This window comes from Apodemus sylvaticus, chromosome 8, assembly GCF_947179515.1.
Source record: "Apodemus sylvaticus chromosome 8, mApoSyl1.1, whole genome shotgun sequence".
Classification (NCBI taxonomy): Eukaryota; Metazoa; Chordata; class Mammalia; order Rodentia; family Muridae; genus Apodemus; species Apodemus sylvaticus.
In genome coordinates, this window is record NC_067479.1 from 96,549,552 (window position 1) to 96,679,727 (window position 130,176).

The following is a 130,176-nucleotide window of genomic DNA, read 5'->3' on the forward strand; positions in this document are numbered from 1 at the left end:
GCATTGCTGACACTTGAGTTAAATGGTTCTTTGTGTAGGCTAAGGATATTTTTTTCCTGTGACAATCAAAAATACACCTAGGTAGTAACTATGCTGGAGTGGTAAGTTTGCTCCTGGTTAAGAATGCATGAGCTAGGCAAAACAGCCTCGGGAGACAGAATGTCAGTGTTTTTAGAGACCTGGCATCCACTTGAGCCTGCAGCAGAGCTGGAGGTGATGCGCTCCATACTTTCAGTGAGGACGTAGCACCTACCATATGGCAGACACTGACTTTCACACAGGAGCAAGAAGAGGATGAAAGAAATGAACACAGATGTGGGCATTGTTTGGGAGACCACAGGGCCAGTGGGTGAACTGATGAAAAGAATTGCCAAGTGTTTTGTCCCTGAGCTGCAGATCCCTGCCTCAGCACTGTCTGCCCCCCCTGCTATGCTCTGGCTGCACTGGTCTTTTCTTAAAAGTGTTTAAGATTCCAAACCTTAGAACTCTGGCACCCATACTTAATTGGGATGTTCTTTTTCCGGGTCTTCTGGCCAACATGTTGCTCTTCTCTGGAATCTTCTCTACCATGCAACCTTAGCTTATACCTCGTATGTGCTGGCTTAAGGAGGCAAGTGACAGGGTTGGCCCATGTCTTTAAACACACTGTAGTGTATAAGGATTGGGATCGCAGAAAAAGGAGAAAGAGAGGTAGGGAGATTTGTAAGCTAGTCAGGAGTCTAGGCCAAGGATGGTGTTAATCTAGATGGGAGGAATGGTTTCATTCAAGATGTATTTGGGGAATGAAGTATGAAGGCCTTGGGGGCAAAGGAAAGTGTGTGCCAAGATGGAGCCTTCAGTGGATAGGAAATAATATTTGCTGTCTGGTATGGGAGACTTTGATGGAAGATTGGAGTGTGTTTAATGTGGACATACATGCACGTGTGGGGGTGTGTGAACATGTTTGTGAGCATCCACATGTGTGTGTGTCTTACATGATCATGTCTCTCTGTGTGAGCATGGTCTGCATGTGAACATAGTTCTGAGAGAGTGGTCAGCTGGGACTTGAGGATTTTAAATGCTAAAGGTGAGATCAAGTAACGATGTTGACTGTTAAGTGGTTTCTGAGTGAGACCAGGAGACAAGTCCGACTCAGAACCATAAAAGAGGAGGCTAACAGAATTCCAACAGTGGTGGATAAGACTAAGGAGCTGGAGTGCAGTTAGACAGGATGGGCTGGGAAATAGAACTGGGTAGGCTGGGTAGATGGCTCAGCTTACAACCAAAAGAACAAGAAACGGGGAGGGGATACTTCAGACGGTTTTTCTTCTGAGCCAACTGATACAAGGAAATGTGGTTTTCAGACAAGGGAAGCAGTGCCAACTGCTAGGGGAGTTGAGTGAGCTGAGGATGAAGCTATCATTTCCTTTGGGTTTTATGAAGCAGGCTCAGTGGCTGAGAAGAGCAGAGGTCAGATGGGCACGGGTCAGGTCTAGTCATGAGACAAATCTCTATGGGAAAGTTTGAAACCACCTTGGTGGCAAAGCAATGATGGGCCAAAAGGAAACTGAGAACAAAGGAAAGTGTGCATATTCTAATAAAAATAACCCAGTGAAGGGGAGAGGGAGAAATGGAAGACGAAGCCAGGGAAATCAAGGACTGAGGCAGGGAAGGGATGAAAAGAAAGAAACTGACCTGGAAATGATCAGCCTGTGTCCTGTTGCACGGTAGTCAAGCAGGGCTTTAGAGCACAAACCACAGAACCTGAGTTCCCGCCTCTTGGAATTATCAAGGAGCCCTTGAACTTTCAGCATTTGTGAAAGACACAGTAAACATGGTGAAGGAGAGGAGATCAGCAAGGCTGGGGACACAGGGTTCATGGAGTCTGGCAGCTGGACGAATTCAAGGGAGATTCAGAAGACTGTGACTATGGTGTCTGGCTAGTATCCACCAAGGCAGATGACCTGGGATTTTCTCTGGGTATGTGGTGGTGAATGTTAGAGCTAAAAGATTGGGTTTGGGGTGAGGAAAGAGGAGGAGATTCATTGGGATGCTGAATGATAAGTTTGAAAAGTATCTAGAAGGGGGCTGGTTTGAAAGGTGTGGGATGCCAAAGGGTGCCACTTAAGAATGGAGATGAGTTGTCATTGCCTACACTGGCATGGTTACCTGAGATGATGATGTGGTCTATGGGCCTCATGTGGGTTGTATTCCTTCTATGGGTTCCAGAAAATCAGCCATGAGGATCTCATTGTTTTAAACGGCTTGAAAGATGCTATAGGATCTATGTTGTCTGAGTCATAGAAAAGCTATTTAGTTTCTCCTATGAGGGAACTCAGTAGGTAAGAGGAATCTGCTAAGTGAGAAACACTAATGAGAAGGGAATATTTTTATGTGAAATTCAGTAGGTGGTAAAACTAAGGTCAGACCCAGTCTAGAGTTCCACCCTTTGAAGGCATGTTTACATATGTGCAGCTCTGATACTCTAAAGACTCTGTGTTGATTTCATAGCTCTATTCACATTACACTCTCTACAAGTCCACAAGATGTAGCTCCCAACCTTGGTTCTTTCTTGTTGCTGAGTGAGCCAAGCCTTCATCAAGGCCACATGGCTGCTGTGTGTGGGGGAGCAACTTGGCTACAAACTTTATTCTAACCACAACACCAAGACTCCAACTTGAATTGAGAGACAGATGAAGGTATCTGGGAAGGCGTAAATAAGCATCCAACCCCATGAGCTGTACTGGTTTTAGATTAAATGGCAGCTGGAGGACAGAGAAGAGATGAAGATGTGGGGCAAATAAAGGGTGATGGGGATCTCAGGTAAGCAAATTTGGAAGGAGCACTTTGGATGACCTGGATGGGAGAGAGGATACAATTATGCTTCACACAGTGACTGGCTCCTAAAACATCTTTAACTCAACAGCATTTTATATTCAGTTGTGGTTTAAACATCACTTTGCAGAGATCTGGGACTTCTACCTAAGGCTAGTACCAGATGAAAACCTTCTCTAGGTTTCACGGGACCACAAGCATTTGCGATGATAAGCCTCCTTAAACTCTCTCTTCCCAGGCCTCAGTGGGGAAACAGATCTCAGTCCTTGCATGAAGCTGATAAAAATGAAGCCTAGCCAGGACGGCATTAAAAAGCAAGTGATGTATTAATCTCATAATTCACATGATCATCAAATTTAACCAGGTTTCAAAGGTGTAATTCACCTTGACTGAGCTCAGGTTGTCTCTTGTTAAGGCTAGTTAAAAAAAATCTTACATCTGGCAATAGTATTGAAAGAACAATCACACAATTTAATAAATATGAAGACATCAGAGGTGACTCTCTTGAGCCCACACTAGCTCTAGGACATGCGTTTCTCTGCTCTTACATGTCTCTTCATTTCTTATAATGCTTGCCCTTAAATATGTATTAAATCATTTCCTACTAGACTCCAGTCTTGCTGCAAAAATATAAGATAAAGACATGATAAGCAATATCTAAAGGTAAGCTCTTGTATTTGTGACCGATTGCTTTTCAGATTCAGGAACCAAGCAAGAAAATTCAGTGGGGGGAAATTAATCTCTCCAGCAATTGAAGGCAGACAACCGAATATCTGCAGGCAAACAGTGGAATTGAGGAGCTGGAGATATGGCTTAGCAGTTAAGAGCACTTGCTCTGTTAATGTAGAGGATTCAGGTTCTCAGAACTCCCACGACAACTTACAACTGCCTGTAACTCCAGGAGACTTGATGCTCCATTCTACATGGGCATCTGAACAAACATCGTGCACATACATACACTCAGGTACACACACATGCACATAAAGATAAAATAAATAAATACATATAATAAATAAATAAATAATAAATCTTTAAAAAACAGAATGGAGTTGGATTCCTATCATGCTTTTTAAATATATGTGCACAGAGAGAAGAGAGAGAGAGAGAAAAGAGAAAAAGAGAGAGAATGGAAAAGACCTTAACATATATGCTAAAACTATAAAACTCAGATATAGCTATTAAACCATAGGTGTAAAATTTGAGACTTGAAAACTTTTCTACATGGAAACTTATGTGAATATTCAGAAGCAACATTACTCAATATAAAAATGTGAAAATAACCATGTCCACCAAATGGTGAACAAATAAAACACGTAGTGTATATATACAATTGGATATGACTCAGCTACAAAATGTGCACTGATCTACCTTACACATGAATGAACCTTGAAAACCCTATGCAGTATGAAGAAAGAAGCCAGCCACACAGGCTACCTAATTTGCAGCTCAGCGCATGTTAAATATCCAAAATGTGCATTTATAGGGACAGTAAGCATATTAGTAATTGCCAAGCATTTAACCATGGGAGTGACACTAACTTCTGTCATGTTTCTTCTTGGGGTGAACATGACCAGGCTGACCTAGGCCATGTAGGAGAGGGGGAGGGGAAGGGGGCAGGAGAGAGGGAATCAGGTGCAGCAGCCAAGAGTCCAAAGGTACAAAAGGGGGCAGGTAGCCAAAATGCCTGGGTCATATAGGGAAGAGCCACTGGGGGAAGGGCAGCCTATCTTGGGCTGCAGTTTAGGACAGAGGGTGCAGTATGGCAGCCATAGTCTGTAACAGGGACGGAGGGATGCTGGGAGAGCTGGAGCCACTTTGAATTGTGAAATACACACCTCAAACACTTGTCCCAGGTTTAAAACTTAACATCCCAGACTTCTTGTTCATAATGAATGATAGAGGTTGAGGAAACCTTCTACAACTACTTCCTACTGACAGTGGCACATTGTTGTTGGGGACCCAAAAAGCTGGAATGTTGACCAAGTCCAGGAAGAACAGGCTGTTTCACTCAGTATCCGGGCTCTGAAGGACCATCTGGGGCTAGGGACATGCAGGCAGCAGCTGGGACAGTTTGTAGTCTTTTATTGATTGGAAATCTGCACACACACACACACACACATACACACACGGCAAGAAAAAAGGGAGTTTAGGGAAAAATGTCAAGGGTACATTTGAGACTTTTAGACCCATGGTCCCAGTAGTTGGAATAGGGCATTCTCAAGACCAGGAAAAGACTAGAGCCCTCCGTTAGGAATAGGCAGGAGGGGGAACAGGAGGGGGAACAGAACTTATCTGGAGTCCACTTGACCCATGAGAGGTGGATTCAAGTTGATGGATGCCCTGAAGCTTACAAGATGTTTTTAAGTTTATAAAAAGAGATAAGTTTTGGGTGTTAGCATTACCACTGTTGGTAATCTGTACTGAAATCCACATAGTAGAAAAGGCAGTAGATTCACATGCTTGCATTATAGTAAAAGCTTTGGAAACCCCACATGATTTTTGTTGAAAGCATTAACACCCTTTTCTCTATCCAGAAGACTGAGTGTACATAAATTAGACAGATAATTATAATTAGACATAAACGAGAAGCACTTTGAAGTCTAACCTTAGAAGACAAACAAAGGGAATTTAAAATCTGGAGCTTGCGACTCTGATAACCATGGTCAGTGCTTACTAGGGTTAGTCTAGTAGTTTAATCAGAACTCCACTGATTAATGTTATAAAAGTCTGAACTTGTGAAGTCTCAGTATAACAACAGCATAGTAAGGGAACAAAATTTGAAGCATTTTTCATCTTTTATAGACCTTAAATCGCTTTTTAAAATTCAGTTATTTACCATGAGACACAGGATATTGATTGATGACAGCAGTTATTATAAAGCAAATTCCTTTCAATAAATGAATAGTAAAGTGTTACTTTGTAACCTGACTTGTTAGTTTTTGTCTTTTAAGAGTCTGGTAGCAAGGTAAACTGTCTTTTTCATCTGGAGGCCTAGGGAAGTGAGCTTTGTGGCCTGATGCTTACACAGGAAGAGAATCTAGACAGCTGCTGAGGCTTTGGTCACTGATGTTAAACTAACACATCTGTCACTAGCCTACTCATCACCACCATCATAGATCAGAGTAGGATAAATATAACCTGAGGAAGCAGGAAGTGTAGACCAAGCAGCTTCTGAATCTTTAAGAAATGGCAGAGACTTGCTGGCTAGCTGGACAATCGCCCTAGGTTCTTCTGTGGTAGTTGGGGGCAGAGGTCTCAGTAGCATCAGTCTTCAGATGCCAGGCCCAGAAGATCTGACAGCTTTTCCTGTGGAGTAGGAACTCTGGGGCGGGCAGCCTACCTTGTCTAGAAGGAGTGGGACAATCAACTCCCCGGTGCCCTGCTTGTCTGCAGTTTGGCAGCAGTCAGGGTGAAGGACAGGTTTCCCACCAGTGGCCAGCTTTGCCACATTTGAAGCCAGCTGCAGGCGGAGTTCTTCACGTCCCAGCATCCTCTTTGGAAGAGACCCCAGGAGACCTGCCAGGACCTGGCACTTCTATCACAAAAAGCTTTTTCATTAAACATTTTAAATGCATATTCAGAAGATGTCTAAGAGTTCGAGGACCATTATTAAGTATATCTAAACTAGGCAAACTTTGCTTCTTCATAGGGTCTTGTTTTAGGCCTGTCTTTGAGAATATTTACGGGAAGCTTACTCCTATAACTAATTACATTAGTACTTAGCATCACTATGAGTATAGTTCTGAACACATTAAAGAATTTGATCGTTTATAAGGTGACTATTGACTGGCATTTTTTAATTATCCTGAGCAGCTTACAATAACTTAGTAGCTTTTATAAGATTAGGACTTTTTATCCCATCCCTGCTCAGTTTAGCCTTAAAAACAGCAATTTTTGAATAAAAGTTCTTCTGGTATCAAAATAAATATTTTAATCATGGATATGGTACATAGAGAGACTGGCAACTTTACTGAAACTTTTATAGTGCACCATGATAAAATGTTGAAGATTTTTGTGCCGCTTGGTTTACCCAAACAGCTAAAGCTTATCAAAATGAACAAAAACAAGGCAGGTAGGCAAATATTACTGTGAACATGAGTAGACCTTAGGCAATTATAAATATTAATTATTAAGTATACCTTATACAACATGTATTGTTACGTACCTAATATTTTAGAAGCTTGGTGTTAAATAGTTAGCAAAAACCGTAAGTAGCTATACATATATCTTAAATCAGCTTTTGGTAACCTGAATGGAGATTTATAATCTTAAAAGTTTATCATCATATACAGTATATTCTAAGCCAGAGTTGAACCACATATATAGCATATTGTAGCAATATGTAAATATTTCTACAATATGCTATATAAATTGTAGCAAATATAAATTTCTATCCTCATACAAATGTCCAGACAAAATATTTGAGACTTCTTGCTGTTTCCTTATTCTAAACGGAGATTTAATAATAAACAGTAAGCTCATTAGGACTAAGAAGTTTTATAATTATTATTCTATGCCACCTGGCCATCTTAAGATGGTGAGGTCACATTGCATATACTCTTCAACCTTAGTAAAGATGGCTGCCAATCATGTGGTGAAGGTCACCAGCCAAGATGGCAGAGAGCCAAATGGTTGCTGTTCTTTTAAACAAAAGTTGAATCTAAGGTACATATTCAGTATATTCTAGAAAAAAGTTTAATCACATATATAGGATGTTGTAGCAAATTAAAATTCCTATGTAAAAACTTTAACTATAAACCTTTTGCTATAAGTTTAAAGCCAAACTTTGTTACAGATTTTTACAGATTCTTTAACCACACCTAATGAATTTTCAAAATGATCCTGAGATAAAGAGGTTGCACAATAGTCTTAAAGGATTTCTTGATAGCAGAACACACACAAATCATAGAGATAAAAGATTTTAGAGTGGGAAGCTGTAAAAACTTAGAAGTAAGAGAATTTAGGATCCTTTGTTCGTGCAGTGGCAGAAATTGTTACAATTTGGGACACTCTGTAACTCTGAGCGTGCTGTCTTAAGCCAGCAAGCTACATTGAGGCCAAACTTGTTTTCAGCAAGACAGCAAGGCTTTAAGAAAAATCTCTGGATCCAAGAAAGAAATTGGGTCCAAGGAGAAAGGGAAGAAGGGCCACAAAAAGAACTCGGCTATAGGGAGGCTTAGTCAGCTAAAAGAACAGTGTAGTCAAAAGGGACAAGAAGGAATAATCTTCATTCACCCTAGGGAGATGGAACTCTCCACCCTAGGGAGGGCTCTATAAAGCAACAAGGGCAAAGAGAAACTGGGATTTAGCTGGCAGCTCCTAGGGACAGGCAAGGAAACTTGCAAAGTGTGCCCTTCTCAGACTTGAGCAGGTTTTTATTTTTTGCAGCCTTGAGCAGGCTGAACAGACCTTGAGTGCTTGCCACTATGGGCTTAACAACCTAGGTGGAGTCATCTTCCTTGGTTACACGGGCTGATGAGCTTGCTTTGCAATAGAATCCAGCTGAAACAAAGGATGGGTCTGTGGGCTTGCCCTATATAAACGCAGTGCTGAATATCAAACCTGGAGCCTTGATCAGAACCTTGTCTTGGTTTCATCCTTCTGCCCTCCCACCCCCATCTCTTTCATTTCTAGCCCACTTTCAGGTAAACCCAGTTTGTCCATGGTTGCTGGATGGCCACAGCAAAGAATGAACAGGTAGCTTGGAGGGGAAGCAGGCAAGGAAAGATCACAGACCCAGGAGCCTGCAGGCAGCTGCTAGGGAGAGGTGAGGAAGTTTCCAGAAGGAGCCAAGAGGAGCCCTGAGGCAGCAGAAGGGTAAGTTAACAAAAAAAAAAAAAAAAAAAAAAAAAAAAAAAAAAAAAGGAACCAAGAGCTAGGTGGTGGTAGTGGCGGCGGTAATCCCAGCACTTTGGGAGGCAGAGGCAGGTGGATTTCTGAGTTCGAGGCCAGCCTGGTCTACAGAGTGAGTTCCAGGACATCCAGGGCTATACAGAGAAACCCTGTCTCGAAAAAAAACAAATCCAAAAAACCAAATAATAATAATAATAATAATAATAATAATAATAATAAAAGGGATCAAGACTGACTGCACTCCAGAAGACCCAACAAGCAGCTAAAAGAATCAGAGCAGATATTTGTACCCAACCAATGAACAGAAGCAGCTGACCCCTGTTCTTGAATTAGGGAATGCTGAAAGAATCTGAGGAGAAGGGCAACCCTGTAGGAGGACCAGCAGTCTCATTTAATTGGGACCCCTGAGATCTCTCAAAGACTGGACCACCAAACAGGCAGCATACTCCAGCTTATCTGAGGCCCCCAACACACACAGCAGAGGACTGCTGGGTCTGTGTTCATTCAGAGATGATGCACCTAACCCTCAAGAGACTGGAGGCCCTAGGGAGTTTAGAGGTCGGGGTGGGGGTGGGGGTGGGGTAGGGAGGAGGTATGGGAAGTGGAACAGTCAGAGGGTGGACGGGGTGGGGGGAATAAAATATGGAGTGTAAAAAAACAAATAAATCAACACTACTATTACTACTACTACTACTACTAGAATTTTAATTAGGGAGACCCCAACAGGACTGACTTATCAGAGAGAAATGTTTTAAATCACAGAGAAGAGGTGTACCTTTCCATGTGATGGGGGGTTGGTAGGGTAAGAAGAAGCTTTCACAGGAAAAGTGGACAAAACAGAGAGCTTCATAGTGACACCCAGTAGAAGGGGAGAGACAAGCAGTTAGAGTTGGTAGAGGAGAAAACAGCTGGAGAGGTGCACGGAGTGTCTTAGGAGGCAATTCTGCAGAACTGCCCTTACTAAGGTGGTGGGGTCATGAAGGGCAGAGCAGGGGGATAGGACCCTTACTGAGTAGTGTCAGAGATGGATGGTGGAGGTAAGAGGTGTCTGAAGAGGCAGACTGCTAGAATATGGTGGGCAGCAAAAGCCAACAGAAGCAAATCATCCGCCCAAACCTTAGGAGAGTCAGACCACCCACTTGGTTTGGAGTAGACAAGTTCCTTGGAAGAGAGCTCGTTGGGTTTTGGCACCAGACAAATAAAAAAAGAACTAAAAAGGAAAGGACATGTATACTCCCGGTTATTGTCAGTTCCATGAGAAGACTATGAGTGGCCTATTAGGATCCCCAGAGCGGTGTTGAGTGTTCTCGAGTTCTGTCCTTTCTTAGGTTCAAGAACACACTTCCTAAAACAGTGCTGACTCAAGTTACTTCTGCTGAAGTGGTTTAAGCAACACTGACATGGACATCCAACTTTATAACTACAACTGCAAACCAACAAATTCATACATTAAGCACACGCAGTTATAACGACAAGAAGCCCAAACTAACAACCTTAATTGTATATGGTGAGGAGTGGAACTGAATTGCCTCTCAGGTGAGTTTAGGTTTGAACACAGCTGAGTGGATTTTTCTGGATTGTGAGGCTGTCGCTCCCAGCAGGGAGCTGAGCTTCCAGGTACACAACTCGGTTGGACATCCTGCCCTTCTTCTTTGACCTCTGTTGTTCCCATAGCCTTTTGGTCTGGCACTGTGGCAAGCTGGTAGGCCTCACTTCTGCATACAGATACTCAGAACTCTGTCTCAGCAAGTGCGCAGCCCTGTGTCAGACGTGGTTACATGTCTCACTTTTCTGTTTCCTAATTATTAGGAGGTTAACATGGGAACTTTTTTGATAGCCAAGCCCTCATTTTAGATGTATAAAACCTAAGTGATCTATTGTGCGATAACATCTCTGAAACTGCAGGGAGGATTGTGTGATCAGTGGCAACCTGTAATAACTGACCTATGGAAGTCGGCATGGTATCGTAGATAATTATAGGATGCTTGTAACCAATTACCAGTCAAATAAAGGAGAGAATATTTAAATAGTCTGTAAACATATTTGTGTGTATGTATGTGTGGCATGTATGTGTGTGTTTTGTACATATGTTTGACGGTGCACATGTATGTGTATACACATGTGAGTGGAGGCTCAATGGTGACATCATTGTCTTCCTCAATCATTCTCTCCATTGTATGTTGAGGCTGGCCTTGTGTTGAACCTGAAGCTTTTCTTCTCTGCCAGTCTGGCTAGTTAGCTTGCTTCAGTGAGTTCCTGTCTCTGCCTACCTTGCAATAGGTTTGCAGATTACAGGTGGGCTGCCACACCCTGCTAGTTTTTATAGGGTGTATGGGTATAGACATCAGTATTCCAGCTCTCAGGCTTACAGGACAGGCCCCATGCCCTCTGAGCCATCTCCCTAGCACAAACATTTTGTTTTTAAAGATGAAACCTGCTATTGTTGAGGCTGTTCTTGAACTAATCTACTCAAGCAATCCTCCTGCCTCAGCCTCCCAAGTAGCTGGGACCACAGGCCGAGGCCACCACACTGGCCATAAACAAATGTTCATTTCTAAATCTTACTTCGAAACACAACAAAAGTTGCAACGACAGCACAATAAAGTCTGTGTGCTGTTCACCTGCTGTCTCATCTCCTCACCGGGCCCCTCTCTGCATGTGTGTCTCTCTACACATATTTTAGAGTACATGCTACAGGTACTTATTTTTATTTCTATTACTTGTTTATTTAAGAGTAGTTTTCATGTCTGTTAATGCAAACCCCAGGTGTCAACATCAACGAGTTGTCTTCAAAACCGTATCCAAGGAATGACACTCATGTAATGTACAGAATATCTGTCTGCATATGATTTTTCCTGTATCTTTTTGTTCAGTGATTGTTTTATTCATTGCAAGTGAGAGGACTGGCCTGCAGTGCGTTGTCTTATATTTGAAAACCAGTGGTCAGAGGCACATTTTGCCCTGGTCAGTTACACAGGGGGCCTGTTTCGGCCGATATGCTTTATTCTAACCCCTCGCTCCAGAGCCTTTTGATTTAGGGTTCCTTTTTTCTGCCTCCTAGAAACTGGACCAGCTTGTTGTACCCAGTTAGCTTGCAGAGTCCGTGGCACCAAAGTAATACTTATTGCTATAGTTTGACTATGAAATGTCCCGTACAGGGAATTGTTGAAACCTGGGTCCCAGCTGGTGGCCCTATTTTAGCAGGTGATGGTAATGTTCTGGTCTCTGCATATGAATGCATGGACAAACACACACACACACACACACACACACACACACACACACACACACGTGCATACTCACTTTCACACACACAAAGAAACCATGTGTCCATAGAACCCTGGGTATGTTTTGGGTCCACTCTGAACCTTAGTTCATTCAACTAAGGGGCCTGGGGCCTTACAGAAGGGATGGAATAGGTCACTGGCCATGCATGCATGCAAAGTAGTTTCTGTGCTGTTTTATGGAAGTCTTGGAAGGATGTTTGTATTCTTGGACTGTAGGACTCAGTTTGACCCTAAACTCTGTCCCCCTGCTGTGTGTGTGTATGTATATATGTATGTTTGTGCATGTGTGTATGCATGTGTATGTGTGTATGCGTGTGTATGTGTGTGTGCATATGTATGTGTATGTTACTGAAGATCAAACTCAAGGCCCTACACATGCTCACAAGCATTGCACCACTGAGTGGCATCACCATCCTTTGAGGGGGAGGGGCTCAAAGTTGAAAAGGTCTTGTTAAGCTGCCTACACTGACAAATCTCCATCTTCTTTGTAGTTGGGATGGCGCGCATGTGTCACTAGACCTGGTTGCCTTACTTCTTGCTCTGGTGCCTGACCCAGCAGCCTCACTGGGGAAGCTGCTGTTTCTGTCCTGGCTTTCCTGCTGGTATGTCCAGTCCCTGGGAATCTGTGCCCTGTGTAAAGATCTCCCTGGTGGCAGGTCCCAAAGGGCAAAGACCACTGGCATGACCAGGAAGTGTGGACAGTCCATCCTGAAGCTGTCCCAGGTCCTCTTCCCCTTCCCTCCCCTCCCCTCCCCTCCCTTTCCCCCTCCCATCCCCCTCTCCCCCCCTCTCTCCCTTCCCCCTCCCATGCTCCTCCCCCTCCCCCCTGCTCCCCCCTCCCATGCTCCTCCCCCTCCCCCCTGCTCCCCCCTCCCCCTGCTCTTCCCCCCCCGCTCCTCCCCTCCCCCCTGCTCCTCCCCTCCCCCCTCCTCCCCTGCCCCGCCCCTCCCCTCTCCTCCCCCCCACTTCCAAAGACCACTTTTAGCAAAGGGTTACTTGACTGCTGCTTTTTTTTCTGGGTCCCCAACCTCCATCCTGGCTACTCACAAAGGAACCCCAAATAAAACCCACAAAATGACTATGTTGTTCACCATCAAGCTTTGGGTGTCAAACTTCAGCCTGATTTGGTAAACAACCCAGGGAGGATGGGACCGTCCTATTGCCTAGCAACAGAGCAACAGTTGGAAGAGGAGGTTACAGACATTCCAGGCTCTCACCTGGAAACTGGAACTCTTCTGTGTGAACCCTTTAACTTTCCAGGGATTCTCACCCAGCCCCCATCTCCTCCCCAAGTTCAAGACAGCAGTGGAAAGTTGTTTCTCTCAGCTGCTGTGAGCCTCCTCGATGGGAATGCCTGGGGCGGGAGTGTGAGAAGGAAGTCCAGGCTCAAACCCAGTCCCTAAGGGCCTGGATCCCTCTTAGGAATAACTGGGCTGGGAACAAGGAAGTCAGAAGGCCTCAGGGAGATTGCGTCCTCCCGGATGTCTTAGCTTTGGAGTCGTGAAAGTCTCCAGGGTCACCTCAGTTTTCTCATCTGAGACGTGGGCGTGGTGAAAGGGGACACCATGGGCTGGCCAAGGCAGTGGATGGAGAGGCCGCTCCCCCTGTTCGGCGCAGACCCAGGGACCCAGCACTGCTGGCCCGAACTGTGGCTGGAGGCCGGCCCGGCAGCGGGCGGCGGCGCTCTCCCGGGTCACAGCGCCCGGCGGCAGCGGCGGCGGGAAGATGCGACTGCGGCTCCTAGCGCTGGCGGCGGCTGTGCTGCTGGGTCCGGCCCCGGGTAAGCGCGGCGCGGCGGGCGGCTGCGCGGGAGGCCGGGGCTCGAGCGGGAGGGGAGGCCAGGCTTCCGTGGGGTCCTGGAGACGCACTCGTAACCGCGATCCTGGCGGCACAACGGCGCCCGACTCTGGTCTCCTAGGTTCCCTAGTCCTGCCAGCGTCTCCTGGTGGGGACCCCCTCTCGGGACAGCTCCTGGTCCCTTCGGAGACGCAGGCCGCAGAGCTCAGGAGCTCTGGGCGAAGCCAGCCTGATCGGAGTCCCAAGTCGGCGGCTTCTTTCGGTCTTCCGTAGTAGTCGGACCCGCAGCTGCTGCCAGCACCAACTTCCCTTTAACTATCTTTGGAGACGCTCCGAAAATGAGGTCAGGAGCGACCGGATCTTCCTAGCCCGCTGGGCACTGAGGACTTACTAGTGAGTCTTCTGAGATGATCAAATCTAGTTAGACAGGGTGTATTCGGCTTCATCCACCAGGATCCTTCCCCACAAACACACTTCTTTGGGGGTCACCTCTGTTGGCTTGCATGGAGTTTTATGGCTGCCACTTAGAGCTGTTAAAGAACTTTCTCCTTTTGGTCCCTAGCAGTAGATGTATTAGTGACTCTCCCTTCCCAGGTGACTACTAGCAACAGGTATACACTATCTCATTTAATCACAACGGTGTTTCAAAATAAGAACGTCAAGTATTTATTGATCCAAATACTGCAAAAAAAAAAAAAAAAAGGCTCAGTTTATCAGTTCACCACCAACCTCTAAGGGCAGTGCCTTTTTATCCCCGTTTTAAAAACAAAGAGGTCCAGCTATGAAAAGCGGAACCCTTAGATTCCATCCTGGATGTCCCTCAGGGTGACCCTGTAACTCCTGCTTATCATCCTTCACCCCGGGCTGCCATTCAATCTTTGCAACATCTCCATGACCCCTGACCTCCATCTGCAAGGGAAAGGCCAGACCTACTCCCTTAAAGTATAAACCCACACTCAAGGCCTGAGTCTTCCGCCTTCATTTAGGGATAGAATGGGAGTTTATTGGTCACCCAATCCCACCATTCATCTCACAGAAAAGAAAACTATCAGTCCAAGTACTTATTAAAAGCCAAGCTGTGGTACAGTGTGGTGGCTACCTGTCGTCAGATCTCCTAGGTTTGAACTTCATCTCTGCTATGCGCCCTATGAGCTTGAGCAAGGAACTCAGCTTCTCTGGGCCTCAGTCTCAGCTGTAAAATTAGCAGCTGATGAGGATAAATTGGGGGAAATACATCTAACTGCCTTAGAACTGCACTTGACCTGAAGTTCATTTGAGCATATGTCCACCTCTGTCACTAGACAAGGCAGTGCTTGCCCTGGACTGGAGGTAGTTTTCAGTGATGGCTCCCAGTGCATAACTTGTGGGCTGGGTTTGGAGGCCTCTCTGCTTACTGCTGCTCCTCAGCAGCCCCTGATGCTACAGAGCAGTGTGCTTCCAAGATTTGCTGTCTTGAGCAGGATACCACTTTGCTGTCACTTAGAAGTCCTGGCTCCTGGAGGTGAGTGGAGGATGTCTTTAGGCAGTGGGAAGGCAGGCCATCATGCTGCGCTCATCTTCAAGGCCTTCTCAGAGCTGGAAGGCCATTCCTGCATCCGGGAGAAGGACGCAGCCGCCTCATGAGAGGACCTTGCACTCTGGGGCTCCATGGGCAGCCTCTCAGAGAGCTGTTCTGTGTTTGTCCTTTCCATGGTATTACCCAAAGCAGAGGCTAGACTCTGAGTCTCAACCCCAGGAATCCAGGGTTCATGCAGAAGCACGGACAGCAGTGTAACTTGTGCGACCCGTGCAAAACAGAAATTTGGGGAATCTTCTTCAAAGTACATTAAACTTTGAAGCAACGGTCAGTAAAGGCTAGCGCCAGTGGGCGTCCCAGTGGGCATCTGTGTGCCTGCAGCTTTTGCGTGCAGAGCCTGTCCTGATCGCAGGCAGTGCAGGGTCCCTTCCTGTTGCTCCGTTGTTCCACAGTTCACACACACAGACTTACAGTTCACCACAGCCCTACACTGGCACTCGTCATGAACCACATCGCTTCCCATTCACCATTCAGGTGAGGAAGCCCAGGCTCTGAGAGCCCCATTCCAAACAGAAACAGGTGCCAGCCCAGGACATCACAGGACACCAACCCAGGCTCTCTACCTAGCCCCTTGACACCTCGTTTCTTTGCTCACTGCTTCCTCTCTGGCAGCTGGACAGGCCTGGGACCATGTGATTCCCAGTACTCAGGCCTCAAGGGATGCCTCCGGCTTTCGAGCATCAGAGCACATGCTTGTGGAAGGAATGGGACCATGGCTGCAGGAAGCTTGGCCTTCGGTGGGATCAGTGTCACCCATTTCCGTATCGTCACCTTTCTCGTTGACTTTGACTGGGGCGAGGAGTCCTCTTCAGAGGCTTCTTCCACATGAAGGGGTTTCAGTCTGGGCCACAGCGGGGTGTAGTCCACAAAGGGATACCCGTCTTTCTATTCTAGCCTGCGCGTGGTTTTTCCTGCCGTGGGGTCTCTGCATAGCAAGACCCTCTCTCTTGGAGGTCATTCTTGGCTGCTGAAATTTGGCTTTACCAATTCCAAGGTAGCCTTCAGCTTGTAACCATATTCTTAAGTCTCTGTAAGCCCAAGACCAAGGATCAAGGTCATTTCAGAACTGTCTTTCTTTCTTGCTAGCTCGCATTTTGTTTGTTTTTGTTCCGGGGTTTTCTTAAACCCTGCCTGTTTCCTCCGTAGCTGGCGACTCTGTGGTTGTATTCTCCCTCCTTGTCCCAATCAGGAGCTGCCTCACCCCTCTGACCTCTTAGCTCTGTAAGGTCAATGGAGGCAGAAGATACAAAAGGGAAGCAGAAACCCTGAGTGTGGAGAAGTGGTGGAGCCCACACCTCACCTTAGCTCTCTATGCTCAGAAAGCAGATGCATGCCCTCTGCTTCACGCTAATGGGACAGTGTCTTAGGTCAGAGATGAAGGTCAGCCTTGCCTAGCTGCTACATAATGTCAGCTGGAGGAGGAGGAATGGGTGACGTCTGCCCTGGGAGGTCTGTCCCTCATGCTGAGTCAGCATGTACACACCGTACATTTCTGCCCACAGTCTGTCTGGCCTGTGTACCCATTTTCCATTGTCCTGCCTCCTGTTGCTTACCCTGCCCCCCTTTCTGCTGAGCCACAGGGGACACAATGATACAGTGGGAAAGGACTGCTGAGCTTCTCTCCATGAGTATTGGAATAAGCACCTTTGCGCTGGGCCTGTGCTTGCCAGCCCCCCTACCTGCACTTTCTCCCTTCCTGGCTGGGCCTGAGCTGCAGCTGTCTGCACACAAACTCAGCCTCCAGGGATCCCACTTATAAGAGCCAGTGACTTTCAGCAAAGCTTTTCTGACAGAGTCTAGGTTGCTTGGCCATCTCAGGTTTAATGTCGCCACACCTTTGTGTATGTGTGTGAGTGTGCGAGTGTGCGTGTGCGTGTGTGTGTGTGTGTGTGTGTGTGTATGTGTGTGTGTAAGGATGGGTTATAGAAGAAAGGGCTGCATGCATTTACGTGTTTCTATGCCAAATAGCTTTAACAACAAACTTGTATTGATTAACAAGGGGTGAAATCGGAGACCAAGGTGGCTGGGGTCTGGTTGTCCTTAGGTCTCTCTGTTTGGCTGGTGTGGTAGCTTCTTCCTGTATGAATGGTCTTCATCTGCAGGAGTCCGTGTTCTAATCTCCTCCTCCTCTTCTTCTTTTGTTGGAATTAATTAATTAATTAATTAATTAATTTATTCTATATATTCTTTATTTACATTTCAAATGATATCCCCTTTCTTGGATCCCCCTCCCCGAAAGCCCTCTTCTCTCCCCCTGTTCCCCAATCACCCCCTTCCCATTTCTTTATCCTGGTATTTCCCTACACTGCTGCACTGAGCCTTTCCAGGACCAAGGGGCCTTTCCTTCCTTCTTCTTGGGCATCATTTGATATGTGAATTGTTTCCTAGGTATTCCGAGCTTCTGGGCTAATATCCGCTTATCAGTGCATGCATACCATGTGTGTTCTTTTGTGATTGGGTCACCTCACTCAGGATGACATTCTCCAGTTCCACCCACTTGCCTAAGAAGTTCATGAATTCATTGTTTTTAATAGCTGAGTAGTATTCCATTGTGTAAATATACCACATTTTCTGTATCCATTCCTCCATTGAGGGATATCTGGGTTCTTTCCAGCTTCTGGCTATTATAAATAGGGCTGCTATGAACATAGTGGAGCATGTGTCTTTATTACATGCTGGGGAATCCTCTGGGTATGGCCAGGAGTGGTATAGTGGAGTCCTCTGGTAGTATCATGCCCAGTTTTCTGAGAAACCGCCAGACTGATTTCCAGAGTGATTGTACCAGCTTGCAACCCCACCAGTGCCAGCACTTGTTTTCTCCTGAGTTTTTGATCTTAGCCATTCTGACTGGTGTGAGGTGAAATCTCAGGGTTGTTTTGATTTGCATTTCCCTGATGACTAAGGATGTTGAACATTTCTTTAGGTGCTTCTCAGCCATTCAAGAGAATATTCCTCAAGTGAAAATTGTTTAGCTCTATACCCCATTTTTTTTAATAGGGTTATTTGGCTCTCTGGAGTCTACCTTCTTGAGTTCTTTGTATATCTTGGATATTAACCCTCTGTCGGATGCAGGGTTGTGTAAAGATCTTTTCCAAATTTGTTGGTTGCTGTTTTGTCCTTTAAATTACAAAGTTTCTAACCTCTTCTTAGTCACATCTGTCACATTGCTTCCTATTGTCACTGGGTCCACCTTAAGGATCTCACTTAACTTAGTCTTAACTTCCAAATGCACCCCCATTTGGAAGTACTAGGGGGTTAGAACATTGAAGAATGAATAGTCTAAGATGGCTTAAGTCTAAGCCATCGATGAATGCCTTAGGACTCTTATGGGAGACACTGATGTTTGGAGCATCTGTAAGAAAATGGACAAAAGGTAGAAGGGCATGGACTGCTGGAGAGAGAGAAGGATGCCCTGGTTGTCCCCACGCCCCAGTCCCTTTGCTTTCTGAAGCTTGAGATAGGCCTTTGGGCCTGAGCCACAGGAGGACAGCAAGGGGAGGGGCACTAATTTGCCTCCAGGATGGAATCTGACCTCCCATGGGGACTGGAACACTTGGCACATTCTCTAGGTTTCAGTCACTATAAATAATCCCCTCTTCATGTGGAGTTACCAGGAGGAGCCTGGAGCCTGGGTTCGCTTTGCTATCATCCCACCCATGTTGTTTCCATTTCCTCTCTTCCCAGCCCCTCTGGCTCCAGCGGGGAGCCTTTGGGGGTGGCTCCGGCTGGCCCTGGATTCTGTAAGCCAGCTGCTGTGTTGTGGTGCTCTCTCCTCTGTCCAGTTCTCAATGGCTAACGGAACAGAGGTCAGCCAGGGGTCCCAGCTGCCTCCGTATTCACCAGGGAACTCCCACGTGAGGCCCTGCACCGCGGATGAGCCTCAGCCACCGTCAGGAGGAAGGGCTGTCCACCCTGGCCAGGTGCCAGCCAGATGGCCGAGATGCGTGGAAGAAGCGGGCCATTCTGCTTCATTGTGATTGACTTCCCGCAGCAAAGGCACTGCTTCTGGGCAAAGCAGAGAGCAGCCCGCAGGACATCCCAGATAGTCCGAGAGCTTTGACTTAGCTGAATCAGTGTGGAGTGCCTTTTGCCGTGTAAAGCGACACTTGAGGCGCCCAGGAAGGACTTCTCAGAGGCCTGTTGGCTGGAGAGAGCACTGGGGATTTCACACAGAGCACAGCGTCCAGTAGCCTCTCCCCTTGACTCTAGTCCATCAACCAAAGCCTTCCCTAGTGCTGGGTGCTGAGGAACACTTCCCAATGCTTATTGTCCTAACCCCCTTGTGACTATTACCTCACCCAACAAAGGGGACTGGTGGATGCAACCGAGTTCAAGTTCTCCATTATTCTGGAGGGTCCTGAGTTTAGCGCCCAGCTTCTAAGAAGGCCACAGGATAGAAGACCGATCCTTCAAATACAATTTTTCAAATGGCAACTTATTTAAAATAACCAAGAACATGACTGTCGTGGTCGAGGCTTTATTCCCTCAGAAACTGAGGTTGGAATTTGATTTCCATTGTGAGATACTGAGAGATGAGGCTTTGAAGAAGTGGTTAGGACTCTGTCCTCATAAATGGATGAATGTGTTCATTCAGTCAGTGATTGGTAGTATGAGCATGGGTGTTTGCCAAAGCATTCTGCTAGGTCTCTAAAGCGCCTCTATCGTCACACGTGGTGTCCTGGGCTAACCTGGGATGCCTGCAGAAAGCTAGGGGTTAGAAAGGTTCTGAGAGCATCCGCATCTGACATGGCCCCTCCCATGAGCTTCCGTGGCCCCTCCCACCAGCTTCCGCGTGGCCTGGCAGTGCTGTTTCACCCATGGTGCACCATGGGGTTGGTTCATGGGAAAGGAACCAGTGTTCAGCTTCTCCTATGAAGCTTAGGAGTAGAACTGTAGCTAGGTGTGGGCTCCCCTACGTTAGTTTACAATAAGAAATCAAAGGGCAGGTTGTCATGGAAAGGCCTGGAGTTCTGAAGCAATGTTTGGGGTATTGGGAGGGCCCCACATCCACATTCATCCTAGTTCCAGAGGCGCCTCCCTCCCTCCCTCCCTCCCTCCCTCCCTCCCTCCCTCCCTCCCTCCCTCCCTCCCTCCCTCCCTCCCTCCCTCCCTTCCTTCCTTCCTTCCTTCCTTCCTTCCTTCCTTCCTTCCTTCCTTCCATTTTTTTGCTTCATTTTGTATGCTGTGGTGGGATGTAAGATGAGCTTTCAAGATATTCTCCTAGTCGTGATACATATGTATAATCTGACTTTCCGTGGCACAGGAAAACGTCTTTTGAGAATGTGTCTGTTCCGATGGCCGGTGTTCCGCACACCACGTGAACGAGACCATCACACACAGGACTGTGGGAGCCATGAGGCCTGTAGAAGGGATTCTCAGTGGCTTCTTTGGACTCAGGATCTTTGCTCACAAACAAACAAGCTAAAGTAAACAAAGATGATGGAAGGAAGGAAGGATGGAACCAGGAGGGATACGGAGCTCTCCCAATACCCCAGAAGATGCTTCAGAATTCTAGGCCTTTCCCTGCCATCTTGAGGGATCTTGAGGCATCTTGAGGGAGTGTAGAGAGAGCCAAGACCACTGCCTCTCTTTCCCTTCAGAGCACCGGGATGCCAACAGGGCGTGGCTTGTCCCTGCTTCTGGCTGCATGTACCCAGGCTGCGTTCTTCATTGACCTTTCCCCTTTCCATTGCAGAGGTGTGTGGTGCTCTCAATGTCACGGTGTCCCCAGGACCTGTGGTGGACTTCTTGGAAGGGGAAAATGCCACTCTCCTCTGCCACGTCTCCCAGAAGAGGCGGAAGGACAGCTTGCTGGCTGTGCGCTGGTTCTTCGCTGCGGACGGCTCCCAGGAGGCCTTGATGGTGAAGATGACGAAGCTCCGGGTGATCCAGTACTATGGGAACTTCAGCCGGACTGCCAATCAGCAGAGACTCCGCCTGCTCGAGGAGCGTCGAGGGGTGCTGTACAGGCTGTCTGTCCTGACGCTCCGGCCAGCGGACCAAGGGCAGTATGTCTGCAAAGTGCAAGAAATCAGCAAACACCGGAATAAGTGGACAGCCTGGTCCAATGGCTCCTCAGCGACGGAAATGAGAGGTGAGGAGGCGCTGGCGTCTCTGAGGAGGCGCAGGCTGTGGTAGATCAGGGGTCCCGGCTTTTGTCGATGTGTGAATGCTGGACGCCTCATTGGCTTTGCTAGTGTAGTTAGTACACACCTTGTGGTCTCTGTGGGCCACAGGCCTGTGAGTCAAGTTATGAGGATGAGGACAGCGCTTGGACACTGTGGCTGATGTAGAAAGTAGATATGGAGGCAAGGACAGAGCAGTGACAACCTACAAATTAGTCATGTCCTGTCTGAAATATGACCTTTCCTACTTTCCGTAGCCAGAGGCCTGTGAGTGCATGGTGTGAGCTGTACTTCCTGTGGACTTTGACTGGGACTTTGTGGTTCTAAGAGAGAGTAAGGGAGAGTGGAAGCTGGGTCTGTGGGACATAGTACAGCGAGTCAGGGCAGCGAACAGGTTACAGAGAGCAACACTCTTCATTACTTTTTTTGGTGCTGTGACGGAATACCAGACAGAAATCATCTAAGGGAGGACAGATTTATTACGGTTTACTGTTTTGGTGCTCAGGATGTAGCCGCTTGGCCCCATGCAGCAGGCCAGATTGTCATGGAAGAGGGAGGGATGTGATGGTACGGGGCAGGTGCTCACAGCACAGCCACCACAAAGCCAAGGCCACAATGGGACCCATTCCCCCACCCCCACCTCATCCCACCCCCACCCCCCCCACCCCCCCCCACCCCCGCTAGGTTATACTGCACACAGTGTCTACAAGCTCCTCCGGTAACACCAATAATTGGAGACCAAGCTTTCAACACTTGGGGCACGTTTCAGACTCAAAAGGCAATAATACTGAAAAGCAAACAGCATCTTTGGCCCATGTGGAAGTGTATTAGAAGCTTCCAGAAGCAGGACCCTTCCTTCTCACAGAGCCTAGAAGATGACGTGTCTTCAGATATGATCAGGAAGACAGTGATCTTCGGACACATTGGATTTTCCCAGGTGGGCTCTGATGGCAAGTGCGTCACTGCAGGCACAAGGCCATGGACTGTTAGTTACTGTGTCTGTTCAACGGTTCCTACACCAAGGCTGAGCCTTGTTGAGAAAGTCCCTGAGGAGTTAGACTAGACTTTAGCTAGGAGGCAGGACTTTGACAATCTCCAGTCTATTCTTCAGAGCTGTGTCTCTGTGATCACTTTGACTAGGGGTGTCTGGTGCCCAAAACCAAGTGTGTGGTGGGAGAACTGGATATAAACTTCCAGGCCTTATCAATGGGGATACTTTGTGTGCCTGATCTGCTGCCAGGCTTGGGTCTCAGCTAACTGTGAAGTTTGTGAGGAAGGTGTAGGAGCTAGGGTAGCCCTCCCTTCCTGCAGACAGATAGGAGGTGAGTTTGCATTTCCCAAATATCTCGGCTACCAAACACCATGTGGGAAGGTTGCCATTTTTATCACTAAGATGCCTCTGGCACTGTGAGTGCACTCAAGTTATGTATTTAAGAGCATCAAACTTGCTCTTGTTTGGTTCTACACCTGGTTAAGAGAGTCACAGGGTAAAGCTGTTTGTTTAAAATATGAAAGAGATGGTAATTATCACACACACTGTATAACACTAAAGACTTAAGGCTACATTATTCTGGTAATCTTTTTAAACGGTGACTAGGTTTTCCATTGTGAAACTCTTTTTATAGCTCCATGTAGTAGGGACGTGTTAGTGTTAAAGGGAGGTAATCTATGTGGGGGGTCTCTGAAGCAGCCACTGTCCTTGGGGCTGGTGTTGTGGTTTGTAGTATGATGTATTTGCAAAACTGCTGTGCACTTCCCGCCTCAAGCAAATTAATTCAAGAAAACAAATGACTGCTAATGTAGATATGTATTTTGGCATAGAAAACCAAACAGAAAATGCAGTGGCTGAGGAGGCAAACAGCACGGATGCTCCCCTGGCTCTGCAGCAATCGATCCTTTCTTTAAGAGTGAAGCATGTGCCTGTGCATGTATTTGTGCAAATATGTCTATGTGTCCAGTGTGTGCTGGAGCCATGTACTAAATCTCATGGTTGAGGCAAATGCCATCAATTAGCATAGGTAAAAGGGTCTACTGCATCTAAATAAGCTACCATTAGTTTATTATTTCATATGGATGTACTTGAAGTGAGTGAAGCTGTTCCTTCCAGAACATTCATCTGAGAACTTGCTTCAAACATCCAAGTTAGCTTGCAAGGCTTCACCAGAAGTAAGGCTCTTTCTCCTTCATCTCCACATTCCCTTCCTTTCCCTTCCATCTCTGTCCCTCCTGCTTCCCTGCAGTACCCTTTCCTTTGCTCATCATGTTTTAGATTTCTTTTCTTTTCTCCTCTTTTCATTGCTGAGTAATATTCCATTGTGTGTGGGTACTGTGTTTCCATTGTCCATTTGTCAGCTGATGGACATCTACGTTGATTCTATTTCCTACCTACTTTGAATAGGGCAGCCATCAACATGTCTGAGCAAGGGTAGTGTCTTTCTAGTAGGATGTGAAGACTTCTAGGTACATTCCAGGAATGGTAGAGGCAGGTTCTATGATAGATCTCTTTCTAGTTTCTTGAGAAAACTTCGTATTGATTTCCAAAACAGCTGCACTCCTTTACACTTCTACCAGCACTGTATAAACATTCCCCCTCCCAAAATCCACACAGGTATTTGTTGTCATTTGGGTTCCTGGCAGTCATTCTGACTGGGGTTTAATGGAGGCTTTGATGTCGCTTTACTCTGCACTTTTTGATGCCTAAGGATTTTGAGCGCTCAAGAGTACTTACTAACCATTTGTGTTCTTCTGAGAACTTTCTGTTCAGTTCCACAGTCCATTCTTTTTCCAGTTGTGTTGTTTCCTAGGTGTTTAGTTCTTTGAGTTCTTTGTGTAGTCCAGACACTAATCCTCTGTATAGCTGCAAAGAGTTTCTTCCATTGTGCAAGCCTTGACTCTTTCTTTTGCTGGCAGAGGCCCTTAGTTTCTCCTGGGCTTCCATTTGTCAATTGTTGGTCTAAGTTCCTCCACAGAATCCTCCTGTTCACAAGGTCCTTACCTGTGCATATTCCCTGCATTTTTCTCTAACAGTTTTGGGGTATCCAGTTTTATACTGAAGTCCTTTATCCATTTGGAGGTAACTTTTGTACATGGCAAGCGGTAAGGATGTAGGTTTTATTTTCCTTCTTCTGTCTGTTGAAGTCCTGATTTCTCAGTACTATTTGTTGAAGGTTCTGTCTTTTTCCTGTGTGTTTCTGAGTGTCTTTGTCATGATCAGCTGGCTGTGGTCGCATGGAGTTTATTTGGCTCTTCTATTCTACTCCATTGATCTGTGCGCCTGTTTTGTGCCAGCACCTTGCTGTTTTTATTGTGCATTCTCTGCTGTGTGACTCGAAGTTAGACATGGTGACACGGTTTTTGTTCAGCATTACTTTGGCTTGGTCTGGTGTTTCCTGCACACACATTTTGAGATTGTTTGTCTTACATCTGTGAAGAAAGCATCTGGTATTTTGATAGGAATTGTATTGACTCTAATCTGTAGACTGTTTTTGGTACTATCTTAGTTCTCTTGCTGTGAAGAGACACCATGAACAAGGCAACTCTTAGAAAAGAAAGCATTTAACTGGGGGCTTGCTTACAGTTTCAGAGGGTTGGTCCAGTATCATCATGCATGAGTAGACAAGTATGGTGCCAGAGAAGTAGCTGAGGGTTGGCCATTCTGATCTACAAGCAGTAGGGAGAGAGAGGGGGAGGGGAATGGAGAAGGAGAGGGAGAGGGAGAGGGGGAGGGGGAGGGGGAGAGAGAAGAGAAGAGAAGAGAAGAGAAGAGAAGAGAAGAGAAGAGAAGAGAAGAGAAGAGAAGAGAAGAGAAGAGAAGAGAAGAGAAGAGAAGAGAAGAGAAGAGAGGAGAAGAGAGGAGGCACTGGGCCTGGAATTCATGGGCTTCTGAAACCTCAAATGCCAATGATGTGTCTCCTTCAAAAGACCACACCTACTGCAACAAGACCACAGTTCCTAATCTTCTCCAAAATATTCCATTAAGTGGTAACTAAGCATTCAAATATATGAGCCTCTGGGGGCCATTCTCATTCAAAGCACTACAAGTAGGGTGACCATTTTAACAGTATTTCATTCTGCTAATCCACGAACTGGGAGACCTTTTCATCTTTTAGTGACTTCCTTGATTATTTTCTTCAGTGTATTAAAGTTCTCATTATAGAGGTCTTTTGTTTCCCTAGTTATATTTATTTCCAGGTATTTTGCATTTTTAATGATTGTTATGAATGGAATTGTTTTTCTGATTTCTTTTTAGTATGATATATAATATATATATATTACATATATCATACATATATTTCTCTCTCTCTCTCTCTCTCTCTCTGTGTGTGTGTGTGTGTGTGTGTGTGTGTGTGTGTACATGAAGGCTATTGACTTTTCTGTGTTATATCTGTATTCTGTCACTTTGCTGAAAGTATTTATCAGGCTCCATTTTGTTGGAATCTTTAAGGTCTCTTATGTTAGAACCATATCATGTACAGATAGAATACTTTGACTTCCTCTTTTCCTATTGTATACCCTTTGCTTCTTTTCTTGTCTTATTGCTGTAACTAAGGCCTCAACCACCAGGCTCACCCTTAGAGCTGCTCCGATTGTATGGTGATTTGTAGTTTTTTATCATCCCTTTTGAGTGTGATATTCCTTTTTCAGAAGTTGTCTTTACTCAGGTACATTTTACACTTGATTAATCAATGGAGTACCTTTTGGTATCTACTCTTAGAAAGTATTTCCAACCACATGCTTATAGAAGTGTTTATGGGCAGGTATGAAGGGACAGGGAGGTGTGTGGGATTAGAGTGCATAGTGTGAAATTCACAAAGAATCAATTAGAATTTAAAGAGCATTTATAATTTTCTGTCACAGTTTTAATGTTAAAAACATTATTTTTATCCCTTTAGAGTCTGTTTTTATATAAAGACAATTTACTTTTGTTTCCAACTATTCTTCTTAGAGAACAAGACAAGGTCCCCATTATCAGCGTTTCAGATTTTCTCATGTATTTTGTTATTCTTACATGAGTTATTTTTCTTTAAGATAATCTTGGGAAATTTCTTTAAGATGGTTTTGTGGAAATTGTGTTAGGTTTTGATTGGTATATTGACTTTTAAAGTTATCATTGTGTTGATATATACATCTATATTTTTGTATTTTTATGTTGTTAATGGCAAAATGCCTGAGGTTGGAATTTCAGTGAGGAGACTGAGTTTATATAACCCTCAGCTTTCGGGTCTAAGAGCTGAAGATTGTGTGGCTGTATCTGTTTGGCTCTGACTGGAGACATCTTGGCTGAAGCACAATATGACAGTAGGCATCATAGTAGAAGCATGTGCAAAAGGAGCGATTACACAGCAAGACAGGAAACCAGAGGGAATTTAAAGCTCTTCTGTAACAGTCAGCTTTTAAGGGCACTAACTGGGGCCTGAAAAAAGCCACTGGCTCCCTTTTCCCAAGGTTCCAACACCTTGGAAAGTCTCTAGCACATGAGTTCTTGGAGGGAAAACTCATAATCATAGTAGCAATTTGCACATACTCACTAAATTAGTTGTTCTTATCCAGATGTGTTCCTTCATCTAGTCAAGTTTTTAAAAATACCTTAATATATCCATCTTTAACTTTTTTATTTTGTTTATTTCTCAATATTCTATTGTTGTAACTAAAACCTAGCTCTCCTTCTCCTGTAGGTGTGCACACCCACAGTTTGGGATTCATTATTGACAATAAGTATGGAGTTTGACCTTTGTTGAGCTGCTTTTGGAATGCTTGGGTCCTGTGTACTTCAGATGTGGTCTCTTCAGTTGCTTATCAATGTGCCTGTGACTATATGTTACGATTTTCTTGACCAGATTCCAGTGGCTAGTACCTTTAAATCATCTTGCATGATTCTACAATGGATTTAGCTTCACTGTTTGGGTTTCCATACTGATCACATTTTCTATTTTGGTAGCTCCTAAGAGACAGTAAGAAGCCAGATTTGAGAAATCCATGGTGCCTACTAATCAACTCACCAGAAAGGCCACTGGGGTTGATCTAGAGAACTTTCCCCTTTGGAGTTTCTAAACCTTTAGCTAGATCCTTGCCCTAAGTCTTGCCCTAAGTCTGTGTGTGTATGTGTGTGTGTGTGTGTGTGTGTGTGTGAGAGAGAGAGAGAGAGAGAGAGAGAGAGAGAGAGAGAGAGAGAGAGCCTGCAAACTTACAGTGACATTCACATGCCTCTAACCATCTGGCTTTCTTCATATTTTCTAGGATTTTCCATCTTCCTTAGCTGTGATTACTTTTGTGCCTGTGAGAGATCATCCTACAGAAAGGCCAGAACTTTTCCCCTTGGAAAGATAGGGAGGAGAGTGGGAGTCATGTGGCTGCAAAGCATCCTGGCTGAGAAGCTCACACACTAGGCTGTTGAGTAGATGAAAGCAGTGGATATTATGGGGTAGCACAACCAAAGTTCATGGCCACGGTGCAGTGTACTCAGGTAGGGTCCCAAGTGGTCATGCGTGTCACAGTGGAGCCAAGTCTGATATCATGGCGCCATTCACACCACTGTACTTCGTTTCCTTGAGTGGGAGAGCATGAGAAAGAACTGCTATACAGGGACAGACTCTGCCACACCCAAGCTACATCCCGTGGGTGGCGGATCCATGCGCTTGTCAAATGCATTATGAATGCCATGCACAATAAAAACAGGAGCAACAACAGTAGAAATCCCATGATCCACGCCAACAGTCAGCACATCCCAATATCTGCAGTGCCCCTTGCCTAACTGTGTATGTACCACGGTCTTTCTTCCTAAGGCTGGCCATGCCTTATGTGCATGAAATAAATATAGGTTTCAGGGAGTAAAGCCTACGCTAATAAGCTAACTCCTCCAGCTATAGTTTTACATTTTCAGTGGAAAATTATTAAGCGTCATAGCGTTATTAGGGATTTTGACATGGGATGAAATAGATATTGGGGCCTGTCAGCAAATCATGTGTTGGGTTTTGACAAGCACTCCTGGGTGCACTGAAGGTTACTGGCATGATGCGACACAAATTGATAGGCAGGGATTCAGAGTGAGTGCTTGAGCCTCCTGAGGGCAACGAGGCTCGGCCCATTGTGGAAAGTCTGTCATTGCGGGTGAACTTGTCAGTGTAGACGTTCTTATATGAAGGTAAAAATCAAAAGGTAAAATGTAAGGTGCCCTGTACCCTGTGCCACTTTCTGGGCAAGAATGCTTGTGTAGCAACAACAGGGACTAAGGAGTCCTCTGAGATGCATGGTGTCCCAGAGCCGCTAGGGCTTGCTGTGCAATCATCAGGATCAAGGCTAGGTCTGACGGCACTGAGTTGTTTTATCAATGACATTGAAAGGGGCACCCATACCACCAGACAGACTTTCTGAAAATACAAAATTGAGAAATGTTTTAACATTGGCAAGGAGTGCAGCCGAAGAAAAAATATTTCCAGAGAGGTAAAGAAACACAGGCAGGAAATAACAAAATGAGATTCAATTTGAAGGCAGGCAGAGTAATACATTGGGAGCACATGAATCTTAAGCACTGTAGGATCCTCACCAGGAGGCCAGGAGGCCAGGAGGCTGTCTCTGTAAAGGGATAATGGGAAGTGATCAGATGATCCTGTGCAACATGACACCTTAGTGTATCAGCTGTTGTCCTTTCTATGTATGGACAGGTCATCCTGACATCCCTAGGAAGGCAGATGAGTGTGCTATGCACTGTATAGGTGAGCACACAATCAACTCTGAGAATACATTTCCATAAACATAGATACAATCCTCCAAAGAAAGACAAATGTAAGGAAATGAACTACAGCCCTGGGGAGAAAATCCAGTCCAAGAAGCTATGGTTGGCGCAGTGAAGAAGTTGCACTGGAAAAAAATACCTCTGGTTCTAATGGATTCTGTGTGTATATCTTATGTCTTATTTTGTTGTTGTTGTTGTTGCTGCTGCTGCTGCTGTAACAAAGTGCCTGAGAAATAGGTAACTCATCTCACAATTCTAGAGGCCATGTTATTAATAACATGTTGATGGCACCAGTGAGATTGAGAGCTTCCTGCTTATCGGTTTGGTTCAGGGCAGATCAAGGGGCAGAGGAGGGCTCACTTTTAGAACAGAGCCATTCCTGTGTAACCCAACTTACTGTTCGTGTCCTTAAAGCATGAATGGATTTGGGAGGACCCTGTGGGATCACCTCTCAAAAGTCCCACCTCTCAACATTTCTGTATTGATGACTAAGTTGCCAGTGCAAGAACTTTTGTGGGACACCATAAGACCACAGCAGCATCAACAGAGTTGCTAACTAAGCCATTGAGATGATGGGAGTCTGGGAACACGTGGGTAGATCCATCTGCAGGAGGGATGACCCAGTGTGAGTGCAGTGGTAAAGACATACACAGGACACCATGGAGATGCACAGAGAGAGGAGAGAGCAGTGCTGGAGCTGCCACTGGGTGGCTCATGAAGGGATGCAGATACCGAGGGGCTCACAGACTGGGTCATGTGCTGAACATTAAAGAGTTTCCAGTGGGTGTTCCCAGCCAGCGTTACAACTTCACCTGATAAGAAGCATTTCTAGAGCGATTGTTAGGATATGGATTTCCAAACATATGCATGGGAGTCTGGTGTGTGAGTTGGAGATGGATTTGACCTCTCAGCCAGTGCTTTCCACTGTGGAAAACTGTAACACATCCCACAGCTTCAGGTAGATCAGATCTGGGTCTGGCTGTTGGCTCACTGAAACACAGGATTGAGAACCAGATGAAAGAGGAGGAGTCTGTCTCTTGTAGGTCAAAGGGTTGAAATGTTGGAGCCTTACATGGGGCAAAAAGATAAGAGGGATGCCAAGGTGTCAAGTGAGAAGATTTAGCTAATGGACTGAGTGTGGTTATCAGAGAGATCTTTGGTATACACTCAGTGTGGAGTGGAGCTGGACAAGAATGAAGATTAAAAGCTCTCTCCCAGGGGTATACACATATGTGGTCTGACTACTGTGAGCTCATCTCACACTGGTATTGAACAGGTAAAGAGTTGTGGGTGGACGAAATATCCAAGTTTGGGGCTGTGGGAAACACCAATATTGGGCCAATGGAATGAGACATTTTGGTTTGGTGTCTACTGCATGGACTCCTCTGGGCTGGAAGAGTGATGCTCCCAGGTCACAGTCTATCAGTGGGTGAAGTGAGAGAAGGAATACAAGCAGGAACTTGAAGCAGAACCCATGGAATAATGATGTTTACTGGCTCACGCTCAGCTAACTTTCTTAGGCCCGCTTGCCTAAGGTTGGTGCCGCCCACAATGGGCTAGGCCCTCCCACATCAATCATCAGTGAAGACACTCTCACAGGCAATGCCATGGGTAAATTGGATCTCAGTAGTTTCTCCACTGAGGCTCCCTCTTCCCAGGTGCCTTTTAGGTTGTGTCAAGTTGACAAAAAATCCTAACAGTTCAGGGGTATTTACAATACTGTGAGTTGGACTAGATTCTGCATTCAGCAAGCATGATAATCCAGTAGATTCCCAAATGCCATTGGCTTTTGGTACCCACAGGCATAAAATGAAACAAGCTAAAAAACAGATAACCCAAAATAAAGTTGCTAAAGGTTTCACTTAGATAGTTGGTAATTACTGGGTAATCAACACAAGTATCGTTGTTCTAAAATCTGAGAACACTGCACGTTTTTTAAGATGGAGACAAAGCATGCTTGCTCTCTTCACAGAATAATTCCAAGATCACATTTGAAATGAGGTGAAGATTCCATATTCTTTTTTTCTTTTTATTTATTCTTATCTCATATATTATATCCCAACTGCAACCCACCTCCCAAGTCTGTTTCTGGTATTGTCCCTTTCTAGGAGATCCAATACCCTTTACTGTTCCCCTTAGAAAGGAGCAGACCTTCTAGTGACATCAACCAAATGTGGCATAGCAAATATAATAAGACCAGGTACATATTCTCTTGCCAGCAGGAGGAAAGGGGTCCCAAAGTCAGGCAAGAGTCAGAGACAACTCCCAGTCCCACTGTTAGTAGTCCTACAAGAACACTGAATGTGTGTGTGTGTGTGTGTGTGTGTATGTGTGTGTGCGTGTGTGCATGTACATACAGAGGGACATTTCCATAATCTAAGACAGTGGTTTTCTACCTTTTGATCTCAATCCTTTTGTTTGCTGAATGACCCTTTCACATGGGTCTCCTAAGACCATTGGAAACCACAGATATTTATATTGCTACTGAAAAAGTACCAATTAGTTATGAAATAGCAATGTAAATAACTTTATGCTGGGGAGGCGGGTCACCAAAACATGAAGACTAGTATTAAAGGGTCACAGCATTAGGGAAGTTGAGAACCACTGTTCTAAGGGGTTCAAAATCTCTCATGCATGTGAGAAATATGGTTAACTGAGTATCCTTCATCCAAAATTCTTGGGCCAGAAGTGTTGTGGATTTTAGATTTGTTTAGATTTGAGAATATTTGCTTGTACTTTACTATTGGAGGATCTCTAATTTGAAAATGTGAAAAACTTTGAAATGAATAACATTTCTGGTTAGGGAGACTTAAGCTGTCTATGGCTGGTTGCTTTGTCAAATAGTAATGTTTTCTGTTGCTCCTGTAGATACAAAGGCCTTGACCAAACCCATCTGCACTGCCCGTGCAGTGTCTGCTGGTCAGTTCTGTGCCTGGGACATAGTCATTTGCATCTCAAGCTGCTGTCTGTTGTGCTGGGCTGTCAGAGTCGCAGCTGCCTCTCAGTGAGCTCTTCCTGTCTCTCTCTGCCCCAGGCCCGCTGGCCAGAACTGAACTTCTGTTCACTGCTCTGTGAAGAAACTCCTTTTCCTTGTTTGACCAGTTTGATCTCTCCAAATTTTGGGAGTATCCCCACTCTTTGACTCCTCCAATCTTTGTTGTGCTCCATGACAAGTTCCTAGACTTGTTGTCCATCTAAGGGTATTGTTCTGGCCAGGTCCATCTCAGGAATTACTGATTCTGTAGCTTGGATAACATGGTCCAGGCTACAGTGGGATCCCTAAGCCTTGTTTCTTCAGCTGTGTGCACTGGTGAGGGTCCATGGGGCTTATGGGGTTCTGACCTAGAGGAGGTCCCCCCTGAGTCCTGATACCACAATCCTGTGGCCACCAGCTGATGCTAGATAGGCTAGTTACAGAGCTCATTGAGACCGCCCGTTTGAGTGAGACTTTGCCTTCTGCTGGGCTTCAGCTGTGTGTGCTGCGATGGCTTTGGTCCTCAGGAGTTGGTGGAAGGAAAAAGGTCCTTAGATGTTTTCCAGCCAAGCTCTGCATCCTGTGGGATCAGAAGCAGTCAAACATTTTGAGATGAAATACCCACCCACCCCCCTGTTTAAAGGGAACCCCCTTCATCAATTGTGAAACGCTCAAAACAGCAGCAACCTGCCGACTCCCGCAGTTCAACCAGGGTTTTACTCTAACCACAAACAGCATAGTTGACCGAGCCAGACCATTGTTTGATTTAAGGTTATATAAGTCAGCTTTCAATGTGGTAAGTGGATGGATGGAGTAGAAAAATGCTGTTACCATAAAAGTTTGGTGGCAGACCTGGCAAGATGGCTCAGTGTGCACAGAGCTTGCCAGGTAATCGTGAGAGCCTGAATTCCATTCCCAGAATTTACCTGGAAATCGCGTCTACTGGGATGCCTCTTATCCCAGAGCATTGCTGGGGAGAGGAGAGGTGGACTCAGGAGAATCCTGGAAGCAGCTTTCTGACAACTACTTGGGTTTACATCTTGGCAAACAAGGGACCCCTCCTTAAATAAGATAGAAAGAGGGGGACAGCAACCCAGGTCTTCCCCTGACCTTCCATGAGCTCTGTGCATGTGTTTGCCAACATGTGAACACATGAGTGTACCATGCCCAGACACATCATATATAGAGAGGGCAGGCAGGAGAGAGAGGGGAGGGAGGGAGGGAAGGAGGAAGAGGGAGTGAAAGAGAGAAAGCACATGAACACAATTTATGAGAAAAAAATTTGGGGGCAAGGTTGAAATCAGAATATAATGTATCATCTGGGCATTTGACCCCAAAATGTGAGAGGGGACTTAATAATTAGATTTGGACTTAATACCATAGGGAATGGATGCTTTCAGGTTTCAGTGGAAGAAGTTAACTAAATCCCTTCTCTCTGGAGGCCTGGAAGAGATAATTAGCACTGAGATTTACGAAACATTTAGTACTACTGCTTAATTAAGCAAGCACACATCATGGTGTTTACAGTGTCAACAGGTCCGAACACTCAGAAGCAACACAGTCACAACCAGAATTTAATTTAAACAACACTCAGACGCATTCCTCATTGGACCGAACCACAAGCCAACCACTAGTCTTGAAAAATATCAGGAGATAAAAAAAAAGTAAACTCCCCAACATGTAGGAAGCTTGCCTTTACAAAGCCATCCTTGGGACACTGCTCAAAGAGGCATGAGGTAGACAGCCAGCATCCCTGTCGACCTGGGACTACAGCCTCCATATCCAGGGGAGGGGTGTGAGAAGACAGCATGAAAAGATGTTACTGTAGAGCTGGTGGCCTTGACGTGGGAGGAAGGCGGGGACAAGCATACAGTTCTGGGAGGCGGATGACAGAGGTCACTCTGTGGAGCTCGCTTGACCCCCAGGAGGGCTGCCACAGACTCAGTGGACCCTGCCCTGTCAGAATGGAAGGCAGCTCAGCCCTAAGGAAGAGAAACTTAAAATATCAAGGATGTGGAAGATGTGGGCCAGTCGAGGGGGGATGGGCAGTAATGAGAAAGTGGAGAGGGGCATGGGCCACTGAGGTCACCTGCCCAGGGATTTCAGCACCCTGCCAGATTCCGCTTTGATGTCTCACCTGAGATTCAGACAGTGACCCAGAAAGTGGTCCCAGGACGTATTTTACATGTAAAAGATGAGTGAGTGATTTAGACCTTGGTAAACTTCCTGATTGAAATGGCAAAAGGGGACAGGAAGGTGGCGGGTGCTGGCAGAGGCTGAGTGAGTAACTGGAGTTTCAGTGTTCTCTACTTCAGAATGCTGACCCTTGTGTTCTGTCGCTGACTCCCTTGAGGAATGTGGGCTTCCTTTGCAGCCGCCAGGCACCCTGGGAAGTTTATCTCTTTTTAGTCCTTTGCTTTGTTTGCTTTGCTTTCTAGAATTCCACTTAGCCAACTTGCAAAAGGCAAGAGGGGCTTGAACTGAACCAGGCTAAGCCTCAGTGTTTGTCAGCGGAGACCCTGGGGAGGTCACTGAGGGCCACTGCTGACTTATGTGGCTCTGTCCCAACCTCAAGAGAAGCTGCCTTTGACCTGAGACTTGGAGAGGCAAGAGAAAGGAAGTGACAGACCAGCCTCGGAGCAGGAACAGAGGTCTCTGTGTCTAGGGTTCCTCCTTCCTCCTCCGACTTGCAGATCCAGATATATACAGTGGGAACGCAGCTACATTTTAACTTTTTCCCCTTGGGAGTTATCTGGTCCTTCAGTGAGGATGGACAGTGAGCCTATTAACTTTGGATTAGGAGCTAAGGGGCAATTGACATTTATCTGTTTATTTCCTGATCACCTATTTTTCTTACATGGATCTGTGCAGAATGGAGTGGGAGGATATGGAGGCAGGGGGGCATATGTTCTTCCTGGATATAAATTAACAAGGCTCACATGTCAGGGAGCAGGGATCAGATGTCTGCTCTCCTTGATGGAGGCTAAGAATCATCCTCTGAATAAGGAGCCCTGTGCTTTTCTTGGAGAAAGGCTATAAAATAAACCCCATGCAGTTCAAGCCCAGGGCCACCACACTCAGGAGCAGTGAGCTCTGTGGCTGGAATGCTGTTGGGTCTCTATGACTTCTGAGGTTTCAGAAAGGAAAGGGGGCATGGGTGGGATGGGGCCTTCGGTCCCTGGCCTCTTCCAAAATATCCAACATGTAACGGTATTATGGTCCTGCTTTCAATTCTTTTTGAGTAACCTGCATCCCTAGTATACCCCACCATACTGTGGCATATGAGACTATACCACACTACACCACACCACACCACACCACACCACACCATACCATACCGTACAATACCATACCACACCACAGATTGACTAACTGATCATTATTCTTGTTTTCTGCTGAGACTGCGTCTTGTTACATTGCCTAGCCTTGCTTCTAACTCCTGTGCTCCAGGGATCCTCCTGCCCCAGCGAAGGACTACAGGCATACACTTCCAGAACCACTTCACTCCTGTGGAGTAAATATGCCTCAACCTATGGACCAAGGGGAATTCTAGCGAGCGAAGGAGCAAGACATGGATACAGATAATGCGAAGGACAATCATGCCCAGCACACACTCTGTGGTAGTGATAGTCTGCATATTCAGCATATTAGGCAGGGCATGGGAGGCTCAGATGCTGGATAGTCCTGGAGAGGAGGGCTTCTCTGATGCAAACTGCTCCCAGAGCCCAAGTGTCTCAGGGACTATGGAATGCTGTCCTCACTGCATAGCAACCATTGTGATCTTAACCAGAGCAGCTTTGATTGGCACAGGAGACCCTTAATACCCTGCCTGTTGTGTTTTCCCAGCAGAAAGGTTGGAGGGGGTCATTAGAGGCTTAGCTGAGGTTCTGACCACCTCTTCATATGCTTTCCCCCTAGCTGTCTGTAATTCTACGCCAACTGCAAGTGACCTTGGCAGGAGAAGGTATCTAAGAATTGGAAAGTTAACTCCAATTTAACTTTATAAAGTTAGAACTTTAAAACTTAAAAGTTTATAAAGGGACAAGGAGTCCTTTTTAGGCATGGGAGACAGACAGGCTGAGGTGAGTTTCCCCAGCTCAAGAGTCAACCTTTGCCATGTTCTTGGTCCTTGGATGTGTCCTACATCTGTTTTTTAAAGCTTCTCTAATAATTGAATTCTTTATTAAAGAAATCAAGGGCGAGGGCTTAGTTGTCTGGGCTGCTGCCTCCTTGAGAAGACACATGGGGTCTGTCTACTGGTGCCAGGTCCCAAGACAATGATGAATCAGCCAGCAGTCAGTTGACTGGGGTGCCCAGAGTGGGGAGAGATTTCTGGACAAATGGATCCTTTTAAAATTTGGACTCTGTTCGCCTTTATAAGTGGAGTTAAGATTCTTCTGTACAGATTTCCTGTGATGATGAGTGTTCCCTGAATTGTGGAATCCTTGGGGACATACTGTTGTGACAGGCTCATTTCTGGGCACTGTTACTCTGCTTTTCCCAGTGTGTATCAAGGAGGTGCTGTCTAGATTGTTCTCGAGTTCTATATCCTGTCCTGGGCTGGACAGGAGCCCAAGGCCTAAGACTCTCAAGGTCTAAAGGGCTTCTCCATGTGGGGCCCTGGAATCTGGTGTCTCTGTCCCTTCTGAGAGGTGTCCCCTACTCAGACAAATCCTCCCTCCTCCGACTTACCCCCAGGAGCTCAGGGGCACTGTCAGAGAACCTGCGTTTTGACAAGGACAAGTTGATTGTCCTGCTTGTTCAATGGTTCCCTACTTAGTCTACCCGGCTAGGCAGCTTCTGCTAAGATCAACGTGCCATGCACATCATGCTTTGGCAGCAGAGACAGAAAGGCTGAGGTGGGTCTCCCCAACTCAGAGTAGACCTTTGTCATGAGCCTCGTCCTAGGATGTGACCTACCTCTGTCTCTGAAGCCTCTCTAATAGCTGAATTCTTTGTCAAAGAAAGAGGGCATGGGTGAGCAGAGCTGGGAGCGGTCCTGGATAAATTGACATGTGTAACCATCTCTCATACAGACGACTGTGATCAACCAATTTAGATAGAGCTTGTTGAAGTCTTTGAAGGACCAGGAAAGCCTGGAGGGTATTAGCACAGGGCCTTCACGTGAATTTAGTCACAGCTGAAACACATCCGCCCCCCACCATGGATATTTCTGGGGATTTCTTTTCAAGTTAGAATTCAAGGCCACTGATTCCCCTGTATTAGGGTGTGCTCCCTAAGACCCATCAAAGGATGTGACTAAGGTTCTTTCTTCGAAACCTTCTTTCTGCTCCTTCTAGACAAAATTGGTTTGTCAGAGTCCTCTGGGCTGCAACCTTTTTGTTTGTTTGTTTTTAATATCCTGTGGCCACTAGCAGCTAGAAGCTCCCAAAGAGAAGACAGTGTGGTGCATCTTGCAATTTATTAGATTTCTTCCTATTGTGCTCTCCCGGAGAGGGTCTAGAATAGCTGGCAGATTTGTTGTCTGGGTCATTGCCTCCTTGAGAAGACACACAGCATCTCTCTATTGGTGCCAGGTTCCAAGACAATGACAAATCAGCCAATAGTCAGGAGTTGACTGGGGTAGGAACAGTCTTTATTCCTCTCCTCCCCTTTGATCTTGGAACCAACTGACCAATAGGCACCATGGTCAAGTAGATCAAAGCCTTTCTCAAATGCAGCCGTACTGAGAAAGCCTCCTGCCTCTCTGTTCAGTAATAATCCCTGTCTCCCTCCCTCCCCAAGTAGGCCCTAAATTCTGTAGCAACTGGAGGCTGGATCCTACACCTGACTTTCCTGGATGCAGGCAGGATGGAAGGGAAGCCAATGCATACATAACTACAGTGGGGTGGGGGACAGGGCGTAGCTGCTCCCTTGCAGGAGCTTGAGTGAGGACTGCTTCCAGAGGCATGTATAGCCTCTGCCCCCTCATGCAGCCCCCGCCTCTATCTACAGAACAGCCCACCAGTGGCTGTCAGGTTCCAGAAATTACAGTAATTTGGACATGAGGGCTGTTTGCTGTCCCTCCCCTTCTGTCTGACTATACAGCTGGGTTATACGAGGAACAATAGCCAAAATACACAGGCTTGTCGGCTTTTGTTGAAGAACCTAAAGTCTCCTGATAGCGAGCCAGTTCCCTGGGAGTGAATTTTGCAAAAATGCATGTCTTCTTTCAGAATGTCTTGGGCCAGCGTGAATGATCTGTGGTTGGAGAATGTGTCACATTTTCTTTCGGTTCCTGTGTTTTGTGGTGGCAGAAATCAAACCCAGGGCATCACACATACTAAGACGTACTTGACCCCTGACCGAGCTACAGCCAGTCTCCAGCTACATGCATTCTAGAAGTATTAGTATTCTCCTTCCCTCCGTTCACCCCAGAGAGGCCTCTCTCATTCTGTGCCTACAAGACAGATTGGCCAAGGTCAGTTTATATCGGCCTTGTGCATGTGCCCCAGGGGGAGGAGCCTTAGTGAGGGGAACAGAGCCGTGGCTGATCCACTACAAAGCCCTTGCTGTGGACAGGCTGTATCAGACATCCCGGTTCCCTTACAGTCTGTGTTCTCAGACACATAGCTTGACATTGTGTCAAATTAACTTGAGATAGCACAGGATTAGCAGCTGAAATAAGATAGTTACAGCAAAACTTTGGGAAATTCCTGAAGCCCTGTCAGGGTCCCTGTGCAGTTTTTCTTTCTTGTGGGAGCAGGGAAGTGTTGCTAATCTTCCAGCGCCAAGCAATAATGGCTACACTTTCCCATGAATTGTCTGGGCTGGAAAGGCTGAGAGTCCCCAGTTTGGAAATCTCCATGTATGAGATTTCTTGGGGCAGGTTGCCATGTACTAAGGGCAGTTGGAATTGACAAACTGTTGGCTTGCATGAGGCAGAAGAACCTGAACTTGGATTAAATCAGAACCACAGGTTCCTTCCCTGGAACATGTATGGAAGTGTTTGTTGGGCACCTGCTTTGGCTAAAGGTCACACCAACCTATTCCAGTTGGAGGGCAGGGATGGAGACCCTTTCATTTTGGCCATTTGGATGACTGGCCATCACTCCATGTAAAGGACTCTGAAGCAAAGATCCCTTCTAGGCATGGATGGGAATCATCGCAGCCAATAAAAGCAACAGTGATGTTCCTAGGGGGCAGACTGCCTGTGGGCAGAGGTGTTGATGACATCTCAGACACATTTGGACACAAGGGCCATGGTTGGAAGTACTCTGCACAGTCTAACCCATGTAGCCCTCCCCCGCCCTGCCTCCCGTACTTAAAAACAAAGACACCAGGCTGGCTTCCCACACCCAGCAGGTGGCAGTTGAGTACTTCAACCTCCTGTACACGGGCTCACCACACCCTTTGTTTCCTTCTTAAAACATCGAGTGTGTGCTTATGAATTTGTACGTGTGTGTGTGTGTGTGTGTGTGTGTGTCTGTGTGTGTGTGTCTGTGTCTGTGTGTGCGCGTGCGCACGTATGCAGGAAGAGGACAGGTCCACGATGGATGTCTTTTCTTGATTGCTTTCCAACTTTAGTTTTTGACACAATCTGTCATTGTACCTGAAGATCTTTGATTCAGCTAGATGGGCTGACCAATGAGCGTCAGCGTCCCCAAGACTGCACATCCCCCACCCATCACTGGGCCTCCACACATGCTGTGCTATGCCCAGATGTTTTCACCACCCACTTTTTAAGTTTTTGAGAATTTCATAAATGGTTATAATATTTTGATCAAACCAACCTCCCCCTCCCTCCCCTCCCTCCCCTCCCCTCCCTCTGTTCCCTCCCCTCCCCTTCTTCCCCTTTCTCCCCTCCCCTTCCTCCCCTTTCCTTCCCTTCCCTCCCCTTCTCCCCTCCCCTCCCCTACCTCCCTTACCTCCCCTTCCTCCCCTCCCTCCCCCCTCCTTCCCTTCCCTCCCCTCCCCTCCCTCTCCTCCCTTCCCTTCCTCCCCCTTCCTCCCCTCCCCTCCATTCCCTCCATTCCCTCCCTTCCCTCCCCTCCCTCTCCCCTCCTCCCCTCCCCTCCATTCCCTCCCCTCCCTCCCCTTCCACTCCCCTCCCCTCCCCCTTCTTCCCCTCCCCTCCATTCCCTCTCCTCTCTTCCCTTCCACTCCCCTCCCCTCCCTCCCTTACCTCCCTTCCCTTACCTCCCCTCCCTCTCTTCCCCTCCCCTCCCTCCCCTTCCCTCCCTTACTTCCCCTCCCTCTCCTCCCCTTCCTCCCCTTCACCCTCCCCTTCCCCTCCCCTTCCCTCCCTTACTTCCCCTCCCTCCCCTCCCTCCCCTTCCCCTCCATCCCCTCCCTCCCCTTCCCCTCCCCTTCCCCTCCCCTTCCCCTCCCCTTCCTCTCCTTCCCTCTCCTTCCTCCCCTTCCCCTCCCCTCCTTCCCCTCCCTCCCTTCCCCCTCCCCTTCCCCTCCCCTCCTTCCCCTCCCTCCTTTTCCCCTCCCCTTCCCCTCCCCTTCCCCTCCCCTTCCCTTCCCCTCCCCTTCCTCTCCTTCCCTCTTCTTCCCCTCCCCTCCCTCCCCTTCCCTTCCCCTCCCTCCCCTTCCCCACCATCCCTCCCCTCCCCCTTCCCATCCCCTCCCTCCCCTTCCCCTTCTTCTTAAGTCAACTTCATGTAGCCTTCTTGAACTGAGTCTTTAGTGCTGCCTGGGGGTCCATGTGTGTGGGGCCATCTCCTGGAGCATGGTAACCTTTCAAGGCCACCTCTCTGAGGAAAACCAACTCTCCCTCCCACAGCAGCCACCAGTTCCCAGTAGCCTCTCAGACAGAGGTGGGACTTCGTGAGATCTGACCCATCCTGGGATTTTGACTGACTTGATCCTGTATAGGTCTTGTGTGCACGCACTCAGCTGCTGTGAATTATTATGTGCAATGGTCCTGCCCTGTCTGCAAAATACTGTTCTGTCCCAGGCATATCTTCCCTCTTCTGTAGCAATCCCTGAGCTGTTGGGGGAGGGATATGCTATAGATAGGGATATGCTATATTCTCCCATTGAGAACTGAGCACAGCCTGGCTGTGAATTTCTGCACTAACCATCATGTGCTGCTCACAGAAGTTTTTCTGAAGAGGGCTGAGAGATGCGTCAGTCTCTAGGTGGAAAGATGAGAACTTGGTCAGAGCCAGTTTCTTACTATTTCCAGATAGCAGGGTAATAGCGCTAAGTCCTCCCAGCACTCACAGAGGTACTAGAGATCAAAACCCAGGTCCCATGCTTGCACGGCCGATACTTGATTCTTCTGCCTTCTTCAGCTCCTCCACATTTTACACACAACTTGCTAGTTGACTCTGGGGGCTGTAGACCAGGGAATAGGGACAGTGGTTCCACACTTGTGGCAACTGCTAGGTGATAGTGATGCTGCTAACTCCTGGACCACACTGGACCATGATGGCCATGTTTCATCTCCTAAAGCTAAGCTACTCAGATAACATCCACTCTGGCCTGCCTTCTTTAGGATTTCATGAGGCATCCTTTCCCCGGGCTCGGTAGATGAAGATTGAGGTTGTTGTGAAAACTATTCAGGGTAGTCCAGGAAATGGATGGTTGGCTTAAGGGGACAAAGTGCGTGGATAAGTTGGCAGAGTAGACAGCACATTGAACATCTTTGGACCTTGAGCCCCATGCTTGCCTCCCTGTGTATTCCTCCTCCTGCCTCTTTCCTCCACTCCAATCTGCTCTCCACCTTTTCAGCATGGCTGCCCCAGTTAAAGTGCTCCAGCCCCTCCACACCCCACCACAGCCTGCAAGAATCACATGCTTATTATTTTAAGTTCTGGGTGCTTGGTTGCTCTGCCAGTCAGTAGAATACATGAGCTCTGGATTAAGAAAAATTGAGCAGGAAGGGGAAGTTGAGTTTTGATGATATATTTCACATGTACACATAAACACGCACACACTAAAGAGTATGTATGTATGTAAGGAGAGCTCATTATTGGAGTACCAGGCTGCTCTCTCTCTCTCTCTCTCTCTCTCTCTCTCTCTCTCTCTCTCTCTCTCACACACACACACACACACACACACACACACACATACATGAATGCATACATACGTGCACACAAACACACAATGCTCAAGCTCACACACATACACCATGTGCCAACTTTCAGGAAGTTTTCTTTAGGAGAGGGGAGAGAAATCTCTGAATTTCTGCCTTGTGAACAGAAACTCTGGACTTTCCTCAATTGTACGTTTGTTTTCTTAACTTGAATTTTCTGTATGTGAGTATTTTGCCTGTAAGTTAGGTCTGTGTGCCATGTGTGTGGCTGATTCCCACACAGGTCAGAAGAGGGTGTTAGATCCCCTGAAACTGGAGTTCTAGAATGTTGTGTACCAACATATGGAGGGCTGGAAATTAAGTCTGGTTCCTCTGGAAGAGCAGCCAGTGCTCTTAACCACTGGGTCATTTCCTCAGCCACAAACAAAGCTACTTACGAGTTTATATACGTCAACTCTCACACTTCTTCTTAGATAGGGTAGGAGATGTCAGAGACAACGAACAGTGAAGGAGTCCAGTCATCAGACACACAAGCCTTCTGGAAGTTCATCTGCAACTGCTCGACAGGAATGACAGAGAAAGTGACAGCTAGGATGTTTTGAAGGCAAATGAGTTTGGGGTGGTCCTGAATGTAGTATGGAATCTGTGCAGACTGTGACAGACAGTCCAGGCCTCCTGATAAAGAACCCCATGGGACTAAACCCAAAGCAAGAAACAGCTAGACTAAAAAAAATACAGTTCCTAAGCAGTTCATACCCTGAAGGGATAAGGTAAACATTAATCTGCACCATGCTCTCAGGAAGCAGAAGACTTCTCGAGAGATTTTGTGATCTTCCTAACAGTGTCTGTTATTCACTCTGGAATTCTCAGATACACTGAGACAATGTCAAAATCAAAGCCAGATGGGAAGAGCAAGTTTGTAGGTCATATTTGCTAGGGAAGTTGTCAGGCACGGGATGCTAACGTTGATCGCTAGCTTGGTTAGGAAATTAGATGAGAAACTGGAGGATTCATTGGAGAACTGGGGTGTGTGATGAATAATTAGACAGATAATCCTGAGCTGAAAGATGCCACAAGTGTAAAGAAAACAATAAAGAGGCCTTTTGACAGGTTAGACATACAGGAAGAAGATCAGCTGTCTGGAAGACACCTCAAAAGTCTTATTTACTAAAGGTCCCAAAAGACAAAGGGACAGAAAATTGATATCTACAGCAACAATAACTCAGAAACATACAGGAGGCACAATAGAATGAAATGAACATGCATCTCCTCTGTTTCATTGCTTGCCTCTTATGCCAATTCCTTCTGTATTCTACCTGCCTTCCTATAAAAGTCAGGTCTTTGATTCTCTTGTCCAGAGCTCTTTGTTCGTAGCCACAGATCACAATTGGCAATTTAAATCTAAATTACTGAAATCTAATTCAATTGTATTTTTCTTTTGTTTGTTTTTAAAGACAGAGCTTCTCTGTGCAACCCTGGCTGTCCTAGAACTAGCTGTGTAGACCAGGCTGGCTTCGAACTCAAAGATCTGCCTGCCTCTGCCTCCCAAGTGCTAGGGTTAAAGGCATGCTGTCTTGGTCAGACTATTCACATTTTAAGTACTCAATAGCCGTGTATAGCCAATAGCTGCTGACACAGACAGCACTCACAGGGAACATTTCTGTCAACACAGAAAGTTCTGTCGAGCAGTCAGCTCAACCCTGATGTACGTGTTTTGTTGTTGTCTGTTTGGTTCCCTGGAGTGACATTCAAGGTTTCACACACTATCACTCAACTTGTTCTACTGAACAGAGTAAATCCTTTGACCAACCATCAAGTAAAAGAAGATGAATAATCTCAAGGGTTGGAGTCTGCTGTCTTTAAGAGTACCTTGCATGCAGAGTGGTCTCAGGGCCTGTTCCTGCCAATTCAGGACTCCAGTTACTTCTGTCTAGGAATAAATACCCAGCACTGGATCATGAAAGATACTAAAGTCACAAAGGAAGTGATTATTTAGTTTTGGTCCCCATCAATAAACTCTTTATATTTGAAAGTATGTGGGGCAGGCAGACTTTCATTGGGCTATACTTTGGCTTTACCATTTACTGGCTTTTAAACACAGCTTTTTTTTTGCCTGTTACGGGACCCAGGTTTCTCCACTGGTGGAAGCCATTGTGTTTCTCCTTGGTATCTGGGTTGTGAGGACTTAAGGCACTTTTGTCAATGTGGACATTATAAATTTAGGTGACATCAGTACCATATGGCACCATTTGGGGGTTACAGTGTGGGTCAGGGCTGTGAGCTGTCGTGTATCACGTTGTCTCATGTCTTTGTACTTACAGTGATCTCCCTCAAAGCTGCTGAAGATTCATTTGAGAAGAAGAATGTGACTTGGGCATTGTTTGAAGGTAAGTCTGGTGTCTGGATGCAGCCTCTTTTCTAGCCAGAAAGAAGGGGGTAGAAAACTAGAAAGAAAGGATTCGAGTCTCTCAGTATTTTCATAGCATGGTTATATCCTGGACTGATCTTTGCAGGAGTGAACTGGGAATCACAAGTGGGGTGGTATCCTCCACAGTGACAAGTGGGGGTGAAAGTCTTATTCTGCCCAATTCCATTTGTTTCCTTGTTTTACCCCGCCCCATGGTTCTCCTAGGTGATACTGAGGAGGGACTTTCCCAGGGATGTGAAATTAAAGAATACATTCACTGAAGCTGCCTTTAATTTCTGGTTGCCTTAACAGTTTGGGATCCTAAAGAGTTTGAAAGCTATAAGCAAGTTCTCTTCATCTCACGTTAGAACCACACAGGGAACTTTAACAAACAGGCATGCTTGACTGTTCAGAGAGATTCTGATGTAGGTGGAAACTTATGCATACCTCTCTGTTTGACTCCAGCATGCAGCAGGCTATAATCCATGGGCTAAGAGACCGTTCCCAGTGGCAGTTCCTCCCTGGAGCTTGTCCTGAATGCAGGATGAAATCTGAGGTGGTCCTTTATGCATTTGGAAGGACTGTACATCCAGTCTTGACACACTCTGTAGAGCGATTTGACTCTCTTAAGTCACGTTGTATAACACAAACCTCTGCATCCATTCAAGAATGAGTCTTGGAGTGGTTTTCTCAACAGTGAGGATGCTTCTGCCACTGTAGGGGACACCTGCTGGTTTCAGGGACAGTTTTGGTTGGCTCAAGTGTGGGCATGCCACAAGCAACTTACGAATAACAATAATGCACAGAACAGCCCTCACATCAGAGGACTCTGCCCCCCCCCCCCAAGAGAGGTTTTGGGCCTCTGCTTCAAAGAAGGGACAGTAGAGAAATGGTCATCGCAAAGTAACCGAGGAGTGTGGCCAGAAGCAATGACATCATGCACTCTAAGTTCTCAGGCAGAGTCATCGATGTCGAGGGGCCAAGGCAGGACCTTTGGAAGGATTCCATCTTGTGAAGTCTTTAGGTTGATTGTTGAAGAATGGACTGATCAAAGGCTCTAGGAAGGGGTGTGTGCTTGGCCTCACTACCAGCTCTGTGTGTATGTGTGTGTGTGTGTGTGTGTGTGTGTGTGTGTGAGAGAGAGAGAGAGAGAGAGAGAGAGAGAGAGAGAGAGAGAGACAGACAGACAGAGAGACAGAGAGAGAGACAGAGACACAGAGACACACAGAGAGAGAGACAGAGAGAGACAAAGAGACAGACAGAGAGAGACAGAGACAGAGACAGAGAATGAGAGAGAGAGAGAGAGAGAGAGAGAGAGAGAGAGAGAGAGAGAGAGAGAAGGGTAACTGGCCTTATAGGGAAAGGATAGGGATTCAGAGCTACTTTTCCAGTAGCCTGTTAGAAAGACACCATATTTCTTTGGAAAATTCCATTCTAATTGTGAACATGATTAGCTAACCATACACTTTGATGTAACTACTCAGATTGCCAGGACTGTTTAGTTTAATAGTTGTAAGTAGTTGGTTTTTATTCTTTTCAGATCACATTTTATCCAATAACGCAGCATTGTATTTCAGATTTTTCTTCTACACTTCATAGTCGCATTTTTCTTTATCTCATGACTTTCTCCAAGCAGGGCAGTTCCTGGTTCCCTCTCCCTCTGTCTCTCATTGGACGTTCTCTTGGATAGAGATAAAAGTGGCTCTCTTCCCCATAGGGAGAAGGTGTGGGGGAAAGGAGCAAGGCTGACTCTTCTCCTTGCAATTGAGTAAAATTGAGGCAGCCTGGCTAAGCTTTGCTTTATGTCTCCGACACTGTCTTGAGCACTGGCGCTCTGCTGGCGTGGAATGGTGGAGATGTCTGTAGGATTCTCTAAGCAATGTTCTCACTGAAGAACATGCCAGAGGGAGCCCTGGCTCTGCCTCTGCGATATTTACTATCACATTAGACATCACACTTGCCAGACAGTGGTGGCGCACGCCTGTAATCCCAGCACTTGGAAGACAGAGGCAGGCAAATTTCTGAGTTCAAGGCCAGCCTGGTCTCCAGAGTGAGTTCCAGGACAGCCAGGGCTACACAGAGAACCCCTGTCTCAAAAAAAAAAAAAAATTAGACATCACACTCTCAGGAGTGTGAGGCGCTTTTTGATGGGAGTGATCTAAAGACCGTATTCCATACTTTTAAACTGCAATAGGACAATTAAAAAAAGACTTCATACATTTGGAAGGGAAGGGCTGTAGCAGTCAGTCTTGACACACTTTGCAGCTTGAGTTGAATCTCTAAGATACTTTGTATAATTGGCAACATTATATAATTCTACAGATGTTGATCCTAAGCTTAACTCCAAATTTAAGGGTAAGTTCAATCTGTGGCCCAGTGTGGACTTTCTTCTCCGTAGAGACAACCAAGGCCTGTCAAAGACTGGAAGTTGACAGTCTCACTGTGCATCCTGCATGCTCCAGGCTAGCTGTTTCTATGCCTTCTTTTTCTGTGGTGGTGGTGGTTATGCTACTGGTGGTAACAGAAGCAGCAGCAGCAGCAGCAGCAGCAGAGGCAATGTCCCTGCATTATGCCTTTTTTAGCCCACCACAGCTTCGGCAAGGTCAAGCATGTAGTTGAAACTCTCCCAGGATCTCAGGCCTTTTGCCCTTTTGTTCCTGATTGGAGGAGCTTCAGTGTGGGTTGTAGACAGATATTCATCCTCCTGGGGCTTAGCTAGGCCTGGCTGTGTGCCTGCCCAACAAAACAAGCATTGATTGTCAAGGCTCTTGATGAGATATTGGAGTGAGTTAAAATCCCTCAGGGCTATCACTCAGGTATTTTGCCCTGAGCAAGATGGTATTACAGGCTGCATTAAAAAACAGTGGAAGTACATAGAGCTTTATTGCTGGAACAGCTATTCCCTGGGCTCTTGCCTTTGAACTGGAAACGTGGAACACTGACCCTGGCTTTCTTGACTGCTGTTGCAGGGTGTGTATGTGTGGTGGTGGGGGGAGGTTGGTTGTGCAAAGGAATGCTGGGGTCACCAAGTTTCAAAGCAGCTCCGAATACTCTGTTGGGTTGCCAGGCAACAGGTACTTTTGTCCTTGCCTGGTTCAGTTGGCAGTCTGGAAGGCAGAAGCTGGCACAGTAATATTGTCACCCTGTGTTGGCCTCCCTGTGGTGTGCACAGCCACTGTAGCCTGCTGGCCCCACCATCTGCTTTGGGGAAACCTGGATTTTTTTTTTTTCAGGCTGTCTATAAATGGCAGTGGTGTCTTTAGCAGTTCAGTGGCAAAAGACAAAATCACAAACAGATTTAGGGACTAGAACGTGAGGTTTTTCTATTGCTGTTGAGTGTGTGGGTGTAAATAATGTTTGTTATTTATATATTCATTTACTTTGCATTTATTCATTTTATTATTTATATGGACAGAATGAAGTCCAGCGCCTTCCGTAGTCTGTGCTTGTACTTTACTATGAAGCTAAATCCCCAGTCCTATGTGATCATTCATTCGTTTATTCGTCCATTCATTTTGGGTGCCGTAGAGTTGACCCAGGGCCTCATGCATGCTATGAGCACTCTATCATCAAGCTACATGCCCCAGCCTCCCTCCCAGGTGGTATTTAAAAGCTGGGTTTAGATTTGGCAAAGTGCAGAAGTTCTGTTGAGTTTGGGTCTAAAGGTTTCATTTCAGTCTTCAGACAATGTTATTTAGTTAGGCTTGAGGTTTAAAACTTTTTTAGGCCATCTTTTATAAACAGGTCAGATGTGAAGCTAAGGTAACAGCAGGCCAGCCAGAGAACAGTGTCTAGAACACAGGGCAATTTGCCTACGCTGTCAATGTGAAGAGGTAACCCTGGTGGCTTCTGATTTTGTGACACTGGCTTTTGGCTAGCCTTTGTCTATAGAGAAAACCGGGGCCAGCGGCAGGATCACTGCTTTGAACGGGTTGCCGTCCTTTATGTAGCAAAAGAAATGGTCCCTGGAGACACTGGGAGGACTTCTCAGTCTTGATTGCTGCCTGGTGGAGGAAAAATGGATGTGCAGTTTTTCTCTTCCTGGGAGGTGACACATTTTAAGGATCTTAAAGCTCCAGGAGCAAAGGAGAGCGCACCCACTGTCATCCGTGCATGAAGACCTAAATGCAGATGGGTGGGTGGCGCCCACTGGCATGTGTGCATTGCCCCCAGAGCCTCTGGAGCAGCAGAGCATTACAGAGTGGCCAGATGACGACTGTGCGATCACAGCTACCTGGGAGAGCCAGGTCCCTCTTGCCATGTCTAGGCAAGATCAGAAACCACAACTAGACCTTGGGTTCTTTGCCTGCTACCAGGGTAGAGCACCAGGGTGTGTGGTGTATGTAGGAACACGTGCGGAGAATGATAAACCTCAGAGATCACCTGCAGCCTTGTTCCTCCATGGTCCCTCCAGTCTAGAAACCATCGAGAGATAACATGAATTAACAGGCAGGTGAGGATGCTTTTATCCTGGGCCATAGAAACTTTAGTAAGACAGTTTTCCATCCAAGAAAGAAACAGAAGCCAAATTATCCTGCCTTTTAAAATCAGAGCTCACATCTGAATCCCTTAGAGACGGGCTTTGTCTCCATTTGCCCCAGTTCTGTCTGGTCCAGCAAGGCAATTGGGTTATTTACCACTGTTTTTTTTTCCCATATCGGCCAACTTCCTGGAGTAATATGTTCAATAATGAATAAATCAGGACTAGCTGTGGGCATCGCAGGATTTGGACTGTCCTGTATCCTGGTATCCTGTCCTCAGTCTGGGTCTGTGACCTCAGTTGATCATGACTTGTCTCTCTCAGAATCCACAAGTCCCGTTGTTGAGTTTTGCATTGTTGAAATGGAGGCACAAGCCTGTCCTCTCTAACCAATCCACCCTGTCCGTCTGTAAAGCCACACAAGGACACATGTGCCCCTGTAGAGAAGCAGTTGGGCTTTACTACCGGGGCAAAGCAGCTATGTTTTCAGCTAGAGCTCTGTACATCCCACGGCTTTGCATTGACTGTAACCTGGCTTCCATCAGGACTCTCCCACTAGCATGAGTGGGAAGACCCCATGATTGCTTAGGAACAGCGTTTGATGCAATAAAGAACCTTCCCACAGTGCTTCATTCTTGGACGTAGGACTCTTCTTCCTCCAGCTCCCCTCTGCTTCTCTATGGCTCCAGGAGCCTCATGGGAACCCATCTGAAGGCTCTCTTAACTGTTAATAAAAGTCATCTGCTACATACAAGTCCCAAGATAGGCCAGGCTACCTAGAGAGACTCCTGTCTCATTCAAAAAAAATTGCCCTTGTCCTGTGGCACTTCCTACTTACAGTTTCCACTCAGTATCCATGGAGATTATGTGCCATGACTTCTCCAACACAAAGATATCAAAATTCACAGATATATAAGTACCTTACAAGAAATCCTGTAGTATTTGCACATAACCTGGGCTTCTCTTCATCTCCACATGAGTTATGATACTTAGTACAATGCCTGCGCTACACAAATAGATACTGTGTTATTTAGCCAAGTATGACAAGGAAAAAATTGTCTATTTATTCAGCCTGGTAAGTTTTTTTTTTTAAGAATTTGTTGTCTTTTATAATTTTCTTTTGTTGTGACAAAAAAATCATGGCCAAAGCAACTTACAAAAGAAAGCATTTCATTTGGGGGTTAATGATTCCAGAGGAATAGAGTCCCTGACCATCATGGTGAGGAACATGGCAGCAGGCAGGCATGGTGTGGTACAGGGGCTGAGAGTTCACATCTTGATCCACATACACAAGACAGAGAGAACTAACTAGGAATGGTGTGGGCTTTTAAAGCCTTAAATCCCGTCCCCAGTGGCATACCTCCTCCAACAAAGCTACACCCCCTAATTCTTCCCAAATAGTTCCATCAGTTGTAGACCAGACCAATCATTTAAATATATGAGCCTCTGGGGGTATATTCTCATTCAAGCCTCTACATTTATTTATATTTGTGTACATACATGTTTCCCTGCATGCATATCTATGCACTATATGTGTGCAGTGCCTTGGAAGGCCAGTGGAGTGTATTGGTTCCTCTAGAAGTAGAGTTTTACAATCGTGAGCCGCCATGTGGGTTCCGAGAGCCAAATCTGAGTCCTTCGAAAGTGCAACAAGTACTTTTAGTCACAGAACCATTTCTCTAGCCCCCAATATTGTGTTTTTCTGTTTAATAATAAGTTTGATCCATGACTGATTCAATTTGTGGATGTGGAAACCAGAGACACAGAGAAACAACTACACTTCATTTTTAGTTCAAAATTCTAAGTAGCCAGGGTCAGAAATGTATTCAGAATAGCTTAGATGAAATTGTTGGGCAACTCTAAAAACATGAAAGAACTTACTGACTCCAGGCATGGATTCTGTACCAGGCCTCCCGAGGGCCCTGGCTAGGTAGTATTCCAGTTGACTCAGAGGTCTTGCCAGAAGCTCAAATCTTGAGAATGTAATGTGTGAGATGAATTAAAGTTCACATTAATTAATGTTCATCCTAGAATTTTTTGTTATGAGGAAAACATGTAGAAACAATAATTAGCCGGTGATAGATGATTTGAACAATTATTTAGTGGGCTGGAGATGGCTTGGTGGTTAAGGGCTCCTGGTCCCAATTGTGAAGAACCAGAGTTTAGTTCCTAGCACTCACATTGGATGGCTCACAACCACTGGCAACTCTAGGGGATCAGATGCCTTTGTCTAGCCTCTACAAGCACTTGTACACACACACACACACACAGACACACACACACAGACACATACACACACACACACTCACTCACTTTGAAAAAAATTGAGTATTTTTATTTCCTAAAAGGTTTCCAAAATAGCTCTTCCACTTTCAATCACGACCAGCCCAGTTGGAGTGACCTAATTTAGCCAAGTAGATGGTGCTACACTGGTTTCCTTTTACAAATATTTCATGACTAAGCAAGTCGAATGCACTTATGCATGCACTCAGCACTATGTATTCGGTCTGGTAAGACGTCTCTGCATGCTTCGCCCACTGGAGAGGTAGGATTCTTGGCTTACTGTTTACAGCTGATTTTTGAGAGTTCTTGACATATTCTATGTAGGACTCCCTGTTTGGATATCTGGTTTTAAATACTTCCTCCCAAACTGCAGTTTGACTTTTCACTTTCTTCATTCAGCTGTTCACACAGTGAATCAAATTTACCTTCTCTAATGACTCTACATGTATGCTGGGTGGATGACCAGCCTCCGAGCTGAATCCCTAGCCCTCAAGGTTTACTCAGAGGGAGGATGCCTCTGACTGACAAGGCTAGGATCTGAAGGTTTTCCTCTTGTGCATTTTTTATATTTGAAGTTCTTTTAGTGGTCGCTTCTGAGCTAACCTTTACAACCACGCGCCTTTCAGATCTCTATGTGTATGCTGTCCTTGTGTGCTGCGTGGGGATCCTCAGCGTCCTGCTCTTCACCCTGGTCATTGCCTGGCAGTCTGTGTTTCACAAGAGGAAATCAAGAGGTAAGAAAACAGATAAGGTCATGTCTGGAATGGAAAGCCACCCACCCACACAGGGACAGAAGATGCCGGGCAAAGTATCACCTTGGCGGGAAGGCGTCCTGGGTCAGCAATTGTTTACCTGGAGCCAGAAAGCAAGGGCAATGAGAAGAATTGCTTCTTGTGGGTGTTGCTGAAATAAACTGACCACTGTCACACCAGCTAATTTCCCTTTTCTCTTGCTTCTTCCCTCCGGGGGCTTTGGGTTTTTTAACCATGATCATGGTATTCATCCTGAGCTGGCTGTGGAGGGAGCAGCTTGGCATTACATTTGGGCTCAAAGAGTGACTTTGGGGGCTAAAGTTCTGAACCAAGGGGCTTGTAAATATCTTCTTGGCAGGCAGGTGAGACCTGGGATCCCTGTCCAGTGCCTGCTCCTTTCTTGCAGAATACCTGATTCCCTGGAGGCTGTCCTCAGTCCTCTCTCTCCTTGTGCTTTCTTTCTTAGACATTTGTAGTCTGTAACTCCTATCTCCCCGTGAATGCTGCTGACTCTAATGGCCGCCCATATCTCTTACAGAGCTTGGTTTCCCAAGTCTAGCAAGTCTAAGAATCTGCTCAGCTATCTGTCTCTGTTCTGTTCTCCAAAGACAGCCCGGTGGATCTTCTTCCAGGGTGTTAGCTGATTCCTCTGGCCTTGCTTGAGGTTCTCTTTCTTTAACACCTCCTTTAACTATTCCTCATGCACACCCTCCCTCAGAATCTCCAAAAGTAGTGGGGAGAGGACACAGTTGTTCTCAGAAATAACCAAGACAGAGCGAGCCCAGTTTCAACAACACCTCCTCACTGAGTAGCTAGGGATGCCGCCTCTGTCCCTCTTCTTTATGGAAACTTGGGGGACAAGAGGGTGTGGATGAGGAAAGAGTTACCTTCTATTCATGTTCACAGGGTAACCTTTAAATCGGGGGATTGAATGACAGCTACAAAGGGGACCCTCCCCAGTGATGTGGGCAAGACTATGGAAACCAGGAAGGGAGATGTGCATCGAGCAATTGGTGCCCATGGGAAACTGTTGCTCAAGGGGTGAGGAGGAAAGGTTCTGGGACCTATAAGTGCTGTTGTTGGCATGGCTGCTTTTCCAGAGGACCTGAGTTCAGTTCTTGCCACCAACATGATGGTTCACAACCATCATGGACACATGAACATATGTGCAGGCAAAACAACCACACATAAATAAAATAAAATAAAATAAAGTAAACTAAAATATAAAATAATAAAATGAAATGAAATAAAATGAAATAAAATAAAATAAAATAAAATAAAATAAAATAAAATATAGAACTGCAGTTGTAGGATAGGTATTCCATAACAATTCAGCCAATGTCTGGCTGGTACAACAAGAGGGCTGGCTCAAGAATCCTGTATGCACTGCCTCCCTCTTCCAGCACAGCAGTCCCTAGATGTTAAACCAAAGGCAGCAAGTATGGAAGACAGAGATGCCATCAGCAGCTTCCAGGGGTTGGATGCAGTTGACAGGGAGCAGAGAATTGCACATGCAGCCCTGGAAATGAGGCCAGGGCTACAGGCCAGATTTCTCTCCACTAGAGCCCGAATGCTTCCCTCTGGCCTTGTGTTTCACTGGGCTGCCCTTGGGTACCTTCCTCCACGGCTCTGCCACCCCATTAAGATATGCCAGCATTTCCCTAGTTCAGAGTCCTCAGCTGCTTCTCTGAGCTTGTGGCAAATGTTGCCCATGGGTGTTGGCCCTTTGCCTCTTTTCCAGAGAACTCTGTGTGAGGCAGAGGCCATGCATGTGACAGATCCTCCTTGGAATTTGGCTCATGACAGATGCTCCACAAATGATGAACAAATAGATTTGCTTTCCAGCTGCTCTGCTCCCAGCTGTTGAAGCTTAAAAGGCACCAGCGCTAGCAATCTCTAGGCTGGGTGTGTGCTAAGGGCAGCTCCACCAGAGCTTGGGAAGACTTGATCTGTAGACTCTGTGGGATTTGAGGCAGGACCCAGGGATTAAAGAAATGCCAAGAAGGGCAGACAGGACACACAGGGGTACCTGGCATCTTCCTCTAGACCTCACAGAAAGACCTCAAGGAATGGGGCTTATAACTGGCTCATCACCCTCCCGTGCCAGGATAGACTGAGGGTGACCACTTGTGCTCCGCATCTGAAGCCCTTCCCAGCTGTCAAGAGCATTGTCTGAGCACCTGCCATAGATTAGGCATGGCTCTGCTCCTCCTCATCCTATGTAGCCTGCATGGTTCCCACGAGACGATGAGCATGGTGATGTCCCTAAATTAGGCAGTGACAGAAGAGAGGGTTCTAGCTATGTTCTAGAAAATCCACAGCCATCTGAGGGTGACCTTTGCAAAGGAACTTTCCTCCAACTTTCCATGGAGGTTATTGATGAGGTTCTTCCCAAGCAGATTCGCCTGGCTTCTGTGGTTCTGATGTGTCCGAGTTTCAGAGAGGGCAGTTATCCTTTATAGGTGACTCTTAAGGGCTGCATAGGACGTGTATGAAGACATGGTGCTATGGATTGAGCATACAAGGTCCTTACCACAGACTCATGTGTTTGAGGCTGGATCCCGAACTGATAGGACTACTTTGGGAGGTCCTAGGAACTTCACGAGGGTCGCACATAGCCAGAGGAAGTCAGTCACTGGATCAGGTTCTTTGGGTTTCCTTGTCGGTGGCCTTGCCCTTGTTTGTCTTCTGTTTTGTGCCCACCAAGAACTAAAGAGCAGTTAGTTGCTGCTCTGTCTGCCTGAGCACACCAAGCCGAATGTCAACGTGCTGAACCCTCTGTAGGCTGGGAGCAAGGAACTCTGTTCCCCTTTTCAAGTGCCCTACACAGCTGCAGAAGGGTCAGTAATTGACATACATGTGACAGAAGCGAGTATGGATGGATTCAGAGAGACTTTAAAATCTGGGAGTAGGGCTGTTCATTAGCCCCAACTTAGGAGTCTTTAGGAAATTACAAAACAAAGTACACGCATTTGGTTTGTAGGCCCTTGTAGCATCCATCGTCTACTGAAATGGAATGAAATGACACTCAGAGACCTTATGTTCAAATTAAGTGAGTTTGAGTCCTAGGTTCTTATGAATGGGTCCTTCCTCCTCAGTGCGAATTCCAGAGGGTCATTGAACGGGAACAAATCATTTGTAGATTATGTTATTATTATATTATGCCTAATATCCCTGTCTTCTGCCTGACAGGTAGAGTCCTCATCAGCACCACAGAGTTATCCCCTGAGAAATCAAAATTATCCCTGGTTGTTGGAGTCCCTTTGAATACTAAAGCCACAGAGCAGAATATTTCCAGTTTTGATGCTCTGTGCCCTGAGCTCAAGGACATTGGGCTTTTAGAAACTGGTAGACAAGTCCAGTGGGGGTCCAAATCCTTGTGTGGCTCTGCTTCTGCCCCAGTGCTGTCTGGGATATTAATCCCGTGAGTCCTCATTTCCTGGTGGGGAGGAAGGGAAGTCAGAGTGATGGTGATTAGTCCCAGCATCCTTGTCTCTCCCCTGCAGACTTGGGGAGTAAGAAGGGATACAGCCCAGTTACCACAGGCGACTGGGGAATAACTGACTGCTCTGGGAGTCTGGAGTGCCGGGCTGTTTCCATAACAACCACCTGGCCAGGGCATACCACAGGAAGCGGCCTCTCTTGTGGACTAACTGCTGTCAATGGCTGGGGTTCTTATTGAGAACCATTAAGCATCTGTGGGCCATACTACACGTGTCCAAATGATCCTGTAATTCTAAGGCACTTGTTATTGTTTTTATAATGGTCTCACAGCCCATGTATTGAATTATAACAAATTTACATCATTGTGACTACAGCTAAAACTGTAAATAAAAGGCTGAGTGTAGTGCTTGGTTTGAAGAGGGTCCAACTCTTACTAGGGGTTCTACTGAGAGCCTGTTGGTGTTTAGGTTTTCCCCTCAGAGTGTGTTGCTTGGGCCTTTTGCATTCATGTTTGGGGAAGCCAGCCCCTCCTGTAGGGGTCACGGGGCACGGAGGTTTGTGGGCTTTTTCTACCCAACAGTGCTTCTTGGTTTCTGCAGCAACATTTAGACAGAGGATCTCAGGATATCTGACCCACTCCTGAGGACCCTGCAATAGCGTCGGCTCTTCCAGCGCCAAGGGCACTAGGCCAGCTCTCTTGGCTGTTGTTCTGCCCCAGCCATCACTGCTATGTTTCCAGGACACCCAGCTGGGCTATGAGCAAAGCTAATTGTACCCATGTGGTCCAGCCCAGCACAAACACACTCCATTCTGCTCACTAGCACAAACAGCCGTCTCGCTCCATTTTAGTGTCTGCAGTGACCAGGACTGTATCCCAGGCCCCCTTTAGCCGAGTTACCTTGGGGAATACCAGTCCTGGGGTCCAGGACTGAGACCTGAGTTCTGGTGGTTTCTCGGAACACGGGTTTCCAAGACCACTGCTTTTCAGGAGCCCATCTGGTCTTGCTGGCCCAGGGAACTGGCCCAGTGATCCCCCAGCCTTCTGTGCCTGAGCTTCCAAAAGTATACTCTCTACAGAATCTTGGGACCAGGCAGGAAGACGAGGAGTGGCGTTTACTTACCATGTGTTCTCTTCTATGTGAGCTCTGGTTCCGTCCCACTTACAGTCTGTCTTCTAAGACCAGAGAATGGGCAAACCAAGGCTCATTACAACCTATCTTTCCCCTGCCTGCATCCCTGTAAGGAGAGGCAAAGAGCCTATGGGCTTTTCCCCCACAAGTGCAAGGCAGAGGGAACAAGGCACTGTGCCCCACTCACAGCCACACTGGGGTGGGTGAAGGTACTACAAAGGACAGAATGGGTGGCTAGGGTGACAGAGAACAGAAGGGTGACCTGAGGAGGTCAAAGGGCTCAGCAGCCTGGAGTCAGAGACACCTGGCACCCCCAAGGTCAACCTTGTCCTTTGTCCCAGGGCAGAAAGCTCCACTGGTTCTGTTGGGTCCTGCTGGTTCTTGAGAGGCCCACTAAGAATGGTGAACAAGAGGCCATCTTGCCTATGTGAATCTAGTGTATCTTCTAGTAGGGTCCTTGAAAGAGTCCTAGACTTGGAGCATAGGTTGGAGTTCATTTTTATCTACAAAGAAAGTCTTCAGAAACCACATAGAAATTATATTTGAGTCCCCAAACCTTCAGACTGTAAATCAGGTATCCCCCCTACCTTTCAGAACTGGGAGTCCTAGTCCTGGGTGTGGGCACAACACACATCCTGTTAGCTTGCCTTCCATGGATGTGAAAAGATCCCGGAGAAAATCAGCTTAAAGGAGGAATGGTTTCTTTTGGCTCACGAATTCAGAGCTTTTAGTTTCTGATCACTTAACCCCCATGGCTTTGATTGCCCCTCAGGGAGGCAGCACCTCACATCAGAGAGCATGCCATGAGCAGAACACGTCATCTCCTGGTGTCTCCGAGCAGGGACAGGAGCCCAGAAGAAGCCAGTGAGCTGGGAAGCCTGGTACGCTGCACATCTTGTTTTGGACTTGTTCCATTTTGACATGGTCATAGCCTCTCACCAGCACATGGGACAGAACACAACAGACAGGGACCATTATATATGGTGCCTTTCATTGGCCAAATGAGGCTGTTAAGTGGTTCCTGATGCCGAACTTCTGTTTCCCCTGTGTGACAGAAGTGGGTGCTATCATACTATTGGCTGTGCAGTCCTGGAGGGATTGTCTGGGCAGGTCTGCTTCCTGGAGGCAGGGACTCTTGGGTTCTACATGGTGAACAGTGTTGTGCACAGGGAGAGGATGCACTTCTGCCCTGACTCCTAGGAAATGCAGGCAGTGCTGTGGCCTAGAAGTCAGGCAGTGTTTTCCCAGGCTGTGGGGCTCCAAGACCTGAGGGTTTGAGTGGGTAGAGAAAGCTCTCTGAAAACAGGGTCCTGGGTACTATGGAGATTCTGCTTGGGACTGCTTCAGTGAGAGGGGAGCTCTTGTGACTGGAGTAAAAACATCCACAGGCTGAACGAGGGACTCAGAAAGGCCTGGGAGACCATAACGAATGCAAGGGAGACAGACATGACAGACATGTGTGTGTGTCTTGGGAGTCGGGGGAGGGAGCAGAGAGACAGAAAGACAGAGTCAGAGACAAGGATCAGCTGCACTCTGGACTCTGGCACTGCAGTGGAGCTGCTGAGGTGGGGGTGTGGATTCTTCAGCCTGTGATAGACCCATCTAGGAAAGTTACAGCCTTCAGGCCCGACATACTTCTGGAGTCTTGGGTGATGACTTTGAGCAATGAGGTTCGAGCTGAGAATGAGGATAAGGGTAGGTGGTAGCAAGAGTCTAGAGTTGTAGTCTATCATCAGGAAGAATGAAAAGTACTGGCCTTCCTTCCAGAACCTTCAGAGATCACCCAGAATGAGACCACGTGTCTTGTGTTTTTATCTCTGAGGACCAATGCTACATCCTGGGTGCTGGGGGGTAGTGATGGAGGGTTGTGCTATCAATCACCCATGATGGGCTTCTTCTCCTTCTGGTCTCCTAACCCCAAGAGCTAGTAACATAATTAGGATGGCCCTATCACTCTGGGTAGTCTCCAACACATTCGTGAACCATTGCTGTGTGGTCTTTGCCTCCACAGAGTCCAGGATAAGCTGGGGCCACTAGAATGTGATTGGCATGCTGCTATACCTAGTGACCGCAGACTGGGTGCACCCATTCTTCAGAAGCTTACAATGTCCAGAGTTACCTGTAGGCCTGGGTGGTCCCTCTTCCTCAGTGAGAGTGTTGGCTCCAGGTGTGTTCACTCAGCACATACCTCACAGTCATCTGCCAAGCATATTACTGGCATGTCCCACCAGGTTGGTGGCTCTTCAAAGCTAGTCTCCCATCCTGAAGGAAAGTCTCCAGCTTCTCTTGTGTCTCTTTATTTCTGGTCTCCATCTACCCTGTTCCTGTCCATGAACCTGGACTGCACCTTGACAGGGAAAGACAGGGAAACTGCTGGTATTGTGCTGGGTTTCTGCCCTGCTCTGCCAGCTTCCCCTGGAGCACATGGGACAGGCCGTAGGTTCTGAGAGACTCAATGTCTAAGTGTAGGTGACAGCAGCTCTCGGTTTCTCTGAGAATGGCACAGAGGGCTCTGAATCAGGTCACTCTGCTGGTATGACCTGGAAGCACTTGCTTTTGAGTTGCTGTAGCACAGGTAGCTGGAATGCAGGACAGACTTGCTTGGCCTCACTGTCACAGGAACTGCAGGTTTGAGATGGAAGTGCTGTAGCATCAGGGCTGGTTTCTCCTGTGGTTTCCCTCTTTGTCCTATGGATGGCATCTCTCCTTATGGTTGTCTGGTTTTCTGTTTGCATTTGCGATCTGGTCCCTTTTGTTGTACAGAAACTAGTCCTGTTGAATTAGAACTCACCCTAAAGTGCTGGGGATTGGGGTTTCAACAAAGGAATTTTGGAGGGAGCGCAGCTTAGTCCATAACAGCTGCTGTGTGATTATGGATGAGTACACTACCCTCTCTGTGCTTCAGTGTCTTTCATTACCACATAGAAAAAATATTTTAAGAGGTTATTGGAAAGTTTTAATTGGAGGACAGAGTTGTGGGCTTTGAGCAAAAAAAAATTTTTTTTGGCCTGTGTAATTCTTAAAATAATTTGTCACAAACCCTGTGACCTTGGCCTTTTATTTATGTGTTGTTGACACCTCAATGTTTTCATTACAAGTGTAAATTGTTTCAAAGGAGGAACTTTGTAGAGCACAGCAGAAGTAGATCCCTTAAAATGATGCAACTTCGTCATGCCCTTTCGTATTCTCGGGTTTGACAAGGTTGTTGTAAACACATCATAAAGTCATCCTGACTTCTTCCTTCTCCTTTCTCTTCACTCACCCCACAGAGTTTTATCCTAATTTCACCCAGCTGTTGCATCGAACGACGATTGTGCTGACCTGCACACATGTGTCCGCATACACAAATCCAAGCCCATAACTTCTCCATTCCTGTTTCTGTGTCTAGATGTTAAAATATTGTTATAACTTCAAATTATCAAGACATCACAATTAACTGCATTTTGAAAGACTACTATAAAACGAACAACACTAACACGCAGAGATAATTTATTTAGATTAAATAATTAATAAGCATAAAGTAAAATTTTATTGGAAGTGCACGTCTATTGGTATAGATTCTTGCTTTTACATTATATAATCCTTACATGTAAATGAGAAGATGAGAAATCAGACTTTGCTTAGAGGTATAGTTCCCCATCAATGCGTTTCTGTTTTGTTAATAGATGTGAGCTTGGGAATTTCCCCTTCAATACAAAAGAAGGCAAGAATACATGGAGTTCTCATATGCTACCCAATTACATGCACAGATTTTGAATTTTATATGTTAAGAGTTAAATAATGATCTATCATCAAAGATGTGGTTTAATATCCTCCCATTTGACACCTGGATTAGGTTATGATTTAGTTCTTGGTGGATCAAAATGTTGGAATCTTCTTCTCATAGTTTTGCCTATTAAGCTGCGAGCCATTTGAAGTCTCAGCGGACACTAATACTTCATGTCAGCTCTGTGTGCTGCTCCAAAGTCTCTCTGGTGTAAGTCTTGATGGGTAGATAGCACGCCTTGGCTCTGTGGAGTACAAAAGCTGATTTTGGAAGAAAATCATCCTAACAAAGACGGAAAGGCATAAAGTCAGATGTCAGGCACATTGCAAGAGAACCTGGAAATTGATTCCTATAAACTGTTCTGAGAATGTCCTAGGGTATACAAACCAAATACTAAAGTCTATTGACCAATATGAAGTTTACAATACTGTCACAAATATGAATTGTTCCATATATACTATGGTTGCTACTTCTGTATCCATAGACTATCTAGCTCACAGTAGGTGTTCAGTTAGATATTAGTGTGGAGCTGGTTTATATGTCTTTTTAGCTGTCCAGTGCTGACCATTCTGCTCTGGACTTTGCAATAACTGACTGTGTGACTGATAACCCCAAACACAAGCACACAAAACAACCATTTATTTGCTCCTGTCCACAGGTCAGCAGTTTGGGCTGAGCTCAGCCAAGTGGTTCTGCTGCTACTCTCAGCTAGAGTCCATCAGTCATGAGGCTGCAGTCTGATGATGGTGGATCAGTTGAGGCTGGTTTTTCTGGGACCTCAGCCACAATGCTTACTGTCTTCTCTGTGGAGACTCATTTTCCAGTGGATCCACAGAATAATTGACGGGCAGAGGAGACGCCTGTCACAAGCCCCAGACACAGCTCTTTTTATGCCTCTGCCTGGGGCACACTGGCTAATGTTTCTCAGAACCATTCAAGTCTTGTGGCCAAGGTCTAGTTAGCATAAGGTAGGAGGTGTCATACATAGGTATGAACAGATGCAAGAAGGTGGGGTTCCCTGGAGATGGCCTTATAAACTCTTAGCACACAACTCAAGATTCCCCTGGTTGGTTCAGCTTCCCTTTGCTTGAGGTGACCTTATCTTCAAGTCTTAGATTAGACACATTCTGGATTAGGTATGCATGCATTCTAATTTTTCTACTCTAGATAGAACTTTGCCTCAAGGAGAAACATTGTGGAAAGGTAACTCATTTCAAGACTGTTTTCTTAAGGAACTGATCTATTCTTATTGTTTTGTGTTTGTGTGAAACAGAGTCACGGTATAGAGCCCAAAGCTTGTCTTAATCTTGAGATCCTCCTGCCTCAGCCCTCTCAAGTGTTGCATCATCACATCTGATTAAGAATTTCTTTTGAGACCATAAAGAGTATTAATCAGAGAATATGAGCCCATTTTACATTTTACAGACTCTAAGGAGGGATAGCCATATGGTCCCAAAGGCTGGTCTCATGACTCAGGTGGCGCTCATACAGTGGGGGACCTCACCACTCCAGGACTCTTCAGCGTAGAATACAATTCAGTTTGTCTTGGCCAAAGATGAATATTATGTTGGCTGGGCACGTGGCTTCATACCTGGTACAGTCCACAACTGAAGTAATATCAAGTCAGTAGCATGCCCTCTGATGTCTTCATTGATTTTCCCCCAAAACTTGTAGGGCCAGAAGCCCTGAGAGTTGGCAGGTGCAGCCCCAATGCCTGAGCAAGATCTGTGTTTCTGCCTTTCAGGTAATGTCGATGTAGCCTATTTACCAACTGTTACTCTTTTTCCTTTCACAGTGAGACATTATTTGGTGAAATGCCCTCAGAACAGGTAGGAATATTTTCTTGGTTGTTTAAAATAAAACATTTTGGTATTTTATGTTCTTTTCATACTACCAATAAATTGATTAAATACATATTCTTCCTAAGAGGTGTTGGCCACGAGGAAATCAAACAATGTATGTTCTGCATATGTTTGCATGTGTGAATAGTCGTCATACTGTTCATGAGCCCCACAGGGTCCAGCGAGCATGCTGCTCATGTTGGTCCAACCTGTATCTTTTTAGGAGCTTGAAAGTGTCCCGTGGGGCCATGTGGGGACTTATGACAGATTTGAGCCACCTCTATCCATTTTCACCACTAACACTTCTTCTAATCCTTTTCTGTGAGTGCTGATTTGACCCATGCTCTACTTTACCTGGCGACAGGCCTCATTGGGAATATAGTGGTTTTAAGATATTCAAATTCATTGAAATTCTTTGAAAGCAAATGGTAAATAAAAACACCATTCAACAAAGAGACATCCTTTCCGAAAGTAGAAAGTAGGCCAACATACCACTATCACACACGTATATTATAATTCCAAAGTAGTTATTAAAATAACTTCATTCCCAACACTAAAAAAATAACTAAATAAAAATCAATATAATCCTTTAAATATGTTCAAGTCACATAAAGAAATAGAACAAGAATCATAGGAAATGAGAAGAGAATAAATAACAAAATGCCTCCACACCACCTATCTTAAATTGGTCAAAATGCATCTGAATCACAGGGCCTGGCACGGTAGATAATATATGTCCTAATTGTATTCTATTTAATAGAAACTCACTTCATACATATGCCATAGGTAGGGTGAAAGCAAACGGATGGAAGAAGAGACACCACACAGCAAACAGTCTGTGCATATACCATATATCTCCTAAAGTAAAACACAAAGAAAACCACTAACTGGAGGTAGGATGGAACATTAGATGATAAAATGAGCCACCACCCCCAGGAAAACAAAAGCCCTAAATTGTATATGCACCAAACAACAGAGATACAGAACTCAAATAGCCAAAATTGAAGAGCTTAGGGAAGTCGGAAAAATCCATGGTGACTTTTAGCAATTACTAGGCTTGGCCTGGGTCCCCAACCTACAAAGTCACTGAAGATATAAATAATACAGTCCACCAACTGGACCCAGTTGGTCCATCTCAAACAACAAGTCTATGGAAGAATACTTTTGTTTTTCATGGCCCCATAAAACATTCACCAAGATATATCCCAGGCTCTAGACAAACTTTAACAAATGTATTAAATAAATAGAGTCATACAGTATGTTTGACTATAGTGAATCAAAGCTGAAAGCCACAGCAAGATGACAGCAGGGTAATCTCTAACCACAGAAAAAAGAGTCACTGTTCATTTTGTTTAAAGTTACAAGCAGAGTCTTAACAGCAAGGGACCAAACACAGGCACAGCAATCAGGTGAGCATACACGGTACAGAGGTCAGAGGAAACACGGGATCCAGAGGGATCCTCTATGTGTAATATGACATGTGGAGCTCTGACAAGGTCCAGGCCAATTCTAAATAGAAGACATATATGTGTGTTTCATAGACAACCACAGGCAGAAATGTGAACTGAGACACCTTTTCTCACAGCATCAGTATCAACATAATTAAAATTAATTATGCCATCATGATAATTAAAGAGTCTTGGTCCTAGATATAATAGCTAAAACTGTAAAAATTTCTCAAACAAGAGAAAATTCTTGTGTCCTTGAAATGGGTAAGTGACGCCATGCAAGATTCATAACTGATAAAAATTTAGAAGCGTTGAACTTCCAAAGACACAATTATAAATGAAAAGATAAGCCACCAAATAAGAGGACATGTTAACACATCAGATAAGTGATGTGCAACATGTTTTCAGATACAGAGTTCTTCCAACTGGATGATAAGATGACAAATGGCACAGTTAAAATAGGCAAGAGTGATCAGAACAGGTATTTCCCTAAAGATGTACCAGTAGCTCATAAGGATGTGGAAACATGCCCAATATCTTTAGTCATTAATTAGAGAGATGCAAATTAAATAACAATGTGATTCCAGCATACCCCAACCATAATGCCCATGGTCCAAAAGACAGAGGATGCCAACTGCTGGCATGGATATGCAGAAACTGCATCATGTACAGTGCTCACTGGAGCAGTCACTAGGGAATATAGTTTGCTAATTTCTTAAGGTGTGACTCTTAATATGAACCACATATTACATAGACTGTACCTGTAGGGATCTACCCAAGTGGAATAAAAGCATGTACCTACACAATGATCTGGGCAGAATCATTCACAACTGCTCTACTCATAATAACCAGAAACTGGAGATGATCCAAATGTGTTCATCAGCTGGTGTGAAGGTAAACAGAACTCAGCAGATCCATCTGATAAACTTCTGCTTGGCCACAAAACAGACTAGGAACAGGCCATTCTCAAAACACCTCAAAGTGAAAGAAACCAGGTGCAAAATTTACAGTTGTGTGCGATCTTAATGAAATGCTTAGAAAAGGGAGATTTATGGAGATGTAAAATAGCGTAATGGTTGCTTACAGCTGGGATTGAGCATGGGGATTAATTGTGGCTGTGATTAATGTGGTATGGACTAAGTGTAGAACTTTGGGGCCCGTGACTGCAATGTCCTAAAGATGTACTGGACTGATGATTGTGCAACTTTACAGGTTTATAAAACTGCATTGAATTATTATGGGCTACAAATTGTACTGGACATTATGTTTCAACAAAGTTGCTTGTTTCTTTCTTAAGACCATACCCCCCATTCTCCAGGACTATAATGAAGCAGGTATGCCACTTGGAGGGAGGGTTATAGTGGGAGCAGTAACGGCTTCAGGAAGGCCAGCCTACCAGCCTCTCCTCATTCTGGTATAGCTGGCTCTGCTTCATGCAGAGCTTGCAACTCCTGTCTTGAATCTTCCTCCCTACTCCTTATCATCCTCCCCATACAATAGTTACATTCGAAGCTGGTGGCTACTGGGTCAAGAAGTACAGCAAGGATGTCATCCTTCTTCAGTGGACTAGAGTTTGGTCTTCCTTATTCCTGGAACATACAAGTGTGTTAGTTGTGTTTCCATGGCTGTGACACAATACTTGAGAAAGTTAGCTTAGAAGATGGGGAAAGGCTCATTTTTGCTTTTGGGTCTATGGCAAGTCATCATGGCAGAGCACACCTTCTCATCCCATGGTGGCAAGGGAGCAAAGAGCAGGGAGGGGTAGGAGGAGTCTTAGCTTTATCTCTTGGTTTTGCTTTGAGAAAAAAAAAAACAACGAAAGCAACTTAGAGGAGAAAGTGTTCACTTTGGTGTACAGTCTAGAGAGGACACAGTCTCCTGGGGAAAGTATGGCAGCAGAGAAAGCATGAGGCCAGCCTGTCACATTGGACCAGCAATAAAAAGACAGAGAGAGAAGAGAAAGGTAAACCTCAAGGTCTGCCCCAGTGACGTACATCCTCCAGGGAGGCCCCACCTCCAAAAGGCTTCATGACTTTCTTCAGCAGATCCAACAAACTGGAGACAAAATGTTCAAACATATAGGTTGCAAAGGACATTTCACATTTAAGCCATGACAGGATCTCAATGTCTTCCTCATGGGTCTGTCCCCAGTGACTTCATCTCTTCCCATTAGGCTCTGCCTCTCAAAGGTTTCACCACATCTTGATGGTACCATAGACTGGTGACCAGAACTTAATTCATGGCCTCCAGAGGACTTTTAAGATCTAAACTATAACCCAAAGGTCAGGGTCATTGTCTTAGAATTTCAATTGCTATGAATAGACACCATGAACATTGCAACTCTTATAAAGAAAACATTTAAGTGGCCCTGGTTTACAGTTCAGAGGTTTAGTCCGTTATCATCATGGCAAGAAGTATGGCGGCAAGTGTGGCAGCACGCAAGCAGACATGATGTGGGAGAGGTAGCTGAGAGCTCTGTATCTTGATCCACAGTCAGCAGGAAGAAACCGAGACACACTGGGCCTAGCTTGAGCATCTGAAACCTCAAAGCCCACCCCCCCCTAGTGACACACTTCCTCCAACAAAGCCATACCTATCCCAGCATGGCCACACCTCTCACTAGTGCCAATCTCTATAAGCCCATGGCGCCATTTTCATTCAAACTGCCACAGTCATAGAGTTCTACCTAACTGTTATGTCTGCCTCTGTACCAGCCACACTGGTAGCTTCCAGTGATGTAGTGGATGCCCAGCCCAAAGCTTTCACCATGGAAAGCTTTCTGCTGAATCAACTGCAATTATGTGTTTGTAAAAAACAAAACAAAACAAAAACAAAAACATTTTCCTCTTTCAACTTGAAACTATGGTGGGGCTAAGCCTGACCACTGATCTGCCAGGGAACACGCATCCTCCTGATCAGAGTCTAATGTGACCTCATGTGGTCCTGACCCACTCCTGCAGTGCCTGGCTGGAGAACAAGTCAGTTCCTTCCTTCACCTTGGCTTTGAGCTGACTGTGTCCTGGGCTCAGGTACTTAGGCCCATCCCTTTCATGACAAAGAGGCAAGTCCTGGTGCTCTTATTGGTTCCTGCTGTGGGAACTGGGCCCTGAGTCTCAAGCTAGGGCATGATCAGTGAGTGTCCTTTTTTGTCCTCTGATCAGTCCCTTCTAAAGGGAAAATGGCAGAAATCACTGGACCAGGAGCCAGGAAAGGAAACCCTTAGGCAGGGAGGGACCCTTAGAAAGAGACCACATGCTGGTGCTGAGGACAGTGTAGTCATAGGGAAAGAGGCCTTGCCAAGTGACCGGGGCAAGATGGAGACTCTAGTCTGTTCCATGACTTGCTAAGAAAAGTTCAAAGAAGAAAAGTAAATTTTATTATTGTGACTGTGTCCTGTCCTGAGGCACAAAGCTGCCATGGTCTGGGAGGTGTGGCATTGGCCTTTAGGACTGGTGGTTTCTTCCTTTCCCCTGACCGAGTGTCCTTAGGAAGCAGATGTCCCAGAAGAAAGCAAGCATTTCAAAGTTCTGTGGGGTTTTAAACATGCCTTCCCTTCAGAGGTCACCAGTGAGAGAAGCCGCTCATATGAAATGGCTCTAAAATGTCCCCGAAAAACAGAGTCTGCAATTACTCAGAGCTGTGATGCTTCTTGGGCACTAGCCAAATTGAAAAGGCTGGAGAGAGAGAGAGAGAGAGAGAGAGAGAGAGAGAGAGAGAGAGAGAGAGAGAGAGAGAGAGGAGTAAAGTAAAGGCAGTCCTAGATCAGCCATCTCCTGGGTGTAAGACAGTGTATGCTTGCAAAGAAGACACAGGAAGGAAGGCGGCACCACACCTCCTGAGCCAGCCCTTCTTCAGGTGTGTGGTGCTCGCTGTCTCTTAGATAATCTGTAGTTAGGATGTGTTGGAGTCACGGTCCCTAGTTATCTTGAGTTTCATTTAATGTAATGTCCATATTTCTCTGAGCCATCGGGGATTATTTTTAAACATCCCCTGACAATGGAAGCAAGGGATTTACTCAATAGGTGACGTGCCAGGGTCTCAGGGAGGCAGAGGTGCAATTGTAGAGTCTCTAAGATCTTACAAGCTAGCACTCAAACGCTTTATAGTCAAACAAGTATTGGCCCAACACAAAGCTTATGTTGCAGTATTCATGAACAGGTAGGTTATAGAGGAGCTGACAGAGAGCAAGATGGTCTCAGTGGCTCTAGGATCACTTTGCATGTTGGGCTAACAGTGAACTTGGATGATGTAACCCACTTGTGAACGGTCCTGGAAAGGCTGTGCATGGGAAAGACTTTGACAACCAGCTCACAAAGGAACTGATTTTATCCCGGTGCCCAGAATATACTCACAAATAGGTCATGGGAAGGGCAGAAACAACAAGAAATAGTGTACTATGGCTGCCAGACCCTGACAGCCCTTTCTGGAGACACTGGTTGTAGTTTAACACATACAGAACACGGCTTGTCTTACTCTCAACTCACTGTTCATTGAGAACAGATTTCACACTAACTATATAGTTAAGACATTGACACTGAAGATAGTCATTGGTGGTGATTATTAATGATTGTCATGAGCCCAATACAATGTGAGATGCTAGGTATATCTTGATATAAGACCATAGCAGGGTGACACTATTTACTTATCTTAAAAATGAAGTTTCACAACCTCTAAGTAGCTCCTGACTCCTCTAAGTAGCACAACTGACCTTGTGTATTTTAGTGGCAGTTGAGGACTCTGGAGCCTAGGGTGACATCTGAAAAGTTGTCCTGTTTGCATGAACTTTTAGATTTTATCTGTGGTGGTTGATATTGGGGGAAGGAGTGCTCCTGTAGTTACTAATATTTATTATTGTCCTAAAAGTAACAAGGGAGTTGCCACTGTAGCTACCGAAACTAGGAATTCTTCAAGGTTCTACAATAAAGATTTCATGCTACATGTAGTGTCTATTGGATGCATACAACCTTGAAGAGGGGACCAGAGAGCCAGCTATAAAGGAACAGATAGATCCTTTCCATGGTACAAGTTGAGCATCATCTCCTCAGGATGAGAAATGAAGGAGGTAGACACTTCTGGATAGATCAGTTAAAGTAAAACCTTCCACTATGCTGTGAAGTAAGAAGCACTCAGGAGACCCAGAAGGATGCTAGCAGGGTCCAGGCAACATTGTTCTTTGAGCCCCACTTGCTGAGGGCTCTCTGTGTCTTGAACCAAGAGTATTACTAGGCATCTATAGTGTGGTTTTGTGGGAGCTCCTCAGTTCCCAGTGCTAGTAGTCTCATAGTGGCTGGTATCAGGATAAACATTTGGTGGCTAGGGCAACTGAAAGGGACCCATGCTGTGGATCACAATTGTGATTTGATGTCACATTTAGTTAGCAATGGAGGCTGTGGTTGAGTGTAAAAGGCTTATCTGTAATTATGTTCTCTGGTGGAATCAGCTTGGTGTATGGTAGGTCCCCTCCCCCAACCCCTGTTCTCTCTCTTCTTCTAAATGCTCCTAGTCTCGAGCAGAGACACAGAATTTCCACATGTGCATGATTTGGGTGTGTGACATCACTCATTCCAGACAATTTTCAAGAACAAGCTGTGCTCCTCTGCTCACTCTTGGGCCAGAACAACTTTTGGTCTTGGGCACCAGGCACAGTTTCAGATCCCAAGACTCCAGCACTCATGCTGATCCATCCTTCTACCAGGGAAGAAGTTTGAGCAGCCATACCCACTCGAGTATAAACATAAAACATACCAGATTGTGAATGCCACCTTCTGGTGTCAGCTCTTTAAGGAGCTGGCTTTACCCCAGAGCAACTGTTCTAATCTGGCTTGAGTGGCAATCTTTCTGTCTTCATTTTCTAGTCCTTTCTTGTCCAGGCTGGCCCCAAGGTCCTTGCTTCAGGGTTAATGAGTCAGAGCAACCTGGACTGAATTGCACATCCCTTCCTTGGGCAGGGCATAGGCCTTTGTCAAGTCTAGATTTCTTACCTTAGCAGGATGAAGGTTCCAGGTACCATGTCCTTTCTCCAGTGGCTTGCCCCAAACAGAAACAGGCATAGAAATTACTACCAACTTCGTTTTCTGAAAGGCAAATAAAAGTAAGTTTACCAAGGATTTGTTCAAAGCCCTGCAAATCAAGGTCTCGAGCTTTATTGGCATCTTGGGGAGGCAGTGTGTTAGCCAGTGGGTTAGCCTGGCTGGATACTGCTATGAGCGTGGGGGAACATGTGTCAGAGAAGGATGGGGCATGCCCACTATGCTGGGCAGAAATTGATGTTCAAGTTGAAACTTGTAGTCCTTCCCTTGGTGCTGAAACATGAGCATTAGGACATGCAACTCTAGTGGCAACATCTTATTTCCAATGAAGCCCTGTGAGGCAGCCACATTGCTTGCATGGACTGGATTCCTGTTTGAGGGATGTAGCCTTTGGATGCTTGTGATTGCTAATTTTATTGGTCAACTTAACCAACTTTAGGATCAGCTGGGAGATCATGGTAGCACAACCCTGCCTATGGTCATGATGAAGCCATGGCATGGTGGGCAGTGGTATCTGAAGGGAAAGACTGGCCGTGAGCACACACAGGACCACTCCATGGGCTGGGGGTCTGGACTGAGTAAAAGGGAGCAAAGAAGATTGGAGCATAAGCCACCCACCTCCCCATCCCACCCAACCCTGATACCTGGTCCACTTTGGTGTGCACTGTTTTGCTCCTTGAACCATAACAAATCCCTCCCCCTCTCAAATTGTTCCTATCACAACCAGAAAAGCAAACAACACAACGGCCCAATTTCCTGAACCCACACTATTCCATCTGATATAATAATAGCCCTGTGAGACAGCTGGCAAGGACTGGGCACCCATTTTATAGACTGAAGGGTGGAGGCTCATGGAAACGAATGACTTATCTAGAATCACTTCTGCAGCTACAGTGCCATCTCCTGCCCCACTTCCATCACTTGTTCACTAAATCAAGATTCTGACAGTTCTGAAGCAGTGGTTCTTTGCCCTTGTGGGACAGAGACTTCAGGAGGTGACCAGGCAGGACCATGGTACCTCTTACAAGATACTCATACCACATGTGCCGCCTCCTGCCTCTCCCATGCCAGAGCCAGGAAAACAGCCCCATTTAAGAACAAGCTCCCCACAAACAGCATGTCTCTCAGATTGCACTGCCCTCTAATTTAGAGGGAGTTTCCGGGCCTAGTTTTCCATCCTTTTTGGTTTGACTGTCACCAACAACACTTGCCTTCTGTGTCAGAAACAAACTGGAACCTTCTTCCGATTCAAGATGTAGCATAATTTTTCTTGTAAGTTAATCATAAGGCGGGCTTTCATAGTTGAAGAGTCTTCCCAGGCTTGGCTTTATGGGAGAAACAGGCTTCGGAGAGAAAAGCGTGGCCCACACGTGGCCATGATGACTCACTGTGTGCTTGGAATCTTGTTGAACTATGAATTATAACTAAATTTAGTGGGATGCAGACTTGCTGTTTTGGAAGAAAATGCTGGTGACAAGACAGATTGTTTTCAGCTTTCTAAACCCCCTGGGCATAGTAGCATATGTTCATAGATATGATGTCACAGAAACTTTAACTGTACGTGAAAGAACTAAAGAATTAAGCCCAAGTAAAAGGAAGAGAAAGTGGAAATATTTAATTCTCCTGCGTGAGAGATGTCCTAGGGATACTACCTGAGATCAGAGGCAAAATGGAAACATGGTTAAAGGATATCAGCAGAAACGGAAGTAAACTGTGAACTTAATATAAATCCAGGATTAAAGAGCATCTTAGGGTTTTACTGCTGTGAACAGACACCATGACCAAGGCAACTCTTATAAGGACGTTGAATTGGTGCTGGCTTACAGGTTCAGAGGTTTAGTCCAGTATCATCAAGGTGGGAGCATGGCAGCATCCAGGAAGACATGGTGCAGGAGGAGCTGAGAGGCTTTCATCGGAAGGCTGTTAGGAAGACAGGCTTCCAGGTAGCTAGGATGAGAGTCTTAAAGCCCACAACCACAGTAGCGCATATCCTCCAACAAGGCCACCCCTCCTAATAGTACCACTCCCTGGGCTAAGCATATTCTAACCACCACCAAGGGAAGCTGGAAAAAATGTTGCAATAAATGTGTCAGCTTGGTGGAAGAGATTTGTGCAAACCATGCACAAAGTCTAAGGCCTTGAGTAAATAACAAATATGAGGATGCAGGCCACGTCCATCCTCTGTGCCAATCAAAGATATGCAGCCTATGGGGTCCCATGTTTCTTCTCGAACTGATAAACTTAGTGGTAAAGACAGTGACATGGGACAGTTCTTCAGTGACAGGACAGCCACAAACCAGCACTAATTTGTTGGCAATTGCTTTGACAATAGGTGTGCAGATGGCCTTGAAGATAGTCCTCTCTGAGATGGAAATTCCAATTCTCAGGTTTAAACTTAAAAATGACAGCTGAAGAATGGGAAACTATTCTGCACAAATATGTTAGTGAATGAATACGTGGTTCATATACTAGAGAATGGCTGTGTAAACTATAGCTTATCTTCTCATTGGAAAATATACAAATATAGGCTAAATACAAAAGAAGGTATCATATTGAAATTTAATGCAATTTCTTAAAGATGTATAAAATAAAGTGTTAAATTGTTTAGTCATATAAAACTCTGTTCATAGCAGCTTTATTCCTAATGGTTTGAATAGGGATGGCCCCCATAGTCTCATGTGTTTAAATGCTTGGCCCATAGGGAGTGGCACTGCTAGGAGGTGTGGACTTGTTGGAGTAGGAGTGGCCTTGATGGAGGTGTGTCACTGGAGATGGGCTTTGAGGTCATATATATGCTCCACCCTGTGTATCATCCAGACTCCTCCAGGCTTCTTTCTGGTCAAGATGTAGAACTCTTGGCTTTTCCAGCACCATGTTTGCCTGCATGCTGCCATGCTTCCTGCCATGGTGGTAAAGATGAAACTTTACCACCAGGCTGGTGCCTCTGGTAAATGTTTGCATTTATAAAAGTTGCGTTGGTCATGTTATCCCTTCACAGCAATAAAACCCTAACCAAGACATTCCCCAAACTGAGAAACAATAATTATTTTGGTAAATAGATGAGTAAACTATGATAGCCATATTATTTGGATGTGTGTGTGTGTGTGTGTGTGTGTATGTGTGTATGTGTGTGTGTGTATGTGTGTGTATGAGCTGCCAAACCAGAAAAAACACATGGAGAAAGAAGCTTTAAGTGCCTGTTACTGTTACAAAGTGAAAAAGCCAGTATTGGCACACTTCATGGGCCTCCAACCCTACCATGTCCTGGATTGGCAGAAGGTAGAACCAGCCAAAGCGAAGATCAATGGTTTCTGGGACCTGAAGGATGTGACCAGGCACAGCCCAGAGGACCCTTAGGACTGTGAAGCCACTTTATACAGTATGATAATGCTGTGCAAACACATATGTATAAAAACCCATAGAACCTTAACATTCCCTTTAGCCTCCGGACACTCCTGGTGAATCTGCATCAGCTCTGCAGTTGTGAACTGTTAAGTTGTTTTGTGGGAGGAGTTAATATGGGGGGGAAGCTGGGCCTGTGTAAAGCATGAGAATGCTAGGAAAAGAAATCTCTGTCCCTTCTGTGAATCTAAAACTACTCTAAAAATAGCCCGGGCTTTTGGTCAGTTTATTTTTTTGGAAGGTTAAAAAAAAGTTGTGGAAATATTTACAAAATTCATGTTTTGGCCACAACAGGCTTCCTTCCTCTCCTTTCCGTGTGTATAACCATCATTTTAATAGCACCGCCTGACTGCTTTTCTTTGAAAAGAAAAGGAAACAAACATGTCAAGAGTTTAAAAGGCTACGGATCCAAGCTGCTTGTGTGTTTGCCTGTTTAAGCAATCCCTTGTTTGCTCTTGGTGGTCAGAGTTTTGTAAACTCACATTCCTTTCAGCTGTTAGTGCATTTACACAGTGGGCCCACACTCTACAGCTATGACCACTTCTCCGTTCTGTTCCCAAAGAAAACAATCTGTCCATGGGGAATCCCAGTGGGAACACTTGGACTCTTTCCCACTCTGAGTCTTCATTTACTTGTTTTTGTTTTTGTTTTAATATGTAGGACTGTTGTTACGATAGCCTGTGACTATATGTATACATCTACTTGTGCATAATTGTAAATGTATCCAGCAGTAATTCTCTGTCTTGTCTCTCATCTGTGCCATTTCCTCCCTAACCTCAAGACCCTTGCCTATTCTAAAGTTTCATTACAAAAAATATAAGATAGAAAGCTCATTCTATCTTATATCTTGTCTCTCCTGTTTTGATATGAAGTGTGGGGTATTTCACAGTAGATGTTTTTCTTCACAATGTATCTAAGACCTGGAATCACAATGCATTTTACTTTCTCAGTACATGGGTCATACTGCCTTATGTCTGTTTCCAGCCATAGCAGACCTGGTGTAAGAATAACTGTACTTTACCTAACCGGTCACTGCTCACAGCTGACCTGTTTCAGCATCTGCTCAGATTTTGCATGGTGCTATCATGCCTGAGTCTTATGTATGCACCTTTTCATGCATATATAGAGATGTTCATGCAAGGAATTTTCAGAAGCCAGACTATGTGTGAGAGAGAGTGCAAAGTTCTGTCATTTTGGTAGATGTTGCCAAGTTGTTTTTCCTCAGGGAAGATCGCACTCGGAGAAGGTCTGCATACTTGTCAAGAATGCTTACTCAATGTTAACTTCTGCCATTCTGGCACAAGGAAAAAGGAAGTGCCCTCTCTCGGTAACTTTTCATGATGAGTTTAGCACATTTACACACTTGGGATCTCCTTTGCAATGCTAATTACTGCCCTACTGATTGTTCGTTTTGACAATTGGGAAATTTTCCAAGGCCTTCCACACCTCTGAGATTTTTTTCGTGGTCTGGGGAAATAGTCTTTTGGGAACCATAGCTCACATGCTGCACCCTATGCCTGGGAACAAAAGATTCCACAGGAAGCTTCCATGTGAGGTGCTGGAGCCAATAGGAAAGCATTGAAACAAGACTCAATGGCCATTCAGAGAAGTCTCTGGACCTTAACACATGTAGAGAAGGCTGTGATGCGTACCCTTCATTGTCAACCTGAGGGGATTCAGCATCCACAGAGATACACCTCGGCTGTCTCTGTGGGGACCCTTCTAGAGAGATTTAACTTAGGTATAAATGCATCCTAAATGGAGTGGCGCCATCCTCTGGGCTAACATCTTGGATTAAATGAACAGAGACTATAAGCTGAAGACCAGCATTCATCTTTCTCTGCTTCCTGGCTGTGGATGCCATGTGACCAGCTGCCGTGATCTCCCTGCCTCAGTGGAGCAGGGTGAAAGTAAACCCTTTCTTCCTTGTATGGCTTTCCTAGGCAGAAAGATGAGTGGCTGAAATAAGAGCTGGGGATAGCTTAGCTCGCACATTCTCTGCTTATAAACAGGTTAGATCCATGGGCACTGGCTTTCTTTAATACAAGGCTTGTCATCCACATTCCAATACTTTATCATGGATAGCACGTAGAACGAAACAGATACTGGAGTGGTGGCCCCACAGGATCAGCTAACTGACTGTGAGCACGACTCATTTGCCTGTCCTAAAGATGAAAGCACCATAGAAACAACTCCCTTGTACTTATAGAGGACCCTGAAGACTGGTGCTGCTCCCCAGAGGCTGTTCTTATTTGGATAAGAGCCACTTGGTTTGACAATTTTGGAACACAAAGACATGAACAAAAAAATGTTGGCTCTAGGAGAGCTAGCTCAAGTATATGTACATTTTTGGTGACATCATTAGTAACCAATCATGTGGTTAGTAGCCAAGCTGGACTGTGCCCAGTTAATGTAGGTACTAGCTGTCAAATCGTGTAACCCTAAATAATGTGAACAAGCTGGTCCTTGGTTTCACCAGGGAATTTGAACTTTTACGAGTGCATAAGTCTTAAGCTAGCTTATCTTAGCCAAACTTGCTGGCATCTCTAGAAACAATATAAACCATTATCTGTCTCTCTGTAAGGTGGCTCTTCCTTGAACACTGCATCTGGAGTCTTTAAAAGGAGCCACTGGTTCCTTTCCCATTCTGATTTTCATCAGTGGATAGACTTTGGCTTTATCTGGGCCTTTTTCTTCTACAGCTCAGGGGAGACTGTCACCAGCGTGACCAGCTTGGCCCCACTGCAGCCACAGAAGGCTAAGAGGCAGAAGAAGAAGGTAGATGTTCCACCTGCAGTCCCTGCCAAAGGTAAGGACCTGGCCTGCAATTTTCTAATTGAAGCCACCTTGATTGATGCAGGGCTGGACCTGGAGTCAAATGTGGGATCAGGGCAGAGGAATAGATGGATGGATGGGGCAGGGGGAGGCTGTCACTCATCAGTGCTACTGTGGTGCATTAGATTATAGACAGTCCCACTAGATTATAGACATAATAAACTGAGATTGTTTGGGCCATAGATCGGTTTGGGCATTGACATAGAGGTAAGTCAGCATGCACAGAAAAGTCCATACTGAATTTACTGTGGACTTTAAATGGTGAAGTGAGGCAGGGGCTGGTAACATCTTCCTGGTTATTAAAGGGAAAGAACACCTCTGAGGTTTTGAAGATGTATTCAGCACATTATTCTTCTGATAAATACACATTCTATGACTGGTTATTCTCTGGTTGGTGTTTTTTATTTTAAAGCAATGGGAATGAGCAAGAAAGGTATTTCTTAAAGAAAAGAGCATGAATCTTAGCAGAACCAAGACTGTCTACAGATAGACTCTACTTAGACTAGCCTATACTGATATTCAACCCTTAACAAATTTGAAATATAGAGGTATAAGAGAAAACTTTAACATGACAAGATGCATTTTTATACTTTAACTGGATTCTGCTGGTATCTCAATGGAACCTGTGGAAAGAGTCAAAAGAGGCACAGGTGGAAGGTAGGAAGAAAGGCTGAGAAGTGTGAGACCTTGGGAGGGAAAGAGCAGAGAACCAGAACTCATGCCTCTGTATTGTGTGAGTCATTTCAGGGAAGATACTGTCTCAGTTACAAAAGATACAAGTTGTAATTGGGAACTATGAGACTTTGCTTTCAACTTCAAGTTCAAGTCAAGTCAGTGAAGACTAGTCACCGCACTGGAGGGAGAGCTCAGTTTGCTTCTGTTAAGCTGGGGCAGTAACCCCTCCTTAATGAGCCCATGGGGATAGGTGAGGGTCAGCTACTGCCTCTGGGTCAAGGGGCGATCAGAGTTTTCAGGGCAAAGTCCTGCCTCGGCCTTGACCAAGGGCTATTGGTTGTCTCACTTGGCAGTGACTAATACAGCTCTCTTGTGGCCTGGCCTAAGGGAGACAATGTCATGTCTAAAGATGAGGGGGTGGTTATCCTCTGGTTTGTGGTAGCCAAGGATACCTGCTCCAGAAGCTTGAGACCGTCCTTGGGACTAGGAAGACTCTGCCAGTCTGCACACAAGGATGTCTGTGATGCTCACAGAAGGTGGTCATTAATAAGCCTTGGAAGAATTTCAGGCTAAAACTTGGTGTCTTTCCACAGCACCCATAGCTACCACTTTCCACAAACCAAAGCTACTGAAGCCACAGAGAAAAGTCGCCCTGGTGAGTAACTGTTCCTAGTTTTTGCAGTCTCTCTAACACAAGGGTCAACTGCACAAGGGTCAAAGAGTACCTCTACTGACTCCAAGTATGTTAAAAAGGGGGTCTGTCCCCAAAGGCATCCCCTCTTCTCAGATGATGTTTTGAGTCAGGTTTTCTCCACGATTCACCCCTCAGAGTGACCTTTAAAGAGAATACAAATGAAATTATCTCTTGCTATAAATGTTACCTTTCAAAAACGAGAGCAAGCATGTCATCATCGAAGGGTAGAAGATAGAAAGTGGACCTGCTTGCATTCATTTATCTGCTTCTACTCTCTGAAGAAGATGATGAGGGGCTTTCCAGAAAAATATGTCAATTTTTTTTATTTTGAAATAACTTTAGATTTACAGAAGTCATTTTGAGGGATCAGAGTTTTGATATGTCTGTCACCCCTACTGTTAACATGGTATGTAGTTGGTAGCTGGGGTGCTTGCTCAAGGTGTTAACTGTAGCATGCTGTCCATACAACACTTCTCTTCGTAGTCTACTTTGGGTCCATTCTATCACCCCACAGTAGATCCTGAATCCATAGGTTGTATCAAACCGTTCAAATGTGTGCTTCATTTTCTTCACACATAACCCTGGTAATGTTTAGCTTCTGAATTAGACACAATAGAGTAACAATGGAACAATTATAAAATGTTATAAAATGTTGTCATAAGATTTATTTGAAACAGTTATTCAAAAACTTAAGAATTATTTAATTCAGACTAAAGATTTCTTTATATATGTTTTTATTTTATTTTAGTTTATGAGTGTTTTGTCTGCATATTTGTCCACTGCATGCATGTGTGCCCAAGGCCAGAAGAGGGAGTCAGATGCCCTGGAACTGGAGTTACAGATGGTTGTGAGCTGCCAAGTGGGTTCTTGGAATTGTACCCAGGCCCCCTGGAAGAGCAGCTAGTGCTCTTAACTGTCCAGCCATCTCTCTAGCCCCAAGGCTTCTTAATTGGCATAAAAAATGTATAAAGAAATATTCTATATGAATATGAGAAAATATAACGAAAACTATGAAATGAAATGTTCATAAATGGTCAGCATAGGAAGCTCTTCACAAAAAAGTAGATCAAGGTGGTTATGCATATCTCAAAATAATTGTTGTTTTGATGAGGCCATTTGTATTGTATTCATTTTATTTTATGTATGGAGTGCCTTGCCTATGTGCGTGTGCGTGCATGTGTGTGTGTGTGTGTGTGTTTGTGTGTGTGTGTGTGTATGTGTGTGTGTGTGTATGTCAGGTGCTTGCAGATATGTGGTCAGAAGAGACTATCAAAATCCCTGGAACTGGAGTGGCAGATGATTGTGAGCCCCCATGTGATGTTGTGAACTGAATCGCAGTTCTCTGCAAGGGCGGATCGGTACTGTTAACCTCTGAGCTGTCCCTCCAGCCCCAGTGAGAGATTTCTTAATAATAGTTCTTTAAGTACAAAGTTATCTTTTGATCATTTAAAAGCTTTATACCAAAGTCTCATAGAGTCAGGTTAATTTTGATACCGGTTTCCACCAATAACAACTCACAGGGGGAAAAAGCTGACCTCAACCAGACCTCTGCATAACCAATATTTTACAGTCAAAATTGCCAAGCCTAGTATTTGCAGAGCTGGATAAATATTAAGATTTATTGCCCCAGGACGTTAGCATTGACCTCAGCCTCAATTTGATCGATATTTATTTCTCAGATCAATAAGTCTTGATGGTAGTTTAAGTCAATAACTACTTGTTGATTCAGGCAGACCTTAATGGATAGTTTAGACAATAATTTGGAGACACACACATGCACACATGCATGTATGCACATACATATGTACACATGGATACGTAAACATGTATCTGTGTGTGCATATACATATATATGTGTGCATGTTTATAAGTATGTATGTATGTATGTATGTATGTATGTATGTATGTATGTATGTGTTATTTTCCAGGTTTCGGCTTCTGGATGGCTCGCCAATGTTTTTTCAGGGAGGCGACTAGGCAGCAAAGATGCTCAGTGGGGATGCGGGCCACAGCGACAACAGAGAAAGACCACGCCGGGCCAAACAGTTCCATGTGGGATTTTATTTGGAATGGGAACAAAGGGGGAAGCAGTCAGAAAGAAAGAAGGAAAAAGGAGGAAAAGAGAGAGATGCTGCTCAAATATATACATATGGTGACATAGTCACAGGTTAATGTAGGCCCATTGAACTCTGGGTATATAGTAGCTGTTGCCTTGGCAACAGACCTATAGGTTGCGCTGCGCTGTCGCTGTCACCTATGTGATGTCACAGGTCTTGGTACTAAGAGTTATGTATGTATGTATGTATGTATGTATGTATGTATGTATGTATGTATATGTTCCTACCAGTTAGGTGTTTTCCTTTATTGTTGATCGGTTTCCATACTCTGTAAAGGGGTGAATTCTGGCTGCATCCTAGGCTACAGTACCCTACACATCTTCTTCCTAAAAATTCATCTAAACTCTCATTTGAACAAAAGAACTAAGGATGACCTAAGAACTGTCACTCACTTTTTTATCACCTACTGTATTCCAGCTTCTCTTCTAGGTGTCTTATGATTCCAGATGACACACTTGGATCCTAATGTTTGCAACACTCAGAGATTAGGAGGTTGAGATGCTCATTAAATGTTTCTAAGACAACATGACAGTTTATGAGAAATGCATATTTTAGTGATTAACAGTGGTGGGAAAGTTTTTGTTGCTTATTTTAGGAAACGATAAACAAGTAAAAAAGCTACAGAGAGGCATTTTATAGTCATGGTATCAAGACTGCACTCCCTATCTCATTTAAACCATAACAAACAAACCAAATTGTTTCCAAATTCTGCTACCCAGGAAATGGGGTCCCTGATCACATTGGTTCTTTCTGGCCTTCTGACAATGCAGTCTGTCTCGTAATCTGCATGTTTGAAGTGAGTCTTTATTCTAACATAAGGAATCGTTCATCTTCTGGAGAGTGAGAGAACACACTCAGGAAAGTAAACTCATGGCCTGAAGATGGGATTTGGAGACAGAGTGCTTACCTAGCAGGCCTAGGGCCATAGTCTTATTACCAGAGTAATACATCAAAGCAAAGCAAAGCAAAGCAAAGCAAAGCAAAGCAAAGCAAAGCAAAGCAAAGCAAAGCAAAGCAAAGCAAAGCAAAGCAAAGCAAAGCAAAGCAAAGCAAAGCAAAGCAAAGCAAACAAAACAAAACAAAACAAAACAAAACAAAACAAAACAAATCCTCTGGGCTTGCAGAACACACTAGAAACAGATGCACCTATTTGTTTGTTTGTTTTGTAACTTAGTCTCAAAAAACTCCCTGAAACCTTTGGGAGCCCTCCAGGCCCCTCATCCTGGTCAAGCACCCTCACAGCATTGCCTTGGAGGTCTATGGAAATAATTCGCATGCTTCCAGGAAAAATTGTTAACTACTTCCTTGTTTCAGATTAATCAGAGAGCTATTGAAGTGCATCTGACATTTTTTTTTAATTAGTAGTCCAGTTTATTGATTTAGAGTCTGAGGCAGGGGAAGAAAATACAGTGTCTGCTATGGAAGCAAATGAAGTTTAAAGGGAGCAAAGTATCAGGAAGGGGGTGAGGTTAGTAGCACCCCAAATTAATGAGAAACAGAGTGAGAATCATTTTTAGGGTTAAATGGATTTGATGTTGTTCACTGTGCTCCACTCAGCATCCATCGGGCCTCTATATTCGCCGCCCCCCACCCCCAGACCTTCCTCTCTAATTAAACACTCCCAGGCCTGGGCCGCTGAGGGGTCAGGCCACCCCTACTGTCCAAAGAGAAAATGAGCTCTTGTGAGCAAGAGGCTGAAGGCAGAAAAACCAAGAACACTGTGGGCTTAATTACCCCGAGTTTCCCAGTGTGTCTCCTGGAGCCTGTCTCATTCCCTCCGCTCCATCCACTGCATTGCTGCCTAGGGGTTTTCCTAAAACTGCTCCGACCCCATCATTTCCCTGACTAGAATATTCCAATGGCTCCCTCTTGCCTCTGGCATGAAACATGGCTTCCTGTGAGTGGGAGGGCAGGGGGCAGCAGCATCTGTCACTGCTTCCTGGATCCCACCCTACCCTGCCTCCACCCCTGGGAACATGGAGACCCCGTGTGGTCTGGGCTCTCTCCCCAGGGCTTTCTGCCTATATCTGCCACCCTCCTCGTCTCTCAGAGCTACTGTTTGCTCCCCACAAGGCCTGTCCTTGATGCCTCCTGCTCCTAGCACAGGCACACCCACCTGCATACCCACACCCTGAGTGTGTGAACACATTGTGGGATACTTCTATGTTCTGGACATTAAATACATGTTATATAAATAATTTGGCAGTACTTTTACACGTTCCAATGTCTTCAGTAAAACTATCTCCTCTCACGGAAACTCATCATAGTGTTCAGTGGTGAGAAAAGAAGCTGTCCACTCCAAAAGAAGTCTGCTGCTCTCTGCGGCATGGTTGAAATCATGAAGCAATCGGCCCAGCCCCTGTGGCTGGTCTGTTTACCTAGCCCCTTCCTCCAGCCCTGTTTTCACCATCCAGAACATATTGCCAAGGCCAAAAAGGATGTTTCCTCTGATCAGTAGTAGGAAAGAGCTCTGAGGCCCACTAGGCGCCAGTGATAGAGTTCTGAAAGGATTTTAATAATATTTCAGATCCCAACAAAATTATTTCCAGAGGACATGCTTTTCAGGTTTCTTGAAGGATGTTTATAATAAGCCAGAGAATTTCTCTTGTTGTCGTTAATGTGCTAGAACTGGTTTCAGCTAAATTTTACATGAAAAGGATATATTAACCTGCATAAAATATGTTCATAATCTCAATTTAAAATTAAAAAGAAGGAAAAAACCCACAACCACATGTTCAATATATTGCCCCAAGTAAAAGCCTTGGGAAAAAAACAAAAACTTTGCTTGTACCATGCTAGTACCATTTTTACAGAGATAAAAATTCTATGCCCCCCTTGGCGCACATGCACATCCCGTTATTGTCACGGGGAGTTATGTATGTTGACTGGAGAGAGAATCGATGCTGAAGCTTTGAAGTGGAGGAGAGTGGGGGAAAGAGAAGTCATTTGGTTTCATGGGCCTCTCCTCCGGGGAGCGCGAGCGCCGGGGCTTCCAGAAACCGGAAGTGATCAAGAGAGAGTGGAAATGAGAGCATCCCCTGCTTAGGGAGTGTGTTCACCGGGACATGGGGCTGTCGCTTCCAAGTGAGAGCATTCAGTTCCACAGCAGTATCCATACACACCAGGCAGGTCGGAAGCCTTTCTGCCGTTTGAGAAGCCAGGAGCAGTAGATTGAGGCTCTGAGGATTTGTGTATAGGGTGTGTGTGTGTGTGTGTGTGTGTGTGTGTGTGTGTGTGTGTGTATGAAGGGAGGGAGAGAGAGGGATACAGAGACAGAGACACAGAAAGAGACAGAGAGACAGAGAGACAGACATAGAGGGGAGAGGGACAGGACAAGGAAACGGGGAACAAGGGAACAGGGAAACAAGCTTTTAGACAAATTAATATATTAAGTATTCATTGGGAACATCACTGGGGTTACTGGAAGTGTCCCACCACAGAAGTGCCACAGATGGAGGCTGCCTCTCCCTTGTGAAGGCTGATGAGGTTCTGGGTTCTAAGGGAAGGGAGCTCCTTATCAGCGGCATGACTGGTTCACTCAGAGCCCCCTTTAGTCTCCACCTTCATTCTCTGCAGTGCCCACAGAATGCTGACAGGCAGTGTAAGGTGCTAGGTAGGAGCAGAAGCTGAGCTGTGGCACCATGTGGCAAAGGTGATAGCAAGACTACAGAGCAGCCCAGGCGGGAGGCGGGCCTGTACCACCAGCAGGTTCTGCCCCTAGGGACCTCTCCTGGTGTCTAGTTCACCCTGCGCCCAGGAGTCAGGTGGGACCTCGCTTTGGACAGCCTGCCCCCCCCCCCCCACGCCCCATGTCTGCAGGAACTGTCCCGTCCCTCCGCGAGTGCCATGGCTTGCTTTCCATCTCGGCTTAGCTGATTTGCTGCCTTTATTGGGCACTTCATTTCTAAGATCATTGCACTGCTGGGAAATTTTTTTCAGAAACTTTCTTTGCTCTATTTTGGTTTTGTAATCTCATGAAACAATATCATTTCTGCTCACATTTGATGTTTTTTAAGCCTATTTCATTTAAAAGCTCAGTTTTGAACACAGAGTACTTTAGAGTTGTTATTAAAAGACTTTTTCAATCTCAAATGGAGAATGCTAGAAATGAAGTGCCATTTTTGGAAAGAACGAACACAAACCACCAACACAGCTAAGACGCATCCAGAGTACCGGGAAGAAAATCTGTGAGAGCCTGAGCTCAGGACCAAACAATGGTGCATCTGAGGGCTGCTTTCCCTGAGTAAATTAAATTATAATTTATAATTATATGTGTCTAGAGACAAACTTATTTTGTCTTTTTCCCCCAGTGCTGGAGATTGAACCCAGGGCTTTGTGTTTGCAAAGCAAGCTTGGGCTCTACAGATGGGTTAAATTCTCAAACCTTAAATATTTATATATACATATATGTACATATACACATATACATCATATACATATACATCATATACATCATATACATATACACATACACATACATATACATATGTATGAATGATGACCAAAACCCACATATATGGCTATATCCCAGTTGGATATAGCCTTAGGACTTTTTGCTCAGAGTATATACATAATGACAGAATGCAAATTATGAATGTAGTCCATGTGCATTCACTGTCCACGTTGCATATTGTAATGCGAATTTCACAAATGGTCAGGTGTCCCTGTTGTCATTTTAGATTTGATCTTAATTCTTAGTTTGTGCCCTGTATACCATGACAGTACAACTGTGATGGTGACAATTATCATGATGGCAGCAATGGTGATAGTGATGATAAATTGGTGATGGAGGTGATGGTGTTGGTGATAATAGTGAGGATAGTGGTGGTGGTACTGGTGGTGATGGTTATCCTAGTGATGATGGTTATACTTGTGATGATGGTTGTACTGGTGGTGATGTTTGTACTTTGATAATGGCTGTACTCATGGTAATGGTTGTACTGGTGATGGTTGTGGTACCGGTGGTGATGACAATGATGATTAGAAGGATATTTCAGTGTCTTTTTCCATGTTTAAAGTCTGCTCTATTACTTTCAATAAGGATAGATGTTTAATTCTTCGACAACTCTCTTATTGTCTCAGATGGGTTGAGGTAGTGGCATGTTCCCTTGCTGGCATATGTCAGACCTGATCCAACCAGGTGCTTGGTGACAAGTTCCTGTGTCCCTCACCATGAGGCCATTCCTCTTGCCAAAACTGCTCAGCTAACTCCATTGGTTTCTAGGGCATCATTTGCTGCACAGACCTCACTGGACAGGGAGGCTATGCTGGAAATTCAGAATTCTCACATGTTAAAATATTAAACCCAGTTCCTTCCCTAGGCTCTTATTTCCATGCCATGGTCTCTGTTAGGGACTTTTAAGTATTGTCCACATATACACAAGATCCCATCCACATCTTTGCTTAGATTCCTAGAGTACGTTATGACCACCTAACCATGCTTTTAGGTCATGGCTGTAGGATAGCATGGCCCTGCTTTGAAGTGTTGTTTCATGCAGATGGGAGCATTTCTTGCACATTTTCCCTGAACTGGAATGTTCTTTGTGGACTTTATACCAGCACATTTCTCCCACCATTCATTGAGTTCCGTCCTCCTCTTGATTGACTGCCCAGGGTTGTTCACTCACCCAACTCATGGCCATATATGTTGTGCTGATTTTCCACTTTTAGGAGGGCCATTCTGGTGAAAAATATCTCTGTGCGCATCCCTTTATTTAAGTGCATTTCTGTGGGAGACATTTTTAAACTTGGAGTTATTGTGTAACATATACCTCTTGCTTTGATAGAGTTTGTCCAGTCTCTTTCAAAAATCTTTCCCCTTTTATTCCTGCACCCAACAAAGGATAAGAATGGTGGTTTCAAAAAAAAGAAAGAAAGAAAGAATGGTGGTTTCCTCACATTTTCCTCAGTGTTGATGGATTTATCTATCCATTCACATCCATCCATCCACCATCAATCCATCCACCATCAATCAATCTCTATCATCTATCTGTCTGTCTGTCTGCCTATTGATCTATTTTCCATCTATCTTGATTGTATTTTAAATCTGAAAGCCATGTGCTTATGTTTTTCTCGAAGCTTAGAACCCAGTTGTGTGTTATAGTAGAGTCTCCAAAGGTGTTGAAAGAGAGAGAGGAGTTCACGAGGGACAGTTCTGGGACATCTTCCTAAGGCGGGAGGCATCTCTGGGAGCATTTTTAAATGATGGACAGGCTGGTTTTCTTTTATCGTCTTATTAAATTCACACAATTAAATCATATTCTGGCTGGGAAAATAGATTTGCAAGTAATTTACTCGTCTTAAAAGCCTTGAAGACTCGAGTTCAAATCCAAGAAGCTTACATAGAAGGCAAATGTTTGTACACACATGTGAGCCCCAAGGGTCAGGCAGGAGAGAGATCAAAAGATCCCCCAGTGCTGGCCAGCCAGTTTAATCAATCGGTGAACTCTGGGTTTAGTGAGAGAACTTGTCTCAGAAGGATACTTTATAAAACAATAGTGAAGACTCATGCCGTCAACCTCTTACCTTCATGAGTACCTGCATACAAATGTACATGCACATATACTTCACATGCACATGTGTTCACCACATACACATGCACACACAGTCAAATGTGGTACAGAGCATCTGTAACCAGCTTGACTGGGGTGTGAGGCAGAGACAAACAGGTCCTTGAAGTTCACTGGTCAGCTAGCCTAACTAAGTCAGTGAAGTGTGGGTTTTGCACATTTGCATAAGTCAGCCAGAGCCACTACACTTCAGGGCTTATTTCATTCTGTCCTGTTGCCGAACACTTACTGGATGGAGCCATGAATGTATTTGAAGAAGTCGCTGGGGGTGGGGGTGGGGGTGGATCAAAGACCAACTCTGCTATATACCAGCATTGGTCACAAACACAGGTGTTTGTCTACGTTTCTACACATGCAGAATAAAGATGACTGCAAGCATACCTTCTGTATTCGGCTGTCATCACACCAGGAACTATTAGGTTCTACTAACACAGTCTAATGGAAAAAGACAGAATGTAAAGGACGGGACTTTATAGTGCCAAGGAGCAGTACATGCTGTGACAACAGCAGAGTCAGGCAGGAAGCAAGGAGGGACTGTGTTTGATGAGGAAGATAACACATCAGAGAAAAGGTCTAATAACATGAAGAAGCAATGCTCATTCACCATGGTTCATGAGAGAGTCTTCTGGACAGAGAAAATGGCATTAACAGAGGGCCCAAAGCCTTCCCTGAGCGGAAATCACAGCCCAGCTGTGTCCAAATGCAGAGACTAGTATGGCTGGAGCTCTGATCTGCAAGGAAGACACATGGAGTGAACTTAGGAGAGGCACAGAACAAGATCCCAAGAGCCTGATAAGGGCACTGAGTCTAATTGTGAGCACTATTAGGTCACAGATGGAGAGCCTGTTCCAGGCAATGCTTTAACGTAATATTTAGCAAGGTTATATCACATACTACTACTACTACTACTACTACTACTAGTACTACTACTACTACACACACATCACATCACATCACATCACATCATATCACATCACATCACATCACATACCACTAGGAGTATTTAGTACTAACAGTAACAATAGGCCACACACATAGCTTTTCCTGCGGTTCTGGGAGGAATTCCTCTGTGGGTATCACATGAGTCAATGCATCCAGTCCTTGAATGCCATCCAATAAGAGGCATTATACAAATCTTACATTGTAGCTGAGGAAACACAGGCATAGGCGGGTTTAGATGCCTTGTTCATGGGCATGCAGTTTATGAATGGCAGCCTTCTTTTTTTTGAGAGCATGGCTCTTGAGTTTCAACCACCATAGAGACCCTTCTGTGATCCAGTGTGACAGGCATTGTGAGGATAGGGTTAAAAATCGGGTTACAATCTTGGTTGAAGGAGATAAGCAAACACTCTTTTTCTAAGCAAAAGCGTCATCTAGAATGGCTGCCTATCAAAGCACTTTAGGACGGCACTGGGGATAGCGTATTCCTGGTTCATGGAAAAAGAAGGTGAATGATTACAGCAACTTATGGAGAAGTCACTGTGCAACCAGGAGAAGCTTCAAGTATGGGAGCCTCACTGAGACCATTATCTATAATCATATTTCTGTTTGCAAAATATGGCTTGTAAAGTCAATTTGTAAAATGTTGAACCTCTCTGGTTTATCCTTGGTCTTTCTGTGCTGGCTTCAAGATGTTACCTAGATGGATGGTGACTTGTGACTGTCCCAAATCATGTTAGCCTGGGTGTGTGGCCTTCCATCATATTGAACATACACTGAGGGTGTGACCTCTATCCTCAGGTCCCTCCATCGGAGCTCACACTGCCTGTCCAGTGCTGTTGAGTCTGTATCCAGGCTTCATGCGGCTGACCTAATGGTCCTCTGCTCCTTTTCCCATTGGTGTCTGATGTCTGCTTCTAAGGAAACGGACTGCTGTCCACCTGTCTGGCTCACCTAGACATGGAGCATGTGCTTCCGACTTGCGCCTTGCATGGTGCTGACATGCCGCACTGCTCATGTGCTTTGCCCATGGGGTCAGATCCCAGGCAGGATGAAGAATTCTAAACCCATATGTACCTGGTACCATAAAATGGTTTTCTGCCATGTTTTGTTTGGTTTTTTGATACAGGCCATACTGGTCTCAAATTCACCACTCCCCTGTTGCCAACATCCCAAGTGCTGGGATTGCGGGCGTGTTAGCACTCCTGGCAGCTTCCTGCTTTTAACAGCTGTCCACTTGTCTGTGACTTGAGTGTGACTGTTGGGCCACCTCAAGTGGTGGCAGAGGTGAGAACAGAATGGGATGGTGAAAGTTGCTCATCAGTGTGCTGCTGTGTTCTGTTCCCAAAGGCACCAAGTCTCGGCCAACACACCGAGCAACCTCCCAAAGTCACTCCGGACCATTTAACACTTCTGTCTCGGAAAAATATTTCTTTTTTATTAGTTTTCCTCTTCTATCTTTATTTTAAAACACACCAGAAAACTCTAGATCCTCCTTTTATAAATATCAATGTGTGTGCCTGGAAGCAACCCATGTTCAACAAGGCCAAGTTCATGTCCAAGGCGTGTTGGCTGCAGTATGGTCATGCTGAGTATGGCTGTTCAGAGTCCAGAGTCTCTGGGTCGGGGAGAGCAGGAGATGCCAAACACTTAGCTGCAGCATTCTTGCAGGCCATGGTTGTGTGCAATGGCTTCAGGGAGACTGTGTTTTACTAGTTCCTTTTCTGTTGAATAAAAAATGAGCACTTGAAGGGAGAAGAGGAAGGCTGCCCCTGATGATTCTTGTGGTCTCTTGGGGAAGTAGATTCCTGATTCTGCAACTCTGTAGAACTCCACCTCATGTTGGAGTGCTAAGGTGACATGAGCACAGAGCTCCCGTGTCCTGGGTATCGATCGGCTGCTGTGGTAATAGTATTACCTGGCTGAACTCTTCACATTGGCAATGGGCAGCTGCTGCAATTGCATTTCTCTCTTATTCCTGCAATGTTAATTCGGCGTGCACATCCAGCTGCAAGCTCTACGGGAAAGTATTGTTTTGCAGGAGTCTGCATAAGAGATCATTAAATCCCTGCTCGCCCAGAAGAGAAACTTTCAGTTGACTCCATGGAAACCCATGCATAAGATGAAATCTTACGTGCACATTTGGAGTCTGAAGCATGTGTGCTGTGGAGAGATGCGTAGCTTACAGATCTCCTGAGGTCGGTTTTCCTGGCGTCAGCAGTTGGGCTGTTTCTTCCTCTCTGGTGTACTTTCCATAACCACCACCCTAAACTGGGGCAGAGAGCGGCCTACATTAGAGCCAAGAGGGGCAGCCGGCACTGGTCCTGTGGTCTCAGCTCCTCACCACTGGTGGAGCAGATGAATGATGCTAGGCAGGCCATAGCTGGCTCCGAAATATTCATTCACCCTTACACCTAGCATGCAAAGACTTTCTAGTTTATCCAAACTGTAGCCTGTGTGATCATGGGAAATCACGGGGGTGAGGGTGGGGGACCTGGCCCTGTAACCATCAATGACAACCTTGGGTTTACGTCTAGGATGGGACATTGTGTGCCCCTGACACCTACTAAGAACCGTCGGGTGGGAGGGCAAACAGTGCCCTCTGGATGACTGGCAGTTTCTTACAAGCTTAACATACATTTACCATATGACCCAGCTGTCCTATTCTGAGATACTTGCTTTGGAGAAACAGGAAAAAAAAAACCACAAAAGTTGCCTAAAAATGCATGTTTATAGTAGCACCTGCGATGACCCAACCATGTCATGGCTGCTTCGGGGTCTTCCTGAGGTCGGAGACCAGGCACCGATGTCATTTCCCTGCCACCCAGAGTACATGGGCCTCAATCTTTATTCTTGCTGCCTCAGCGGGCTCCAGATCGACTTCATCTGTTTTTTAGTGGAGGGGGGGAGGGAAGGAAGGAGGAAGAGAGAGGGGGGTTGCTCAGGAGATCTAAGCACACAGACAGACAGACATAACAGGGACCCTCCCCTGGGCAAGGAGCCCTTTTCTGTAAGATTTCTCTGACTTTCATGTGAGGTTTGCATGTCCCAAACCGCAGCATGAGGGCTTCCTGAGGTGCAGCATCTCTGCAGTTATCCTGCTGCTTCCTGTGTCTTCAACAGGAAGGGAAGAGAGGCAGTAACAAGAGCAGCAACAAAGTGACCCTGTTGAACTGTGGGTGGCAGGTGACCAGGTAGGGACTGGGCAGAAAACACCCGACAGTGAATCGGCCTCCTCCCTCACACCCGTGCACAATCAGAATGGTGAGCGGTGAGCGTGAGTTCCCGCTTGAACCCCTGCCCCTGGCTGGGGTTCAGGTCACCTGGAAGCCAGGCTCCTAACTGGGTGGGGGAGGGGCTGTTCACTTGGCTGCTAACAGCTGGTGTCATTCCCTCCTCCCTCACGAGGAAGCCCACCTTCCTTCTTCCCAGGCAGCACACAGTACTTAAGTCCTATTTGGCACTCAGTAGGCTGCCCACCACTTAGCTGGATTTACTGCAACTCAAAGGCCAAGCTGTAGAGGGCAGGACAGCAGGGTAGCAGGTGTCTGGGAGGATTATGTGAAGGGGTTCCAGCACTTTCCAGTTCCAGTTCCATTTGCTTCCTCACTGAATAGCAGCAGACCCCAGGCCCCTTTCCCCTGAAGGTGACAGAGCATGTCCTACTATGTGCCCATTCATGGGAAGGTTCTTTCCCTCAAAGAAAGCATCTCCTCATCTAGACTATGACCAGTAAATTAGTATACTAGGGTGCCATAATTAAATTCCATAAACTAAGTAACTCACACACCAGAGATATGTGAATCCTAAGAGAATTCAAGTCCAAGAACAACAGGGCAGGTCATCCCTCTAAGTGGCCTATGCCCTGTTATCATAAAGAATAGTCACATTGGATTAGCACTGCCTCTACCAACCTCATCTTAACCTGTTTATTACTTTAAAAACCCCATCTCCAACCCCACTCACATCTGAAGGTACTGTGGGATAAACAACACAGGGATTTGATAGGGGGCCCCTAATTCTGCCCATAACTAATTTCCCAGAATCTCTACCTATCAAAAAAATATCCTGGCCTCCACGGCCCACACCGTCCTTGTTGGTCTTTGATGGAGTCAAAGCATTTGCAGTTAGATGACATTTAGTTTGCCAGTTGGACAGTGATGGTGTCCGAACGGTGCCTTATTCAGGACACATGTATTTAGTACTTTCTATGGGGCAGGGGCTGTGCCACAACACTCGCATGCATTTCGTTTACACTCAAAACTGACTCATTAGCTACTTACTATTGTTCCTGCGCACTGATGGTAGAACTGAGCAAAGCCAAGTAGCTGGCATTTGAACAGGGTCCAAATTCCTCCTGTCCCTCATCTCTGCAGGCAGGTGAGGACCATGCCAAAGCTCTCCTCACCTCCCCATAAACATGAGATACCAGCTAGAAGTTTGCTGCCTCAGATACAGGGCGCTTCACTTTGTCTTCTCTGTCACCCACTGCTGAGAAACCCTACCTCCAGTTGTAGGAAAATGTAAAAAGAGACCACAGGTGACAAAGGGCAAAGGGTCGCGGTGTATGAGTTCCAGACAACTACACAGACGGCAGATTCTACATCTTGTAGGCTCAACCAGTCACAGGGGGAAATTGCATTTGTAGTGACCTTGGACAGACTTTTCACTGTTCGCTTCTCATCATTCCCCAAACGATACAGTGTAGCAACAATTTGCAGAGGATTTACATTCTAACTCATGCTGTAACTCGTCAAGGGATGAATTCATTTAGAGCAAGTGTGGACAAACATTGAGTACACAGAACATGACATTTTACACAAAGGCCTTGGACATCTGAGTACCTTGACAACTGTGCAAAACCCTATGGATTTCAAGGCATGAACATACAGTAGCTTTGAGCTGCTGAAGGAGAACCTGACCAGGCCATTCTGCGGCCTGGGTATAAGGCAAAGAAGATCAAACTCTGCAGGGTGGTGGTGGGACATCTTTAATCTCAACACCTGGGAGGCAGAGGCAGGCAGATTTCTGTGAGTTCAAGGCCAGACTGGTCTACAGAGTGCGCTTTAGGGAAGCCAAGGTTACACAGAGAAACTCTGTCTGGAAAAAAAAAACAAGAGGAGGAGGAGAGGGAAAAAGGAAGAAAATAATAATAATAATAATATAAGAAAGAAGAAAATAAGAAAGAAGAGAAGGAAGAGGAGGAGGAAGAGGAGAAGGAAGAGGAGGAGGAAGGGGAGAAGGAAGAGGAGGAGGAGGAAGAGGAGGAGGAGGAAGAGGAGGAGGAGGAGGAAGAAGAAGAGGAGGAATAAGAAGAAACCAGACTGGAGAGGTGCTTCTGACCCACTCAGAAAGCTCCACTGCCTGACTTCCGTAAATTCAGCAGACCTGTGGATAAGGAGTGGCTCGGTCAGAGCCAGTGGATCCCACTTTGGAGGTTCCTGTTATGCTATTGGTGCAGCCTAGGGCTTCAACGGGGCTTGGAAACAGTGGGTTAGATGTGCTGAAGCCTGTGCTCTAAGCATAAGTCTGTGCATATCCACCCTGGTGACTCCTTGGAGGAATGCTTTTAGAGTTCCTCATGTAAAGCGAAAGACAAATCCTTCACATAATATGGTGCATATCCGCATCAAAATGTAGCCTCCATATGTCCTCTATACACCTGAGGTTATCCCTTAATGGTTCACCTACTAAAGATAATGCAAATGCAAACACAAACAAACAAACAAGCAAAAACCATAGTCACTGTTCCATGCAGGGAATGGCAGGGAATCCACATGTTTAATATTAATGCAACTTTCCCCACAAACATTTTTAATTCACAGTTGGTTGCAGAATTGAGAGATACATAGGGCTAAAGGTAATTCTATCCCTCCATAACCCCCCAAATACCACACAGGCCCGAAGAGTACCATTTTGAGAGCTGGTGGCTTGGAGAGAACTAACAGGGTGCTTCCTAACCCATCTCCATGGACCCAGTACTTCTGTCATGGACTGGAATTGCTGTAGTCACTGGGGATGGTATCTTAACTAAGCTAAGTTGGGTTTCTCTAGCCAAGGTTATGGTGAGAGTGCCTGGGCTGTAGCAGTCAGACTGGGGGTGTAGTTAGGCACATGTTTGATAGTGCCAACTGACTGAGCCTGCCAGGAAAGCAGTAGGTCTTCTAAAGGTGCCAAGCACTGATATTATGCATCTTCCGTGGTAAACTGTATACACTTCACACTCCCGAGCCTCCTGCGTGCTGCCTCATATCTTCAATCAAATTATTACACTCCAGAAATATGCATAAGGGAAATGATTGTACACATTTTATGGTGGGTTGTTGCTTGTAGCAGTAATTGAAGTACCTTTCCCACTTATGAAAGTACTAATTTTATTTGTTTTTATTGCTTTTCTAGATGCAATTATTTATTTAGTGTGCTTTGGCTTTATTAAATTATGCTTACTATAGGAACATCATAAAAATGTATGAAAACGACACATCAGCCAAGCCAGCCTGGTGACCTGTATTGAGAAAGCGGGTGTTATTTTTCATATCCAAACGTAATGAAATAACTTAAGAATAAACAGATAATCTACACTAGAAAACAATACAGTTTCACAGTAATGCAATAAAACAACTGGACAATATGATTTCATAAACCTGGGTTCTAAAATTTACATGAGTTGGGTTTTGAGTACTTATTGGAAGACACGTGGTGTTTTTAAATGGAATCATTACAATGTGAAATGTAATTAAACAAGGCCAGAGCATACATCGGGGTCTGTTGGCCCGTAAGATGTGGACGACTAAGAAACTGTGTAAAGGCTTTTGGTGTCAAAAGGAAAGCAGAGACTCCATTCCTACAAATGTGCTTAACTTTGAACTTGAAAAATGGCTTGTCAGGTGTGCAACTCACTTGCTCGGAAATCACTCAGGCCGATATGGGGCGTGAAGTTCTTCATCTACCTATTGCGTCTTGCTCTAGTCTTTTTTCTTGTTTTGTCTCAAAAGAGCAAAGACTCTCTGCTTTAACATTCCATTTGAGAAACGTCCCTTCCTTGTAAACAATTTCTTTGTCCTGATCTATACAAAAAGATAGAGGCATATAGGTTTTGCTTGTTTGTTGTTTTAAAAGACCGTGATACAAAATAACAACTAAACGAAAGCTGAAAATCGAAGGCTTAAATCTAACATTAAGACTAGAAATGCAGAGTTGCTGAGATGAAAATATTGATATGACCCTAAATTAGCAACCACTTTTATTTATGCAGTTACAAATTTAAATTAGTCAGTGCATGGGGTAAATAGAAGCCTACTATAACATCCAAAATACACTAAGCAAAGAATATATAATAAAGTATGAGTCCCCTCAGCAACCCAGTTCACACCCCTTGAAATCATGGCTACTGGGTTCTCCAGTTGCTCATTTCCAAGGATATTGTTCACACATTATAATCAGTCATACATATTTTCACAAATGACACTATAGAAACCGCGTGCAGCTCCATCAGTTTTAAATGACTCTTGTAACCAAGGGTCGAACCCCAGGCCTTGCACATCCATATTTGGTAAGCAACGTACTACTGAACTACCAGGCCCCAGCTCTGTGGTTGTTTAAGATTACACCATCATATGTTCCTTTCAGTAAATTCTCAGGTTTCCACTGAAGAATGGGAGGATCTCTCATTTTCTTTGCTTGTCCCAAAGAATAATCTCGTCAGGAATGGATAAGAGGACATGATAGTTTGGGCAACTTAAAACATGTTTGGAAACTTAAAGACAGGAAGTCCCACGTAGGTAGTGACTGTGTCAGCATGCACAAGCCCCGTGCAAGCCAGACCCAGTGAAGCATGGGGAAGGAGAAGAGGAACTTCCAGCCCCGGGCAAGGACAACTTGACAGTTGGCACCTGGGACAGCCAGGTTTCTTTTTTCTTTTTCTTTTTCTTTTTCTTTTTCTTTTTCTTTTTCTTTTTCTTTTTCTTTTTCTTTTCCTTTTCCTTTTCCTTTTTCTTTTTCTTTCTCTTTCTCTTTTTCTTTTTTTCTTTTTCTTTTTTTCTTTTCTTTTTTTAAATGAATGTTACCACATATAGCTTGACCCTGCATCCATGAATATATAAGCAGCACACACTGGAATTGATGGATGAAAAAGAACCACGAGGTTGGCTGTGGAGTGAAGAGAGGGGGTCTGGGAGGAGTTGAGAAGGGGCAGACATAGTAAAAACACTCCTATGAAGTTCTCAAAGAACGAAGAGCAAAACTCTGCGTCTCTCGGGATGAGCGAGGCTGTCTCACTTCATCTGTGCGAGAGCTGTTGTCCATCCTCTCTTGGGAGCCTCTCAGGAGGTGGTCTCTGGCATCCCCTGATTTCCTGGGAGCCTCCGGTGGTCTCTTGCACCCCTTCCTTTGTTCCCTAGTGAGCTGTTGGTCCAGATCTTAGCTGAACTGTAAGACCCTTAGACATGAGCCGCAAACATCTTCCTTGTTCTTCTTGATGGTTCTTTGACTCCTAAGATGGTTTTTGTAAAAGTTCCTCATGTGTTCTTTCATTAATTTTAGAAGTTTAAATATTTTAAACTTATGTGGGGTGGTATAGGGTGTGATTTCATTTTATTTTTTCTCGTAAATATTACAATAATATTTACTTAAATATGATATCTCAGTTAACTTCTGGAGTCTATAGCCAGCCCAACTGATATATATGTCTGTTTATCTTCCAGTATTACAATATTTAAATTAGTTCAGTTGTATTCTTTTAATATCACCAGACTTGGATTGTGTATTCATTATCTTTTTGTTTTCTTGAGAAAGGGTTTCTCTGTATAGCTCTGGCTGTCCTGGAATTTGCTCTATAGACCAGGCTGGCCTCGAACTCTAAGATATACCTGCCTCTGTGTCCTGAGCTCCAGGACTAAAGGTGTGTGCCACCACACTCAGAACTTTTCATTATCTTGACATCTCCTAATCATATTAAGCAAACACACAACTGTGACTATGTCATTCAAAGTTTTTGTCAAGAGTAGTTTTTCAGTGTTACCAAATGGCTTTCTAGCATCTATAGAGAAAATTGCAATGTTTCTCTCTTTGATATTTCACTATTTTAAAATACTGAGCCATGATGACTTTCCCAAATAAAATCCACTTGAATATATGATTACCGATCATATTCAGTATAATCACATGCCTCTTCATCATCCTGAGTAAATCTGAATGAAAACATATATGGGCACAGGGTTTGTTCTAAAATCCAACAAGGTCTTCCTTCTTGTTCCCTGATCAGCTGAAGGATGTGATATGTTCCTCGGCGCTTCCTTCAGAGATGCCCTGCCTCAGCTCTCCTGGTGCTGTGGAGAGGCAGCTCTTCCTTACTGCCCCTCTGAGGGTGCTTAGCAAATTGTTTCCCTACACTTAACATTTGTCATTTATATTTTCTCTGGGACATTATCATTTTACCCTGTTTTCAAATTTTCTTTTTAGTATATTAAGCCACGCAGTCTTTTAACAGTATGACATTTTGCTTCCCTTATATTCTATTCTTATATTTCCATTTTTGTTTTCTGTTTTATTCATTCTTGCTTTCTTATATTTTTTTCCTTTTTATAGTGATCAGTTTTTTAGTATATGCATATTATGAGTACTTTCCAATACCTGATTTTAGAGATGTTTTGTGTAGTTTCTGGTTTTGCTGCTTTCTTCCTTATTATTTTGCTTGGATGTTGTTGTTATTTGGTTGTTTTGTTTTTAATTTTTGGTTTTGCTTATTTTGTTAACTTCTTAACTTCTTGAGTGGCATTATTAAGAAGTGTGGCTTTGTTGCAGTACGTGTGGTCTTGTTGGAGGAAGTGTGTCACTGTGGAGCAGGCTTTGAGGTCTTCTGTGCTCAAGCTAACTCCAGAGTGGTTACACAGTCTTCTGCTGCCCGTGGATCAAAATTTAGAACTCTCAGCTCCTTCTCCAGCTCCATGTCTGCCAGCATGACACCATGCTTCCGCCATGATGATGATGCACTGAACCTCCGAAACTGTAAACCAATCCCAATTAAATGGTGTCCTTTATAAGAGTTGCTGTGGTAATGGTGTCTCTTCCCAAACTAGTCAATGCTTAACCTTTTTTGTGTTATTAAATAGCAAAGCACCTAAACCAGGATGGTTTATAACCAATCTTCTCTCTATACTTGTTAGCACATATTAAGAACTATTTTCTTCATTATAATTTTCCAGATACTCTGAAGTTTTAGTGGTATAATGACGTCTCTCACAAATTTTCTAAGTTTGCTATTAATTGCCAGTAGTCTTGTTTCTGTGTCTTGTACATTTCCTTTTGACCAGAGCTATTGCTCTGCTTTCTGAGATAGAGTCCAGTGGCTTTTTGGAGTAACTGATACGAACTCAAACACCAATCACAGTGTCTCTTGGCAGAACATGGTGTTCTCCATGGGGCGATGAGCCTCACCTTTAATGTGACCTGCCTGTACATATGCTCTTCTTTATGTCTCCCTATACATTTCCCTTATCACCCTATAAGTACTGTGAAAGCATATACTCGATGAATGAACGCATGGTGGATGACCAATGGCAGCTTGAATCATGTTTCGCTTTTTGTTTTTATTTTTCTATATAGCCCAAGATCACTGAGGAAAACTTGACCTATGCCGAGTTGGAGCTGATCAAACCCCACCGGGCTGCCAAAGGCGTCCCCACCAACACCGTGTATGCACAGATCCTCTTTGAGGAGAACCAGCTGTAGTGTACCTCCTCCCTGGCTGTCACCTCTACTTCCAGTTATTTATGACACTCAGAATCAAACTCCCTAGTTTTGTCTTTTCACCAGTGCCTTCAGTGCGATGGGGAGCCCCTTCCCGTGGCATTCTGGTATCTTGTAAGTGGTACACACTTTCCAGAAGAGAAGGGACCAGCCCTGGGCCACGTCTCCCAAGATAAGAGGTTCTTGGCCTGGTCCTGAGTGCAAGGACTCTGCTTCTGAGAACATCCACTGAGTCAACTGGACCAACTTCTCCTCTTCTTGAGTCTTAAAGTTTTGGGGGAAAAACTCAAATCTTAATTTTAATCAGATGCCCTTGTTCTACGTAAGACATCAAGCACCCAGTTTAGAGTCACAGGAAATTCCTGTGAAGGTCAAAGAGAGAGGTGGCACTCACTCGTTCTCTGAGGTTCTGGGACACCCAGGGCAAAGCCGACCCCTAAGTGGCGGCAGCCACTTATGATGACATCCATTGTTTTTAACAGATGCTCTGAAGCTGGCCATGTGAGGGCAAAGGTGCTGATGGTTGAAAGTCCAAGGTCTGGCTCAGGAAATTATGGTACTTATGTCTTTAAACCCATATGTCACCAGGGCTATAGATCTACAAGAACACCGTTGTTGTAAAGTGTTTGTCCCCCTTTGGCAGAATGGATCTAGAGTTCGAGGAAGATATCTTGTTCTCTCATTCCCAAAGACTTGATTATGGTTCCGGTGGGTACATCTCATGAGTGTGCCAAGCTCAGTCAATTCCCATTCAAGAGAGAGGGGAGCCTTTCGCCATTGCCTCAACACTGAAATGAAAACACAAGGCATGCCGGGAAACTATGTCCAGGAGGACTCAACCCTTGGCAAGTGCTTTGACTGTTTCAGCCTTGGATGAGGACCATGACTGCCTTGGGTGGGTGTCAGGGGACCATGGGACATAAGTCCGTGGGGAAGTTGTTCTGTGGACCTAACCAATGGACAAAAATGTCAGATTTAATGGACGTAAGAGAGTCACCTTGATTTCTGCAGTGCTATTAAGGACGCCTCTTGATTTATGCCTCTGGTGACCACTTACCACACTCTATAAACATTGTTTGGCTATGTAATTTTACAATGTATATATGATAAATTATCTATTTTAAACACAGCTGGCATGTGAGTTACACCCTCTGTCTCACTGTAGGACTTGAGCTTTTTATTACCTCAACTTGTATCACAGCTACACAAGTTGTGGGAATGGGGAAACCCACTGAATATTTCTTCTTAATGGGAAGAGGAGCCTCGCAGCTTCTCTGCAGAGCTTGTGTCTCTGCCTTCTCCAAAGGGAAACCACACCAGCACCCCCAGAGCAAGGCCAATCAGCAATTTGTACCTGCTGCTTATCTGAAGTGACACATTTTGGTGTTCTTGCTCAGAAAATGTGTCTAGTTGCTCTTTCTTTACTAAATAGACCAGTAACCATGAGTCAACTTTCTAAAGCTAAGTGAGGGGAAGCATCCATCATCTAGAAAGTGCAAAGAGTTCTTCTTGTGATAAGGCATCAATAGGAGCGATGATGTAATCACTGAGTAGTTTCCCAAATGGACAGTTGTTTTCGTGTTCAATGCAATTAAAGCAAACATGACCTCAATGTTTGGAGTAATGGCTTCTCAGAGATGGAGTGCAGATAGGCTCAAATTTGGACATGAACTCTGGCCTAGCCCACAGATGGTAAGGAATCTTTATAGGCAGCATGAAAGGGGACAAAAAGGAAGCTCTCGTAATGATGTGCTGCTTTCAAAGCCACAGCTCTGAGCTGAACAGCCCTGGCATGGGAAGGCTGGAGGACTAAAGTCCCTCAGCTCTCGGGAGACACCACACTGGGCCTCTCACCTCTCGGTGGGTGTGAAAAGGACACTGATACTTCCTAGCTTGTAATGAATGTATCACTGTGTGGTTTGGTCAAAGACTAACATCTAGAGATCACTCAGGGTCATGTTTATCACCCTGATCTGATGGTCAGACCTTCAATGCACCATGAATAGGGCTCCTGCTCTGGCCCACAGATATGGTCCAAAGGATACACATGCTCCATCTCAGCAGGCCAGTCTGTGTGAGAAAGAAACTCTTTCCCTTTGGGGATAACAGGCTGAGCCCATGGAGGCTGAGAGAGAAATGGGTAAAAATGTCCTCCAGCACACGAGCCAGTCCGGATCCCCTAAACTCAGCTCTTTCTTCTTTGAACCACAAGCTGCCTCAGTATCCTACTACTTAAATGCAGGTTATGCCTCGTCTAGACGGATAGCAGTGGACATAACTTGAAAGGCTGTGTGAGTCACACTTTCTTCAGCATGGGAAGACAGAGCTCTCTGACTCAAAGAGCCTGCTTCCATCTGTGTCACCCAACGGCTGTACAGCCAGTCATTGTTCCTCGGGGTTGTTTCTAGGACCCTGGCAGCTATCCAAAGCCACAGCACCCCTCCTTTATATAAAATATAACACATACACAGCCTATTCACAAAAGCTCCTATTACAGTATATATGCAGTAAAAATACAAGTTAGTAAATAATGACCAGAAAGCAACAGTGTATATATCCAACACCAACAGTTTCCGTCCGTGGGTGGTTGAATCATGTTGGGGAACTGTGAACCTCCACTGCTCTGTGTCCCTCTCTGCTTGAGTGACATCCTTCTCAATGGAGAATCTCAGCTAGCATGTAAAATGGCTAGCTAATTTACAACAGTAACCACCAGTTCTCTTAACTTCTGGCCAGTCCTCCTCCCAATTTCCAGCCCAGCCTCTTCAAACCTTTCTCCCAACCATTCCCCTTTCAGTTTCCCAACAGTCTGCTTAAACAGTCCCTTCTCCCAGTTTCCCAACACTAGCAGCTCCAAACTATGACAACTGTTGTAGCCTATCAGCTCAGCTTCTCCTAGGTCACCTGTCTCCTAACAGCATCTTCTCCACCAACCGCCCTCTCTCCTTACTCTGCTTGCCCTGCCCTGCCTCAGCCTCAGCCTAAGTTGCCTTTTTATACCTTTTCCTGTTCTCAGAATTCTTAAAGGGCCAGTTGACTAGCAGCTGGGGCTCCTTTAAAGACGCACAAGGTAGATCACACTACAGATGCACCCTCTAAGGAAGGAACCCTCAAGTTTAGAGAAAGGACACCACATCTGGAGCAGTGCCACCAGGCTGACTCCAAAGCACCATGTCACGCATATCGGAGGATGGGTTTTATGTTGGCTTCGAGTTTTAAGACGGTTCCCCACAACAGGATGCCTTTCCAGTCCTGACTTAGGGAACTTAAGTTTGAGAGAGTAACCAGCTCTGTCATTTGGAGCCAGCCCTTTTGTGAGGCCAGGTAACCACGTGGTAGGAATAATGACCCCACCCAGAACCTTACCCCAATCACCATGTGTGGAGCAGAGTTGTTCCTTGTAAAAGAATATGAAGCAGAGATTTGGGGAAAGGCTGCATTCAGTGTGGTCTCACCGAGCTTCTTCTGCTGTGGAGTAAGCAGGTGGCTGGGCCTTAGATTAATGCTCTCTGTCTAGTGTACAGCTCTCTGGAAGCCTTGGTAAACTGGAGATCCCGGTTTGGGAGGCCTGGAATGGAGCCTGAAGGTCTGAGTTTCTCAATATCTTGCAGAGAGAATGTCCCTGCTTCTGAACTGAGGGGTCACATGGATGTGAAGAGTTGGAAACAGAAATATGGATTCTGACCCCTGTGAGAGTTGAGTCATCTTCAGAGTGCTAGGCCAAAGCTGTAGCCTCCTCAGTAGGCAAAATCCTCTCTGTCGAACAAAGGTGGCCAGATCTGAGTAGTATAAATTGTCTAGTACGACAGGTCCAGAACAGATTAAGGTGGCAGAGGAGATTGGAGGTGAGCAGAGGGGCCAGGGAGAGGGAGGAGATGCTCTGAACTCTTCTCCGAGGGGCTCCGTGGTGGAACTCTACAAAGTGAAGTTGATATTGTATCCTGGTGTGTGCTGAATAATTTTCTCTCTCTCTCTCTCTCTCTCTCTCTCTCTCTCTCTCTCTCTCTCTCTCTCTCTCTCTCTCTCTCTCTCTCTTTGTTTTGTTTTTTGTTTTTTGTTTTTTTTTTTTGAGACAGGGTTTCTCTGTGGCCCTGGCTGTCCTGGAATTCACTCTGAAGACTAGGCTGGCCTCGAACTCAGAAATCCACTTGCCTCTGCCTCCCAAGTGCTGGGATTAAAGGCATGTGACACCACTTCCCGGTATAATTCTCATTTTTAAAATGTGGGAAAATATAAAAATCTGGAATAATTTCCCTAGTTGCACAAGGCTTAGACACGGAGTTGTGTCTGGCTTAACCAGTGTTTCTTTCCTGATGTAATCTGCATCATTTTGCACCGTAATTTGAATCCGACTCTTAATGAACTCACAGGGTGGGGCATGAGAGATGGTGCGGATGAGTTCTCTTGTCATTTGGTGAAGATGACTTGGTACCTGCTTTCCAATAAGCACAGCTTGATTGGTGCTATGCCAATCCAGTATCTGTCTGTTTGTTAAATGTTAATGCACGGCACCTTGTAGTTTTAAATAGAATTAGAGGTGTTTACAGCTTCGGTTTATGCACTTTATTCTTCCACATTCAACTTTATTATGACTATCTTCCATCAGCAAACAGGAGAAAAGATCATTTGCCCCTGGTCTGTGTGGGGACTGGGATGCTGTTGAAGGGAATGCAGGTGTTTCCTTATTGCAGCCGCAGCCGCTGCAGGAAGCTGGGTAGGAGTCTTCTAGCTGTTGAATGAAATCATACTCCTGGATCTAAGGTTGGTCTTAGAGGATCCACTGACGACCTAGTTCTTAGCAGATGTCTGGGCTGTGTCTAAGAGTTTGACGTTCTTTCTCTTCAGTTTTCTAAATGAATCTGTTGTCCATATGATGTGGTACTCATAATGGCAGGATCCTCGTGCCCGCATCCCCCACGGTCATCATTGCCAAGAAGAGAAGGGTCAGCCAATTGGACCTGGGTTTTTTACTCTGTCTTGTGTCCTCCCCATACACGTTCACTTCATTATCCATTTACTCTAGTTTGTGCACAAAACAATGCGTTTCACCAGGACATTTTCGGACACACATACACACTGTAGGTCTCATACACATTAACCATGACACTCACACTCTGGCTTCAGGAAGTCCACCCACTGCTTATGCCCTGCCTGGATGATACACTGTGGTTTTTTTGTTTGTTTGTTTTGTTTTGTTTGTTTTTCTGAACATGCTTCAGCTAAGAATGGCGGCCCATCATCCTCTTTGCAAGATCCCCTCGGTTCCATTCCTCCCTCAGCCTAGGCAAGTTCCAAGTTCCCTCAGATCGCCCCAGTCACCCAAGAGGCCTGGACTTCACCTCCTGCTGCCATGTTGTCAGTTTGGTATTCCTACTCCGTTCTTCCCTCTTCTTCATCTGGATTCTACTTCCTGTTCTCCTGGCCTCCTCCTCAGAGAGCATCTCTGTTGTGGATTTTCCATCTTCAGCTTATCTCTGGTCTCCGAATCATAAGGATCTTTCCCCAGGACAGACCTCCTCCCATGTTGTGAGAGTCCTCCTCTGGCTCCCTCCCTCCTCCACCCAGCTCTGCTCTCTGCAGGCCCAGTCTCCCTCCAGACCGTCACAGAGCTAACTGCCTGTTGCACACCTCCAAAAACTCAGCTCTGACCACCAACTTCCAGAATCGTTGCTGAGCACGTGGTCTAAGGCAGGGGATAGATTCTGCACACTCATGCTTCAGGGGACTTTTCCCCTTTGAAGACCAACTCTTCGATTATCTTGTGACACAACGCCGCTCTTTGCTTTTGACGCTCATCTTTCTTCCCAGCCCTTCATTGAGGGATTCCTAATTTCCCTTTACCCTTTGCTTCTTCTGCCTCATTCACACCCTTGCTTCTGCGCATGCTCCAGCTGCAACCTGGGGACTCTGAGGACTGCCCACTGGCCTTTTACTGTTAGCATCTCTTTTACTTCCTCGGGGTCCAGTGAGTACTTGCCTGCAAGCCTGGCTAAGAGCCCCAGCACTGAGTTGGGCAAAGCCAGCATCCCTAGAGATGCAGAACTCACTGCAAAGCTCTGAGTTGAAGGCATCATCCATCTTGTCTCTCCGAGCTAGGGCAATTCTACTCTACTTAATCCTTTGACCAAAGGATTAAGATGCACCCAGATTTGGATCTCCCAGATTACAGTGCCAGAGCCACAATGTCTCCTATATTTCTGATATTGCCACCACTGTTCCATCTCCTTCCATTTATGTGGTTCCTGTGTCAGCTAGAATCAGCTCTCTCATAGACCACCATTCTCACCCTTGACCTTCCCTTTACCATATAATCCACACCACTAGCAATGCCAGTGGCTGGACCTAAATAAAGTGCAGCATGGCCAAGTCAACTCCCACCCCACCTAAAATCCCACTTCCTGGTCCTTAGGACACAGAACAACCTCCATGAAAGACAGCCAGTACCCGTTAATACAAGAAGGACTGCTGTGTAGGCTATAGGCTGGTGGTGTAGCAACAGTTGGTGAAGTGTATCGTGAGCTGAGTCCAGGACTCTAGAGTTCCAAGTGCCTTGTGGGCAGCCAAGCACAAGCTCTGGCTTTAGCACCATACAGAGTAAGAACCTAAGGATCTAGAATTTCTGGCAAGACCTTATGCCACCCAATGTCACAGTTACAACTGCTGGTTTTGGTGGCAGCATCAATATTATCCCAATCTTGGTAAGTTCTGGAACAATTTCATTGGAGACAGTAGAACCAGGGAAACTCAAGCCCTCAGGTGATCTAGGATTGTCTACACAGATGAAGACTGACCATGATACTGCAGTTAGGAACACTGGACATTTTTGACATGTCAATGGGGAACACCCAATGAAGGGATAAAACCTGCTCTTGTGCAAGAAGCTTGGACTCCAAAAGGGTCTCATTGAGCATGGTAGTTTTCATTTCTCTTCTAAGATACTGGCCTGTCCCAACTGCAGCAGGCAATGGCTTTGTGGATTTAGGCACCTTTCCATCATAATGGCAAAGCACCTAAACTAATTATCTTACCAAAGGGAAAGGTATGTTTTGCTTAGGTTCTGGAGTTCCCAGTGCAAAATTAAGCTGTCCTGTGGCTTTTGGGCTCTCCCAAGGACACCACTTCAGGGCCGGGCTTGTGGCAAAGAAACCTGCTTACATTCTTAGCCAGAGGGTAGAGGACATTTAAGGTCATCAACCCTGGGTACTAATCACTCCCTGCTGAGCCCCACTGTCTTACAGTGGTGGCCCTGATTCACAATAGAAGTTCCTGGGAGTCAACCTGCATGGACTTCTGAAGGAGTCATTCCTCTGTTGCCCTGTGGCCACCATCCACTGGACACTCTCACTCTGCCCTCTTGATGAAACTGGGCGCTACCACACTCACAGCTCTTCAGTGGGCTGGGCTGGGTCCCTAGGAACATGTCTTCAGACTAGAACGTTTTAACTAAGAGTCCTTATTTAACAAACAGTACAAAAGTTGTACAAACATCCTGCCAGTTGACCCGTAAGACATTTTACTTAAAGGAATGAGATGGGATCACAAAGCGTCTGGCGATGAGGATCAGAACTCAGGTCACCTCTACACCTTCCCATGTCTCTTCAAGTCCCCTCCTCTGCAGACCTCCCCTCCAGCCCAAAGATGTGATAATGCCCAGTCTTAACAAGAGGACAGAGTGAGGGTATCCAATGGATGGTGGCCACTTGGCAGCCTCCCATCTGTTTGAGTTGGGGTCAGCTCTGCGGTGGACTGGGATCAGCATGTACAGTGAGCTCACTTCAAGGAGCTGTCAGTGGACAAGGTCCAACTCTAGGAGTCCTCCCCAAGCCCCTCCCATGTTCGTCCATCTTTAGTTAGCCATAAGGCAATAGAGCTGGCAGTCAAGATGGTATCCTGTTGGCCAGTTCCTGATCAGAAAGCTTACCGTGTGCTATCTGTGGTCCTGGGGGATTCACAGCAGTGGTGACAAGGAGATGATAGCCTTGCTGTTGCTTTGTGAGTGTGAGAAATGCGGGTCAGAGCCCTCATGTTTGACTTTCTCAAAAGCCACGGGTAAACTCAGAATTAGCCAACATCAATACGTTGTTCACCCAGTTATGGGCTAGTACCAAGGTGTCCAAGAAATCCAAAGAAAAGGCTCAGAACACACACTTTGGAAGAGTGTGGGAGACTTCACGAAGGAACAAGAAGCAGCCAGAGGCAGGGGGCAGGGACTCACAGACCCACTAGGAAGAATGGCTTCCAGAGAGCAGAGGTGCCTCACCCTGATAGCCCCTCTAGAGGACTGGAGTAAGAAGTGATATCCAAGACGAGAGGCAGCCTAGAGATGATCTGGACCACGGGGTTTAAACTGAGACCCCCAATGGTGAGCAAGACGGCTGAATACTTCATGGGTTTCCTTTGTGCGGCTTGTGATGCTGCCTTGTTCTTTGATGGAGAAAGAGGCCTTCCAAAGGGTGAAATAGATCTGTGTGAGAAGGATGCTAGGGCATCCTACAGGACCATGGCATGGGGTAAAGGGGGACCATCGCCCACATAAGTAGATCCTTTAAAGTCTCCACATTCTGGATTTCTTCTCCTAATCTTTCCCAGTAATGAGAGCTTGGTGGATGGTCAGTTTTAACTCTTACTGGCTTTATTTTGGAAGATTAGGACCTAATTCAGTTTATTACCATCCACGGGCTGTTCCAAATATCCACATAAAGATGGGGGCCATTCCTAATACATAAACTCCTTCTGCCCATTGTCAGGATGTGACTGGGTGGACAGATGTCAGGGAGCTTATTCGTGTGTAAACTGGGGACTCCTGACCTAGTGGACGTGGGTGTGCATACATGTGCCATGTGCTTGCCCTGCTGGTGGAGCCCAGCCCAGGAAGCTTCTTGCCCATGTCTCCTCCCACCTCTGTGGACTCTGGGCATCGGCTATATTCCTTGGTGTGGTGAGCATTCTCTGGAGGTCCTTCTTTGGAGCTTGCAGCTCTCCCTGGGTGTTCAGATGGCCTCCTTCCCATCCCTTCTAAGCTTAATTCCACCTGCCTTCTTTTACATACCCACAGTTCCTATTCTTAATCTAACTCCAGTCCAAATATGCCTTTTTATTTTTTATTTATGTCAGGGTTACTTTTAATGTGATGAGATCTGGCCCTCACTAGGTCTGTCTCTACACTGGGAGGGTGTTGGAGCTCTCTGATCTCCTGTGGAGAAGGAAGCCCACCTCCAGAATGATAGAGACTCCGTAGGAACAGGGCTGTGTACAGATACTTCAGCAAGGAACAGGCATGTGGGAAACTTGTAAGAGAGTTGCCACCTAGGGACAAGCTTCCCACAAGCCCAGGACAGGAAGTGGTGGTGGTTCTGACAGGGCTACTGAACAGCCTACCTCACCTATCAACTTGTCCTCACTGGAGCCTGGACATCAAACTCCCTGCCCCAGTTCTATATCTTGAGAACACACAAAGTGCTGTGTCTGGCCCAGAGTGCTGTGTCTGGCCAAGGTCGGACCCTATTGACCCTTCCTGACCCAGGGCCCAGATCTTTCCTTCTCTTTTGTAGCTTGCTGTCCTCTCCAGAGCACTTTCCCTTGGGGACAGGGTTATAGAACGCAGCTTTCTTCTCTGCTGGAAGTTCAAGCCCCCTGAGTATAGGTCCCTCTCTGCTTTGTCACCACATGCCCCTGCTGACAGACACAGGGCATGGCCTCTCAGTATTTAGAAACTCAATAACCCTTGAAAAAGGAATGTGAATGTGCTTTGGAATGAAAACCTGAGGTAAGAGATGGCAGCGGTGGGGGTGGGGTTACGTCATCTTTTTTCTGTAGATTCTGTTTCTCTCCAAAGCCATCATCTAAGCCTTCTGCCCAAACCACATTGCCCAGGGCTTCCAAACTCAGCAGAAAGACACTGCTATATTTAGCCTGACTCACTGCCATTTTCCATGAGAGAGCAGCTTGGAATAACACATTTTGTCTGGGGGTGGCAACAGACTGTGTGGGCTTACAGGCCCCCTCTGCCAACCTCAGGCCCGTGTCTGGGATTGGAATCCTGGGTGTATATACTCTGACAGGCTACAGAAACTCCTCCTCTGTGGGACAAGAAGGCAGTAGCTCCTTTCATGTGAGGCACAGGACCTATGGACAGTGGGGACAGTCAGGGCCAGCCCTATAGACTCAGACCTTCCCAACAGCTTCTGGAAACATCTGTCAGGAAGCTACAGCTAGACTCTGAGGCCTGGAGAGAAATGTCCACACTTCTTAAGAAGATAGCTAGTCTTGGAATCAACTTACAATGTGTGTCTCTCGGGTTTGTTTCATGCGTTGGACATAGGGGTAGGATGCTGCTGCTTAGTGATAGAATTCTTGTCCCATGTGTGCAAGGCCCTGGGTTCTGGCCTTATTAATACTGATGAAATTGTTTAAAATTTAGAAATACAGTAGTATATGTTCTTTGGTGAAATAGGCACTCTGGAAGAAGGCAGGAGTAGCTTATATTCATAGGTTGCTTTTATTTCAGGGGCCTGTGGCGGCGTGGTACATATCTCTCTAAATTCAACACACTGTGTTTAATGTGCCATGGATAAAACCCAAGGACATGCCAAGCACATTCTTTACCATGGAGTTCTATCTCGAGCCTGATAGCATTTAAAAAAAAAAAGTGATCTTTCCAAGGAAGTACCAGGCTCCCCACCCCTCCGTGGCGCTTCAGTAAATGGAAGCCTGCTCATGCCAGCCTGGTTCAGCTCTCTTCTGTTTCTTTGGTGTCTCAAGTTGCCTTCAAGCCCCTGCTAAATCCTCACCATCTCCTCATGTGACGCTGAGCTAGGCTGTGCCAGTCTCAGTGACCCATATTCACGTAGCTCTCAAACTGGCTTTTCCTGAAACAGGGATCTCGGCCTGCAGGAAGGACGGGGTCACGGGAAGACAAGTGTCCACTAGAACCCCACATTCCTCCTTTGCTTTCCAGTCTGCTGCTCTGGGTCCCCCGCAGTCCTCACCACACAATGGTGCACACTTCTTTATTTTCCTTATCCTAAAACTTTTGTTCACTATGAGGAATATATATATATATATATATATATATATATATATATAAATAATTTTTTTCTATTTTAATAAATTTCATGGGTACAATTCTATGGCATCAGGGGTATTCGTACTGATGTAGAAACATCCTCACCACCATCACTAGCAAGTTTTATTTTCCCAAAGTAAAACACTAATCCCCCACTTTCTGGCCCCACAGATCACGAAAATCACTATTGTTCTTTCTGTCTTTACAAACATGACTGTTTGGATGACTCATTTAAGTGGGATTACATAGTTTATTACGTAGTAGGTTGTTGTCCTTTATGTCTAGCTTATTTCAGTTGTTAAAATGTGCTCAGGGCTACCGGTGTTATAGCATAGGTCTGAATGTCCTTTAGAAAGCTAACCCATTGTGTGCGTACACTCATTGGTCCATAGACATTTGTATCCTGAGCAGTGCTGTCCTGAATGTGGTACATTACCTGTCTGAGCCTCTGCTTTGCAAGTGTTCATGCTTCCCACGTGACCAACTTTACAGTCTCCCTCAGCACAGGGTCTCTCACAGCAAGATTATCTAAATAAATATAGCTTGGAGGATGTGTCACCACCATTTGCTGCAGTTTGAATGTGTCCCCAATGAAACGATGTTGAAAGACGGGATCTGATGGAAGGTGATGAGGTCAACAGGGATTTACCTATGAATGAACTGATGTGTCATGCAAGAATTAGATGCTATGTATTCGGCTGCTTGGTGACTGGTGTTTTCTTGCCTTTCTGCCTTCCACTGTGGGGCAATGAGGCATAAAAGAAGCCCTCAGAGATCAACTCCTTGACTTTGGGCTTCTAAGCCTCCAGAATCATACAGAATAACTAACTCCCTGTTCTCGATAAGTTCCCCAGTTTCAGGTGTTCTGTTATAGCCACACACAGTGGACCCGCACGCCATCCTTCCCTCCTGAGAGCAGCAGGTTCCCCACTATTGAATAGCAAACCTCCGAGAGACACTGAAAGGTTGTGGTATAGTAAACTGGTAATCACCAAGGATAGTTTTCTTTTCACTATCTTAGTACACTAGTATTTAAATTGTAGCTTAAAGCATCTATTTATTTAACTCAGTAATTGGAGGCATGGAGAGTTGCGATGCTTGGACCAGACCTTTGAGAAGCTAGGTCAGCTATTATTTCTGGTAAAAAATTCCAGCAACTCCATTTGTAGGACACAGCTTGAGATCTAGATTTGCTTGGGTGCTCAGGATTGCAGTGAGGGTGGTGAGCACAGCAGGGATTCTGTGCCACAGGCTGGTGACCAGCAGTCCACCGGACCCTGACGTGCCAGCTCTTTGCTGTCCTTGGAGCCAGCACTCTTCCCCATCCGATCTCCCTCCCAGGGACCATCGCTTTAAACCCTCCATCTCATGTGCCCCAGCAGCTGCCACTGTGGCTTCTGTGCTTTCAGTGGAACAAACACTGAAAACACAAGGACTGGCAAAGGCTTGAGATGAAGGAGAAGAAGAGAGAGAGAAAGCCGTTTGAGCTTCAAAGAGGAGAGTGTGGGAGTGTAGGACGTTTTCTAGCACGTCCAGTCACTGACTTGCTGTGCCCAGTTCTTGTCTTTTCCCTCTCATGGAATGGGGAGCAGGGGGATGTTCTTCATGGGCTGTTATAATCTTCACACAACTGGCATAACCCAAAGGCATAAACTCCCACAGCCTGCTCATTGCTACGTGTCCAGTGGTCTGCTCTGGTCTCTCCCTGCTCTCACAAGTACCATGGGTGGCCAAAGCTGACTCTCATGTTTCATCTTTACTGTTCTGACTGTGGTAGCATCCCTGGGCGTGACTGAGAGGATGAGTCGGAGTTGCACAGCATGGACGTATGCAGGGAGAGCCTTTGTCAAGGGCTGTGGGGTGTCAGGGGCCTCTCCTTTCTCTCCTCCTGCTTCACATATCTGAACTTCTACCTTGTGCTTCTGGTAGGGGCCGCTGGGTGGGAGTCTCCCTGGCAGGCCTCTACTCAAGCGACACTAATTGTGCCAGAGAGAACGGCTCACTAGAGTGGAAAATAGTCCTCATATATCTAGCTGAAGACGATAATGACCTTTTAAATAACAGAAGCAATTTTATTTCAATACCTCAATTACTCTGAACTCTCAAATGTCAAAGTGCTCGGCACTTTCAAAATAGCTTAATATAGACATTTATAGCACTTAGACACAGCTAGTTTCTTATCTAACCTAATTATGTGTTGTACAGGAAATGGCGCAGCTGACCAGCTGTGTTATTTTTCATAGCAGTCCTCTAGTTCAGCTCTTAGCCCGCCTCGGCCTCACTCCACAGGGATGTCTCCCCCAGGAAAGGCAGCTGTTGCCTGAGAGAGAGGCTGACAGAGCCCTTGCAGGGATGGCTGGCTCCAGATATCTCAGGGAGGAGGCTAGGGGTGGGCCTCCCAGTCTGGTGATACCCGATGTACTATGCCCTCCCTCGAGGGATCCACGGGGTATAAGGACTCTGAGAAAGAAGTTAAAGCTAAGTAAGCTGGCGTCAGCTGGGGTGGGGCCATGGGACACTCTGCTGCCTTACTCAGTAGTGCTGAGAGTTGCCTGGTCAACACATGTGGCTAAGACCCCCTGGCTTGGCCATCAGTGCCTTCTTTTTCCTCTCTGGCCCGCTCTCTGCCAACCCTATATCCCACCAGGATCACAGATGTGTAGCTCCTTCTGACACATACATGGGCTGCTCTGAGGCTTACTTCAGGACGCAGCCTCACTCTCACCTCTGGTGGTCTGGTCTACGTGAGTGGTGCCTGGGTTGTGGTCCTCTTTACACCTTCTAGTGCACCGGACATGGCTTGACGCAAGGATTGTAGGGAAGCAGCAGTGTCCTGTAGGAGTGTAGGGACTGCTCAGGAAGAGGAGAAAGTGTCTCCTGCATTGTGCTGTGTAGGTGGCACATGTTAAGGTCACACTGGTGACCGGGTCAGGTAAGGCATGGGAGGAACAGGCTGGGCTGTATCTCAGAGCTGAAGGAAGGATCCTGGATCGGACGGTTCCCTGAAAGCTTACGTGTGTGGCGTGCAGTGATTTCCGGGCTAAGCCTCACAGCTCGCTCTTGGCTGTAATGTGCTTGAATGGACAGAGAGACTCACTGAATCCAATATTTTCCTCTAGAATGTGGCATTCATATGAGTTTATTTTACTATAAGGAGTGGGGACTTAGTGGCATTGCAGCACCTGGATCATTTTTCCCTTTGGCATCCAGAGCTTTGAAGGGCGTGTCCCACTGTTTCTCTCCTGGTGTCCCCTGATAGCCATCTTCTGGGACACTAACCAGACACCATGTTCCCCCATAGCCATGAGCCTCCCATTCCCCAATCTTGAGTCTATCTGTGAGCCCCCAAGAGCAGGGCACCTTTGTCTTGTGGATCTTCATATATTGACACTTGGAAGAAACAGATGCTTCATCAGTAGTTCTGAAAAAATGTGGGATGAATTTGCAAGAAGCCAGGGACTGAGAGTCAGTCTAACAGCATGAACTCAGAGGGAGCCACCAAAACAGGGGGTGATGGAGGTCCTAGTGCCAACTGGAGATGCTACATAAGCTGCCTGAAGCAATCACCTCAAAGTGGTGATCAGCACTGTGACCACTGAGAAGACTGCTGTAGGCTTCACCTGGCCCCTAAGCTGCCAAGAGGGGACCCTGCTCTATCCCAGGTCATCCTGAACTTCAAAGTTCATCCTGAACTTCAAACTGTGCAAAGCTGGATGCACAGTTGGCGAGGAGTATCATGGTCCGTCTACACCACGAGACCCCCTAGGTCCTCAGGCTTCTCCAGGTATTGAGTGGGAGTATCTCTTCCACCTGGGTTTGCAGCCTCCTCCCCTGTTGTTTGGATATTGAAAGGGTTTAAGAAAAATCTCTCCCTCCCCACCTGTTTGTCTGTCTGACTGTCTTTCTGTCTGTCTGTCTCTGTCTTTCTCTCTCTGTCACACACACACACACACACACACACACACACACACACACACACACTTCTTAGGAATCAGTTTCCAGGTTCCTCTGTTCCACTTTTCTTGTGGATGTCACCTAATTGCTGTCCCATAAGTGTCCTTTACCCACTGGTCCTGCTATGGGGCTTTCTGAGTTCTGGGCATGTGCACTTCAGTCTTGCTGGCTGAAATCACACCATGTCTTAGACAGAAAAAGGCAATGACAGCCCCTATACACACACACACACACACACACACACACACACACACACAAAACCTTGAGCTCACTTGGCTCAGTTTTTAAAACTCTCAAGGTCTTTCTCCTTTCTCCTGGAGATTGCCCCAAGGTCAGCCATGAGTAATATAGCCCAAGGTTAAGAAGTTATTATTATTATTATTATTATTATTATTATTATTATTATTTTACATTTTAAAACATTTGAAGACTGATAATATTATTTTATCACATAAAAATGATTAGAAATTCTCTGTTCCATCCATAGTAACTAAAGGACTCAGGCATCTTGAGTTTGTGTACAAACTTCCCAGATGATGTTGTCCAGCTGAGGAGTTTCCTACTTTATGACGGTGTGAACATGAAAGGCGATCCATAGAAACTGAGTGTCAGACTTCAGAGGCCACCCTGCTCCTAGGCTGATGGTAGGACCTATAATCCTCTCTTGGGATGCTGGGTAGCAACGTCAGGCCTCAGCTCCAGTCCAGGGGAAGCCACAGGATGCTGAGGGTGCGAGCTACACAGCAGCCTTTGAGATGTCTGTTTTCTGCTCACTCGCTGTAGCTTTGGGAGCTACAACCATATCCTGGGCAGGGAAGCCCTGGCAGTTTTTCTATGGTTGCTTCCACACTGTGAAGACAGCACGTCCTGTCAAGCAAGCGTTTGCGCCATTTTATGTCTCATGGGCTCTACAGAGTCCAGGTTCCCGCCTACCCTCGCCAGACCGCGGGTGCTCTATTTTCTGACTTTTAGCCATTTTTACAAATGTTGTCATTGTCGCCATGTGCTTTCCCTCCCTCCTCCCTCCTTCCTCCCTCCCTCCCTCCTCCTCTTCTCTCCTCTTCCCTCCCCCTCTCCTCCTTCCTCCCTCATCCCTCTTCCCTCCCCTCCCCCACCTCTCTCCCCTCCCCTCCCCCACCTCTCTCCCCTCCCCTCCCTCACCTCTCTCCCCTCCCCTCCCTCACCTCTCTCCCCTCCCCTCCCTCACCTCTCTCCTCTCCCCTCCCTCACCTCTCTTCCCTCCCTCCCTATCCCTTCCTCCCTCTCCCTTCTTCTTCCTTCCTCACTTTCCCTTTCCTCTTCCTCTCTCCCTTCCCTCCTTTCCCCCTCTTGTTCCCTCTCTTCTCTTTCCTTCTTTTCTCCTTCCTTTCTTCCTTCCTTTTCCCTTACTTTTTACTAATCACTTATTTTTAAAACTATTTTGAGTCTCTACCCCAGGCTAGCCTCCCCAGTGCTGAAATGGGAGCCTGTGCCAAGGTGCCCAACTCTCATTGGCATTTTAATGATGGTGACATTGAGAGACTTTCTGTGTGCCTGCTTACCAAGCGAAGATTTTCTTAGTTGAAGCGTAAGTTCAAACATCTTGTGTGTTTTTACTGTATTATTTATCAATAAACTTCAGTAATTTTTTCATTACAATCTGGAGAGGTGCCTTTGGCAAGATAACTGATTTCCAAATATTGTTTGTGGCCCTGCTACCCTGGCTTGGGAAAATGTGTCCAGGGCCTGTTCTTGGGTATATCCTTCCTAGTTAAAACCCAGTCTCTGCCCTGGGGCCTTGGTAAGGACAGATTCTATCAGAGGGTTCCAGGCGTCCCAGGAGCACCTGAATGCATAGGGGAGACTTTCCTTCCCATCTATCTTTGTGTAGTTAGAAAGCCACAGACTGCATCCAACCTGTGGCTTCACAGATCGCAGATGCTTAAAGGGAGTTAGCGTTGGGAGCAAGGAGACAAGTGACACTGAGGACAAATACTGTGAAAAAGACTGAGCAGGTAACATATACAAACCTGAGTGCCGCAGCAGTGGGGAGCCAGCCATGCCTCATCTCAACAGGAGCTCACACAGCTGGAGGCAGCAGAAGGGAAGGAGAGGCCATCATTCTCACATTGTACCACACCACGTGGAAACTGCCTCCTCCTCATGGGTTACTGCTTCTGAGGCCAATGCTCTGTGCTAGGAGTTTCACACAACTATCTTACTTAACTTTCAGAACAACCTACAGGTCATTAGCTGCTTTTTCCCTGTGTCGGAAAATGACAAGAAGAAAAGATAGCTGAGGCAGAAAGCGTGAGGAGGAGGAGAAGGCATTGTCTGGAGGGAGAAGGAGAAACCACTGCCTGAGTGGAGAGGAGGCTGTGAGCTGTGGTCGTGAGGATGCACCTCACCTTCACAGCGCCATCCCGCTTTGCAACAAGCTCTCTGCCACAGGAGGTGTTCAAGCCCGGCTGCTCTGACACGGGTCCCGGCTCAATTTTTCCCCACCAGCCAAAAGCTTCTTAACCATTTCCTCTTTCTTCCAACCCCAGTGGGAGGTGGGAGAGACAGCCATGCTATTATTATTATTATTAACTAATAATAATAATAATTTATTCTCTTGTATATTATATTGCAACTGCAGTTTCCCCTCCCTCCTCTTTTCCCAGCCCTCCCCTCATCACCCTCCTCCCCATCCACTCCTCCTCTCTTTCTCCTAAGAAAAGGGCAGGCCCCCCAGGCGCATCTACCAAACGTGGTATATCGAGTTGCAATAAGACTGGGCACCTCCCCTCATGTTAAGGCTGGATGAAGAAATCGACAGGAGAACAGAGTTCCCAAAGCAGGCAAAAGCAAGACAGTCATTCTTGATGCAAGGCTGAGACTCCAGACTTCCTTCTGCCCATGGTCCAGGACTCCTGGGTACTGCTGGTGGCCATGCTGGGCTTGAGCCTCAGCCAGTTCTGCCATTGTCAAGTCATGCGGTCTAACCCTGAGCAAGGCCTCTGCTCTGTGTGCTTCTGCGTGTGTGAAGTGACCGGTAGAGGTCTTGTGTGACCCACAATGGCCCCAGACTTTAAGGAGCTGTGTGTTAGGCATCTGTGCCAGGACTCAGTCCTTTTCCATCAGTTTCTCAGCTTGGCATAGACTGTGTACTCGATGGACCCTGTGCAAGGCAGGGGACTGAATGAATGGCTTGTCAAGTGCTTTAGTGGACGGTGACATCATTGCTGTCAGTGAGGACTCCTGTGCAGACTTCAGGCTGCATAGCATCACTTTTAGGGCACCTGTCGGGTGCTCATCACCCTTTCCCATCATGATGGGATCATGAAAGCTACTGTGGTACATTCCTGGCAAAAGGTAGTAAAGAATCCTAGACAAGGGTGTCACGAGGATACAGCAGTTTGTGGGAGCTCAGCTCAGATCTCAGCTCAAGGCAAATGCAGGTGCTGTCTGAACCTCCAGGGACTTGAGGGCAGAAAGCAATTTGGAGTATCCTGCTGTTTACTGGGGAGGCTAACAATGGTGCTTCAGCCTTCAGACCACTGAAAAAAACTGAAACCAATGCATGCGCACACACCTGCATGCAGTGGACACCTCCCCATGCACAAACACACCCCTACTTCCATGAGACATGTGATATGTACCCAAGAACTCACTTACAGAAAGTTGATTTGGGCTCAGTGAGATTTGATTTTTATGCTAAACAAATTTCACCTAGATTTCCATCTGAAGAGTCTATTCCTCCCCAAATGAGCCCTGCCTTGCTGCATTTTAATATGGGCAAATCCAATCTCTGAGTTCTCCACAGTCCCTGAGACTAGGTTCTCTATGCTGTCTCCTGCTACTGGCTTGGGGCAGGCCGTTTCTGCCACTTCCATGGACTGAGCTTCTCTTCTGGAACATAAAGGAATGAAGGACAGGGGCCAGTGCAGATCAGGAGGCCATGGCCCCTGAAAGATTGCCAGAAAGAACCTAGAAGTCCTTTGGTGGCCCAAGACTCATGGGCCCTCTCTGAGATTCCATTGTTAAATGCAAGTCTTCTCTCTATAAACAATTCATTTGTCATCTATAGAGTCTTGATAGTCATCATTTGGCAAAGACAAACTCAAGACACCTGGTTAAAATTGAATTTCTCAGGTACGAGGAACACTTGGTGGGTGGGTGTTTGTCTCATGTAAAGCCAGACCTGTCCAGATTCAGAGAATGGTCTGAGCTGAGGCTTTGGGTGAATCCAGTTTCCAGGACTCATGTGCCCACCATTATGCCAATCCTGTGCTTCCCTAGTGAGGCTTGTTCTCCACAGTCCTATAGTTAGAATGGATCCAAGTACACAGCTTGCTGCCCCTCACCCCTCACAGGATGCAGCAGGCGGAGTGAAGAACGGGGTACGCATTCTGAGACAAATAGCTGCACTAGAGCATGCCCATGGAAGGTGACCAGAGTTGGAACTTCCCTGTGGGACAGAGAGACACAAAGTGCGGTGAGTGGGCCCCTGGTAATCAGTGTGGTGGGGGCATCATAGCTGCTGCGCGTAGCTGAGCCGATTACAGTTGGTGAAGGGTGGCGTCCCTGACCTCAGAGGCTCTGTAACCACAAGCTAGATGGCCAGCTAGCTGCGTAGCAGAGGTGACTGCCTCTTCCTTCCATTCTGTCATGTTTCCCCGGTTTCAGGAGGAGGCCTCCTGTGCACAGTGCCAGGACCTCTGAGAGCCTGCCTTCTATCCCAGCGTGCTTCTGAAGTGGCACAATCCAGTGTGCACTGCTGCAGCGGCCTGAGAGGCAGTGTGGGGAGCTGGTCTCCTTCCCTGTTGCCCCCTGCCCCATACCCCTCTTCCCAGCCTTGTCACAGAGCCCCAGCACAGGGGCTGGCTCAGCAAGACACACTAGTGAGTGAACAGATAGACACATTATAAAGTGAAAGCTTGCAGCATGCCACGGATGTCAGCCTGAGCTGGCTCGGTCCCCAAGCATTTCATTATATTTATGATAAGTCATAGATCATAGAATGTGCCGTACTCTATATTCTATCGTTTTATTATATGCTGAGCACTATTTCAATCTCATGACAAGTCCAAGACAGACACCAGGGTCCTGTTTTACAGATGCAGAAACAAGCTGAGGTTGGCAGGAAGTAGAGACACTAGGAGCGAATGGTCCCGGACCCATCACCTACTCACTTAGTGGGGGATTTCCAGTTCTGTCTCAGGTACCATCTGTGCCTACAGGCTTTTCATGGTCCCTGCCCAGGCCTTGGCATGGCAGCAGGGACCTGCACAATCTTCTCTCCTTGTCCCCAGCAGCCGATGCTCCTGCTCTGACAGATTGCCCTTCGGTTGTGGCCGAGGTACCAAATCAGCTTCCTCTCATCCATCCCCAGGCCTCTGCCCTGTCTTCCCTCCTGCTGGGGACAGCAAACAATGACAGGGACTGTCTATGGTAGGCTGGATGGAGACATCTCAGAAGCCAGCAGCAGCTTCTTGTAGAAAAGGATGGTGTCTGGGACTTTGAGAAGCAGGACACACATCCCTCAGGGGACCCGCCATCTGAACTAAGGGACTGCCTGCAGTAGGCCAGGGTGGAGACATCTCGGTAGCCATCAGCAGCTCTTTGTAACAAAAGTTGTTCCCATTTTTCTTAACCTTAGCCCTGGACAACGGCTCTATAGATTTTATTTGTGCGTGACTGTTTTTCAGTTGGCCTTGGTGTACATAATTATTTTATTATTTCTGAGTTTTTTTTATTTCCTTTTTCTTTTGCTCTGACAAATTTTGTGAAACTAGATGTTCCCTGATGTAATGATTCTTAAACAATTAAAAATTGAAGCATGGGACACAGTACAGCACAGCACAGTGCTAATGGCCCAGGTATATGTTGTGTGTTTTCATCTTAAAAACAATATAATAACTGTACAATGGTAGTTCCAGATTAATGCTGATTTGTAAAGAAAGTTTGACGAAATTATTAAAAATAAATCAGGGCCAACACTGAGACCCCAAAGAAAGAAAAAAACTAGTAAAGTTATGAAATAAGTTTTACACAAGTTTGAGAGTGGTTCCTAGATAAACAAGTATAGAATATATAAAATTTTATATTAGTAAAACTAAGTCAAAACCCTGGGACTCGTAGGAGAGTCATTGTGTACAATATATAAAAGCAAAAAGCTGGTAGAACTACGGAGTCAAGGGTTAACGTGATTCTTTTCGGCTACTGTCTGACAGCTTTGTCCATGTCATTTATCATTAGAGCTTCACAAGAAAATACAAGTAGCTGGCCTCGGAGCTCTGAGCTCTGAAGTATAAGTTAAAGTTAAAGTTTAAATAATGATAAGTTTATAATTATTATTATGGCTATAAGTCTATGAATAGAGAAGCTTAGAACTTTGGGAAACAATTATAATTCTTGATTTTTTTTGCGAGATGTGGTTATTCTTTTGAATTTGATTTGACAACGATTATACAATGTCTTTCTTAATCTGCGTTTAGAATATCAATAAAAGGCTGGGACAAAGAGACGGGTGAACATGAGAAGAACATGTAAAGAGTGAGTAAAAAAGAGAGAACGGAAAGAGTGAGTAGAGAGAGAATGTGAGGTGTATATAGAGTGTGTGTGTGAGTGAAAGGAGAGTGCGTGTGATGTGTGTGAATTGCAATGTGTGTGTGTGTGTGTGTGTGTGTGTGTGTGTGTGTGTGTGTGTGAGTGAAAGGGGAACACACGGAGGTGTGTATGAACGTGAGAGTACAAGGAAAAGAAAGCACACAGTTGAAAAACAGAGTGTGCAAGAGAATGCAGAGTGGGTGCAGCCTCGAGCTGCGAGTGAATGAGCGAGAAAAAAAGAGAGCAGAGAGAAAGAGAAGAGAAACTTAAGCCTTAAAAAACTGTCAGCTTATACCCCAAAAGTAGTCTGTATATATTTATTATACGCCTTCCAGATATCCCTGCTTCCAGTTGAGAACTCTGATCCTGTGTCGAGGCTGGACCCCGACACCCTCCATCAGACCAGGGTGCCTAGTAACATGTGACTGAATGACTGAAGTCATTTAAGCCAGCAAAAGCCTCCTGCTGAAGCTGCTGCAAATGCCTGGCTCCAGCCTCCAGGGAATCGGGACCTCTCGACCTCACCCCAGCTCCCCTCCAATGTCTGCAGCCCCTACGTCACTTCAGGACGCTCTACTGCACATGCCTCAGGAGCCTGCAACCCAGTCTCATCCTCCAGGGTTCAGGGACATCTGTGTCCTCCTCTGGGTCAGTACAAAGCAACTCTCCTCCTGCAGGTAACGTGCATCCAAGACCCTGTTGCCAGATGCCACCAAATCTTCCCAGACACACAGTGCTGACCAGTTCTCCCACCTTGTCCATTCTCCTCCACAGAGCCCTGTCCTACAGCTCCTCCCTGTCCTCACGGGACCTCCATCGGCTCCTGAATACCACGGCATCCATCCTCCCCTGGCCACATTCTACTCTTGCACGTGACACCCCCACACAGGCCTCCTCCAACTTCTTCCACACATGAGGGAGGGCATTTGCTTGGGCCTGCTTGGACTTCTGCTTGTCACTCCTGAGGCCATCAGCTCTGGACCATCTGCCACACAATCCTAGACAGCTGACTTTTGGGGAGCTGCTTCCTGCAGAGGACGGCCATCTCTGCTCCTTACTCTCCATCACGCTGCCCTTTACCGGCCTCCAGGCCCTGGTTTAGGGCAATAGCTTCTGCGCTGGTCCATCGGTTCTTCCTTCCTGCAGCCTGATGCACCTGGGGCCTTTGCATGGGATACTGATGGATTAGTATCCATTAGAACTGGTGTCATTCTAAGATAGTAGGGCTCAGGCAGGTAGAAGGTCACACAAGGATGCAGGACATAGGAAAATGAAACATCTACAAGTCAGAGAGGTGCAGAAGGAAGCAAACCTGTCTGCATCTTGGTTTTTGACTTCTAGCCTCCAGAATTATGAAATAATTTCTGTCACTTAAACCAGCCAGTGCGGGGTACTTTTACAGCAGGCCTGAGCTAGTGGCAGCTGGAAGGTCACCTGCGCCTACTCTATAGTATGGGATAGCGTTTATTATCACCTCAGGTCTCGTTTGTTTTCATTGACACCTTAACCCTAAGATTCGAGCATGAAGACCCAAGCTCGTCCCCTCTTGTAGTTCAGGCCCAGCAGGAGCAGGTTGAGGCTAGGCTGGCCCATCCCAGAACTATTTGATAAGGGGTGAATAAAAGCTAAAACTCTTACAGAGTAAGGGAACCAAAAGCAGACTTTTGACCAGCAGGCCTTTCAGCTCTGTATAAATGCTAAAGATTGTGTTTTGAAAACTGACAGCAGGCCCAGCCCTGGTATTTATGGCATGCCTCTTGGCCTTCCTGAGGAGCGGTGCTCTCTGCTATTATATTTATAGCCCTCCTTGCAGACCCAGCCGGAAAAGGGATTGCAAATGGACTTTGTGCTAATAGTGCATGAGGATGATGTGGGAGCGGCATGACCCTTGATCCCAGGTTCCCATCCAGGGAGGGTGTCCTGGATCTGAGGATAGGCTCCTCCCCAAGCTTCCTCTTTGCTGAACCCTAGAAGTTTAGAGATACATCAGGATGCCCTACTATGTTCTTTTGCTACGTTTGCGTGGCCACATACTTCCACTCCTTCCTTAATATTTATCTTTAGATGGACTTACTGGTCTTTAAAGGTGGGGTGACTCAGAGCTATCAGATACCAAGTTCTTTTTCCTACCTCCCCTAAGCCTGGAGTAAAGACAGCCACCAGAACCTCCTCAGGCTTGGAGAAACATGAGGTGTTATATCTCTACTTGGGCCCTGTAGGGGAAATTTCAGGAAAAGGACTGGATCTGAGGGGTTCACACATCCCTGTTTCTTCAAGATGCACAACAGCTCAGATCAACAGGACTCAGTGGGAAGCGGCACAAGCTGACCACGGCAGGACCTGGCTGGGAACCTCTACCTGCTGTTATTGTAAAGCTGGGGTAGGGACGCCCAGGCCCAGTGTGTTGCCCTACAATGCTCCTGTGTCTGTGCCAGGTGGTAGTCACAATGTGTGGCCCGCGGGGGAGCAACAGTGCATTCAACAACACCTCTCACTGCCAGGAGCCTTGCTAACATGTAAGAATTCAAACAAAACCAGACAAGGGGACGTTCAAACAGCCTTCCATTTGGAAAATGGTGTTTTAATAAAATAAAGACAATGGGGTGGTTTCCGTGAACCAATTACCCACCCTCTTCTTTTCCCAGTGCAACAAGCCGTGGTGAAATGAGGCACGTGAAAGTGTCCCATGCAGCTTGTCACCAGCGGGTCACCAGGCTTGTCACCAGCAGCTCAGTTTCCAGCATCAGTGTCTACCAGGATCCTTTTTACAGAAGTCTTGTAGACTACAGACATGTTTGGGGTACACAGTGCAAATCATTAGGGACTCCTTGAGAACTGTGGGGAGGGGAGCCCCCAAAAGCTTGCTCTTGGTGCCTGGAGCCTGTTGCTGCCAACCCCAGGACACCAACCTTTCAGGTCAGTCCCTCCAGCACCTGCCTTCTCCTATCCATCAGCAGACCAGCAGAAGATTCTCCCCTTCTCATCACCAACCAAGAGCTTGGTCTGGTTCCTTGGGAAGGAAAAGAAAAGGTAAGAGTGATGGAGGCCGCTGCATCAGAGCCACACATCCCAGCCAGCACTCAGGAAATCAGCGTGGGGGGCCTGTATCCAAGACGCGGTGAAACTGCTCATGTTCTGTCTCCTCTGAAGCTATGGGAGGGGATAGGAGAAATGAAGTCTGGGTGGGCCGGAGCATGTGGAGGGGGCTTTGAACCGTGACTGTTGCAAGTCCCAAAGCACTGGGAGGAAGCCGAGGGGCTGTCTGAGGTCCTCCTCCATCTCTCCAGCTGTAGCCCAGGAAGAGCATCTTGCCAAAGTGGGCTGCAGTCCCAGCCCCAGCAGAGCGATCAGCATGAGCTCCAGTGAGGAGCAAAGGTCTGCTCGCCTCTTCCTGCCCCACCCCCAGGCCACCCCATGTGGGCCAGCCTGGCATGCAGAGCACGGTGCACTTCCTACACCAGGAACTCTAGAGGGCTACTGCAGGACAGAGGGAAGGAAGAATGGAAAGGGCTGCTCTTAAGACTACAACCCCTTAGAAGGGTTAACTGGATCACCATGGCAACTAACATAATAACCCAGTGTCATCTTTGAGACTAACTCTGCATTGGCTAAGTGACTTCAAAAAGCATTTTCCCCCATGCACCATGGCCATCATCGGTATGATATTATCGCTAGTGGGATTCAGGACAAAAAGACCCCTTTAAGACAAAACTACAAATTATACTATTCCTACCATTTGCATTTCTTCTTGAATCTATGCATATTCACAAGATAGAGATCAAGAACACATGGGGATTAGCAACAAAATGAGTCTGCCTGGGTCCCTATAGTGATGTGATCTTCCTGGGTCTGATCATGAGAACCTGGAAACATCTGGACTGAGCGAGGTTGGCTGTAGCGCCCTCTGCTGGAGGCCCAGAGAAAGTTCTTAGGCTCATAGGAAGCTCTTACCTGGTGATAGCCAGAGCTGTGACAGCAGGGCTAGCCTTGCTGGGCTTGCCACTCAAAGCAACACTGACATCCAACTCTCGGCTCAGGGCAAGATTCTTGGCCCACTTGTGACCTGCGGAAAGTGTGAGAGAGAAAAGTTAGAGCATCGTCGGTGGCTTCGTGCACGAAGCCCATGTGCACCCATACACAGGACCACAAAGATACAAACATTTATATTTGTGGTCAGCAACTTGTTAAATTGAGGGGGAAAATATATTTAATCTTGGCCTGTGCTGTTGCAAAAAAGGGCCGTCCCAATTTAATTTGCAGGCTGTGATAGTTACATGTGCTGACGTGCTGCGGTATCCATTGTGTACCAAATTGGATTTGTGTATTATTGCTTTCTAAATTGCATGCCTAGTTCAGCAAAATTGTTCATCAGTGTTTACTGGCTTTATGCTTAATAAGATGCCCCACAATACCTTGCTGCCAGGGTGTAATGCCGCCTGTAATTGCCTAGTAAAAATAAATTACATAAAGTCTGCATTATCAACTTAGCTAAATCCTCTCACGCCCAACCAATAATTAAATGCTGAGAGAATTTTCTCAAAAAAATATAACCCAATGATTGTTACCTCACTCATTCTAATGACTGCATTTAGAGACAGACAGGGATTCCTTCGATGTGAAGGGTGAGATGGAGAGACAGCAAACGGGCATGCCCCAGTGAGAGCACTTCATGGTCTCGGGACCCGACTGCTGCTGTGTCGCCCCCCACCCCCCGGCGTGGTGTTGAAGTGGCCTCCTATGGGTGCGGAAGACCCAGTGTAACAGGGAGCGCATGAGGATATGAGGCAAGAACGCTGCTCACGAATGGAGACAGACACTTGGAAATCGTAGCACAAGTCCTAACACCACTCTTTTCCTAAGTCCGAATCTAGGGGCTGTTTTCCAAAGCAAATTGCGCTCCAGTGGGCTAGTTCTTACTACAGACAATGAATAAATGAGTTCCAAGCAGAAATTAGATTACAACTGCCCGCCATGCATATCCTCAATGTGTTTACAGATCTCCTTTCTTGCCCCTGAAGACATTTGAGGGTGTGTGATAACATATACACCAACAGGACACACATGCAAATATTCACGTGTCATGGCTAATTCTGATCCCTTTCCAACAAAACAGTTTTGAGCACTATGATGAGGGCACCACGCTTCCTTCCCAGAGCCCTCCAGTGGGTTGCGTTTGCAAATCTGCTTTCAGATTCATTGACTTTAACAGAGACTCTATCCGATTTTTTTTTAACTATTTGTGTGCCACCTTGTCATTTAATCCTATCGGTAACCCCAATCCTAAAAGCCCGCTTGCTGTCGATTCTGCAGGGCAGCAGTAACCTCAGGTCAGGACAGACAGCAGGGGATGGATGAGGGTCCTGGGACTTCCTGTCAGCTAGAAACCATCTTGTAATTTCCCCAATGTCAATATCACTGTTCAAAGAAAAGAATCTTTTCGAAGGAATGAATTCTGTGGAGTAGATTCTTATTTGTCCATCTTTTCTCAGTGCCCTGTATTCTACAAGATTGGAGTCACAGGAAGTATTCTTAGCTAGCAGAAAAGAAACGGGGTCACAGCAGCTACAGGATAAAGTCGGGTGTACAGCCTGGTCCCCTGCCTGGTCCCCAGACCACGTGGCTACTACTGTTTGAGCCAAACAGAAGCGTCGACCCATTGACCCTGCACTGAGGATCTGTAAGTCAGGGGATGAGCTCCAACTTTCGGATATGAAGGGAGCAGTTGACCCTGAGACTAAGATGGCATTCGGTGACATCCATACATGAGACTTGCTTCACAAATAGCGGAGAGAAAAGGATTCCTGCGCTGGCTCCTCCCATGGGACAGAAACAGGATTGAGGGCATGTGGCCAGAAACAGGATTGAGGGCATATGGCCGCTGCTCTCCAAAGAAGCGTGGAGTTCCAGCACACACAGCCATGTGCTTCTCTCTCACACTGAGATGGGCTGACTCCTCACGGCCTTCGAGCACCCCGGAGGGACCAGGACCCTGAGCTGAACACAGTGCTTGGTTCTGTGATGTTTATGCTCTGACTCAACCCAGATTATGGCAAATTCCTAAACATGCTAAAGGAAGGGATTTTTGGTATCAATAGAATGTAGGACACAGTAGAGTCCCCGCAAGTTCTGTGTGTCCTCTCGGGAGAACTCGCAGAGGATGTCTGCATGAATCAGGGAGGCACAAAATGTGCAACAGAGGTAAACTAATTGAAAATGGCCAGCATGCCCAAAGTATCCCCCTGAGGTTGGAAAAAGTCCCCTCCTGAGGGCGGTTACTGCTTCAGGGAGCTAACAGGAACACTTGGCAGATTGGGGGCCATTCCAAGTATGGTAACGTGCTTCCTTCCTTTGTGGGTCAACAAGAGAGACAGCTTGGTGCTGGCCGTAATCTTCTGGAGTTGGGGGTGAGTAACAAGGATGCTTGCAGTGAAGACCTGGATGGTGGCAGGGATGACTGAGTATGGAGGTGTGTGGTGTCATTTTGATGATGAGGGGCTGGTGAGGGCGACTTGTGATCCTGTTTGAAGTCAGCACCACCACGGCTGCTTTCGTGGCAGAGGTGGACATGGTGGCGAGCTTTGGAGAACTTTGGGCAAGTTACTGAGCTCCTCTGTGCCTCAGTTTCCTCTCTAAGTCGGACACCTTGCTACAATCTCCTGTTCAGTATCGCAGGCAGGAAGGAGAGGGACACTTGAGAAGGGTTTCCAGGAGAGCGTCTAAGGCTCTCTGACATTGTAGCCCTGTGACAGCCTTGGTGGCGGAGATGGCAGAAGGATTTTGCATTTCATTCTCACCTGTCACACAAGAAGAGGGCTTTGCCATAGGATAGTGGCCTCTTTTTCTGTGTGCATATCACCTGGGAATGTGTGTGACACATCCAGCCCAGGACTGCTGAGCTTTTTCAGTGGGCTGGGCTGAGTCCCAGGGTAGGGAAATGCATTTCTACTAAGCCCCTGGCTAAATTGAGATGAGGCATAATGCGGGTTAGTGGGGCATCTGAGGCATGATAGCTCTGCCCCCTCCTCCCTGGGAGAATGGCACCTCTCTTCTCTTTACGGGCCGGCTGTCCAGATAATTAGCCAGCAGTATCCAGGTCCTGGATTGTGGCTCCCAGGGCCGTCGGAGCTTCTAATGTGCTTCCTAGTACACCCAGTCCTTGCAGGACGCAAACTGTTCTCTAATGCCTCCTGTCATGGTCTGGCTCTGAAATGTTTCTCCAGGCTCATGTCCAGAATGCTCTGACTGCAGCCCCTGGCACTGTTTTGAAGGCACTCAGGAGTGGCAACTGTTTGGAAGAAACATGTCATCTGTCAGTGTCACACCCAGCACTGGTCCTGGTCTCCCTCCTCTACTGCATGGGAACACTGCCATGTCACATTCCAATGTCACAAATGCCACCATGTTCCACCCCCTCCCCAGTGATAACACCTGACTTCATGAGCCCAAGTAAACTTTTCTGTCCTGTCAGGCAGGTATAGTATCACAGAAATGAGAAGTAATGCGGATAGCCTCGTGCTGACAGCATTTTTCTAAGCTCTGATGTGCTGTGTGGAGCTGTAACCCTGGTAGGAGGAGAGGCACACAGGAGGACAATAGAAATCAGGATCTCTAGGCAGGTACCTCTGGGGCTTAGGGGCTCAGTGGAGGGCTCCTCCATCACTGCCTGGCTGGGAACAGACATCTTCACGTCCTCTGTCTTCCAAATCTGTACAGAAAGGAGAGCACGCACGTCATGGCCTGGTAGAATTAAACTGTCTTCAGGGCCAGGGTGGCCTGTCTCTATCCCCTTGCTCCTAGGGAGCCCTGGCAGATGGGGACAGGCGCTGAGCATTCATTTCTGACATTATCATCGGGAAATGGGGTGTTTAGGCTTCAGCCCCCCTGGTGGTGCCTCAGCCTGGACGGATTGCAGTCTGCATGGCTTCACTATTAAACAGATCTCCTCCTCCCGGTTCCTGCAACCCTGTATCAATTCTTCGTGTTCCAGTGCCTGTGCATGCATGCCTGTGTGCATGTGTGTGTGTGTGTGTGTGTGTATGTGTGTGTGCGTATGAGCATGCACACGTGTGGAGGCACATGCACCCATGAGTAAGCACGTGGAGGTCAGAGGTCAATTCTGGTATCTAATTTTCACTCTCATGCTATGTTTTGAAACAGGAGCTCCCTTCAAAGCACTTAGCATGTCAGCTACTGGCTGCTAGTTGGCAAACGCCTGTCACCACCTCCTAATGCCTGCACTTCACACACGGATCACTTTTTGTTCAGATCCAGCTTTTACATGGGTTCTGGAGATCTGAATTCAGGTCTTCATGCTTGAGAAGCAAGTATTTAAGTCATTGTGCCGTCTCTGCAGTTCCTCCCCTGCCTTATCTAATGCTAAACCCCACCATCCGTCTTCCTTTCTATTCTTATGACATCATCTCTGGGCCCATCCACACAGGGTGACTACATATGTGCAGGTCTAAACTTTCCTTTGGAGGCAAAATGGAGGAAATTCCATTCTTTACTTGAGCCTGGCTGTTTCACTCCCTTTCTCCTCCAGAGGCAGCATCTTCTCACAGGTCAGGGTGTGCGGTGAACCTCCTGATTCACCCTTCCCCCATTCTTTCATCCTGCTCTTCCTACCTCATCCCCTGACTTCAGTGTTTCCTTCTCTTCTTGGCTTCCTGGGGGTCCTTCTGAAAGCTCTCGCTACTCTCTGCTCTCACCCACCATCTGCAGAGCAGTTTACATTTGCTTTTTGTTTTTTTTTTTTTTAAATAAAAACTGGGTGTCCCAATAAAAAGGGCCTGCAGCAGCTCTTGTGAAATCCTTGGCCTGATATTAAGAGTTAAGTAAGTGGGCTGACGAATAGATGGATGGTTAGACAGCTGGATGGAACGTCTGGTAGGTTGGTGAATGGATTACCGGATGGATAGAAAGATGGACAAAAGTCTGGATGAATAATCGAGGAGTATGTCAATGTGTAGAAAGATAAACAGCAGGTAGGTAAGTAGATTATTGGATAAATGGTTTGGTAGGCTGGCTTGATTTGTTTTATATGTCTTCCAGTCTTGTGCTATAATCTGCTGAACTTAACCATTCAACAGGCACACCTTAGTGTATACCTTAGTGTGAGTGCATGCACATGCATGTAATGCCGTCTCTCATTTTTCTCTTTGACAGAAAAATGACCAGCCTTCCTTTGATTTGCTGTAGGTATCTGGTATGGAATCTTTTCAAATTCCACATGCGGTATTTGACCCGTGGAAGGAGTGCATAAGTGAGAGAAACGCAGTTCCCATGCTGGGTGCTCATTCTGCCCAAGCTGCACTTACCCGAACCATGCCGTCCTTGCTCCCAGTGATGATGACGTGGCTGGCACCCCACGCTGGTCCCTCGACTATGCAGCAGCATGTTACGGTTCCTTCTGGGCCCCAGGCTGTGGTGATACTGGCCAGGGGCTGTCCATTGACATCCCACAGAGACAAGTGGGCTCCAGCACAGGAGACAATGGTTCCCTGCAGCAGGGAGATCTGGCTTTATTTTATGCAGGATTCACCAGCAGCATACACAGTACACAGTACACATGCTCAGTCACCTACAGGCTGTGCACCAGAGGGCTCCCATTTCATGTCTTCTTACAGGCTTCTGATCTCATCAACCCACTTACACATCATAGTTGGATGGTGTGGTTGAAATACCGTGGAAACTAGGCTTGTCCAGGTTGGAAAAAGCAGGTAACTGGGAGTGTGGCTTTTAAGGGTGCATCTTGTCTCTGCCTTTTCTCAGCTATTTCCTGACTGCTGTGACATAAACAACTCTAACCCATCACGCCCCTTCTCTGTGCTATTCTGCCTTGACTCAGGCCCCAGGCAATGGAGTCAGCCCAGCATAGACAGGAATGTCTGAAATGCTTAGCCAAATAAGTCTGTGCTTTAGGACACTAGTCCAGGCTTTGGGCTCCTCCAAGATCCTGATCTCTAACAACAACTTGGCTTCCAGAAAAGATGCAGTCTGAAGACTGCCCCTGTCTCTCCAGATAAGAGGCTGACAACTGGCTGTCCAACACTGCCTCCATGAAGAAATTAGGGTATCATCTAGTGGAGGACAGCAAACAGAGGTGCCAAAACAGTAGGTGGCTCATAGAACCCTGCGATGTCCTTCCAGAAGAACCTTCAGGAAAAGGCTACCCTACTGTCTCCTAAAGGCTTCGTTTATCTTGAGCCTTGGTCCGGCATGTGCATATCTTCCTGACCAGCCTTGCAAACACCTCCTAGTGCCCTACTTTCTATTGGCAGGGGTTAGTCGGCACACATAGGGCCATGTCCACATCTGGGAATGATCATCAGATGTCTGTCTCTGGGCTTTCCTTTGAAGCACTATCCAAGATACTGTTGTGCAGGTTCAGAGTCATGGGAAGCAGGGCCAGAAGTGGGGAAACGAAGCAGGTCTCACCGAGACATCACTGATGGCAACGGCTGAGATGCCCTCCCGGTGGACAGGCAGGCAGGCCACGCGAGAGAGGTGCTCCAGGTCCCACAGGGTACAAGTGCGATCCTGGGATCCACTCACCAGGAGGCTGAAGGTGACAGAGGCTGTCAGACATGTGACAGCCTGGGTGTGTCCATACAAGGCCTAGGAACAGGAGGCATAGTCACGGGTTATAAGGGAGACGTGCAGTGTGAGGAAACAGAGGTTCAGAGAGCATTGGTAATTTTACAGACAAGTGATTATGTGGGGGGGGGGGGGGTGGAGCCACATGTGTGCAGGCCTCTTGGTTGCATCCACTCCTAGGACCTGAGGAGAAGCAATAGTCAGTCCCTTTGTAGTATATGCTTGTTTGCTCCTTCCAATCTTCTTGAATCTGAAGCAGCAACTTGGATGTTAGCATGCAGAGGT

General features: G+C 46.0%; 2 protein-coding genes across 4 annotated transcripts in view; one reads left to right on the forward strand and one right to left on the reverse strand.

The window, feature by feature from the left end:
* The first annotated feature begins 13,469 nt into the window (after nt 1–13,469).
* Nucleotides 13,470–98,832, forward strand: Vstm4 (V-set and transmembrane domain containing 4). The gene is made up of 8 exons (XM_052190144.1): nt 13,470–13,734; nt 21,023–21,421; nt 44,468–44,533; nt 51,943–52,050; nt 62,204–62,237; nt 75,831–75,937; nt 77,232–77,293; nt 97,560–98,832. The coding sequence occupies exons 1-8, from the start codon at nt 13,680–13,682 to the stop codon at nt 97,683–97,685; spliced, it is 957 nt and encodes a 318-aa protein (XP_052046104.1). The 5' UTR covers nt 13,470–13,679; the 3' UTR covers nt 97,686–98,832.
* A 23,023-nt stretch (nt 98,833–121,855) lies between these two features.
* Nucleotides 121,856–130,176, reverse strand: part of Wdfy4 (WDFY family member 4) — a 232,315-nt gene continuing 223,994 nt past the window's right edge. For 2 of the 3 annotated variants that reach the window (XM_052190142.1, XM_052190141.1), the window contains exons 58-62: nt 129,733–129,912; nt 128,613–128,795; nt 126,916–127,000; nt 123,247–123,358; nt 121,856–122,305 (exon numbers count right to left, since the gene is read on the reverse strand). In XM_052190142.1, the coding sequence (XP_052046102.1) occupies nt 122,239–122,305; nt 123,247–123,358; nt 126,916–127,000; nt 128,613–128,795; nt 129,733–129,912 (627 nt within the window). In that variant the 3' untranslated portion in view covers nt 121,856–122,238. The remainder of the gene's footprint in view (nt 122,306–123,246; nt 123,359–126,915; nt 127,001–128,612; nt 128,796–129,732; nt 129,913–130,176) is intronic. The other variant, XM_052190140.1, reaches the window with a different exon arrangement.

Excerpts from the sequence above, each read along its gene's own strand:
- Vstm4 (XM_052190144.1), top strand. The coding sequence starts at position 13,680 with ATGCGACTGCGGCTCCTAGCGCTGGCGGCGGCTGTGCTGCTGGGTCCG. Across the intron at positions 52,051-62,203 it reads TCACAAGAGGAAATCAAGAG|TGAGACATTATTTGGTGAAA; the intron begins GTAAGAAAACAG and ends TTCCTTTCACAG. Across the intron at positions 62,238-75,830 it reads GTGAAATGCCCTCAGAACAG|CTCAGGGGAGACTGTCACCA; the intron begins GTAGGAATATTT and ends TTTCTTCTACAG.